We start from the raw sequence: 131,566 nt of genomic DNA on the forward strand, positions 1-131,566 counted from the left end.
GTGGGATAACGCTATTACAACTTTTATACACCTTATCCAAGTTATTACTCATATGCCAACTTAAGCATCAGAGTGGTTTCTCAGATACCACACTTGGGACCTCTTAACTTGTTTCATTGCAGGTATCCAAGAAATCTCCAAATCAAATTCATACAGTTACCGACCTATTCCAGACTGTATCAATTGGTACGGTGAATGTGGACACACTTTCAATAATTTAGTTTAGTACTCGTAATGAATCCATCCTCAAGTGAGCATAGCTCGCTATTTAATTGAAGTGTTTGAATATAGCTCATTTGCAATGTTATTAAAGTGCTCGCCATTTAATTAAAGTACTTGAGCATAGCTCACTATTTGATAATGTTATTGAAGTGTTGGGGCATAGCTCGCCATTTAATTGAAGTGCTTAAGCATAGCTCGCCAGTTAATTGAAGTGCATGAGCATAGCTCACCATTTGCAATATTACTGAAGTGCTCGAGCATAGCTTGCCATTTAATTGAAGTGCTTGAGCATAGCACACCATTTTGCAATATTATTGAAGTGCTTGAGTATAGATCATCATTTAATTGAAGTGTTTGAGCATAGCTTGCTATTTTTGCAATATTATTGAAGTGCTCGAGCATGGCTCATCATTTTACAATATAATTGAAGTGCATGAGCTTAGCTCACTAATTATAATTATCATCAAGTATTTGAGTATAACTCGTCGTCAATGATGACAAATAAGAGCTCAGTTATACTATCCATGTGCTTTCTAAAAAGAAGAGCTAGGTAGTGATCTCCATCTACTCTCTAAAAAGAAGAGCTCGGTAATAATTTCTATATGCTATCTAAAAAGAAGAGCTCAATTATATTATCCATATGCTCTCTAAAATGAAGAGCTCGATAATATTTCTTCATTAGTAGCAGACAAGTAAACAATTCTCTATTAGTAGCATATAAGTAATTATCACAGGCAAAGAAATATAATATAAGGAGATCTGTATTATTCTAGAAAGTGCATGAGCATAGCTCACCATTTACAATGTTACTGAAGTGTTCGAGCATAGCTCGCCATTTAATTGAAGTGCCGAGCATAGCTCGCCATTTGCAATGTTACTGAAGTGCTCGAGCATAGCTCGCCATTTAATTGAAGTGCACGAGCATAGCTCGCCATTTGTAATGTTACTGAAGTGCTCGAGCATAACTCGCCATTTAATTGAAGTGCACGAGCATAGCTCGTCATTTACAATGTTACTGAAGTGCTTGAGCATAGCTCGCCGTTTTGTATTATTAATGAAGTGCGCGAGCATAGCTCACCATTTTATAATATAATTAAAGTATTTGAGCTTAGCTCACCAATTATAATTATCATTAAGTGTTTGAGCATAACTCGTCGTTAATGATAACAAAGAAGAGCTCAGTTATACTATCCATATGCTCTCTAAAAAAAATAGTTAGATAGTGATCTCCATCTGCTCTCTAAAAAGAAGAGCTCGATAATAATTTTTATATGCTTTCTAAAATGAGAACTCAATTTTATTATCTATATGCTCTCTAAAATGAAGAGCTCAGTAATGATCTCCATGTGCTTTCTAAAAAGAAAAGCTCAGTTATATTATCCATATGCTCTCTAAAAAGAAAAGTTTAGTAGTGATCTCTATATATTTTCTAAAAAGAAGAGCTCGATTCTATTTTTGATATATTCTCTAAAAAGAAGAGCTCTTTAATAATCTCCATGGGCTCTCTAACAAAAGAGCTCGATTCTATTCTTAATATGCTCTTTAAAAAGAAGAGCTTGGTAACGATCTCTAAATGCTACATAAAGAAAAGAGCTCGATGGTGATCTCTTAAAGCTTTTTAAAAGAGAAGCTAATGTTGCTAAGTCTTTTGGAAAAAAAAAAGGCCGAAATGTCTAGAATTTTAAGCCCAATTTGACTAAAGTCCAGGCAAATTTATGCAAAAAAATAACTTAAGATCGTATCATTCTTATGATAAACTTTCATGTTTCCATCATGTAAACTTATGGGATTATCTCGACAGTTAGAATAAGCTCATACTCAAATTCCTATTACCGAGTTTTTAACTCGAAACTTAATGGGGGGGACGTTTGATACATTTATGCCTATATAGGGATCTCTAAAACAGGTTAAGTAACACGACTCTCCATTAGTAGCAAATAGGCAATTATCACATGCGAAAGAATAATAACATAAGGAGATCGATATATTCTAAAAATAGATAAGAAATTATATAATCAAAGTAGAGACATGGTCTAACCCACGACTTTCGAAAGAATAGAAGAACACTCCGCCTTTAAACAAGTCTTATTTATGGAGTACCGCAATTACAACTTTTTATACATTTTATCCAAGCTATTACTCATATACTAACTTAAACATCATCCGAGTGATTTTTTTATGTATTACTCTTAGGACCTCTTAACTTGTTTCATTATAAGTATTCAGAAAATTTTTAAGTCAAATTCGTACAGTTATCCATCTATTTTAGAAAATAAAAAAATATTTTTGTTATTAAGTGTATTTATCGAACTATAAATGAATAAATAATAAAAATAATAAGTGGTAGTTCGGAAAACAACCAGCCTTGTGCATTATGCAAATAGTATGAAATAAATAAGAAAACGTAGTGATTCTGAAAGAAGGCCCGGGAGTCCAATCCAATGAGTCACCTAACCTATGACTTATTGTGGCGGTAGCTTTCATGTAAAATTTATATTCCAAACTCCAAAGTAACAGAGTGATGTAAAATTCCTGAAGCAATCCATTTTCATTTCCATTACATAAAAGTAAAAGAAAAGCAGTACCTATTTATATTTCCACTGTCCTCTTTTTCTTTTCTTTTTCTTTTTTGTTTCAAGGCCATAAACACTGACCCACCTTCCTCTTCACCTGTTTCGAGTTGTTTTTGTCTTCACTCTTCCTCCCTTCACGTGACCCCTTTCTTTCCCTGTCTTCCTTTGCAACTCCAGGAACCTAGGTAGGTGCCCAGAAGAGACCTCCTAAATTACACTCTTTAGATCATGAATCAAGATGCTATCTTTTTCCCTCTCATGTCTGGCTGTATAGTTTCTCTCTAAAACTTTTGCATCAATGCCACCATCAAAGTCCCTTCTTTCTTTCATTTTCTTTTATTTGCTCGTTGCTGTTGGGCATTCTTGTACTTTAACACCAAATGCATTTTCCAGATCTTCATGTCCTCCATTCACATCCACACCGCCTTTTCCTTTCTCTGTATCACCTGGCTGTGGTCACCCTTCTTTTCAACTGAAATGCTCTTCTCCTTACTCTATCATCTCCATTAACAACGTTTCTTTTTCTCTTTTAAGCTTTGAACCCAACTCATCATCTCTCACCCTGTCTCCCCAACCTCACTCATTTACAACAACAGCGACAACAACTCACACTCGCACCAATTGCTCTGCCTTTTCTATTCCTACCCACTCCATCGATCTTTCTGGTTCACCATTTAAATTCTCTGAATCTGACTGCTCTCGTCTCTCTGTAGTTCGATCTTGCTCAGTTCCAAATCTCCCAAATTGTAGCCATTGTCCATGGGAATGCCGACTCATCAAGAACCCAGTTCAGCTCCTCCATGGTTGCGTGTCTTATCGTCTTCGCTCATCGCAACAGGGTTGCCAATCTGACATTTTGGAATATGTTAACCAGATTTTAACATTTGGTCTCCATGTCGAGTACGATGAATCTCAAGATTCTTACTTTACAAACTGCAGAGAATGCAAATCCAAGAATGGTATCTGTGGCTTCAATTCTTCAGACCCAGAAAAGCAATTTATTTGTTTCTTATCCAAAACTCGCTTCTCACCTAAATGGATTCACGAAGATGATGCTAACAGAATCGCGATTCTGTGTTCGGTTTTCGCAGTAGTTTGTTTATTATTTGTGCTTTTAGTAATTGCAGCTATTTACAGGTCTAGACGGATAAGATCATTAGCTAATGAAGAAGATCCAACAATTCTCTTCCTTCACCGCCATCGCTCAGCTAGTCTACTCCCACCCGTATTCACCTATGATGAACTGGAAATCTCCACTAATCACTTCGACCCAAAACGCAAAATCGGCGATGGTGGGTTTGGGTCGGTGTACTTGGGCCATCTCTACGACGGTCGAATAGTAGCTGTAAAATACCTTCACAAACACCACCATTCTGCTGCATTCTCGACCAAATCATTCTGCAATGAAATCTTGATATTATCATCTATTGATCATCCAAACCTTGTTAAGCTACATGGTTACTGCAGTGACCCAAGAGGATTACTTTTAGTATATGATTATGTACCTAATGGTACTCTCTTTGACCATCTCCATGGCCTAAAGAACCGTTCCTTAACATGGCAAGTGAGGCTTGATATTGCATTGCAAACAGCTTTAGCTTTAGAGTACTTGCATTTCGCTGTACAACCAGCAATTGTTCATAGGGATATTACATCTTCGAATATTTTTGTAGAGAAAGATATGAGAATTAAAGTTGGCGACTTTGGTCTCTCAAGACTGTTAGTTTTCTCTCCCTCTGATACGTCGTCCTCCACTTCTTCTTCTTCTTCTGGGTATGTTTGGACCGGTCCTCAAGGTACGCCCGGTTATTTAGACCCGGATTATCATCGGTCTTTCCGATTAACAGAGAAAAGCGATGTTTATAGCTTCGGCGTTGTGTTGTTAGAGCTGATTTCGGGGTTAAAAGCTGTGGATCAGAGCAGAGACAAGAGAGAAATGGCTCTGGCTGATTTGGTAGTATCGAAGATTCAAATGGGTCAGCTGCATCAAGTGGTGGACCCGCTTTTTATAAATGATGGGCGGGAGGGGGGGAATGAGGGTATAGAAGCGGTGGCGGAGCTGGCATTCCGGTGTGTGGCGGCGGATAAAGATGACAGGCCGGATGCAAAGGAAGTAGTGGAGGAATTAAAACGGATTCGGAGCCGCACGCGTGGGTTGCGCGGGTCGAACAATAGCAATAATAATATGAATAATGGAGCAGGAGGTGACGTGGCGAAGGGATGATTGATTGATTGAGGGTTACGTGTGCGTGTGGGGATGGAAGAGGAGAAGCAGAGGTTTAAATTAAACTGATGAGTTAGTGTGTTTTTGGTTGACTGAGAGAGGAAGAGAGACAGATGTCAGATGTTTTTGTTTGGTTCGGATACATACATACAGAAGCTTTGTTTTGACAATTAGAAGAATGTCAAATTTCATCTGTCTTCTTCTGCTTGCTACGCTTTAACCAACCCTACATTGTATTCTTCTACTTCTCTTTCACATTGGCTGGCTTCAATTTTGATTTTGCATTGTGAATTTACAACTCTTCAGTTCTTGTTTACTTTTTTCTTTTTCTTTTGCTAATGTCACTTCTTACCACTGTTTCATTCTGACTCACTGCTCTCAAATTATTAATGCTAACTTTACATCCTCTCTGTGCTAACTTATTACCTACTTGTGAATTCGAATATGGCCGGCGCTAAGAAAACCTTTTTCATATTAGCACGCGCAGCACATGTCTGTCTGTAGACGAAACATGCACAAAGTCTTCTGTTTGAATTGTTTCTCAAGGGCTGCGTGACTACTGCTACTAAATAATAACATTTCTTTTCAATTGAGAGGTAAGAAAAGCATAGTTTGTGGTTTTGTTTCCGTCAATTTTGGTAAAAGTTTACTTGCACAGTATTCTTACGATAGACCCAGTCCAGTCCCATCATCACACTGCATACTAAGCCATTGGCACTGAATAAAAATGAAAGTAGCACTCATGTTTATGGAATAAAGTGAGGATTATGATTGGGATTTGGGAACATAGTTTACCCTTTGGATCTACTTTCAGTTGCAAATGAGAACATGCTCATTGTTCGTTATCAATTATTATCACATATATGTTCAAAAAAAATACTCATCACCACCTATAATAATAAGTCCACTCATTAAATACTCTTCTTTAAATACCTCATGCTCAATTACTCTTCTTCTACTCTACTGTGGAAATGCCCTAACCCTTTTGCCCCTACTCCCCATAAGAAAAAGGGAAAAAGAAAACAACAGAAAAAGCAAATGCAAGAACATTGATTGCACCTTCTTTTTTTCTTTTGGGTTCCTGGCACAACTGTCTTTTATCCAAACTTTGACAAAACACACTCATTATTGTACTTCTCTCTATTCCGTTGATTGAGATTGGATTGTCAGGATAGGAAAATGGCATCAAGGCCATTAACTCAGAACCTTGATTACAAAACAGACTTGCTTAATCTGTCTTCTTCCGCACTGAGGATGCGCGACTGCCTGAACCAGTAAACTGATTTGTGCCATACAATACAAGAAAACGTCACTTTTGTTGAAATGGAATAAATATGAGGCCTACAAGAATTCAACTTCCACTGTGCTAACTCACAAAGGCAAAGGCCTTTTACAGAATGCTATGCTTACCATCATTATTATTTGCATTTACATTATATGTTAAGTGAAATTTAAAAGGTAATGCTGGTATTCGGAAATTACCAATGTCTTATCGAGCTGAATTTATTTATATACATTATAGGAAACACCATATTATTTAGGCCAGCGATGATTCCACCAGTTTTAAGTGCTAGCCTGAGTAACACAGTAAATTGATTGAGCTGCATACTTCCTCTGAATCCATCCCATTCAGAGGAAGTATGCAGATTCTAATGCCTTGGCCTTCTCACCAGCAACTTTAGCTTCATGCCTACCAGTCATTGCATAGCCTTTTTCCTGAAGCAAATATGTAAGAATTAACTTCATACTCATATATATTTCTGACATGCACATATTTTTCCAGCAAAAGCATCAATATAACAAGGCAGAGAGCTATACCAGCAAGCGCCACATGAAAGGGGCTCCTTCTCTCTTCTTGATCTGTTCCTCTATTGCTTCAATCGCTACAGTTTGAGCAAAAATAGTTCAGAGTAAGAAGCTACTGATAAATTCAATTGCAAAAGTAGAAGAAGTATCATACCCTTAGTAGCTTGTCCAGTATTCAACAACATACTGTACCAGACTTCATTAAACACATCAAGTTGCTCATCAGATGCTCCGATCATCTAGCAAGATGTATGATATCACATCTTCTAGTACAAAATACATTCAAATGTAGCCAGATTAGAACACCTGAATCAACTTGATAATAATACCTTACAATCATAGGCATTAAAATCAGGGCCTAGTACATCCAGTGCTTGTTTGTTGTTGCCCCTTCCATACTCGTACAAGGCTTCAGCAAGCTTGGAACAAGAACAGAAACATGATTAAAATTCAAATTAGAAATTGAACCTCTTAAAAATGACGTAAGAAAACAAAGGCAGCATATCCAGGCTAACGTTAAAGCAACTGATCAAACCAAACTAAAATGTATGATGACATCTGCATAAATGCAAGAAAGGTACAAGAAAACCCAGTCCATACTGGTTAACATTATACTATCATTTGTCCAATAAGTAGTCAATGCCATGCCTTTGCAAATCCCAGGACAACATTCAGCGATATGTGATGTGGATGAGTTGCATGTAAATGTAGTTCATCAAGTATTAACTTGAAAATGCAAAAATTGAGCAGTGATGACAATGGCTAAGGAATCAGCAATCAGAACAAACCTGGACTCCTCTCTGCATTAATTGTTGCTTCTTCTTGTTCATCTTAGAAATTCTACACACAGGATAAAATCACAGTAAACAAAGGCATACTGAACGACCTAATAAATATATAAACCAAGAAACAAGGGTTTTACCTGGATTTCAAGCCGTTGAGCAAGTCTTCTGCTTTTGATAATTCACCAGTTTTAGCTAAGGCCCATAATATTAACACATCAAGGAGCCATTCTAAATACCAGTTTGCCTGAGTATTACAATGTAGATATAAATATCACACAGCAATCAGAGTTGGGCATCAAGATTATTATTTCATCATTTGCTCATAAGACAAGGGAAATGCATCACTGAAAAAAGTTCACATTAATAATTAGTGCTTTGATTCATGTTTAATAACACTGATAAATGTTGATCTTAAAAGCAATGTTTACTCCATATGCTTGTTGCTAAGTTGTTTACTGAAGATTTTTGAATCCTATAGTCTGTCAAGGGAAATGACTAAACAACATAAAACTGTTGGCTAGGTGCAGCTACGTGAAACATAATCAAGGATATTTGCTATCTGCTAACACAGAAAAGGTAACAGATAAAATGTGTTTGCTAAATCCAAGCCTGCATATATTATAGGAAGTGTTGGAAGATAAAACATCTATTTATAGCTTGGTTCTTTAAGGCAGGCTACTGAGTATCACTAAACATGCTTGAGCTGTCCTCCTAACATTAAGGATGTTTTCTGCTACTGATTCCGAGCCAAAGCAAATGTTGCTAGAAACATAGTTCCACAGTAATCAATTTCCCAAAGAGTCAAAATAATTATACAGTCTACATTAATCCTGGTCCTCCGAGGCATTTATATGTCGGTTACAGTTTACAATTACATATTGTCATTAAACAACATTACGAAACAAAACTGATGATCACAAGTTAGAAAAAGTCAGTTTCCTTTTATGTCTATAATAAACGGAGTAAGACCCAAAATCTTAGGAATGTATGCAGGAAAGTCAGGATGTTATTTTGCTGAAATTCCATAATAGTACTGGTTCTGAGCTATTTATAACTGTCAAAATTAATTTTCAAAACCAGATATGAGTTAGATTCTTGTATATAGGCATGCTGTATAGGTTTTGAGTGTTGTGTTTTCAGACTACATGCTGAGTTTTGTTTTGTCCTGAGCAGATTTTACTTTTTTCTTAAGTAATTGTTCTTCTGAGAAATATATTCATTCTTTTGGCATTGACCCAAAAAAACCCAAGATCTGGCCAATTGTAGAATGTTCATAAGGGCACAATATGAGGAAGTCTCCACCGAAATTTCTTAATGCCTGTTTGACCACCCAAATAAAATATATTGAAACTTTACTAATATGTTCAGCAAAATTTAGTAAAACAACTTATAAATTCAATAACTCGAAATAATTCAATTCTATATAGGCAGAAAGTCATTCATTAATTGCTTAATTAAATTTTTAAGGTTATTTTCTTGAAGATAGTGTTCAGTAACTTACTTCATCTTTTACTCTGTCTGCTAAGATCTTCAGACGGTCCTTAAAGGCATCAAATTCACCCTGCACATACACACGCAATAACAACCCCAAGGCATTCAGGTATACCTGAATCAAAAAATTGTTAGGTCTCATACTGCAAAATTCTACTTCATCTTGAAGAAATATACATAACATACTATACCTCTGGAGAGGTTGCACCGTCTCTTTCCAACTCCTTCCAGATATGATGATCATAAATTCCTAATACTTTTTGCATAGAAGAATGACCTTCCAGGTAGCAGAGAGCTACATGCCACCAATTATGTGTCAGCCTGTAGATCAAAGTAATTAAACCACCCGAGGTATCAAGAAATTAATCAATAACTTTATAATAGCATCGTGTCTAAATCATGTTGTCACACATACATAAACGATGAACAAGGACTCCATGACGATGAGCAATCTTCCATGAAATCTACTGCTTCTTTAAAACGGCACTCATACTGAAGAACATGGCACACCTGCATAAGGATCAACACCCAGTGCATAGGACTCCATAATTAGAACTGTAGCCAGTTGTTACAGGAGCTCTGATGTAGAACCACTAAGGTACAGCACACACACACTAAGACCAAAGCACACAGCTAATGTAAAGCACAAAGCTAAAGAAAATCATAAAGCTTTTTAATTATTGGAATCATAACATAACCTAATAAAATAGCTAGCTTAGGTTTGTAGAGAATCTAAAACTGATCCTAGCACTATTAGGACTGCAAGTTATTGGGAAAAATCTAAACCAATACTTACTAGGAAAACTAACCCAATAGATATTAAGATAATAATAATAGTAAAATAACTTTTAAATATTTCTAACAAGTATAGAATTCCTAAAAGAAAATCCTAAAGGGGAGTAAATAAATAATTATAACAAAAACATGATTTCATAACTGATAATTAATCAAAATAATTCCTAAACTTGGAATTCTGTATCAAGCTCATTGGTATATTGAGTTGCATTTGCATAGTACTAAGTTTAGGCAACTTGAATTCATATTAGTATGGATGATCTGCCTTTTACAAGATTTTTTAGAATTTCATGAAATACAAAATAGTATAAAAGTTTACAAGTTGAAGAAATATAATTTATGGACACATAATAAAAGAGTAGAACTTACAGCATGCTGTGACCAGTAATCATGCTTGTTTATCTCACATCCCTTTCTTGCAGCTTTCTCAGCTTCAGATATTCGTCCCAGCTCTAATAAAGGAAAAGCAAGCAAGCCATATATATAATCTTCTCGTTCATTTTTGGATAGAACCTATTGGAATCAAAGCTCTCATTAAACTCAATTGATAATGAAATAAACCTTTAAATTCCTTGGATAGGAGGAAACCTGCTGAACAAGGCCCAGAGACAGGTCAGGTCTACCCATGTAGAAGCAAAGAACTTGAGCCCTTTTGAGGGAAACCAGATCTTTCGGGTAGTCATTCAAGAGCTGCAAAAACAATAGACATCAAATACAATTTGCAAATTTTGCACAAAAACACCAGATAGCAAGAAGAGAAAAAGAATTGCAAATGAAGAATCAGGCCACCTGAAAAATACACTTTAAACACCATGTCATTCACTTTTGCTCTAATCCATTAAAATCTAAGAGTTACTTTTCTTCAAAATAAGTGAATTTAAGAAGTAATTAACTTCAAAATTGCGGTAGAAGAAAAATAAAATCAACAAAAACACAAAAGAATCAACACATCCAAGAGGAGATAATCAAGCTATGAAGAAGCATTTGAAGCATACTGCAATTGTTTGAGAAGAACTAAGAAGAGTGAAAACATACGAGCAAAGAAATACAAGTAGAACAAACTCTTTTACCTTAGCATGGCATTCGACAGCAACATCATCGTCTCTATTATCAGAAATTAAAGAGCTAATAGTATCAAAAACCGCTTTCTCATACAAGGTAGCTTCTTCCTGTTTTGAAACAACACTTTCAATTATAAATCCCACCAAAATAGCTAGATACGGATATGTAGGATTCAGAAAAGAATATAGAGTCAAAGAAGGGAAAGAAGAAGAAAAAGAACTAACAAGTCGAGACTTTGCGGCCTGAATATAAGGAGCAGCTCGAGAAGAATCACCAGAGCAGAGAAAATGAGCGGCTAAAATGTTAGCTAAAACGCAATCATGATCGTGAAGAGGAGCTTCAAGAATCACACGCCTCTCTCTCCCATAGCTTAACACCTTTAAGAAAAACGCAAAAGAAAAGAAACCCAGATCACAATTTCATTTTCTTTAGTGAACTAAAATTGATAGAGACAAATAAACATTATTGAAAAAAAAAAACCTGATGGTAATAAGAGTTGATAACAGAAATGCAAGCATCAGAGTTAGTCTTGACTTGGTATCCCCATCTGTCTAATTTTAAATCTCCTTCCATTTCTCTCTCGACTTTCTTTTCTAATCTCCCTTATAATTGAAAGTGCAATTTTGAGCAAGTTTCAGCTTCGGTGTTTTGTTTTTTATTACATGAGAATTAGGACATACAAGTGTATCGGGGACACCAATGTCGGTTCGCGTTATGACTCACTGTCTTTGTTTCCCGTACGAATCTTTTTCATTATGGGCAGTCGATTTATCCAAATTGGATCTTCCGAAAGTTACTTATTGATGGATTTCGGCTCCCACTGTTTGTTTATGAGCCTGTGATGGCATCACTGGCTGTCTCTGCCTGTTCATTTTACTTCTCGCCTTTTTGGAGAAACAAATATCTATGTTGTGTGTAAATTGTGAAATTATTAACCAGTTAATTTCCTTGCCGCATTGGTTTGATCCTTGGGAGATTTTATTCAATTTATTAACCTAGCGTATATGGGATGATTTGCTCGAAAATACAGATAGGTTAATCATCCTATTGGTTGTATAAATGTTTATGAAACTATTCCGCTAGTGGTCGTAATCATAGTGTAAGAGATGGAAGTAACCCTCAATTGGAATATAACATTATACTCAACTCAAACTCCAAAAACAAATAAACGATTCAAGAAAATGAAGTTCTTAGCGACTCAAATTTATTACTGTAATATGCAAGGTCTCAAGGTATCATATGATTCAACTTGAGTCAATTTTTGTAGCTAGCAAGCAAGCCAAAACATCACAATGCATGATATGGATACTAATGAACTATTTATGAGGATCCGGATTTTGCGGCTCTAAGTCTAGCGAAAAGAGACTTTCCAAACTCAACAAGTTTGTCAGTCTCCGGCAGGACATCCTTCACAGCAGGATGAGAAGAGAAGGTCTCTGCCCATTTCACAAGACCAGGAGTCTTTGCTTCATCTAGCAGTTTCACTTCACTCAATTTCTCTGTCGCTCTCAACCAACCCAAGTAGCAACCAAATGCAATGTCAAGGTACCCAATTTCATCTCCTCCAAAGAAAGCCTTCCCTTTGCTACTTTTCACATATGCATCCTCTAGCAGCTTTAGCCCTTCTACTATTTGCCCTATTGCCTTCTCTTTTTCCTCTCCTTCCGCTGTTGAAATGAGTTTCAAATTTGGAAACCACTGCATATATATTGTTACAGAGATCAATCACATAAGCTTTTTATTAATACAAGACAAAACTCGGAAACAATCCAATTAATGAAAGCAATTTTAGAAAAATAAACTATTGCCACAAAGCTAATTAGGAACGAAAGAAACTCCAATCAACATCTTAATATATCTTTATAAAATTAACAACTAAGAAGAGGAGACAGTAGACAGGACAGAACATACCTTCTCATCAACATAGGCGCCCCAAAATCTTGCAATGGCGCGGTCGTAAGGATCAGAGGGAAGAATAGAAGGAGCAGGATTAGACCAAGCTTCATCAATATACTCAACAATGATAAGAGACTCACAAATAGGTTTACCGTCATGAATAAGTACTGGGATTTTCTTGTGAACAGGATTAGATTCGAGAAGGAGTTGGCTTTTTGATCCAAAAGTTTCCTCAAGAAACTCATAATCGACAGACTTTATGTTAAGGGCAATTCTTGGCCTCATAACAAATGGACTTGGCCATGCTCCAAGAAGCTTCACCTCACTCTTAGCCATTGTTACTAGTTTTTGCTTAGAATGGGACTGCAGAGAGAATTATATATAGGGATGGAGAGAAAGTTCTAGAGGGTAGTTGGTATGAATATGGGATGATGTGTGAAAACAGGTTAGGTGACTGCCTAGCTGGTGCGTGTGGAACATGAAGGAGAGCGTTGGGTTTCTCTTTTTATGGCATGACAACTTTAAGGCATTTATGGACCGTCCTGAAGGGAGTTTGACTAAAGATTTTGATTTCAGCAAGTAAAGTTGCAGGAGGTGAAAAAAATATCGACTCGGATGCAAATTCCACAGTAGCTTCTTCCTTTTGGAAATATTTTGTAATAATGATTTGGGTAGATTTTAGAAGAAAACTCAATGCAATTATGCAAGGGGCGGCGGAGATGGAGGGGACAAGGAGAGCATATGCCTTCCTTGAGAGAAAAGTGGGTACTATACTAACATCAAAAGAAAGAGCCATGTCTCCATTTAATGCCGATCTGCAGTCGTGTGGATAAAAATGAAACAGCAATGCAGCCAACCTCTGGTGGACCTGTTATTAATATTTACCTTCTTTTTCTTTTTTTCTTTCTGCAGTATTCATTGTTTTCTTTATCATGATATTTTAGTTTACGAGATATGAAGACGGTGAATCATCAGTATCTCTACTATCGTATCAGCAAATACCAAATTGCTTTATTTGTGCCCACACCAACACAAACTAAACAAGTCAAATATCCCTGAATAACCTGACCCCTAGACCGCTGATGCTTCCGTGATTTAGGTTTTAATGTTACCCACCTCAACAAAAACTGCTTCTACTTATCTAGTCATTAAGTAAAAAATATTCAACTAAATCTTCGTGGATATTTGGCAATAGATCCTCCAGTGACTGGTGCTGCATATGGGCAGTGCAGCAGAGTATGGGCTGCCGCGCCGTATCTAAAAGTGAGGTTCACCCAACAATGGTTTAACATTCATGAAAACTTCAGGCAAATCATAAGAATGAGGTCTTTTATCTTCAAACAAAAAAAATTAGTTAATATATTTAATATTAAATACTAAATTTATTAAAAATATAATGTGACTTGAGATTATAAGAGTTTTTGTGCCACTCTATTATTGATCTCTTGAAAAAAAAAAATACAAAAAACCTCATGAAATCTTTCTGAAAATTTTGTATGGAAGAACTTATAGGAGGAGTTTCTTTAGTGGGTTACCCAATTGGGCTACCTCACTCCTAAGTTCAGCCCATGTTTTTGTATAAATAACAAGTTTATTCCAAAATGATTTTAGATTGAACTAGTAATGTTTGTGTCTTGTGTTCGTATACAATAGATTTTAGAGCCGTCAAATTACTGAATGTCTAAATTTGCGCACACAGTTTGTATTTTCTTTGATTAAATAACGTGAAAATGAATCATGTGATATCTAAGAAGGACCATTGTAAAAAATAGAAATTTAGTTCTGTATCATCATTTATTTGTTGTTCGGACTTTTTAGAGTTGGCATGCTCTAGTAACTTTCATACTTTTATTGTAGAATATTATTGTTATAGGTTAATCTGATTTTCAGTTTCACTAAGCTTTTCTCGTCAACAAAATGTTGATGAGGAATAATGAATTAAATATCTTTGTATCACTTTATTCTACGAAGAAATTAATGATAGATAGTGTTCTCTACAAATCCGAGGCATAGAAGCACCAGTGGTCTAGTGGTAGAATAGTACCCTGCCACGGTACAGACCCGGGTTCGATTCCCGGCTGGTGCAATTTTTTTTTTTTTTTTTAATTCTTTCTTATTGTTTTAATGAGATCATATAACTTAGTTTTTTTTTCTTTTTCTGGTTCATGCTTCAAGTTCCAAGCAAAACGCTCCAATTCGTAAAAATAAAACATGCAAAATCATCTGAAGGTAAAGAAGCTTCGTGAACGAGAGGGTAGTGCTACAGCTGTCAGCCACGGCGACTGAAACGTCAACGACAGCAATTAAAAATGGTGAATTTGCACCGGCTGTTCTCTCTTTATGTAAATTCTCATTCAACTTCAGGTCAAAAAATGGTTGTACAGTAAAGAAAAGATAAAACAAATTAAGCCAAAATGAAAAAAAAGTCTTAGATAAATATCAATTTAGAACGTCAGATTGAATTAAACAGTGAACTGTGATATTATCTACTAATAATATTTGTATTGGCCGGTTAATGGTCATAGATAATTAATAATAATAAATAAATCAATAAATATTAATACAATACTTGATAAATAATGTCACATATCAATACTTAATTCAATTTATTTATAAATAATATGGCAGATTAAACCTACATAGAAATTTCTAGCTCAATATTAGTAAATTACTATTTGTCCTTGTAAGGTCAGGATACCTTTTTCTTTTCTTTTGTCATTTTTGAAGCTTCTGTTTTTAGTTGAGAGCGAGAGAGATATTTCAGAATTTATCGAGATTAATAGAACTTGAGCATTAGACTGTCCAATTGGACAGCAACTGTGCAACCTAGAAAAACATGCGACACAAGGAAACATTTGAAACCAAAATCAATATATAACGAATAAGTGATTTGACAAAGAATTAGAATACAAGGACGTCTCAATTCTTACACTAAGTAGTAACCTTCCATTTCAGTTACTGCATCCATCAGGTTTTTATAATGAGAAATACTTAGAGAACCCATATCACAATAATATGAGGCAACTTCCTAATAGAGAGGGAAATCAAGCTGATACAAACCATCTTACAAGAGCCACAACTTGGTAGAAGCTCATTTGATAGTTGACTCCGGACATCTTGGGCCACAGATTATGGTTGTGTAAGGCACTTCAATGTCATTATTGGACTCGGTCCACAATGCCTTTCATGATTCCACTTTCCAGATCTACCACAAATTTAAGAAGTTAGAACCCATAATGGTGCATCTACTCAAGTTAATTCGTTGGTTTTGAACAAGGCTGATGAACATGTTTAAGGACTTCCCTTCAAAATGTTAGACATAGAACTATCAAAGGAGATGATGATGGTGCTGATAATAATGATGATGATGATATTAGATACATAGAAACAGTGGATTAAATTCTATAAGCAATTAATTGCAGAAGCAGGAGGATCGGAGATCAAGATACCTTTATCATTTGATTGTGATGATGAAAGTTTGGAAAAATGAGCTGTTAAGAGACGATGAGTACTCATGGCAGTTGTTCTCCACGGTAATTCAGCCTCATCAGTTTCAAAGGTCCTTGTGGAATTGTATCAAAGGGAATCACATCTGTATTGACCACCTGAATCGCACAAAGGGTTACTAACTGTGAAGGAGAAGGTACTTCAAATCTAAAATAATCATACAACCTCATCAACCTATTCAATATCTCAGATTCCATCCCAATTTAGCACCAAGCAAATTTTATCATTTAACTTACTGAAGAACAACTGTAAATGACACTACCAGAACTGATATCATCACCACTCAAGACTAAAATAGTTGTTGGCAGGCACACCAAGCATGCTACAGAACTATGTGATCAATCTTTCTATTTAGCAGATTAAAGACAGAAGAAGAGACAAGGAAAGCAGTACCGTGATTCTGAAATTCCTCAGTCAGAATGACGACCATTCCTTGCCATCCAATCCCAAATTTGCTACTTCTTTCCACAATATTATCAAACCACAATCTTGTAGGAAAAGAAATAGAAATAAAATACTCTCAGTTTCCATTCCTAGCTTTGTCCAAGAGACACTTTTCTATTGCTTCATCACAAAGCTCAAGAGTGGTTTCCATGTTCCCTTCTTCGTAGTTCATATCAACGAAAAGATTGTATATTTCTGCACTTGCAACCAACCCTTCTCTTCTCATCTCTTCAAAAAGCTGGCGTGCCTCCAAGAGTTTCTTCCTCTTGAAAAAGCCCTTGATGAGAGCATTATAGGAACTAGCTGTCAGGTTGAATCTCTTCTCAACCATTTCTTTATGCAAAAACCATGCCTCTTTCATATTCCTTGCTTTACAGTGCCCTTTTATTAAGATATTGTAGGTATTACTATCAGGCACCACTCCTTGAGCACACATTCCCCTGTAAATCTCAGTTGAGATTCGCATATTGTTTCTTATGCAGTACTGCTTCATAATAGAATTGTAGGTGGCCGCATTTGGCATTATGCCCTTCTCCAGCATCCATTTTAGTAGCCTCTCACCATCTTCCAGCTTACCTGACATACATAAACCATTCATGAGCACATTGAATGTAACAACTGTAGGTTGAAGCCCCCTATCCAGCATCTCTCGCAGAAGCTCACGGGCCTTTACCATCTCTCCTGTCTTATAATAAGCATCCATTAATGTGGTGTAAGTGATGGTATCAGGATGCAACCCTGCCTCCTTCATTTCTTCCATCAGTTTTACGGCTTGTAATATATTTCCAGCTTTACAAAGGCCATTAACAATTGTGTTGTAAGTAGAGATATTTAACTGAAGGCCCTTTCTGCACATCTCATGGAGAAGCTCATTTGCTGTATCTAGCTCCCCAGATTTACAGAGGCCATCAGCCAATGCAGTGTATGTAACGACATTTGGAGTGAGCCCGATTTGAACCATCTGATTATGAAGGAAAAACGCTTTCTTCATCTCGCCCAACTTGCAATAACCATCAATAAGTGCTGTATATGTAACCTCATCTGGTTCAAAACCTTTCTTAATCATTTCATTGAAGAGTTTGTCTGCCTCCACCACTTTTCCACTTCCAGAAAGCCCACAAATAAGAGCACTAAATGCTATAGAATCAGGAACAATTTCTCGAGCCTCCATTTCACTAAACAATTTATATGCAGCTTGAGTATTCCCCAACTTGCAGAAACCATCAATTAGAGTTGTATATATCACATGGTCTGGAAAAACTCCTCTTTTCATCATCTCCCTTAAGACCTTCTCACCTTCAACAACTTTACCAGATTTACACAGAAGAAGAATAATGCTGCTGTAGGTATATAAGTTTGGCTTCAATCCCTTCAATTGCATTTCTTTAACAAGCTGCACCACCTTTTGCAGTTCACCAACATGACAATACCCATCGATTATGGTGGTATAACTTACCACATCAGGAATACAGCCTTTGAACTCCATTCTCATTAGTAAATGATGAGCTTCCCTTATTTTACCTAATCGAAAAAGAGAATTCATAAGTATGTTATATGATTCAGTGTTCCAACAAACACCCAGTTGTGGAAATTCACTAAAAACCTTCAACACCATGCCAAGCATATCACGTTTGCTTGATAGGCATGTGAGATATAAGTTACAAGAACCAGCAGAAAGAGCCACTCCATAATTCAACAATTTGTCGAAGAACTTTCTTGCTTCATTCAGCAAACCAGCTTCAACAAGGACTTGGAAGAAAACATCAAATACATGGGGATCTGAACCCCAGTCCTTATAAGTGTATATTAATCGCTCAACAAAATGCGTAAATGAATTACTGATATCCAAATTTGGCTTTGCCCAAAAATCACAAATAATTTCACGCGCCATTTTAAGATCCTTTGAAGCTGCAGCAATTTGAACAACAACGCAACGGACTTCAAGGTTGGGGTCTCTGCGTAGGCAGGCCCAGTTAAAGAAATCTAAGATCAATTCGTAATTGTCCTTGATGTTCATAAGAACCCAAATCAAGTGGTCAGACCTTAATTTGGTTTCATAGGGCTTAAGAATGCGGCAGAGGGGCTCAGTGCGCCTTAACTTTACAGCATTTGAGATTTGATGGACCAGTTCAGAGTCCTTAACATTGGGTTTCTTTGGGGAATAATCAGGAAATGGCCTAGTACTGGTTGAGCTTGAGAAAGAGGGTTCTATACTCAAAAATCTTCGAAGAAATAACTGCAAACTATGTGAAGGAAAACCCAAGTAGGGATGATAAGAAAATAATTGAAAAGAACATCGTAAGTAAAACATGGCACAACTCTTCATGTCCACCGGGAAAACCCACAATATTGTAATTTGAGAATTTCTCTAAAAATGCATTGCTCCTCCATCTGGAAGAATGAGCAAGGGCATTTCATTCGTCCATTACCTACAAAGCACTAAAGCCATTTTGAAATTTGCATCAATGATATAGGAAATTTCAATACAATTTCCAAAAGCTTAAGTAGCAACCTCTTGATATTCTAGCAGCCTCGAATGTTTAATTACATGATACATTCAGATAATAATAGAGTAGTTAGGAATCAAAGAAAATTTGCATAAACCATTGTTCATAATAATTAGCATGAATATTGTGGATAATTTGTTCATAAGCAGGTAAATTACAGAGATGGTAGACGCAACATCCTATGGTGTCATGCTTTAGGAAACTTTACCAGACACGGCTGATATAAATAGCAGACTCAAATGCAAAATCATGTAATAATTACATTGAAAGAACAGTGTAATCACAAATTGATAATTAGCATAATTTTGTTTTTCTATAATAGTAAATTAGGTGTGAAAGCACAAGCCAATGTTCCCATAATCGGTTTTAGCTTCATGAATATTCTTTTTTTTTAAAGCAAGCTTCATGAATATTCAATTCCACAATCCTATAACCATGAAAATGTGATTCCTTTAAGCATTTTATCAAACATCTCTTGAGCAAAACTTAAGAACCCCGTGAAGACTTTTTTTTTTTTTTTCAAAAAAGAAACCCACAGGAGAATGGTTACTTCCTCCATCATTACACATTAGATGACAGTTCAAACTGTATTTTGAATAGAAACTCAAGCTCATATAATATGCTACATTGAACACCTCAGTGCTCAGCTAAAGACGAAAACGGAGCAAGACCCAAAATAAAATTAAGCAAATAAGATAAACCCATAGCACAGGAGAGGTAAGAATTTGATACCTTGGAAATGGCTTCAAAATGCTTTCTTCTCCATGACCAGTGAAGGTCAAACATTATACAATAGAAGCTAAACGATGACTTGGCTTCAATGGTTGCTAGTTGCACCATCTTTCGTTGAGATTTTGCTTGAATCGAAAACGCACCGTATAAGAAGGAAAGTTTTCACATTCAGACCCTGAGTGAAACGCGTCGTGTAGATGCCCATTTTCTTTTCTTTCCTTTTGCTTTCTGCCCTCCTATCGGGTACATTAAACATGAATGTAAGATCACTCATTCATGCAACAAATAGTTCGAATATGATGATAAGTTTTTATCTAATTCCATAATTTGTTTTAAAAAAATCTATGAGTTTTCCAATGCCTTTCTAAAATTATTTCATAATTATAAAACTTGTTATCAATTTGCTAGGGTTGGATAATGGTACTAAACAGTATAAAACAATTAGATTGTGATGTTAAAACCCATTAACATTTTGATAAGAACATTAAATTTTATGAGAAACATACAGTGAAAACTAATGTTAATTTGCATGTAAGAAAGGGTGATATGGCAGAATTCTCCAAATCTAAAATCTCCTCCACTTCCTATCTGATAATAAAAGCTTTAATCTTTCTTGACTGGCAGACACAGCAGATAGATCCCTCTAGAAACACTTGTTAATACCTCCAAACTTGGATGGGCATGTCATTGTCATTGTCATTGTCATGTATTTAATTATTGGATATAATGTAGGTCCATATTGAGAATGTATAGCTTACAAAAATAAACCCACCTTCGTGCATTCTATTTTAATTGTAATCAACATGATTAGGGGTATACTTTCTTATATCTTATTATTGGATTTATATTATTTTTAATTTAGATAAAGTTTTTCTCTTTCTTTTGCTCGAATGCACTTTAAAGATAGGAAACAGAATTTTTTAAAGAATCAAATCATTAGTTTCTAAATATAAAATTATTTATATTAAATATATTCAATTATTGGAAACATAATGAATTATAAATTATATCTTATAAAATAGTAAGTTTTTATTTTTCCTGTTTTAATATTAAAGAATATAAATTGACTCAAATTTGAAATCTCTTCTTAACTCTTATAAATAAAAATATCAACTTAATTTTTTTTAATTAACATTTAGTAAAAATATTATATCGTTATAAAAAATTAAATAGTCATTTTTTCCTTTTTAAAATATAATTTTGTGCTTTATTTGTATTTTATTCTATTGATATTAAATTAAAATCCAATATCTAATATCACTATTATATATTCCAAAGCCTTGTTTTTTTTAAGAAAGAAATCTTATTCTTTGCATTATTTGGAGGGGTAGAGTGGAGTTGGTACTCATCAAGTGCTATGCTTTAAGATTATAAAGTGGAATTGAACGGAGACCCTTGTTTTCAGGGCCATGGCTCAGTTTGGAAGGGTGCGAAAGGTGTTATGCTTTGAACGAAAACTTATAACCTGTCAAACTTTTCTTCTTTCTTCTCTTTTTTGTTTCGAAAGAATTGAAGGCAGGAAAGCTACAAGTTAACACAGTTGTTAATCATTTAGAAAATAGTTAAATCAGGACAGCGGTAATCAAATATTTACTATTATGAACACTAATCATTTCACTTCTGATTGGATTAATATGTTTGTTGTTTTTTTAATAAATAATGAATGTCTTGAACATAGAATTCTAGAACTAAATTCACGCACCGACAGTTTGAACACATTAGATGTGAAAAGATCGAGTGGATACACAAATAATTCAAGCCTAAACATGAAGCTAACAGATTGCCACATAACCGAGACCAACTGAAACTGGTTGAATTTTCTTTGCAAATAAGATCAAAGATAAAAACCAGAGCTCAAATTTAGAATCTCTACTTACATTTCTGTTTTTCAGATTATACACGGAGAGATACTGCAGGGCATTCTGAGCACATGCAACTATTTCTTTTTTCTTTGTTAGTTAAATTAAGTTAGAAAATGTTTAATTGAGAAAAGAAAAAGGCCATAGAGAATGCACCTCGGGACGAATAATGTCTTTGCTTACATGTGGACAACCCATAAAACAAATGGAGTCAACATGTACATTGGATGGATCATATAATTAAGAACAACCTGCGTATCCTTAAATCACGTATGGTCGAGTGTGCCTAATTTAATACTTCAGTTTTGTCTCCATTGTGAATTCTTTTTACATTTTCTCAATATTTGAGATAATGTTAGATATCAGGAAAAGGGTATTGCTTATCGCGATCATTTTTGTGCTGAAACTTCTTCTTCTATGAAAAACTAGTTTTAGATTCCCCATTTACTTTTTGAGTTTGTGTACAATAGCAGCATTATAAGAGTATTCTTTTCCTTTCTTCTTTTTCCTAAAAGTCAGCATACTAATCACCCCTTAACCCCCTTGAGATGGTCTTGAAATCCAGAAATAAGAAGTGAATGGCATACAAAATTGCAAATTATATGGGAATCCAACTACTTTGGCTTTGAAATAGGTAGAATATGGCATATGCAAGTTCATCGTACAAACTAATTGGCAGCCAAACCAAGAGATAGAGGATATCACCGAATGAACATTTTTTAAGTGCATCAACAAACAAAGCCATAAAATTGGCAATGGTAAACGAGGAAGAGTGATGAAAACAAGGCATCTAAAAATGCATAAAGAAAAGCTAAAAGGATCATCAAAAAAGCTTGCCAACCTCACACACCGAAAGTCGCCAAAAACCAATCCCCAAACAACTAAAGCACACGTGTCCTTTACCGCAACACTCTCTCTAGTCCCTACTTAGCTGCTTCCACAGTATATAAGTTAACATATAGCAAGAACACCGATGCTTCACATCCCACCACCTTCTCTTCCTCTTCTGTCGCTATAACCTTTCTCTACAGCCTTAAAATGAACAATATCAAGCACTCTGTCACTGCTCTCCTTTTGCTCTTTTGTTCTTTCATAGCTCTTCTTTCCTTAACATCAGCCCAAGCTTGCAAGAATTCTTGTGGTAAAATCCCCGTCAAGTATCCATTTGGAACTGGCCTTGGCTGTGGCGATCCAAGATTACAGAAATATGTAACTTGCAATCAAGACAAGCTTACTTTGACCACACATACTGGCTGCTATCCTGTCACCAACATAGACTACACCAATCAAGTTATTTACATCTCAGATCCTTCTATGTCAACCTGTGCTTGCACCCAACCAAGCAAAGGCTTTGGCTTAGACTGGGATGCCCCTTTCTCTTTTTGTGATGATACCGTCTTTACATTACTCGACTGCTCAACCTCTTCATCACCTATTTACAGAACCAATACAAATAGTGATAGTAATGCCACTATAGTTCCTCAGTGTGATAGAACAGGAGCACCTATTTGCAGTTTCTTGTATTCCTGTCAAGCTATTAGCATGCTCAATCTCCCTATCTCTACTTGTTGTGTATATACCCCAGTTGATCTCGGACCGTCTTTTGAAATGGATTTAGAGAAATTGCAATGCCGTTCTTATTCTGGGTTCTATAGCTTTAGTGGTCAGAAAGCTAATCCTGAAAATTGGAAGTATGGAATAGCACTTAAGTACAAGTTTAATGTGTACAATGACTATCCAACCTCTTGTGCTAACTGTGAGAAGAGTGATGGTGTTTGTGGTTATGGTGGTGCTTTCAATTCCTTTGTTTGTAATTGTCCTAATGGCTTGAACACAACGTCAGATTGTTTGTTTGGAGCATCATATAATCATGGATCAAGCCTTTTCCCATGGCAGACAGGTATTGTCTTTATTTCTTTTCTTCTTTCTTCCTTTAATATTAGGTGATGCCCTTAAGATCAATATGACATTCGCAATATTTCAGGTACTTGGTTAATCTATTCCTTGGCATGCTTTCTGGTTTGGGCATTCTTGTAGGCCTTTATTTTTACATAAAGAGCATAAGCAAACTGTATTTTGTTTTAATGTATCTATCTTCGGATGTAAGAAAAGAAATGTTCAAAAGCAATTAGTTACCCTCTTCTTTCTACTTCTCACTTTCTCAGCAGTCTCTTTCTGGTAAAGAATACAGGACGCCAATAGTTGTAATTGAAACATATATATATAATATTATTTGCTAATTTAGCCAATAAAGCAGAGCAGGCTAAGCTTATCACACCATTAGCCTACAATTTTCAGAGTTTGTGTTTGTTTTGGCTTTATTTTGGGGTCCAGCTTTCAAAGTGGTCCTCTAATAGCACAGAGGGGTAGTGATGGTAATGGAAACAAGATCATGGAATAAGGTTCTTTCTTTTGAGCATTTGCATCCACCAAAGAGAGAATCACTTTCATTATAAAGGTAGTGTTTTTTGAAGGCCCTACTCGTCAACTTCCACAGAGAAAGATGTAAAGAAGCTTTGTAACTACAGTTTTATTCTCGAATCATCAGTATCATCGCTGTATATCAAACTCCGCCACCTAACATTTTACAATCAATTTGCAGCATTCCCATAAGAAGATGATACTTATGCCAATACTGATGATGATAATTTTTTTTCCCTTTCTTCATGTTCTTCAGTCCATTTCATGCATATACCCTTTGGTAGTCGCAGGAGGTCACATAAATCTTCCTCCACAAAATAACAGAAAAAAGGAGAACCCTGATAGTGTTCAAACAGAATGTTTTAATTCTTTCCACTCCTATGTTTTCCCACTTTAGATTACAAACCAGCACGTCTGTTATAAATTGTATAATCCCTCTATTATCATTGTTGCTAGAGTATGATACAGCAACAAGGGAAGTTGATTGACTATTTGAAACAAAGAACATCACATAATGGCATATGCGATGATGATCAGAAATCCAGTATATACTAAATCGCTCTGAATATGTACAGAGATTTTACTATGACTGCAAAACTTTTTCTTTCTCCCTTTCTTGGTCTTCTTGGAACTATTGTAATAAGGCTGGACACTACCAAAATGGGTTCGTACATCGGTCATCTCATATTGCAGCACTGGGGATTTCCCTGGCGTAATTTGTCCCAAAGGCATATCATCTGCCTTGGAGATTGGTAATGAGCAGTGTAATAATCTTCAACACATCCATACTGGCAAAACTTCAAACTATGCACATACTCCACAGGTTTTGAACTGTTGAACTTTTCCACCCACATTCCCATGCTCACATCTTCCATCTTAAACAACTGCACCAAGTAGACATAGATTCAGGTTAGTCCTATGACCAATGAAAAACTACATAGAAGTGCACATGGAGGTGAGAGAGAGATGGTAAATCATCAGAACATACTCTCAATTTATGACTTTGAAACTCGGTTACAACAAATCTTGCAATGTCAGAGGATACAATATAACCGGGACCATTTGCATAGGGTGGGTATTCTTCTTCCGGCCATTCCTGAATTATCAACCTCAAAACAAAATCAGCAATGATGATGTATAATGTATCATAATGCCACTAAACTAAGAGAAAAGCATCTACACAAGAGAAATACATAGCCAAAAAATTACCAACACTTGTAGATCATTTGCATCTAAACACATTATCATATCAATTAGCCTTAAAGATTAATGCAACTTTATCACAAAGCAGATAAGATAAGTAACCGCACACTACACTCGGATGAATGGAAAGAGAAGGAAGAGAGAAAAGAAAAGAGCAGGTAAAGATTACCGAAGAAAGGGCTTACATTGTCTTCTACAAGCAGATAATGTTATATTTAGAAAAGAGAGGGCGTTATAAATGTCAATATAATTGACTAATTGTTGAAATCTCAAAGAATTGGCAGAGAAATTACCTCAAACGTCACAGCCCATTTACCAGTACGCAAAGGCTTGTGGTAGTAGTTAATGTTTCCAATGTACAAGCTTCTATTACTTGGCACCTTCTTTGCTTCATTGATCATGGTATCCACCCTAACAAAAGTGTCATCATCACACTTCATAATATATTTTGCAGCCACAATGCGAACCTAGTAGAAGGGTAAAGAAGAAGAAGAAGAGAAACAAAAAGGAAGATATAAACAATTGTATTTACCAAGTGATATGATAGTGTAATAAAAGAATGATTACAATGAACAGAACATATAAGAATGTAGCCAACAAGAATATGGTTCCCTATCACTCACCCCATATTCACAGATTGCAACAGTCTTCAATACAACAAGGTCATAGTTATCCATGTATGGAACCATAATAATATCACCAAAATAATCTGCTTCTTTCTTTAGCTCCACATTTATTTCCTTTCTCCCATTCTGTTGAAAAAATATATACATATTACAGGAACTATTAGCATTTTTAGCTTAAAGCATTGCAAAGAGGTTAACCTAAATACATCTTCCTTTCCACCCTTACCAGTGCTACAAAAAATCGAGCCACCACTTTTAAAGATCTTATCAACTTGTGCTGCATCCATGTTTTCCTTACAGCCATTCGCTCAGCAAAATGGTTGCCAGCAGAAAGAATGCCAATGAAGAGCTCCACTTGCTCCTCAGTAATAGGTGGTGCTTGCCACTTTGTGAGCATCTCAAGATGTTTTTGTGGTGCAAAGCTTGGATGTGAGGAAGGCAACGAAGCAGCAAAAACAGAATGTACATGAATATCTCCATTCAAATACAATCCAGTGGCATCCTCGAGAACAAATCCCTACAAATATTACAAACAAATGTAAGATGCTATGCAATTCTATCTATGAATTTTTATTTCATAAAGTTACTCACAGTACGATAAGGGAAAGAAGTGATATGTCTTCCATCAACGGTAATATGGTAACCTTCCAGGCCAGCACTAAGGGTAAGAACAAATAACTTCCCCTCTGCAAAAGGGAATGGCCAGTTGTATGAAATCGTCTTCTTTCGCCCTATCAGTCTGTTCAACCACCATGTGGCTTTTGAATCTTCTGAATTACCATCATCATCACGGAGCCATTTCTCGCACTTCACCTGTCCATCAACTTCACCAAACCCAAAAACAATCACCAATATAGTCAAGTGCCATCAATATCATAGCATAAAAGAATTGAAGGCCTAATAAAATAAAACTAAAGGATGAAGTTAGAAAACTCCATAAAAACATGTCACTATCAAGGACACTGCAGTTAACTACAAAAACTCGACACAGACGACAAAAGTTACAACTTAGTACTTACGGCACTGGGAACATCAATTTTAAGACAATGAAACTCAATACCCTGTAACTATATTATCAACATACCAATATTATTAATTCAACTGCAAGCTATTGACCACAATAACATATAAAATTTCACTAACCAGTTTCCTCATCAGCCCTAGAACTCCAGCCTTCGCACCTCAAAGCATTACCCCACTGCATTCTATAGCAAGTATTCTGTTCAATGACAGGTTTGCCACTCCAATCACCCTTTAATCTGGGATTAAAATGAAGAATCCTAGGTGGGTCCTCTCCATCAACGGTCTTTAACCCCTGTAACTCCATCATAAACTGTGATACCATCAACTCCTCCTCCCCTTCCCTCAACAACGCTATTTTCGGGTCCTTCTCAGGGTGAGCCCACTTAGGATTAGCCACCACCGTTATGTGGGATCCTAAAGTCATTCCACAAGGAATCTCCATGATCCGATTCCTGGCGTAAAACTCCGACCCGGATAAAGCTATAGAAGCCGGGCACTTCTCGGTCCGGTTATTGTCGGTGGAGTTGAGTTGGTTAATTTTACCGGACTCTAAATCATCCCATAGCTTTTTACCGGCTAGCCACGCGTCTTTAGCAGCTTTGTGTAGAATAGAGAACTCATCCGCAGAATCATTACCTTCAAAAATTGTTTCATTGAAAAACAAACCGGACAGTGTTTTTTTTTCTCGCATTCGCCTTGCAGGCGACCGCTTCATAACCCGAGAAGGAGGTTCCGGGTTTGCTAAGGGAAGACCATCGTCGTTGCTTCCAGATGATAACAAAGGTCGGGGCAGAACGTCGTCGGCGTCGTTGGGGACCGAGCCATAGTACCCATTTCTAAAAACAAGAGGAACTTGAAGGGTGATGAAGAGTAAGTAGAAAAGAAGAACACCCATTAACGTTTGGATTAATGTGAGTCTACTTACAGATAGTAAAGACTCTAACTTTACCACTCTTTTCATTGTTTTCCCGTTTTGTCGGTGCCAAAACAGAAAAGAAACTGAAATGGGTAGGTGATTTTTGCTTTGTTTTAAACTTAAATAACCCTAAAATTAAAATTTGGGTTTGGTTTGTGGAAGCAAGCAAGCACGTAGTACAAATTCAGTAGTATTTATACAAGACAACAGAGAAGAAACGCACACGCTCTTTCAGCAGGAAGAAACTGCCATTAAAAAAAAAGAAAAGAAAAGGAAATATAGAAAAGGAAACTGAAATATTGCATTTTTGTATTTCTTTCTCTTACCTTCTTCAATATTTACCCTCATTTAATATTTAATCCCTGGCTGTCCCTGCAGCCAGTTGACCAACATTTATACTGTGCTGTGCTTGGCTTTAAATTCATTAGTAAATTCAAAACCCTCAGGCAATAGGATTACTGGATCATTACGGTCACTTGCTAACCCAATTAGCAGAGTAACATTCTCATAGGTAAGTTAATTTATTGCCTTGTATGTTTTTGTTCATAAGTGTGAGAAGGAAAATCATAACTCATTAAGAGATTAGATTCTTAACTTCTTCCATAATTGCATAAATTAATATGAAAATATTTTTAACGAAAAAAAAAAAACTAAAACGGTATGTTATTAATTTATTAATTAAAGTGATGTGGACATGGTCAAGGGATGCACGCCACATTCTATTGGCATTTTTCATGGCAGTGGTGGTAGTGGAGGAGGAGGATTACTTGTCATTCCATTTCAGAAATCACAAGCGGAATTTGGTGTTTGTTTATTATAATTTTAAGATTATTTATAAGAATTTATGTTAATAATAAAAAAAACAAATGAAATGGGTTACTGTTAGGGCTGGATTTTTGAAATGGTAATAAATTATAGACCGTTAGGAAGAACATTTGAAGATGGGTGGGGACTTGAGGTTGGTGGGTTTTTTAATCGTTGAAATTGTCTCTTTTGTTCTAATCGTTTTTTGAGTTTTCAATTATTGGACTTGACAATTAAAAAAGAAAAAAAAGGTCTAACTTAGTTGTGTGGCACCTGTCAATGTCACTCTTAACAAAAACCAAATTATAAGCGCTAGGTTTATTCTTTATTTTAATTTTTAATTATTGTTTTTTATTAAGTTATGTTTACTGGTGTTATTTTTATTTATAATTAAATTTAATAGCTAAAAATATTGAATCTAATATCATATTACATCGAATTAATTATTTATATTATATTAGTTCATTATATATGTATATAAATTATAATATTTATTCTAAGTAAATAAATTTTCTTTCATTATTTTATTTATTAAAATAAAATATGAACTTTATTTTGCGAATGTTGATTACTAGTAGGTCTAAATTATATATAGATATTTAGGGTATCTTAAAGTTTTAATAATATAATTTTTATATATAATATGGTGAAGATATATATTTTTACCTCATTTAAGTTTAATTGTCTATTTTCAGATAATATTAGCAAAGAGAGAAAAATCTGGAGCTAAATACTATTTAAAGAAAAAAAAAACTTAATTTGATATATTCGTATCAAGGCTTAAGATTAAAACTCATAGGCTGCTATTTGCAAGGCCTGACAAAAAATTATAAGAGCCAATGGATATTTTAATCATTTTGTATAATTACGATTTTTATTAAGAGTTATTAGTACTTTGTGAGATAATGATATCTAATTCTTACCTATCAGATAGATTTATATTAATATATTTATCTTTAGGGATACTTACTTAGAGGAGGATTCTTCTCTATATATATCTCTACAAATTATCTTCTAAGGAAAGCTCTCTTATATCGACTCTCTACATCTGTCCATCATTATTTTATCTATAGTTCTTCCATAAACACTTTAATTTAGTTTTCATTACTCTTTTTAAAATTTAAAGAGCTTTTCAAAAAGTAAAGAATGAGGACCAACCATCTTTCTATTTGAAGAAATTCTAGATCTAGAGGAAGCTTTTACTTTATTATTTTATGTCTTTCTATTTAATACTATAATCATTAGATTTAATATATTAGGCTGATTTTTATTAGTGTGAGTTTAGTTTTTTTATTTATGTATGAATCTTGTTATTTATTTATTTAATAAGCGATTTCTTTACTTTTATATCTTTATTAGTTTCGAATATTATTTTTAGTTAACCATCATATTAATTTAATGATACAGCTGTTATGAAAATATTTAGGTTGAATGTATTAGAGACGACATATTTGCTTCAATCTATGTTGGTAAAAGAAACTTTAGTTGCATTATCAGCTTGAGTAATTAAAGAAAAAAGTATATCATCATCTCATTCATTAAATCTAAGTTTAAAATAAAACTAGAAAATTACTAACTAAATGGCTAGGCTAAATACTGCATTTAGCATATAATTTCATACATCATATCATTATATATTTACTTTATAATTTATTTAATTTACTTTATAAATATTATTCTTTTAAAAATACTGGTTTAAAGTATTTAAATTTATTTTTATTGTTTTATATTAATAATTAGTTTTTATAATAAATTGCATCATAACTTTTTAAGAGATTGACTTCGTTGTAAACTTACATATACTATAGAAACGATTTGTACATTTACGAGTATTAACTTATATATATCAATTACACGTCCATACCAGTCAAAGGAGCATGCATAAATTTGTGAAAAGGATTCTGCAATTTTAAGTAGAAAATTCTTATGGCTAAAACCAATTCCTATGGGTCAATGCTCTTTAAGCATCTTTCATTAAAAGTCTTTTATCAATTCTTGAGTAGCATTATTTAATTTATTTTATTATGCTTCATTTCATTCTTGTTCTCGAGTCTCAATCACCTACTGTCTCATTGAGATTCACATCCAAATTCTGTTTCTCAATCTTAAACAATACTATTAAAAAGAAACTTCTAAAAAGTTTACAGCTAATAACCAATAACTTAATTGAATGATAAAATAAAACCATTGTTTTAGAAATATGTATTCAGAGTTTGAATTATATTGACGTTAAAAAAGAAGAAAAGAAAACAATTTATAACCTTATTAAATGTTCCACCTATTCTCTTTCATAATAATGCCAATAGCAGAAAATCAATTTATGATGATTTGATGTGTAGTTTCCCATTTTAACCATAAAGTTCCTTTTTTTTTTTTTTTGACCTTTTCCGGTTTCCTTCCATATTTGTTAGTATGGTTTGCTAATATATATTCTGAAATTTCGGTTTTATTGGGTGTTAAGAGTATATCCTCTAGTTGGATAGCAATTTAATATTTTTAATTTAGTAACTGGTAATTATAACTTATATATTTATTTCAATTTATTATTGTTCTGCTGTAATTACTTTAATCTTCATAATTTGATCCTATTTTGTCAATAACAGATTGCAGGGAAAGGACAAGAGTATAAATTATAAATACAGGTTTTAAAACACAGTTTATTTTTGTTGTTATTATACAGGATTTATCACTGCTTTATCATTAATTTAGTTTATTCTCAAAAAGAAAAAGATAATTATGATTTCACCGATTGAGAAATCATAGTATAATTTTATTTTATTTTATGATATGTTAAACACTAACCATTATTCTGATTCTTAATTTTTATATGATTTTTCACAAATTAAATTACCCTTAAATATATAAATTTAACTTAACTAGTCGCTTATATTAATTTTATTTTAGATAAAGTTAGTTATATGCTAAATCACTTAATAAATAATTTTGTTATTAAAAATAAGAATTATACTAGTATTAAATTATATAAATCTAAAGATATTATAATTTATAAAGTAGTAAAAATATAAATAAAAAATCCTAAATCACAAAAAAAAAAAAAAAAAAAAAACATAATTTCTCAAATACAAAAATGTGAAACCACATTGCACATTTCTTTTTTGTACTTTTTCGTATTTGTTTTCCTTTATGCTTCACTTAAGACAAATACCAAGTTTAGTACATATGATTATAGGTTGCCTTGCCAAAATTAAATATTGAGCTTCATAACTGGCTTGAGCATCTTCTTGTCCATTTTTTTCATAAAATAGTAACAGTTATTTTCTGATGGATTAAACATGAGTTAAATGGTATCCGATGGCTTGAGCATCTCTCGACCATTTTTCTCATGAAAATATAACAGCTATTTTCTAATAAATTAAACATAAGTTTATAATTGCTATCCGATGTAGTTGTATTTATTTCTTTTTCTGTCTGAATTAAATTAATTCATAATATCATTTCTATTTGAAAAAAAAAAAAAAGAAAACTGCTTGTTTCTATATAAAGATATGCATTAAATTTAAATGATCGAAATATTAATTGTGAGAATTTTTTATATTAATATTATCGCAATATGATTTATATAAAAATTAAAGTGTGATTTTATCTACTTGTAAATTAAAATAACTATTTCAACATAATTAAAAAAAAAAAAAAGGAACATAAATTTTGACTATCTGAATGCGATTTGTTCTTTATACTTTCTGATTATATTTATTTTTATTTTTAGTATGTATCAATTTGTACTCTTCTTTTTCAATTAATGAAAAAAGAAAAAGAAAGGTTAACTTAATTTGGGTGTTATTATGTTATACTTAATTTGATTGCACTGTTGTCCTTGATTTATTTATTTTAAAAAGAATTTCAATTAGATAAAAGAAAAACTCACATTTATCTGAAAGTTAGTGTCCAAACTCACCACTCTTAGGACCATATCCCACCTTCTTCTTCGTCTTTCTTATTATTACTATTACTATTCTTATTAGAAATAGTTAAAAAAGTCCATAGTCTACCTAATACGTAATGTTTCCTTCTTGGGAAATTTTCCTTCCTTTCCGCTTCAAGTGCATGGCAATGGACCTGATGGCGTATTCCTTCCTTCTTTCTCTCATCAGGCATTCTCTTTTTCATGCATCCACAAATAAGATGACTAGCAAAGTATTCTTCCATCTCCTTGTTTCACTGATTTTCACATAAGAAATTTTGGGTTTCTTTTCTGGATCCGTTTTTGTTTTTTTCCCTCTCCATTTCTCGGCCAGAAACCCGCTAAAGATAAATGATTCACGCTGATATTTAGATATTCACAAAAAAAAAAAAAAAGATCGTTGCTTTCACGCCCGAGAAATTGATGCTAGGAAGATTCGAACATGCGTCTAATGAAACCGAAACTTGGATATCCACGGAAAGATTATTACTTTTAACTCTCGAGGAATCGATGCTGGGACGATTCGGACCTGCGCCTAATCACACATCACATGCTCCTGGAAAATATTTGGACCGGACAGTGGCAATGCCTGTGGCCGAAAGGCATCTCTTGAAAATGCGTATTCTAAGCTAGACTATAATATGGCACTAGAGTAGAGAGTTGGTGCCAAACCTAGGGGAACTCGATCGAGTCCCGTTCTGCCAAGTGGCAAAGTGTAGTCCAGTTAGTTGGAGCAGCAACAGGTACAAGTATTGGTTGGAGACTAGGTTTCACTAATTATGGATGGCAAACATGATATCCCTCTCCTGGTCACAGCTTACTGGGTTATAAAATCAGTTAGCAGCCAAGCCAAAAGAGAAACAATTAAGCAAATGAGGGAAACTATTTCTTCTAGGACCTCAATCACATCTTACTCGAGAGCGACATGTATTGCAAAGCTAAATGACACATAAACGACAACGGTGCCGCTGATTTTTACAATGCCATTTCCAATAATATAACCATTCACAATGTTTATTTATTCTCCAAAGAAACTGCCCAACCTCGATTGTACCACTTGTTCACATGTTCAGAACCAACTTCTTTTGGAAATCCCGGCGCCACTCAACGTCAAATTCTCATGGTTTTTATCATATAACATCCTCATTCCTGTCGTTTTCTCCTCTTATATATGGGCAACATCTTTAGTGAAGATTGCTCATTCAGGAAAATTTAAATAGCTAGCCACTGTAATTATTTCTTTAATATACAACTAAAGATTTAACCATGGTTATGGTGGACAGCTTCCCAGAAGTTAGCAAATGTGCGTCCAAAGGCCGAGAAAAGCACACGGTGGTCGCTGATATGGATGGCACCCTGTTTATTGGTCGTAGCTCCTTCCCTTATTTCGCTCTAATTGCCTTCGAGGCTGGTGGGATTTTTAGGCTTCTTTTCTTGCTCTTGGCATCACCACTTGCGGCACTTCTTTATTACTTTGTTTCAGAGTCTGCTGGTATTCAAGTTCTTACCTTTGCATCCTTTGCTGGTATGAAAGTATCGGATATTGAATCTGTAGCACGCGCAGTGCTGCCAAAGTTCTACTCCAGCGATCTCCATCCTGAGTCATGGCGTGTGTTCTCTTCTTGTGGGAAACGCTGCGTTCTTACAGCGAACCCAAGAATTATGGTGGAAGCATTTCTGAAGGATTTCTTGGGAGCTGATTTAGTTTTTGGTACCGAAATATCAACTTATAAAGGTAGAGCTACAGGTTTTGTTCGTACCCCTGGTGTACTTGTAGGCAAGAACAAGGCAAATGCTCTTAAAAAGGCTTTTGGAGACGCAAGGCCAGAAGTTGGGCTTGGAGATAGGCGCACTGATGCTCCCTTTATGGCTTTGTGCAAGGTTAGCTTAATGTCCTTCCATTTTGTGTAATATTCATTGGTCCTGACGACCACTCTAGAAACAATTGATCATTTCAAGTATATACAAATTGAGTCAAATTCCAATAATAATTCTAATCGGATATCAACCAATTTTAACAACGTGTACAGCTTGTTGGACTAAATATACTGATAATCATGAGATGATACAGGAGGGATACCTGGTGCCACCCAAGCCGGAAGTCAGGGCAGTAACAGGTGACAAGCTCCCAAAACCCATCGTCTTCCATGATGGCAGGCTAGTCCAGAAACCAACACCATTAATGGCACTTCTCATCATTCTCTGGATACCAATAGGCTTCATTCTAGCTTGCTTGAGAATTGCAGCAGGATCACTCCTGCCTATGCCAATGGTCTACTATGCCTTCTTAGCACTCGGTGTCCGTGTCACAGTAAAAGGCAACCCACCTCCTCCAGCCAAGAAATCAACTGGTCAATCAGGTGTCCTCTTTGTTTGCTCCCACAGAACTCTCCTTGACCCCATATTCCTCTCCACTGCCCTTGGCCGCCCTATTGCCGCAGTCACATACTCAGTATCTCGCCTCTCGGAAATTATATCACCCATCAAAACAGTTAGGCTCAGCCGCGATAGAGCAACAGATGCAGCAATGATCAAGAAGTTGTTAGTAGAAGGTGACTTGGCGATATGTCCTGAAGGGACCACTTGCAGGGAACCCTTTCTTTTAAGGTTTTCAGCTTTGTTCGCAGAATTAACCGATCAAATTGTGCCGGTAGCTATGGTGAACAGAATGAGCATGTTCCATGGAACTACCGCTAGAGGGTGGAAAGGGATGGATCCATTTTACTTCTTCATGAACCCTAGTCCAGCTTATGAAGTAACTTTCTTGAGTAAGTTGCCCCAAGAATTAACGTGCAGTTCAGGCAAGTCTAGCCACGAAGTGGCTAATTACATACAAAGGGTGATTGCTGCTACTCTTTCCTATGAATGCACTGGATTTACTAGAAAAGATAAGTACAGAGCACTTGCTGGCAACGATGGCAGTGTTGTTGAGAAACCTAAGCTCGAAGCCAACAAAGTAATGGGTTGCTAATTTACTTGATGCAAAGTTTGAGTTTTGAACTCCGTATTTCAACTTGTAAGCACCTGGTGTAATCATTTTAGAATCCGAATTTGGAGAAGTGATCAATTCTTCTTCTAAACTTCAGAATTACAGTGATTCAAGTTTTGGAAATAAAGAACAAGAATAGTGTTTATTAGAAGTACATATTTATCGGAAGTACAAGATAACTATATATTATGGTTCTGATTAATGTGATGCAATACCTAGTGGAGAAATGATAAATAATGGTGGGTTTAAATTCTTCTGGATGCAAATGGGTGCAACAGGCAGCAAGCGCCAAAATCATTTTCAAGCATAAGAGAAGATTCATTGTCTAGAAGATAATAATATGAACCTGCGGTAGCATCGTTGTGCATAAAAATGGGAATGCTTCATCCTTTACTGCATGACGGGAGAATTTTATTATCATTACTTTTTTTAATTCTTTTATTTAATAATGATTTAACTCACATATAAAATTAAACTTAAGAGAAAAATAGCATGAAACGCAATCCAATCCACAGCATAAACTACAATAAATCCGGAATAGCTAAAAAGAAATATAAAAAAAAAAGGAATATCTAAGCTTCTCTCTTCTCCCCATAATGAAAAAATAAAATAGCCCATCGGTGAATAAAAGAATTATCCTGATGGTAAATAAGACCCTTTACAAAACCAAAACCAAAACCCATGCTAGAATTGAAAGCTCACGAGCATAATATAATAAATCAAGAAACGAACAGAGCGGGTGATACGTGGTCACGAAAAAACCTGCACTCCTATTCCCTTGCTGTCACCACACACAATCCATACGTAAAAGTTTCTTGAATTTTTCTGCATTTAACGTTTCACAATTCCTAATCAAAATCGAAATCTGTTCATTTCTGGTAGAAGAAATTCGCAAGCGGAAGAAGAAAAATGAGTACAGGAGACTCGGCAGAACTCGAAGGAAACCTAACGCTGAGTGATCGGTTAAAGGTTTTCAAAGGCTCTAGCTTTGATCCTGAGGCTTACGTTATCTCCAAATGCCAGACTATGAACGAGAAGGTCCTTAATTCTTATTATTTTTCTTTAAATCAGTTTAGTAAGTTAAAACACGAAATGGATTGAGTTTTCACGACTTTAATTATCAGTGAAATAAATAAATGTTATGTTGCTGCTGCTGATGGTGTGGCAGGAAATAAGGCACTTGTGTTCTCACCTTATCGAGTTGAAAAAAGCGTCTGCTGAGGAAATGCGCAGAAGTGTTTACGCTAATTACACTGCTTTCATTCGGTAACCATCGAAATTTTAATAGTATTATCAATTATTTCTTTTATTTTTAACAATTAACTTTCTGAATGAAAATTGCGTGTTTGTGAAAATGCAGGCCATATCGACAATTATATGAATTGTTTATTGTCACCTGCGGTTCTATTTTATTTTTTTTAATATATACAAATGCGTGATTTTGTGGTTATCATATGTATTCTTAACAGAGAAAATAATAATCCACCATGGCTTTCATTTGCAGCACATCAAGGGAGATTTTAGCTCTCGAGGGACATCTTCTTTCCATGAGGAATCTCCTATCTACTCAGGCAGCTCTAGTTCATGGTTTAGAAGAACGTGTTCGGATTGATTCATTGTGGGCTAATTCTGAAGACTCACTTGCAGAGGACCTATCTAACTTTGAGAATAGAGAACTTCCCAAAACAGAAGATTGGTTACCAGAATTCTTGGAGACCCTTGATGTTTTATTGGCTGAAAGGAGAGTCGACGAAGCTATGGCGGCCCTTGACAAGGGAGAAATTTTAGCCAGAGATGCTGCTAGGAAGCGCACATTGAGTCCAGCTGCACTCTTTAAATTACGGACTGCAATTACAGAACAAAGACAACGATTAGCGGACCAGATTGCAGATACCATTATCCAACCTTCAACACGTGGAGTAGAGCTCCATTCTTCTGTTTTAGCTCTGAAAAAACTTGGAGATGGTTCCCGTGCTCATACATTGCTACTCAATTCTCATCACCAGAAGCTGCAGTCTAGCATGAAGAGTCTTCGCTCATCCAATGCAACAGTATATACTGCTGCAATTTCACAGCTTGTCTTCTCAACCATTGCACAAGCTGCGAGTGATTCCTTGTCAGTTTTTGGTGAGGAGCCTGCATATTCGTCTGAGCTTGTGACTTGGGCTGTCAAACAGACTCAGGTTTTCGCTCTTCTTCTTAAGAGGCATGTTCTAGCTTCATCAGCAGTTGCATGGGGGCTAAGGGTTGCTGCTGAGTGCATTCAGATATGCTTGGGTCACTGTTCTTTGTTAGAAGCTCGTGGACTGGCCCTTTCTCCTGTTTTACTGAGACTTTTTAGGTCTAGTGTTGAGCAGGCACTAAGTGCCAATTTAAAAAGAATTGAACAGATTAGTGCTGCATTAGCTGCTGCAGATGACTGGTTGCTTGCTTATACACCAGTTGGTGGGCGTCTTTTATCTTCTACTTCATCCTTTGCTAATGCAGCAGGGTCACAGCCAAAGCTTTCAAACAGTGCAAACCGATTCAACTCAATGGTTCAGGTGACTAACAACACTTCCTGTTTGAAATCTTTCCGCTCCACAACATTAAAGAACAGGACACTTGATATGATTTCTTTTGCTTTATTGGGATGTTATTTGCTGCTTTGTCCATAATCATATGCCAGTTGGTGGTACCTGCTTTTAATTCAAAAGTAATCAAGTTATAGAACCTCTTTTTGAAGTTAACCTGAGTCTGATGGTGAGGAATGCTGATTAACATTGACTTAATAATTATGGGAAATATAATGGTCCATCCTGCAGTTTACTATTCTAGAAGCTTTTGACTTTATCAATTCTTCAATCTTCAGGAAATTCTAGAAGATGTAGCGCCACTTGAGATCCTTCAGTTGGATGGTCCTGCACTCGAAGGTATTCTACAAGTGTTCAGTGCCTATGTAAACTTGCTGATCCGTGCATTACCGGGTTCAATGGAGAATGAAGACAACATGGAAGCTTCTGGTAGTAAAATTGTGAGGATGGCAGAAACTGAAAGCCAGCAGATAGCTTTACTAGCAAATGCATCATTATTAGCAGATGAGCTGCTCCCGCGTTCTGCCATGAGGCTTTTGCCATTGCCTACTAGATTAGATGAACAACCAAGAAGAGCTTCAGGTAGGCAATCTCGTCTTCCGGATCAAAGGGAATGGAAGAAGAAACTTCAACGCTCAGTTGACCGCTTGCGAGATAGCTTCTGCAGACAACATGCTCTTGAGCTCATCTTCACTGAAGATGGTGAAATCCGTCTAAATGCAGTTATATACACAAGTATGGATGACCAAGCAGAGGAGCCTGAATGGTTCCCATCTTCAATTGTTCAGGTAGTTTCTCGAGGTTGGAGGAATTCATTCAGTTCGCACATATTGTAGGTTTGCTTTATGCAACAAGAGAGTGCATTTTCTTGATCGAGTTCTGGCATGTTGGCTCAGCCTCTCTCTTGAGACGCTTTGCCCTTTTAGCTCCTTTTGCTCACATAATTGCTTTCTTATAGAACTTTATTCATCAGGATGCTGTGAATTTTCATCAACTTAATTTTTATTCAGGAACTATTCATAAAGTTGTCTCGGGTGGCCAACATAGCAACTGAAATGTTTGTAGGTAGGGAAAGGTTTGCAACAATTCTATTGATGAGACTCACGGAGACAGTGATTCTTTGGCTTTCTGATGATCAAACTTTCTGGGAAGAAGTGGAGGGACAAAAGCCTTTGGGTCCTCTTGGCCTCCAACAGGTATATTTAAAAACAAGGCACCTTCATTCTGATTTCTAATTATTTGCTGTGGATCTGTGTCTTTTACACAGCTAGAGACGACATTAATTGATCAATTACTGGTGCAGTTTTACTTGGATATGCAATTTGTGTTGCTCTTTGCGTCTCAAGGCCGCTACTTGTCTAGGAATCTACATCAAGTTATCAAAAACATCATAGCAAGAGCGATTGATGTGGTTTCTGCTACTGGAGTGGATCCTTACAGGTACTTCCAGTTAACATTAGATTAAACAAAATAGAACTAGAATAATACAATGATGCAGCGTCCTAAGGGGGCTTCAGCCTGCTTATTATATGGACAATATGCATGGTTGCCATTTCAAATTACTTAATGAATATGGTTAACAAATCAACTGCTAAGCTGCCGTCCTATGACAAAACATTTTCTTGGCAGTGCATTGCCGGAGGATGACTGGTTTGCAGAAGTTGCTCAAATAGCCATCAAAATGTTGAGTGGGAAAGCAAACTTTGGGAACATAGATAGAGATGTTAGCAGCCCCACTGCATCGTCAGTCCTATCACATGGAAGTAACTAGTGTTCAGTCATTCATGGATGCGAGCCTATTGGGTAGGTGAAGATGCACCACTTTGCTATGTTCCACGTTCTTGATTCTTTCAGACAGATTAGATCATCAGTATGTGCAATTTCTTCCTAGCTAGCTAGCCCCTATCACATACATATATGCATTACTGATAAATCTATTTCCATAATTTCTTACTGTTCTGACTTGAGCCAAGAGGTTTACCTAACAATTCATTGTATTGTCTTAATTTGTGGAAAAAATGACAGAGCTTTGCGCATCATTTTGAAATTACTCAATTTGTGACATTTAATGGATATATCATTGTTCGTGAGGTTTGTTCCTAACATCAAGCTCTTATTTAAGAAAGAGCCATCATTGGTATTTCAGTAATTAAGCCCGATTACTTCATCCACCCCAAACTTCAGCGTCACTACGTGGCCAGATGAGACCTAACAATGGATTTTTTAAATCTCCAGTCCTCCATGCAAGCATCAAGCTTCCATCTCTCTTTTCATGGTAATCTAACAGCCCCGGAGGAGGCAACAGAACTGAGAAGTTAGGGAGCACTGCTACTAGCAGATATAGAACAGTTGGGCTCAACCCATTAGAAAGATTACCAGGCTAGGAAATGAAATAAGGACTGCAAAACAAAAGAGAGCAAATGGATGTTCCTCAGAAAGGACATGTCTGTGGTCTAAACCACAATCCTTATCACGTCATGTTGAGAATTTGTTAAACCATCCTGTTCTTTAAGACTTTATTGCCTCAGCTTCACAATTTCAGGCCTGATTTTGTGAGACTAAAGGGGCTTGTTAGTTTGGACAAGAGCCATAAAACGAGGGCAATGTGAATTGCTGATTATAGTCTTTAGCTTTAATGGGGTAACCAATTTGTTCAGACGTCCCAAAAAGTTGTAGGCACAAACCATTCCTCCGAAATAACCCTTATATCATGGCGAAATTCAAGTGAAATAAAAGTAAAAAAGAGGCCAGGAGGGGAGGGTCAAGTGGTAGCTTGTCCAAAAGCAGGCTCAATAATTAAAATAATATATAATTGTATTGATTAAAATAATCGATTTATAGGTTCTAAAGAAACTGACAATTGTAAGATCCTTCTTGAAGTTCCACAATGTTCACAGAAGCCAGCCTTTGGGGACCATAAACAAAAACAGGGAGTCTCCGGTGTCTGAAACCCGAAATTTTTTAAAGTACATTTGACCAACAGTAATCTAAGAACATGGGTGTTATGAAACCTGCCCCCAAGAAAGGAACATCAAAGCTAATATGCCATTGAGTAGTGGATCACCATGTGATTTTCAATAAGCTAATGCCATTATAGCCGTCCGATGAGAGTGAATATTCATCACATGGCTTAAGCTTATTGGCAAAGTGCACAAACATGTGCTTATTAAATTAGTATCCTAAATTGATTCGTTATGTGCCTATAATCGGAAATCTCAGTTTGCCCATTGATGCATCCCAACAGCAGCTTCTTAGGAAAGATTTATTTTTGGATTTTTTGAAGATTACAGAAGGAATTAGGATTGGGATTAGTTTACTATCTTTGAAACTATTGGGAGAAGTGACGTCTATCATTTTATGATCAGCCCCCCTTTTTTAAGCATTTCCAAGGACATCATAATTCAGACACATTTATGCTTTTCAGCATTACAATCTGTAAAGTTAGGAAAAGACAGAAAAAAGAAAAAGAAAAAGCAAAAGAGAGATTTTTTACTCACTATTAGTTGCTATAGAGATCTTGCACTTAGATATTCTCAGTTTTATTTCCTGCAAAAACTAGATTTAGCAGCCCCTTAGTGGCCATAATTTCGGTCAGGGTAAAATGGTTTGTAAGCTGTTATGGCTTGTTCTTTTATTTACCATTGCAACAGTTGGAGAAGCAAAACAAAGTGCTGGTAAAGCATGCAATCGCAATGACCTCAAGGGTCTAATTAGTTTCAAGGCTGGAATCCATGTTGATACTTCAGGCAGATTGGCAAAGTGGGTTGGTCGTAGTTGTTGCAATTGGGAAGGCGTAACTTGCGATAATACGACCGGCAGAGTGACAGCAATCCTTCTTGCAGGATTCATTTCCACAGATGATTTTATATTACAGTCCGAAATGAAAGGCTGGTTGTCTCCCTCTATTACACTTCTCAGCTTTCTTGAGGTCATTGATCTTGGCGGCCTAATAAACCTGGCCGGAACTATTCCACCAGCAATTGGATTTCGCCTGCCAAGGCTCCGAAAGCTATATTTATATGGCAACAAGCTCAGTGGATCAGTACCACATAGTATCGGTAAGCTGTCAAAACTTGAAGAACTTCATCTGCATGAGAATAGATTCTCTGGTTTTCTCCCTTCAAGCTTAGGCAATCTTAAGAATTTGAATCAACTGCTACTGCATTCAAATCGTTTTACTGGTGTTATACCTGATTCTCTTACAAACTTGACAAATCTGATGCAATTGGATCTTCACAGCAATGCTATAACAGGTCAAATACCAGACAGGATTGGTGAAATGCAGGCATTGGAAAAACTTGATCTTTCCAACAATCTATTGAGAGGGAAAATTCCAATTTCATTAACAGGTTTGAATGCCATTTCAGAATTGTACTTGGATACAAATTGTCTTGAGGGAGCGATCCCATTTCCATCAAGTTCCGGCCAAATGTCTTCTCTTGGCTTCCTTAAACTGAATGATAACAATCTAACTGGAACCATACCTGCGAACTTTGGCTATCTGGTTTCTCTTCAAAGAGTTTCCCTAGCAAATAACAAGCTTGCCGGAGTTATTCCTTCCAGCTTGGGTAATCTATCAGCTTTAACAGAGTTGTATCTAAACGGCAATCTGCTATCTGGCCAGATACCGAAATCTATCAGTCTACTCTCTCGTCTAATACTCTTAAGCATATCTCATAATTTTATTCAAGGGCCATTTCCTTGTGAGTTCTCTTCCCTCCAAAATCTCCAAACTCTAGATTTGTCCTTCAACCACTTGGACCTTGTCTCGTTCCCAAAGTGTTTAGCAGAAATGCCATCACTTTCCAGGATATACTTGGCTGGATGTGGAATTCACGGAGAAATTCCAGCTTTTCTGCAAACAACTCCAAGTCCAATACAGGAATTGGACTTGTCAACTAACCATCTCACTGGAAGCTTGCCACCATGGCTGGGAAGCCTGACTCAGCTCTACTCTTTGAATCTCTCAAGAAACTTTCTTGTTTCAAGTATCCCCGATTCAGTTACGAACTTGCAGCATTTGGGTGTGCTAGATCTGCACTCAAACAAGATAACTGGGCCCATAAGTAAAATTTTTGAGATATGTTCCGCATTTTCTGATGGCTCATTGACATATATTGACCTTTCTGATAACATATTCTCGGGTGGAATTCAACAAATTGGAGTAGGAGGCCAAGTTGGGATACAGTATCTTAACTTGTCACGCAATATCCTGGAAGGGGAGGTGCGAACTTCAATAGGGAGAATGAAATCGTTGCAGACTTTGGATTTAAGTTGCAATAAGTTCGGTTTCACTTTGCCAGAGGCTTTAGCGAACGTGAGCTCATTAGAAAGGCTGAAACTGCAAAAAAATCATTTCACAGGCAAGATACCAGTTGGATTTCTGAAGCTAAGAAAGCTGAAGGAACTAAATTTATCGGACAATCTTCTGGTAGGGGAAATTCCCATTGGTAAACCTTTAAGTGAGTTTCCATGGAGCTCTTTTTCTGGAAACAAAGGTTTATGTGGGAAGCCCCTCACTCCTTGTAAAGTTCGAGGCTATAAATCCTTGATAAACTTATAGAGTACTAATCTGCACATTTGCTCTGTGAAATGAAACAAGTTCCAATTATTGTATTTACAGAAATTTATGATTTGCTCTCTATCCTTCCTTCCCTTGTAATTGCCACATTCTAAAATCCACTGAATGGATTAGTAAAATGCAAATATAAGCCATGGGATACATGAATCTATCAATCTTGTAAGACTAGAATAACAAATAAATCAAAGGCACAATCTTGTCAAACTTATCAGTAAATAATCTCAATTATATACATCGAAGAATAAAGCTCAATGTCTAGCATAGGTGTGACAAGTTCGGAATTAGGGCACAACCGCTTTATGTTATTTTTGTTGTCGGAAGGTGGACGGCAAACAGGTCCAAGCAGTGAACTCTAATGGAAGTAATTGAAAAAGGAACAATTTCATTTAGTGTTAAAATCATGTGAAACATACCCTCTTCATTTCTTCTTATCTTTGTGATGATATATTCTCATAAAACTTAAATGTTCTTTATCATTTTTGTTTTCTCCTTTAAGTTTCTGCTTTTTAAATTTAGAATATTTATTTTAAAAATATAAGCTGAGAAATCTTTTTCAGGAAAATAAATTATTTTTATAGCTTTGTAGAATAGTGAAGAAATCTATTTTTTTTATTTTAGGAAATTAAAAAAAAAAGAAAAAAAAAAAGTCTCTCATTAGTATATTTTGTTTAAGAACTGCAGAGCAAAAGAAAAATCAAGTAGAAAAGTTGATATTATCTGAATTTGAAGTTAGATAATCGTTTTCATTTGAAATAAATTAAAAACAAGAATAAGAGCCTTGCTTCTTTTATCTATCCATTCCACCAGTCAGCTAGAATCAGGGGGTAAATGCCAATACAAACAGATATATTATGTTGACCTGATTCTGTTAGATTTGTATGATAGTATCATGCATATATGCTATTGGCAATTTTTGTTTGCGATATCAAGATGAGTTACAAATGATGCACAGCAATTTCTGAGGGAAGAAAAGAATAATAATTTCTCCGCAAAATTAGCCTTTACTAGATATTTTGCTATTACATCGTTAAGCACTTAGTGCATCAAAAGGGTCTTGATTTAACCCTAGTTGATGGTAATTCATGTAATCAATTCCATTTAACCTTACACAACACAATATCTGCTCTGGCAACTCTTCAGCTTTGTTCCCCTGTTTAAGTATGCAAAAAACAATGAATGAATATCAGATTCCAAGAGCTGCCATATAACAGATAATCAAAACGTCTTAAACCCAACATCAAATACACTTGCTATGTTCCTTGAAAAATAAAATTTCTTTTAACAGAAAGGAATATCCTTGCCTGTATAGTGAGGCCAACATCCAGGATACAAATTTTGAGTCTGTCTAGAAATGCTTCAAAACCTTTCCTAGAGATGTAACTGAACCTATGCATGTCTATGTCAATCTCGAAGTAGTTTTCCCCCTGTAAGATAACATTATGCAACATAAGAACAAATGTATTGTAAGAGTTTTGCTGCAATACTATTATCTTCTTCAGTTCCATGCTACTTTGCCTAAAAAATAATGTGCTCACTATTCACATCGTCCATTTCTTTGGTAAAGACCTAAATCGTATTATGTAGTCTCAGTACATGAAAACGTCGTTATTTTGAAATACTGCAACTTAAGACATGCCATAGTGCATCAGAATAGATTCACCATCACGAATCATTTTGTTGCCAAAGACAAAGTATCTGCATATGAAGTGTTCAACTAAGAGCATGATAATTATGCAGAAATATCAATGAATCAGCAGTTGTACTCAACTATTTAAGAGAACTTGTGCTAAAGACTATTTTACTTCTACTCTAAATCGATGAGAAATCATTGTCTGAGAAGGATATTGGCAAATCGAACTTCTACTTTAAATCAATATAAGTAAACTGCAAATGAACTTACTAAATAAAACTCATGCTGAGGACGCGAAAGAACAGGTTTTTCATTGTAAGCTTGCATAAGCTTTCTCTCTGCAGAACTTAAATGAAGATCATCTACGTTTACAACTCGACCCAATATCTTGAGTCTTTCTCGATAGGGTACAATTGTATCTACAGGGAATCCCTTGACTTTTTCAACTTCATCGTCAATTATCCGCTGCTCAGAAAGCAAATGATCAATTAAAATATAAAAGGCACAGCAATGAAATAATGAGTAAATTATAACTTAATATATATGAATTCTGTGCATATCCTCATTGTTGCAGAGCATCAACATGAAAAGTAGTTTCTTTCTTTTCTGTTCTTTTTTCTCGCCACAAGTGCCAAACTAAGTTGTAGCAGCAGCAGCAGCAGCATTGTCAAGAAAATAGGTTCTAAACAGGCTTAAAATCATTTTCAAACGTGTGATATAAAATCACAAGTAAAAAGGACTCCATCTTACCCTAATACTTTCTTGAAAGTGGGCTGGGAGCTCTTTTGAGTAACTCTCAGAAAGCTTAAAATACAAAACAAAATTCATTCCTTCTCCATCAACTTCACTCTGGAAAAGTGCAGCAGTATATAATGGAATCTGCAGAACCAACAAAAGAGTCAGCCTGATAGCGGCAAACATGGAAACATGAGAAAGAGAAATTCTCTATCTACTTCAAGTATCTTGTTTGGAGAACCTAATATTCACACATACCACCACTAAACCTTAAGAAAGTAGGAATACCTGAACATTTACAACAAGAATAGTGGGGAGCTTCCCAGAAGAATTTATTACGGGGAGCTCAACAAATCGAGCAATATGATCAATTTTTCGAGGAGATAAGAATACATCAACCCCAAATGGATAATATGCAGCATGAGCAGGAGCAAACTCCTTCTTCTTGTCCCTGCCATACAGAAAAAATGTGAAATTGATCCTCTCTTATAAAGAAATAGCTATGCTAGATCTACATTTTGCACATGCTATATTACATTTTGCACATGCACTAAATTATGTCAAACCATAGAGGAGAGTGGTTTGCATGGATAAGAAAACCAAATAAATTCCATCTTCTTACTTACCTCAAATAATTCTGTCCCCGAACTTTGAAACTACCTGGCTCTATATGTGACCAACAATCGAGCATTTTCTTATCCATCGGGCAAAATGGTACTTGGGAACCAGCTATTGGTCTCTGCAGAATTGGCTTTGATGAAACTGAAATTATAAATCATAAATGAGGAAGATTAAAACAAGAGCTCATTTGACATATTTATATTGATTTAATTAATCATTTGTAAAGGACCCAAGCACTTTTGGTTTATTACTACAAAGTAACACCCTCTATCAAATACAAGTTGGAGAAATGAAGATGCAAAAAGATATATTAAAGGTCCAGAGAAAACCATGTATTATTTACATTAGCACTTTTAAAATGACTGAGCACAGTTATTAGGCACAACTAGAATATTCAGGCAGCAAGCTCAGCCAACTGTCTATAACCAATAAGAAAAAGAACAAGTGAGACCAGAGAAGCTTTGTTTCCAAATGGCTCAAAGATCTACAGTACTGCAACCTTGACTATCTAAAATGTAAAAGAATTGATCCTTGCAATTAGAAAACTTTATTTTCTCCAAGTATTAGGCCTTCAAAAACTTCAGTTCTCATACTCGAACTATTTCAACAGGAAAAAGATGGAGCAACCATTGCTATTTGACCTGATTAAAAGCTATGTAGGGAATGGATTTAAGAGGTAACAGCAATTTCATAACGCATGTAAACCAAACTGTGGAATAAAGCAGATGCTGAACATTAGATCCACAAAAAATTTGATACTGCAGCTTCACAAAATTGTGAGTGCGGACTAAGAACAATAATAGGGATGAAGCATTGGTTACAGAAAAAAATAAAACCTTTGTGACGTTAGATTGAGTCATGTAATATCAGAACTTCGAAGTTGACAGTAAAGTACTTACAAAGAGAATTATTTGCATGCCCTTCTTTCCATTTGAATGAGAGTTTCAGGGCAGCCTTTTTCCTTGCACTTGGTGGACTAGAGCTTAATGATCTTCTCTTTTCAACTTGTGAAACAGTTGAAGCAAGGCAAGGCAAACAGTTTCCTGGAAGAATTCCACAATTCTCTAATAGTCCTTCCTCCTTACCAGCATTTTCATCTGCAGAGGATGCAATTTCATCAAGAAACACAGGTTGCTTGGCTTCATTTGAAGGTCCGTCAAATTTTGAAACGGAAGCCTCGCTGACAGAGTTCCGAGCAGAGTTTCCTGCTGAAAGATCTCCTGCCTTCTTCATCTGATCACTTGAAGATGTATGTTGGATATTGCTAGTGCGGTTTCCATGATTTGTGTCTCTGCTAAATGCAGACTGTGGTAGGCCATCAGAGCCATTTAAAGATAACAAATCTGCATAAATGAAACACATATATAACTCGACGACAGCAATAGAAGAATCAAAAGGAAATTCATACGTCCAAGAGAAATTAGAATGTCTGAATACCATACCATCGGGAACACTTTCATAATCTTCTTCACAATCAGATTCAAATATTGCAACTGAGTCGAACCAGGCGTCCTCTATACTTCCTGCAGCCGTTGCAGCGTAAAATAGTCAGGTATAGATTGACATAAAAATAAAGGAAGAAATGTGTTCTATGATTATATTTGAGTCTATGAAAGAGCTGACAACTAATACTTGTAAATGCTGGAGAAGTTATCAGGAAAAAACGCTGTTCAACTTGGCGGAATGGTACAGATTTCAGCAGAAAGACTGGTTCGATAAAATATGAGAAATCTTCAAAGCCAAATAGTTCATAAACCATGCTAGATCATTGAACTTAACCAAATGTGTAGATTTATTAATTATTAACTGCTGCTCAGGGTACCAACTAAAAGCATGACATGCAATCCTCAGAAATACAGGATACAATTTAAGAACAGAACAAACTTTCTTTCCTTTTTGGTGAGCACCAAATCTTCCATCTTCTAGAAAACAAAGATCTAATGAGGGTAAAAACAGCAGGAACTGATAACAAAACCAAATTATGGAAATTCACTCTAATTTCCAGAACCATCACTACTGGATAGGATTCATCAAGGTACAGTTGTCAAAAGCTACTCATAGAAAACCAAAGATAGCATATGTTTCTAATATGTGAAAAGAACATTGACTGGACTTGGAAGCATACAATATATTGTGTAGTCAATTCTTCACTAATGGATAACAATTATGCTAGCCAACTCTATCTTACTCGAGAAATGAAACAAAAAATTCCGCATCTCCTCTACTAGGAATCAGAATTCAGACACCAAATCTTCCTAATCCCCGGCATCAATCTCTTCTATTACTTCAGCAACAACAAGAGAGCACAAAATAAGTAGACATTTAGCATGGCACTTAAACTGGGTGAAGGACAAATGCGCTTCGTAAAACATCTCTTTGTAGTCAGTAATGAAATTCAAAGTCATAAAATGAAAATGAAAATGTATATGGGAAAAAGAGTTTAAAAAAAAAAAAAATAGCTTACTTTGCATAAAGATCAGGACAGAAAGTACCAATCAGATACTGACATGCAAGCTAGTCCCTTTATCATCAATTTTAACGATAACAAAAAAAGGAAAAGCCAGCTTGCCACATTTCATGCAAACAAATTAATCAAACACCATGACCCAATCTATCCAATCTAAACACCATAACACTCCAAATTCAGAACTACCCATCATTAAAGAAAATCATTTAATCCCTAACCACCCATCATTAAAGAAATGAAAAGAAGAACACAAACCCAGTAAAGTGGTAAATGCATTCTAAGAAAAGAAGAAAAAAAGAAAGAACTCCGACAAAGAAAAGAAGAAAAAAAAACTGTAAGGAAAGAAGAGAGAGAGAGGCGAGGGGACCTTGAAAAGTGGGGTTAGAGAAGGAGGAGAGATGATCAGGTGGAGCAGCAGCAGGAGGAACAGCAGAAGAAGGTCTATCAAGGGATCCATGATCAGATAATCTTGATGAAACTCTTCTTCTGATCCCTTTCTTCTTTTTTCTTGTTTTCTTCTTGGAAGACCTTAATCTACCACCTACACATCCTTCTGGCGTTGAAACACAACCCCCCATTAATCTCTCTCTGTTTCTTTTATCTCTCTGTCAAACCATCACAAACTGACCATCCTCTTCTTCAACAGTAATTAAAAAGCAAAATCCTTGTTGTCCTAAAGGAAAGATAGAAAAAGAAAGAGAGAGGGAGAGAAAGGCAAGTCCCCAGATAAATTATAATAACAAGAGAAAACTACAACTTGAGAAGCTTATAAACAACAACTACCATTTGTAGACTTTATTGCTCTCAGGGATATAAATATGTAAAGAAATAATAATAAATTTAAAGATTCATTTTATAAATCAAAGACAAGAATAATTATGGTTTCTTTTGGCTCCTAAAATCAATCAAAAAGTCAATATTTTTTATTTACAAGTAATAATTAAAAGGAAGTTAAAAAAAGAAAAAGATTAAAAAAAAAAAAGTGTTACTATTATTAATTAATTAATATTATAGAATTGCAGAGAGAGAAGCAGCGAAGGCAGTTTTGTGTTTGTTGTTTGTTGCTCACTGCGTAAGGCATCCAATATGGCGGGTAGGACCCAACCCATCATACGATTCTTTTGCCACGTGGTCGAATACCATTAGCTGAGGTTCGAGTTTCATTTCTGTTCGTGGACCAGCTTCTACGGTACGTGTGGTTGTCTTTGTTTTTTTCCCTTTCTTTTATCTTATTTCTTCCTTTTATATATCTTTGTAGAGTTAACTTTTGAATTCTTTTTTTTTTCTAAAAGAAAATTGATTTTTTTATTTTTGCATGCATTTCTAATAATTTTAATTAATCAATAGAGCCCAATAAATCATGAATTACATAATAGTATTTGTAAAGACCAAACATAATGAATATGAAGTAATAAATAGGTAAGTCCGAAATTGGCCAAATAGATAGGGAATGAAGTACAAGATTGTGGTTGATGTCAAATTTAGACGATTACAATGAGGTCGGCATGAAAATATGATGCAAGTTTTTGACATTATTATTATTAATGCCGACAAACAAAAAACCAAACACAATTGGGTTTGATGAGGAAAAGAAAAACCTCCCCTGCCTCTTCACCTAAAATTGCTGCCATTTTCACTATATTCTTCTATTATTTTTATTTAGAAAACAAAAATAAGCAAAATATTTAATCAAGAAAACATTATATATTATTTATATTATCAGCACTGTGTTGAGGACCTAAACTTCTTATGTCTTGTTTGATAGTTGGTGGGCATTGAGCAACAACACTATATATGCACTTTTAGTTATTTATTGTTTAATATGTTTTATAATAATTGCTCTAACACAATATCAAATATCATCTATAATAATGATGTTGTTGTTATTATTAAAATATGACTACTAAGTTAGATGTATTTGCGTTTTATTTTATATTTTTAAATAAAATTACTTTTTCAGATTTTACTCGAGTATAAATTAAATTAAATTAAATTTGAAAGTGACTTTGATTGTGGAGAAATGAGTGGACACAATAAAAGCTTTTTGGAATGATTGGCAAACTGAGATAATCGATTTTCAGACCAAACATATTTACGGAAATTGCTTACTGTTGAGTTGAAATGTCCATATTATGTCAGAAAGAGCAATTATAAAAAATATTCGTGTGCATAAAATTGAAGAATGGATATCAGCTCTTAAATTGGTAGAAATATATATGGATGGAACGTATCTTTCAGAACAAACTGTTTATAGTAATTCAATCTGCACAAACACTCACCTGACGAAAGTGTTTTGATTATGTGCCAATTACTTCTGTGTTCTTTCTTTTTTGTTGAACGGGACTTGACGTTTAGATCAGTTCCATGCAGAACACATCAATTAATTCACCTCATATTCAACAGGGAAACTTTTGGAGTAATTTCTCAGTACTCTAATTTATTATATTAAAAATAACACTTATATTTCTAATTTAGAAAAAAATATATTTTAGGTTCGTACGTACTGTTCATAAGTACAAGAAAAATAAATATCAGAAATATTTGTTTTTAGTAAGAAGAGAAAGTAGGCAGCATATGCGAAAGAAATGGCATTTTGCAAAGGATGAATTTGCAGAAGAGGAGGCTTTAAATAATGGATGGAGTAAATTGTTGTGTGAATAGAAATAAAAGATGCAGAGAAGAGTGGACAATAACGAGGCGAAAATGAATTGCAGGTCCCAGCGGACCCATGCTGCAGCAACATGGAGTACTAGAGCCTGAGTCACAGCAAATACTGTAGAAATCAATTTAAAATATGGCTTGCAGAGGTGAAGTGAGAGCAGAACAGAAATCCATGGCAATGCAGCAGCAGGGCATGTAGAGATTGTAACAGCTACCCAATTATTCAACAAACTCTATAATAAGGCCAGTGGTGGAGGACCACTCTCATGGGCCCTTTATTTCTGCTGCCCAAAATTCAATTACCCTCCTCCTCTTTCTTTGATGCAAGTGCCCTTCTTTTCACTATTATATATTCCCATTTTCTTTTCTCTATCCAACTTCTTGGTATCTTCTCAGTGGCATGAGATCCTAATACCAATTTGCATTCAAAGAACTGTCTTCTTATATTTGTTTCAAAGACATGGAAGAATTGGGTTGAATCATCTGTACATTAGATGAATTTTTGTCTTTCTAGCTAATATAAAAAAATAAATATTTATGTCGGGCAGGTGATAATCCATCGATTTTCTATAAATTTTGAAAGAAACTTGTATTTTTGAGGAATAAAAAAAAAAAAATCATCCATTGGCACATTTATAGACAAAAAGATATATATGATGTTAATATGAGAATTAGCTTCTTTGAAAGGGATATTCTCCCTTTAGTTTTTGTACTGCTGTTCTGAATTGTGTTCATCGTACCTGGTATAGTTGTAATTCTGTCGAGTGGGCGCACTTCTTGTAATGATTCTTGGTTGGAATAATAGAGGATTCTTTTCATTTTAATATGAAAAAAATAAGTTAAAAGAAGATACAAAAATACATTATTCTATAATAATATTATTAATAATAATAAATAGGTTTCTCACTTCCACTTCCGCTTTTCCATTTTTCTTATTGATTGTTGACCCAGTATTCATGAATTAGCTAAAATAGTTAATATCGCTAATGATCACAAAAAGTTGGAAATTCAGAGAATTTTGTATTCTCACATGATTCGTTGGTTCGCCATTTTTTCCTCTTGCATTTTGCAGATTATTATATGGTGTTGACAATGTTGTCATAATTCAATCTATTTTGGAAAATCCATTTTGAAGAATATAGGATTGAAAATCCAACGTTTCTATTTTTTTAAAACTCAAAAGGTATACTCCACTTTTTAACCTTTTTTCTTCCAACTGATATTTTAACTTCTTTTGTCAATTATTGGTTGGATAGTCAAAAATATTAAGAATTGCGGTCAAAATGCTTTGCAAAAAGAGAAACAAAAATTTGTGGTTCGTAAAATTTGGGTTATTGTACCCCAATTTTACTTGTGGAAAAAAATGGAAAATAGAAAAGTTTATGTACTGATAGTAATGTTAGACCCATAATATTTCAATTATGGGTCCATAATCATAAACCCATTAATTTCTTGTCTGGAAAAAGTTTATAATATTGCAATTGGGTGCGAGGAGATCATCTCACTTGTGATTTACTCAAATCTCCACTTGAAATTCGATTAAGAATTAAGCTGTGGTTGACCAAGGCTTAAATTAAAAGTTAAAGGGTATCAATTCCCAACACATAGTTGAGTCCTAAAAACTATTCAATTTAAAAGCTTAACATGTATGAGGCAATTAATTTTATTGATATGTTATGCTTTTAATAACGTCTTATAAAATTAGCATCTATGTGTATAGAAAATAATTTGTTAATATAATTAAAATTAAAAAATGCATTAGTTAAAAATGTTTTTTCCATTAATCTGTTTCAATTTGTTATTATTTCCAAATATTTTAAAAAATTCAAATCCTAAGAATTTTATAAAGTCAAAATGATAGCATGTCAAGAGTCTTTAATCTTAGTATTCTAAATTATATGATGTATCAAATTACTGGTATATATTTTCAATCTATTATTGGTCAAATATCAATTTTGAGGAGGTGGTGCCTCCATCCATCCCTTTCTTGGTCATTTTAGACTGGACTTGGTGGCCAAACCCAAACTAAAACCAGCTCAAAACTATTTAGTGTCGGTCCTTTTCGGCTATGAATGGTGACAAACCAAATTATAGCCGGGCTAGTTCATGGTTAGAGTTGAAATAATAAATCATTTTATGTCTGATATTGGCTCAATTGGATTAAAAATCCAAAAAAGAAAAATTAAAATTTAAAAATAATATTTTTTGAGAAATAAACTTGTAATTTATTAAATGAATGCAGACAAGTCACTGTTAATCTTATAATTGCATACACACAATTACAGGGCATACGTGAGAAGATATTTTAGGCTGCGATTCCAATGCCGTTTGGCTTGATGCTCTTGTCGTCTGTTCTAAGACAGATTAAAGTTGAAACTCATTCATGAATTGTAATTTAGTGAAAACATTAATGAACGAGTCAAAGCAATAAATGAGGTCATCGCTCATCATCATTTTTATCAAACATTTTTCTTACCTTTGAAATTTTTGCACCATTGAACGTTTTCCTGGCATCTCTATGCTAAACACTACGGATACTACCGTCAGCTGCCAGGCTCTGCTACTTCTATCATTTTTGCTTTTCCACTTGATTTTGTTCATATTCATGGCTACTGCCTTTGACTCCACTAATTTATTGATTGTTAAAATGGTTGATCCGTACACTTGGACTGTTTCCAACCTGGTTTTGATTTCCCCTTGTCCTTTTTTCTGGCATTATATTTTTTCAATAAATAATTGTACCAGATACATTAAATTTTATAATTGAAACCTTCAATTTCATTATAAAATTTAAATTTATTCATCTGGGTCACTTAAAATTTAGTCATTTCTATCATTACAAGATCCACCCATTTGGAAATATATCAATCTCTTAATAATATAATTAAAGTAAAACATTATTAAAATTTAATAATTGAAATAAAATGAATTAACTTAAAATGTTGTGATAGGACTAGAAATTAAGTGTAGATTTTAGCAATCCTGAGTATAATTGCAAATATTCATGACAAATGATTTGCTAAAAGAAAAGAAATATCTGACAAGGTCTTGAATATTTGTCCACTTCCATCCTTATATTGAGAATAATCTATTTTGATCCTTCCTGTTTTGGAGCCTAACTTGAATAGTGAATAGGCAAAGCTAGTGAGCCTCGAGTCATTGATGAGCTTGTGGCGTTTCCTTCAAGTACGTTAGGTCTTCACGTATATTATATATCACTATGCCCAAAAAGATGAGAGATTTTTATTCAGTATATGCATGAGGCAACATTATACATTACATGTTGTTGGGCAGCGGTGTCGTTGGAAAGTGGTTCCTTGCATGTGCCATCCAGGTTAAGCTCTTGTGTTTAATGTGCATCCCAATATCACGTCTCAGAAATTGTCACTGCACACAGAAGAAATTCAAATCATAGTAATTATCTTCTTTAAAATCATAAACAGCTCCATGAAACAACCTAATAAGTTCTCAGAATTATAGCTTTCAATGGACGGTGAGATTCCCAGCAATCTTATTCTGCAAAGGTTATTAATTATAGCTCTCCGAAAGCATAATCTTTGAAAGGTGAAAAAGGCTGTCTTTGTTCAAGGCAGAGGGAATATGTGGAAGCTTTTTGGAACCTCACATGTGCCTACTCATTGATTCAGATACACTTGGTAGATTGCAAGAACATGACAAAATCTGCCGACTGTTGCCCTTGTTTCAGAAGAATTCATTTCAGAATAAATTTTGCAGTGTCTTTGTCCAATGTAAGTCTGTGCCCTTCTAAATGGAATGAAAATTCAATTCTAAGAATGATTCCACTTGTAGAGAACATTCCACCTGCCTCAGAAACGGATATCTGGGCAGTTTTTAGAGTGCCTTTTTTTTTTCTCCCTCTTTGGCTCTCTAGTTAGAAGTTTGTTTATAGGGTAGATTAGGATGACAGTTACACCTTTGATCTGGCGAGCCATTTTTAAGCTCTGTAGCATAGATCCAAATCAATCAGTCGTTACCGTACATTAATTTTTTCCTTTTTTTTTAGTAAGATTTTAAGCTCTAGTGGTCAATTATTAAGGCAGTATCACCTTCTTACTCGGCTAAATCACTAGATTTTTTCAATTCAATGAAGAAAAAGGAAAGGCATGTAATTATAATACCAGTGTTAGATTATGGCGTTGGTCCAAATGTTTATATTATAGACCCTACAATTGAGGGAAAAGAAGTATATTATTTCGTGCCAATGTTTCATATTTATCATGTGATATGAAATAAATTATTCAAAGTTCTGAATAGAAAAATAAATCTAATTTTCATTAGTCAAAAAAATTTATGAATGTTACTACTAACAAATTCAAAAATACTATTAGGAAATATATTAAAAATATTGCATGCTCAATTGGCATTTTAGTTTAGTAATTCTCAAACTAGAAATGATAAATTGGTGTTGAATATGGTCCTTAAGGTTTTCTTACATGTCATGAACATCTAAGTCAATTGTTTTAGGTCAAAAAATTAATTTTAAATACTAAATACAAAGTTAGTTAGAAAGAAAACACATTTTCGTACATTTATACGTTTTAGTCTAAACTTTTTCTAAGACCATTAATTTTCATTTAGTCTATAATAGTAATATTTATTTAACATCGATATATTAAATAACTTGCTGCGTCAGTGTGTAGTTAAAGAATAAAATAAAAAGAAGCGAACCAAGTGACTTAGCTCTTTAGATTGCAAGTAAAAATCCTACTGCCAATATTTCTTGTCAGAAAATCAACAGTCTGAGGTTGGATCTCTACGGCACCGCTGTTGTAGACTCCAATTACTGACAATATTGATTCTATGGAGTCCGGACTTTGGACAACTTACCTAATTAGCTTTGTCATCATCTGGTTGACTTTTGCAAAGTCTTCACTTGCAGTCATGTCCAGCCTAACTCATACATGGGGACCAGTTACCAAACCGAACCTTGGAACTTACAAGAGAGAAGGAATTAGTAGGATTTTTCTATGCGTGACTGATATTGCCTGCTTTGGAGGGCTTGGTAATCAAGATTAAAAACTGAACAAGTTGTAAACCGGCCCAGTAAATAAGCCGAAGTGGGCTTGGCCCATCCAAATTTTCATCTTCAACTTAAATCAGTTCAGAAAAACATAATTCAGGAACTTAAAGTTAGAGAATCGATAGGAATTGGACCAGTCATGATTTCAAAATAATCTGAATAAAAATTGACCATGCAGAAGGATAATACGTACGCTAGTGATCTTGGAAAAACACAATCAAGCACTAGCTTGCATAAATGATGGTGTCAATTGGTAATATATGTATTAAGCTACTTCTCTTCCTGAAACCAAGAGATAATATCCGGTCATCAAAATCTCAACTAGACGACCCAGTATCCTAAAATGAAAATTTGATACTAATTAATAATTTGACCTGGCATTTCTGAGGTTTCCGCTTGGGTTGTTGAGCACTCCGAATCCAGGTGGTGTACCGTTTCATTGCCGTTAACCTGTATGTAAAGAGACAAATATCAACCCTTCAAAAAGTTCAAGAATTCCATCCATTTTTTTTCTAGGCAATGTAAGTGAAATAAATGTGGGCCCGACTGACAATTTCTAAAAGAAAACCAGATATGATTTCAGTCCTGAAGCATCCAAGTGGCTAGTTGTGTTGTAACAGAGAATATATATCTCTTACCTTCCCACTGTTTACAGAAATGCTTGGACCATTAACTGCAGATTGGAGTTCAGAGCATGGTGACTGTGGTAGCGGATCAAAAGAAAAAGGGTTAGATTAACAATCAATGAATTCATTGATATAAAACATGCAATCCACTTGCCTCTGGCACGCATGAGCCTAAATGATTGATTTCTAGCAGGGGTTTGCCAACTGAGTTCTGCTCCTGACACGCAGGTGGAGCTGCATTAAAATTAAGTCGAGCTCGTTAGATATCTCATGGTTGTGTTTGGATAGCCACAACTATTTGCACATCTACTTTACTACCAATTCCTAGGAGCAATACTAAACAAAACCTCCAAAACCAACTTAGATTGATAGCAAATTTTTCCCTTTCATAATGCCAACTTATTTGAGTGATCTTAACATATTAAATCTTTTTTCAGTACGTGTACAAGGTATATACCTTGCACGCCAATGAAAAAAGAAAGAAAATGAATAATAATTGACATATTAGGTCTTAAATCTACCACGAACAATATTTAACAAGTAAGAGCATACCCTGATTTTCTGCAGCACCTTCTCTGAAAGATTTATTTGGGGATGCTTCTCCACTGTTTTGGACAACTTCAGTCCTGGTCAGCACTTCCAATATAAATAGTATCACAAGTAAGAACCAGCTTCCGAAAAAGAAGATTCTTCTGCACTATCCCATTTTTCTGGGCAACCAGCACAAGTTTCATATTACTTTAGTTATTTTGCTATCAATCTTCAAGAATGCAGGAGAAAACTCTGGAACTATTAAGTATTTAATTTGTTCCAAAGATTGCCAGTAATGCTAATTTTGACCATCTGATAAGTACCTTTTGTAAGACTACTCGGCTGAAATAAAAATGGTTTTAATGAGTTTTCCACTTGGTGATTTTAGCTTCACAAGACATGTATACTAATTGCTAAAAGAATTTTAATGTTTTCCATCACTTGGGCACTTATCCTACTAAGAAGTCTATTCAGTTACCTATCTTCTTCACTTTTCCCAAGCATATCACAGTTTTCCTGACATTTCAGTGCATGGTTGAATACCCTTTTATCCTGCCAACAAAGTCGAGGATATTTAAGCAAAGACACAAACATAATAAAGTTGAACTGCTAATCAGTTGCCTATGAAATTTCATAGAGGTATCACAAGATCTAGAATATTAAGATTTAACGGTTACATAAAACCAGTATGCTTAACATAGATTGGTAGAATAACTAGGCATGCTTATGAACTTTAAGCCAACAGATAATGAATTTTTTCCAGACAATAAACATGAAACAACTAAAGTTTGAATTGGAAATCTCCTCATGTGTAATGTATTTATTATGTCAAAAAGGAGTAGATGTCCTTATATCTAGATGTCACATGTCAACAATGAACAATCTACTGGGAAACACTCAATATAGTGTTCAAATGGGTTTTAAGAATGACAGACAAAACAGAGATAATAAAATTTGAGAGAGAAAATACTAAAAAGTGAGATGAAAACCTTTTCTTACCTCTTTGTCCATATTCGAAACTGTCTCCTTAACCTTTTGTAATATTTTTGTCAAATTCTTCACTTGACAATGTAAATCCTGAATAAAATCATTTGACAGAGTTTAGAAGCCAATAAGCAAGAACCTGGAGAAGTCAAATAAATTGTCAACAGTCTCACTTTCTAACCTCCCTCTCAAAAATCAGATTCTGTATAGTTGCATCCTTTGCTGATAGAGTTTTCTGAAGGTAAGACTAGTTAAGACAATCCATAAAAAATATCTTCAGCGAAGAGTACAACATTTATTGCTGAAATCTAGAAAATGCTCATTGGGATATCTCTTCTATTTGAATTTGACAGTTGTTCCTAATCTCTGCTGATTGCAGCTGTCCTTCTAGCCCTAATATAATTTCATCCTTTCTCCGGAGTTCATCTTCATCTTTCTTCTGTTTATTTTCCAGTTCATGGACTTTCTCTGCCAAAACAGAGTGAATTTAGATTTAGCCGGATCTTGAAAAGCTTAGTATTTTTAGAATTAAGTAGTACCTGGGCAATTAACAGGCTATACTACAAATGGTTTTGGCAGTGATAAATTGTTTCAGCATACGTGAGTCAAACATTCGGATGTTGACCAAGGAAAGAGAGAAAGAAATACTATCAAATACTCTTTGAAGATGGTTGACTAGCAGATTAGCGCCATTGCGGGAGTATAAGCTCCTTTTGGATGGAAACAAGGTAAAGTGCATTTACAAATCTAAAAACAAATTCTAACTGTGGCAGGTGAATGAGGAGATGGGATTACCAGCAAATACTTTCTGGAAAGCAGAAACTGTATCCATCTTGCTTCTTAAGCTGGCGACTGACAGAGCAAACAATATTAACATTAATTAAAAAATACAATTTCAGTAGATCATCAAAAGCTATGCAGGAAAACTAAAACTGCTGATAAACATATGAAATTGTGTTAAAGTTGAGAAAGTTACGTGCCTACTTCCTCTTTTTCACTCATATGGAGTTGTACATTGTCCATAACTTGCTTAATTGAGAAAGCCTCCTTTTCTATAGAATCAAACATTGATAGATGAGAATTCAATTTTTCATTTAGGACACTGAGCTTTCTATCCCTGGCCTCAATGGAACGTTTCATTTCACAAGTCGATTCCTGCTTTGCAAATATTTAGTGAATTAACAATATCAAATAAATTAATTAATATGCTTTCAAATCAGTTTAAGAATAAAAAAGCACAATTTGCTCTTGGAAACTCAAACCTCATAAGCATTTATGAAACTTTCCCTAGATTGAAGTAGGTTTTGTATTGTTCCTTGCAACTCCTTCTGCCTGTTCTCAAGCAAAGAGTTGTCGTTTTGAAGGTAACTCACCTATGGTGAGTAAAAATAGACCCTCAAAAATCATCAATCAATCAATCAACAGTAACAAATTAACATGCAATCAGAGGACGGTTTGGAAAGTCTAGAAAAGTTGCAAGAGTTCTATTCAATTGATTTCTATTTAGTCAAAACTCATAGTTGCTAGAGTTCAATTCTTTCAGCTTAAACAAAACAAGTCATTTTAAAAAAGAAATAAAATCACGCGAAAAATAACATGATGATTTTGCATGAATTCAACTGAACCTGTTTTCTTCCAAACAAGGCCTTAGAGTCTCTAAGAAGCATTTCAACCAACAAATATAGACTTACCTTCCTTTCAAGCTTCTGACACAATTCATTAGACGAACCTAACTCTGATCGCAATTCCTGCAACTTCCTTCCGAATTCCTCCTCGGTTTCCTTCTGTTTCTGTACCCAACAAACACCATAAATCAATTTCTAAACAATAAATAAGAAACCTCCTCGTTGACGACCGGATAGTGAAACGAATGTAGATATAACCTGAATTAGAATATGACATTGTTCCTTCGCGGAGTTTTCTCTCTCCTACATTCCAAACAAAAACGATCAGAGAGCCAGCAAGTTTGTCTGTGTTTGGGAGTGAACAATTAAATCATAAAAGAAAAATCGCACTCTTAGATCTCGAAGTTCGGTGGCTAGAGCTTGAAGCTGGAGCTTGAATTTTGACAGCTTAAGTAACTCCATTTCTTTCCCTTTTATTTTTCCCTCCAAAACAGCAGTAATACAGATAACAGATCTCAACTCCATCCTTCAAAAATCGAAAAGTTGCTGGGCTGTTTAAGGCCAACTTACCAATCTCGGCCTATTTTGATAGTCTTGGGCCTAAGTTCAATCCAAATCTGCAATGCTTCAATTGAAAGCATAAGGCTTTTTTTTTTCTTAATAAAAAAAATAAGAAAAATGAATTATTAAAAACCGGTTAAAGGCTGTACTCTTTTCTTGATTCCATTTTAACATTGGAGATTTTGATTTTCATGCTTAACTTACTGAAAAAACAGGTTATATAATATTTTGTAATATAAAAATTTGGAAATTAAAACAACACTAAAAGGTTAATATTAATTTGGATTTGTAGTGTATGAAGTAAAACACAATGGAGACGTTGTAGGTTTATAATTAAAGGATATAGAAATTAACAAATGCTCATGGGAATATGAACCATGATGGATAGAGAATGAAATCTCTCTCTTTACCGACTAGATTTAAGGTTATATGACTTCAACAGTAAAATCTCCATTGAAGTTCTATTTTTATTCCAAGAAATCAAACTACCGCAATGTGCCAGCTCTAATTTCTGCTAGTGGCTCCAGTATCTCCTAGCGACATAATGAGAACAATACACAGTGAACATACTCCAAAAGAAAAATTGAAAAGATAACATAGGGCAAAGCTTTAGAACGTGTTGTTGAGAGGAAAATCTTGACAAGACCCTTGGTGCATTTTAGGGACTTAATAACTGTACATGAAGTCATAAAGTTGTCAATGATTTAGAAGTTGTATTCCAATATCTTATCAAAGGTTGGGGTTCCCAATCTATCCACTTGTCCTTTGAGACACAGTCAAGCAGAAGTATATCTGCATTGTCTTTCCATTTGATGGGTAAGAGCAAAAAAAAAAAAAAAAAGAAGAAGAAGAAAGCCTCGGTTCAAAATAATCATAATGGAGGAATCTTGAGGTTTGATTGATAAAATTAAAAAGAAGACATTTTGATGGATGTCAATATTCAGATTGTTGGCATTGGGGGTCAGGTCAGGAGGGTCAGTTACTGCTAGGACAGAGCTTTCCAATTGGGACATTTCAGGCCTGTTCATGTGGCCCAAAATGTCCCCTAGATTAGGTCTCTATCCCCATTTGATTTCCCTATCATTATTGCAGTTGGCAGCCTGTCACAATTCCCAGTTTTCCCCTTTATTAATATGCATGTCGAGATAAGCAATCATTCTTCCAAGCTGAGAATGGCCCAAGTAATTAACCTCTTAATCTCAATGAAATTCTAAGTTATAACATAAATTTTTTCAAAAATCGTATTAACAAATCCGTATTATATTTTATTTATATTTTGTGCCCGAAACTGTTCTTCTTAGCATATTATGGCGTATGCAGCTTTGTCAAGTTACCCAGTTAGACGAACTTGAATAAGTCTTTCATTGATAGAACAGTATCTAACCATAATCATTCGTATACTTCACTTATTTATTGGGTTAGTGGCCTAAACCTAGTAATGGTGAACAGGCACTATTTTATCGGAGAAAGAACCCATAAGAATACAAACAATGGTGTATTAATTTTAGCTATCCAGGCTACACCATAGATATATTTTTATAAGGTCAATTTCTAAATTACCTTCGGATTATAATTATATTTTTAAGCATTGATTTTTTTTTAAATCACTTTGAAATTAGAGTATGTCTTATACTATTCTGTGCTACAGCCCAGCCCCTACGTGGTTTCCATCTCTGGTTACCAAGTTTAAAATCCTAGCTTGTAAGTGCTGTCTAGTCTCCCATCTATTCTTAATTTTCTGGTTTTCTTGTTTCAGCTAACTTCATTTACAAGTCGTGGAGATAATCTCTTCTGCAGAACGAAAACATAAAAGAATACCTCGTGCGCCAATCCTGACAAAACAAAAAATCTTATACCCTTTGAAGCACCTTTCTCTATCATCAATGGAAATGGAATTCTTTTTAATAGAAGCTCTTTACAGGAACAAGGATTTTGTTGGTATTAGAACCAAACTTTGCATCACGCCGCAAAAGGACAGAGTATTCAGCTTACCATTTTGGGTAATTTAGCACCTGATACATTTATTCTTTGATGCTGCATAACAATGAAAAAAGAAATAGCCACTAGTTCTAAATTTTGCACATGCGATTTCCAAGTGAAATTAAATCTCCATATGACGAATTGCTGCTGCAATTTCACCACATGTTAGCAATGCACAGACGCTAGCTACGATTCTTTTTGTCTTTTGCCTTTGCAGCTGGTTGCCATCGCCAATTGCACACATGCATTTAAAACGAGGAGAAAAACGAATGAGTATAAAATTATGTTATGAACATCTTTAGAAAGGAGCAAACTAGGCTTTCCAGTGATTATATATGCCTAACCAAATTAGACACGGAAATGGGAAAGTATAGGCAAATGGCAAGGCCTATGCTTGGCTTCAAGCATATGTACATAGCTTACATCCACAACCACCCAAAAAAGAATAGAGTACTTGCTTTCCAGCCTTTAAGTTTGTGACTAAAATAGATAATAGCCAATAGAGCAAGTAAAAGAGGTTTGATGAGGAGAAAGAGACACCCAAGTTGGTTTAGTTCCCATTTGTTAGCGCTTAAATTTTGGTCATCAAGTGGGCAATTGGATATTGAATTGTATAATTTGCTGCTGAAACGAAAACCCCCTTAAGTGGTGGCATTTAGCATTGTCTAAAGTGTTTGATACGTGCATTCAAGGAGGACTATTTCTTGTAGTTGGAGTGGTGGCATTGAGGAAGGTATTAAACTAATAATTGCTATGGGTTCTATTATAGTATTCATAATGTAATTATCGAATTAATTAGAAAATAATTTTTTTTTTCTTATTTGCTTAATCCCAGACTAAGATTCGTATTTTATATTAATTTTTTTGAAGAATAATGGAGTTGTTAGATGCATGTCAATTGCCAAGTTCGATCAATAAACTAATGAGAGAATTAAAAGGAATCATGTGATGGGCATATGAGTGCAATACTTTAAAAAAAAAAAAAAAAAAAGAAATCAGTCAACAATCATCAATTATAACAATATAGACAGCATTGTTAGGATGCCTCTATTGACGGTATTCTTAAGAATGCGTTGATCTTTTATTGAAATGAAAGAGTAATATTTTAATAAGATAAAGATAATATTGCATTACAAGGGTAAATGTCCGTTGACAATATATACTAACATTATTGCATTCATTATTAATAGGTGAAGAACAAGTAAAGACTAAACTACCATTGTCCTATTCAATTTGGATTAAGAATTTTTCAGATTGTATTAATATAGTTTTGATCATTATTTTAAATTTAGTAATTTAAATTTATTATTTAATAAAAAATCATTAAAGTGTTTGCTGGACAAAATAATAATGCCCTTTATTTTTATTTTGTGAAAATGCTAATTAAACTTCAACATCGGATCCCTCAATAAATTTGAAATTGAGTTGTATGGTAACAAAATTATAATCCCCTTTTCTCAATTTGAATTCGGTGGAAATATCTGGGCAAAACTTCCTCCAATTTTGCATGTATGGAAAAAGGTGGCAGAATAGAATAGGAGGAGGCTATTCCTGTCCTAGAGTCCTATATCTCCACGAGGAGAATTAAAGCACGTGGGGAAAAAGAAATTTTTACAAAGCAAATCTATTGATATACAGACTACAGTACTGTCACTTGCATGCATTTACATGGTTGGGATGATGATGACCCAACGAGGAATTTCGGAATTTGAAATCACGTGGATTTACCAAAGAGTGGGCTTGGCCTGAGCATCCCTTCTGATTAATTTCTACTTCTTTTCCCAAAAGCTCGTCAACGTCCCATTACCTCAAGCTGACGGATGTAACTTTGGATGGGAGCTTATTGCATTTCAATTAAAATAAAAATAGTACTTACAAAATTAGCAGTGACTCACTCCACTTTCTAAATGATTTCCACTTCTCAAATTTGGATGAGTATTCGCATGTGCTCAATTTCTCTTCGGGCATGCATTTTGTTTGCCAAGACTATAGAAAGTCGATAAAAACTTTTCTTTTCTTTTTCTTTTCTTTTTTTTTTAAAAAAAAAAAAAGAGGAAAAACAGGGAGGAATTATATGACTTGGAAATAAAATGAATTATTTTGATATTTTCCCTTCACTTGTTTAGATAAAATTCTAGAGAGAAAAGGAAATAAAATTGTCTATATTAAATAATTTTATTACTTTATCCCTCACTTTTTGTCTGAAATTTATATTTATTATGGTAAAATAATTATTTCTTTTATTAAATTTTGCTTACGCTTTTTTTTTTTGTATATATGGAGGAAAACACAATTCTCTCCGGTGGGCTATTTTTCTCATCATTTCGTTTTATTCTTATTTTTTCATGTTTTCAGACACAAAAAAAAAAAAATATAATTTTTTACTTTCTATAATCTCTTTTTATTTTTTATTATAATATTTTACTTTTTTATAATCTCTTTTTATTCTTCATTCATATTTTACTTCCAAAATAGTTTTATTTTGTTCAGGGACAGTGAATGTACGGTGATAAAAGTAAATGAGAGAAAGAATTTGAAAAATAAATTTAAACTGTCCTAGATAAAATAAAAAAAATTAAATAAAATTAATAAAAAAATATTATTATTTGGAATAAAATAATAAATAAATAAATAAAATATAATGAATTAATTTTTTTATTTATCTATGATAATGGAGATCAATAAAGAAAGTATAAGTAAATCTGAATTTAGATTTTTGAATAAAAAATAAATAAATTTCAATTTCAATTTTGTAGGGTAATACTGTCATTTGCACAATTATACACCAATTTTCTATTCATTCTAGTTTTGAGAATTTTTTTATGAATTCAAAATTAGGTTGTAACCAGTATTTTCTTTCCACCTATTTTTTTCATTTGCTTTCAAATAAAAAGAAAAAATCTAGATTTGTTGTATATTCATTTATACATCAAACTGATATATGATTGACACATATTTATTGGTATAAAATAATAAAATTTGTGTCAATAATTAAATACCAAAGTGTAACTCATACATGTTGCTATTCTATTAGTTATGGTGTATACACCAATTTCAGATAAGAATCTGATTTCAAATAATTTTTTTAAAATTTTTTTTTACCATATTTAAATAAATAATTAATCTCATAGGTGCATCTATGGATTGAATTAGACAATAAGTATATAACTCTAGAATCAATAGAATTTCAAATAATTAATTATATGTAGATGTAGAAAAAGAAAACATTCAACCTCGCTATTCAAATGAATCATTATGTGCATTGAATATTTTTCATTGCCATTATAGCCACTCAATTGCAACGAAATTTGAAAGAAATATAATAATAATTGCCACAAATTATAAACGAAATTATCACAATTAATGAATCTAAGCAAGCAAGGAAAAAAAATCCAGCCACTGAAAATGGTCAAAAGCATCTTAATCGTATGTCTCATCAAATATAAAGATAGCATCAGATACTTGCCTTATTTTTATTTTATTACTCTGCCCTAACAAAAGTAACTTTAGAAATGGCACACTTAATTAAATTGTGAGATATAATACACACAGTTAATAAATTTATCAAAAGCCATCTGAGTGAGAGACAAAAAATAATATCTTTATGTATTTTTAAATATCACTCATATATTAACCATGTTCATTAATTCTTCTTGTACGTCCATCATGCCTACTCTATATTATATTTAACACTTTTCTGCTTCAATGTATGAAGGCTCAAACACCAACAATGGAACCAAATTGAAATTAACATTCTGTTTTGTTTAAATTTATAAAATTTATTAGTAAATATAAATTTATATGTTATGAATGAAGTGAAAGTTGTTTTAAAATTCTACATATTTAATTTTGTATGAAACTGATTAGAACTAAACTAAATTTTATATTTGTTTGTAAATATATTTCATACCATTAAAATATATTTTTCAATTTTATTATTTTTATTTAATTTTTTTTCTCAATAAATTACAATCAAACAATAGCATAGAGTGGGTCAGCTTTACATTCATGGGAAACATTATAAGCATATATTCTTTGAATACATTTATTTATATAATTTTATTTTTATTTTTATTTTTTATTATAAACGAGGATATAAGATTTCAAAATTGAGAAATTCGTTGTTAAATATATAAATCCATGGCCGTGAGAAAAGGATTAGCTAAAAATTGCATCAGCAATAGTGGGCTCTAAAGAAAGGAGTTGATATAATAATGATGAGGAAGTAAGCACAGCCAAGTTGGGTAAGTGGACCATCGAATGGTGGGCCTTAATACTTAAACTTACGATTATAAGCTTACATCAAGAACTCAAACCATCATTATCCCTAACTTTACGATAAGCAGATAGATAGATCTCATAACATTACATCATAATCATAATCATTAACATTAAACAATCATTAGCAATTATTAAACCCTTTTTATTGTTAAATGAAATTAATGTGTCAATAAAATTAATCCTAAACTATCATAAAACCATCACAATTCTTTCTCTCTCATTTATTTTCATTCGTAAGAGAAATTATTATTTTTTTTAAGAAAAGAAAAAATATTTCAATTTGTTTTGTACATTGGATGTGTACTTTTTTGCAAGCTAAGCTAAAGGGACCCATAAATCATAATCAATCAAGACCCGAAAAAATACCCATGCACTACTAATTGAGTTAAGCATCACCATTGATTAATAGATAGTAATAAGATCAGACGGTGGAGGAGTACACGAGAGAAAGGAAGGAAGAATAAAAAGAGAGGAGCTGGATCCTCCAAGAAAACCTCACTGGAAGTGACTTAGTTTGCAACTCCCGAGGTCTCTGTCCCTCTCTTTCCCTCTCTCTCTTTTTGTAATAGTAAGTGAGAAGTGGCACAGTGCGCACTAACCTCCACTGTCCAAGGAGATCACACAAACACGCACTAAACACAGTCTTCTCTCTCTTTTGATTTGCTTATTTTTATTTCTTTCTTTTGTTTTCTCTTTCTCGATAGATTGCTTTCACTTTCTGTTGAACTGGGTTCTGCTTCTTTTTTTTTTTTTTTGTAAATTGTGAAAGCTACCTGAAAAAGTACTAGTCTTTTAACGAACCCATTAAGTGTATACGACGATGTTTTGTTAAGAAACGTGAAAACGACTGGGATTTTTTCTTCTTGAATTTAAGTTGGGTTATTGAATCTAGTATAGGTTATGGATCCGCCTGTCTTAATGAATGATGGGTCTTACAACTTGGCGGAGATCTGGCCATTTCCGGTTAATGGGAATGGGAGAGGTCAGTTTGGGCAGAATTTAGGTGCTCAGTTTTTGGATTCTAATCGGGATGTTTCCGGTAATGATCTAATGATTTTGGACCGGAGAGGAGCTCGTGGCGGCGGCGGTGCAAAAAGACGCCATGATGTGGTGGAGGATGATTCGACAAAGGTTGTCTCTTCTAGCAATGGCAATGGCAATGGCAATGGCAATGCAGTGGTATTAGTTATAATTTTTATTGACATTAGTAACTTGTTCTTTTGTGTTAGTGATTTATTCAGTTGAATTTTTTTTTTTGTTATCTAACCATGAAGAGATAAGATAAAGAAAGAGTTGTCTTATTGCTACTGTCTTTATAATTTTGAACTTTAGATGCTTTTGAGGTTGTCTTTTCAGCTGTCTATCTGTCTCTATTAAACCCAATTATTGATCTACATTTGCAATAATTTTTTATTAATTTGACTTATAATTCAATTCATTTTCCTATCAAAAGTGGTTTTTCTTCCTATTTATGTAGAAAATGACCATGTAGAATGGTTAGCGTGTATTATCTGGGATAGGTCAAATTTAAACTTAACTCACTTCAGATTTTAGCGACTTCTTGAGGATTATTGTTATGATATATAACATATTTATATTTTCTTTGTATTCTGAATTGGGCAGAATGATTCTGATGCAAAACGGCTAAAAACATCAGGAAATCTTGATGAGAATCATGATTCTAAAAGTGAAGCAGAACCCAGTTCAGGCAAGCATGTGGAACAAAATACTCAACCCCCAGAACTACCTAAACAAGATTACATACATGTACGAGCAAGAAGGGGTCAAGCTACTGATAGCCATAGTCTAGCAGAAAGAGTAATTATCTTTAGCCTCTTACACTTGACAGTTATTTGACATCGAGGAAGAGATTATATATATACCTACTGAGTAATAGTGACAGAGTTATTAAGGCAACCAATCATCAGACAGATGTGTTGTTATCTTAAATCCTAATCTATCATATGAATTTGAAGAATTTTTGTTTGTACAGGCCAGGAGAGAGAAAATAAGTGAAAGAATGAAGATTCTTCAGGATCTAGTCCCTGGTTGCAATAAGGTATGGTGTCCAAATTTTCTTAAAATGCACACCGAGTGTAGTTCTGAAGCACGTCCTGATGTTTACACTGTAATCTGATAAGAAATTTTGTGGAAGTGTAAATCTCCATTCAGAAATAAATTTATAGCTAAGGGCAGAGTATTTAGTCAATGATAAGGCACAAGCTTACTGCTTTACAAGATCATTCTTGAGATTTATCATCAGTTTCATTTTTAGCATGGTCTAAATTACTGTTTCTTGAGTTGGGTTTTCTGGTGCAGGTTATCGGCAAAGCACTGGTCCTTGATGAGATTATTAATTACATTCAATCATTACAGCGTCAGGTTGAGGTACGTGTCCTTATTTTCCATAATATATGAGTTTTCTAAATTGTTCTAGTGATTGCACGGATATGAATTCAATTTAAGTTCTATAAATTGCTGGAAATTGCAGTTTCTGTCCATGAAGCTTGAAGCTGTGAATACAAGAATGACCCCTGGGATTGAAGCATTTCCTTCTAAAGATGTAAGTCATAATTTTTTTGCTGCCATGGAACTTACCTTCATTCCTCTATCTAATTATATTCTTGGATTGTCCATAGGTTTTAGTTGTATTGTTATATTTCTTGGTGGGTTTTTACTATAGCTGAACTGTCTCGTGCGGTATATACATAATAATCCTCAAATTGTTAATCAACCTATCTTTAACATGGCCAGCCATTGTTTACTAGGAATTGTATCCTAAGGTAAAATGAAATTGGAAGCCAACAGTTTCCAAGGTTTTACTTTATTATTGGTGAGATTGGGTTATGAGGCATAGCAGATATGCTTTTTCTGGGATGAGGTGAATTCATGGACAGTGAGCCTTTAGTTGGTTGTTCATACAATTGTTTTATATTATGGCTAATAGTTGTAAATGCTGATTCAATGGCATCATTTTGGTCAAAGATTGGGACAAGTTACATTGTTTGATTTTTTTCTACTTTATCGCTATGATGCGCACTTAAGAATTGCTGTGAGCCCTCAATATGGTAGATGTGCTTAAGATTGACAGATTTGCTCTGTGAGTGCGCATTTTCCTGATGTAACTTCTAGTGGTTATTGTCCACAATAAAAAACGGGAAAAAAATATTGCGGACTTGTCTGGTTTCGTTCTTGATATGGAATAAACAGAAAGAAACAAAAAAAAGATGGCTGAATTCTGGGGTTGAACCCAAGTTAATAAATCACAAAAGAACCAAGAGATTTGATGGTACTTTATTTTTTCTGCCACATCATGATTCTTACTATAGTTCAACTTTTCATTTCAGTTCGGGCAACAAACATTTGATGCTGCTGGCATGGCATTTGGTTCGCAAGCCACAAGGGACTACAACCGGGGTACATCACCAGAATGGTTGCATATGCAGGTTGGAGGTGGTTTCGAAAGAACATCATGATGTGAAAAGGCGTCATCAATTAGTAATAAGAGCATCAAGTAGCAATGGTTCTTTATTTCTCCAGTGGCTATTAGAATATATACTCCACTATGTTCAATCACAGATAGAATATATTTGCATTTCAACATCGGACTTGGAGCTGTGTTAAAGACTGATTAAGTTACTATCTTAATATCTCCATTCATTTGTGTGTTGGGAAATGATATTTTTTACAGCATGTATCCCTTCGCTCGCAGGCTTCACACTCTTCTCTGTACTAGTACCTGAAAAGGTGAATAGGGCCTTTTAGAATGAAATATCATTCTTGTAAAAGAAAGTTGCTTAAAAACCTTCTAATGCTTACATCTTGTATAAACCTTCTTGTCAACATTGAGCCTGTTGGGAAGCTGAAGCTTGTTGAATAAAGTAAGCCTTGTAAGAGCTCTGTAACTTTTGAAAATTCCAAGTTGATAAATAATTGCTTATATCCTTTATTATATATTTCCTTCTTATTATTGCCAGTGGTGTAAAATCAACTTTTATGCGTTGAAATGTAGGCCCTGTAATCTCTTTTCCTATGCTTTCAAGTTTTATTCTTTACATAAAAATTAAAAGCATGATTGTAGAGCTCCTTCGGGTGTCTTGAACTTCTTTTTACCTTCGTAGAGTGCAAGGTTGAAGCAAAGCGATATGCCATGAAATTGCCTAACCAGATTAGAATCTCATTACTAATATCACTATGGCGTATCAGTTGACTTATCATGGTCTTCCCATTTTCAAGGAACAATATATTTCTATAGTACTTTACACCTGATCCACCAATCAAGCAACACCACTAGTCTAAATCCATTCCTGATTGGGTATTACAAATTACAATAGCCAAAAGAAGGTGTATAAATTAACATGAAAATTACGAACTCACTCAGATTTGCACTTTCTACTCACAATTACAGGATCTATATCAATTTTTAACCAAGTGGCATTTAGTGAGGAAAACAAAATAAGAGACTCCAGCATCCACTGGAGATACTATGTCTATCCCACTGGCTGTGCGCCACCAAAAGAACTTCCTCCCTGGTAAAAAGTGTTCCCGCTTGATTGGAAGTAGGAAATTGCTGCCCATACAACACGTAGAAGCAGGATCACTGTGAAGACAGTACTTCCAAGGGTGCAGACCACCTGTGGTTATTATTTATTGTCAAATAAGTTTGTCAGCTCTTTTTCTTTTTATATTTATTTTGCCGTGGCATGTCTGTAACCATGAAAACGATTTCTAACCATTTATAATACATCTGACTGCAAACCAAATACTTCTAATATTATAAACTTTCCACAGGCTCTTCGAGAAACTCAGTTTCTCCCCGAAAAAGGATAAAATTCACGTCCCGATATTGCACCTTTTGATTTGGATTTCAAAAAATTTTCTTTTACCACCAAGCAGAATTGCATTATTTGACAGAAACAGGTCCATTTTTCTACTTTCTTATATTTCATTTATTATTGTTTTCTTCATTACAAAAAATGATTGCAAGATAGTTGTAAAAATCTCAAGATGATGTTCATATTCCCACATCTACAAGCACTTCATGTGCCAATTACTTCTAGAATGATAAAAAGAATCTGAGATACTCAGAATCAGCAAAGCTGAAGTAATACCTCGAGAAGTGCTTTAACGATAGAAAGTGCAGCCAATAACAGAATACCATCAACAGCAAAAGACACCTGAATTCCCAAATAGAAGAAAACAAAAGAAAGGAGAGAATAAGAGTAAGAAAATAGCAATATCTTTAATGACAAGCTGGAATGAGTTCATTTATTCAGAAAGCATGTGAAAGATATGAGAATCTGCTGTTCATTTTACCCTCACTTTCTGCTCGCAAAAGAATTTGGCACCTTAACATGTAGGCATATGGCAGACCCATATTCAACATATCAAGTTCTACAGTTGAAAGGCACGAATACAAAAGGCCCAAAGTAGAACCTTTTCTGGCATTATACCTTAAACAGTCTCTCCATCATAAATATAAATTGTTTCAACCAATCAAATGATAATCACAATATCCATATTGAAGCCCTTAATTAGATAGGAAGTATCACCAACACCACCAATATATACTGTCAAGATTTTCAGGTTAACAGCTATCTTCACGATAAACAATTATCAGTCAGCTGCAATTTAAGAAGTATTAGCACACTTTAATCACATATATCATGAGATAGCATTTATCTTCCTAAAACAGCCATTTTGAATTCCCTTCATAAATGGCCTTTTGATATACTCCTGTTTCGTTATAAACTACTGAACCTTCTTTCTCTTCTCCTAAATCCGAAACTGTTTCTGGGAGATCTTTTGAGATATACCTGATACATCCTACTTAAAAAAGAAATGCTGTTGCTAGGTTGCTAAAATTTCATAAGGGAAACTAAGGCAAAAGGAGCAAAGACAAAGACCACTTGGATATGCATATCAGCAGTAGAAAAAGCATGAGAAGCTAGCACCTCTTGTCCTCCTCTTTATTCTAAGGGAGTTACAAAATAGCCATACAGCCTGCAAAATACTGTTCTCACCATTTAACTTTCATGGATGAATGGGATGCTCAGCTTCAGCCTAGTGATACATGAACATGCATTTCTTTACATGGTAAGTTTTCTCGTTCTTCCTCCATAACCTACTGTTTTTTTCTAATCTATTTTATCTGCTAAGAATCACCATTTGCTCCATCCCACTCTTCAGATTGTGATAAAGAATATCTTGAAGCATTACAATAAGAATATGAATATCAGTTAACCAATCCCTAAAAAGATTCTCCAATTTGATCAACCAATCCTTATAAAAATCTCCGGTTGTTCAGTAACTGCTCCTTCCCAAAATCTAGAAATCTTAAAACCTGAGATTCTTGATTATCAGGTCACATGTTCTCCTGTATAAGCATGCTGTTAATTAGTTACTAGTTATTACCACTTCTTGAACTAGATGACTAAATGAAGTGTTAATTTCAGAATCTGCTCCAAATATCATAAGCCTATATCAACTAATTGAGAATATGCATTTTCCGAGATGCATACACACAGAGCAGAGCACATAGCAGGACTACGATGTAAGGAATTGAATGAGTCTTAAATTGATGATTAAATTACCCAATATTATGTACCGTACTACACAGGCTTTAGGAACACTAGCAATATGATTAAGCATAAAAATTCCCATTTAGCATTGAGAGGAAATCATAATGGGATTTCTATCAATTACTACAAAATCATAGCACAACTTAACAGAAAATAATAACCACTGTACACTGAAGAGTAAAAGTTAAAAGGATAAGTATATTCATATAAGGAGAAAAGAAAAAGGAAAGTAAATTTACCAACTGGGGTGATATTACAGAAGGCAAGATGGAGCGAGAAGCCTTCTTCGCACGCTTAGAAATCTTCTTGAACATACTTTGCAAGAATTTGAAAAGCAAATCAATACTGCTCTCAGTGTCATCATCATCCTCATCACTCTCATAGTCCTCCACCAAGTCATTATTATCATCAAAGAACATTTCACCAACATCCTCATGAAAATCACCAGCTGAGGCATCCAACTGCAAGAAAAGAAAAAAAAAATCTGGAAGGCGACAATGATGAAATCAACAATTAAAATAGATTTTGAGAAGGGGAGACTTACCTTGGCATGGCAAATGATGATGTTGGGGATTTTGTAAGATTGAGTGAGGTGATGGAAGTGGGAAGATTGGTGATGGAATGGGAGGTTTTGAGGCGGTGAGAGTGAGTGGTGATGGAGGAGGAGCTTGGTTGGTGTGGAAGTGAGAGTGGTGGTGCATGATGACGAGGTTGCTGCTGCAGTTGCCATTTGGTGAGTTTTAGGATAAAATAAAGGCTGAGTTTGATTCATTAGCTTTGGCAAGTGGCTTGGAGCAGGCTCAGGAGGAACCCAGCTCAGAACTGCTGGCAGGCGGCAGCATTGTCCAGCCCAACTAAAACTTATTGGGCTCTTCATAGAAAATTTTAGAAAAAGTTGCGCTCCAACTAAAAGGTATGATTTTATAGGGTTTTATAAAACATATTAAACATAAAACATTAAACATGACATCATATATTATTTCATTTTTATAAAAAAAAGAAAAAATTATTATATTTTAATGATTTAAAATAAATTAAATTCGTAGTTTCTAAGAAATATAAAAAATAACTTAATTTATTATTTCTTTGTAAGAAAATCTAAATTAAATTACTATAAATTAAAATTAAAATAATTAAAATCTAAATAATCAATTTAGTCTATTCATTTTAAAAATAAAAGCTCTAAACTGTGACTTTTGTCAACTAAATTTATTGATAGTTAACTGAAAAAAATTTAATAAGATACTTTGACAAAAATGTTAGGAACTGAAAAGCTATTTGATTGCTTTCTAATAATTATACCAAACACCTTTATAAATCAAAAATAAGAAAATTGTAAAAAGTTTGTATACAAGTACAAAGTCTCCAGCGATGTGAAGCATATTTCAAAGTCATAGTAATTTGAATTTACTTGTAAGGTGGATGATCCAACTAGTAGTTAATATTGTTTCGTTAAAAAAAAGTCCCACATTATTCGTAAAATATATGAATATATGAATTACTGACTTCATTTCACATACATTATATATCATTGAGTCGGTTTTCTCCCTTATTTTAACACATAAAAATCATTTAAATTTGATATATTCTTTTAATTATATACTAAATTAATAAATAGTTGATATATATTTATTAATTTTAAGTTATAAAATATAAATTAATAAGTAAATATTAATATAAAAATATTATTTTTCTATTAATTATAATATATATTTATATTAATTATAATATATACATAAAATTAAAATAAAAAAATTTTAAATGAAAAAAAAAAACTCAAAATCCAGCTTAAAATATTTCCCCACAAAGGAAACGCGGCCCACCTTCCTAGAGCACACACGTTTCCCGTAACTTGAAATAATTTGACGACAAACTATTGAATTGATACGACGCCGTCCGGAAATCTCCACGCCTGCTCAACTCCCATCCTCGTGCGCTTTCTGAAACTTCCGCACTCAAATTTTAATTACACCTTCACGGTCTAAACACGCGCTATAGCACCCAAATGCTAATGCTCCCTCGGGACCCACGACAACGCGCCAAAAGATCGCGCGTGTAAATAAACCAACTTACAAATTGCAGCCATTCTATATCACGCGGTTTGATTTGATTTGGTGAACTACCAAAATGGCATAACTGCTAAATATAATACTAATTAGAAAAAAAATTACGCCAAAAAACAGAAGAAGAAAGGAAAGAAATTGTAGCAGGAGGGATCTTTAATTTCTACTTTTTTGGCCCTTCTCTCTGTTTCATCGTCCGTAGAAACGAAGCTTCGTTAGAAATCGAAATAAGCGAAGACAAAAGCAGAACGGACAGTAAGTGGAATCGAATCGGAATATTCTATTTATTTTGAATCGTTGTTTTTTGGTTGGTTTGGTTTGGATCAGTTTGGTTAAGGGAAGAGAAAGGAAACGATGAGTGGTGGTGGTGGTGGATGGGAGAGGGTAAGGTCATCGAGATCGAGATTAGGTAGAGATGCGAGCTCCACATCATCTCGGACGGTTCGACTCGGCCGAGTCCAGCCTCAGGCGCCTGGTCACCGTACTATTTACTGTAATGACCGCGACGCTAATTTCCCCGTCAGATTCAAGGTTTCCTTCTTATATCTCTATATTTTTTATTTTTTAATTGTTACCTTGCTTAGGAAAATGTGGAGAGATATGGTGGTTTATTTATTTATGGTTATTTGTGGTCCAATTAAATGGGAACTCTACTTGACATAAAGAGTGTAAGTTAAGTTTAATTTTATTTTTAATCCAAGATTCTTGGGGAGAAAATTTAGTTTAAGGAATATTTTGAGTGTTATATGCATTTTCTCTGAAGGTTGGTTTTTGATATGCTTCTGCGTTTTCAAGTGATTCCGATTTCAAACTATTTCAATCTGCCATACTAGAGTTTATTTATCATCTATAGTATGTAGACGGTGAGAATATGGGTAATGAAGCAATACGTGGTTCTGTTAACATGATTTTACAAGAGTACTTTATAGTTACTCTATAAAACGGGAAACAGAGAATAAAACCAATGCCCCTCCGTCTTGGCCTTGGTAGAAAAGTAATTTTTTCTTACAAAAGAAAATAAAAGAAAATAAGAAAGATGGACCAGCGGCTTGCCAGTTTCCACCAAATCATATCCTTTTATCTGCAATCAGCCTCTTCTTCTGCTCAGTGATCAGGCTGGCATTTTATTTGATGTGCTCTAAATTTTTAGGGTTTTAAATTTCCATTCAAAAAAGGGAAAGAATAGTATCTAGGAAGAAATTTAAAGATAAGGATAAGCGTTTTGCCGTCTTGCTATAGGTTTATATCTCAGATAGGAGCACTAGCACAACTAGCTTTCCTTATCAGATGATGCTCTCCGTGGAAGTCTCTGTGTCCTTGCAAACATTTCCTTGCTCCCACTCTCTATATCTTATGATTTCACAGATGGCTATTGTTTGAGAAGCCTGTTCCAGTTTATCAGTGCTTTAGTTATTGATGTGCTCAGTACTTATGGCTTAGTATACACTATCCGTCCTAAATTGTAGAGAAGTATTTTGAACTACAAACCCATCATGTGCTGTTCGTGTTTATAGCTGCACAAAGCGCACGTGTACATTTATCTTCTTGTACATTTGAATTTTCTTTAACTAAATTGGTTTTAGAGAGAATGGTAGTTTTCTGAGACTATTGCATGATGCTTCAGGAGCTAGTCTTAGTTTCATGGCATATATGTTAGGCTTAGGAATTATATATAGATCTTTAGTCAAAAGGTTATTTTGCTGTCAAATATGCGAGAACTGGGTAAAACCAAGAACTCTGAGAAAGGAGCTGCATTCTAGATGCCGAAATGTAAGAGCAAATGTGAAATTATAGATTTGGTTATTGCAACTAAAACATTGTCACGGACTAACACCTCTTGAGCTTCATTTTCTTTCTCCTAATTTTCTTGCACTTGGAGATAACTATTTGAATATGGAAAATTTATAATATCAATTGATTTAACAATGCTTCCTTTTCTTGTTTTCTTTGTATAAGTTCTTTTGCATTTGGTTAGGCTTTGATATGTATAGGATCAATTGTTGCAGGGGAATTCTATATCAACCACGAAGTACAATTTCTTAACATTTCTCCCAAAGGGATTGTTTGAACAGGTAGATCAGTTTTGGCAATAAATATTTTACTTTTAAATGCATTTGACACTAAAAAGTTGTATGATGAGGGCTTGAGCCAATTGTTAGCTGATCATTACTCTTCCTGAGAAATTTCTGTGTTTTTACTGAACAGTTCAGGCGGGTGGCCAATTGCTACTTTCTCTTGATATCTATTTTATCAATGACACCGATCAGGTATACAACTTCAAGCATGCATAGACTCAGATCGCTTTTTTACTTCGCAGTTGCTACAGAGATATGATTATTTTCTCGCATGTTGAAACTAGTTTTGGCTAATTTTTTTTTAAACACTGTGTCACTTTTTACACCAAATTTAACCTTTTACATCAAACATATAGTAGAAATTTATGTACTTGTCTATTTATGTATATCTGCATGGATAAATGGGTTGTACTACCTTTCTTTTTTGCTTTACAAAGAAAAAAATAATTGTCATTATTGTGGTGTAACTCTAAAATCTCAAAGAACTTTTTATAGACATCATAGATTTGAAAATTTCAGGTGTACATGGAGGAAGCTTTTTGATTACTTTTTTCCTATCCTATTTTCTATTGTTATGTAGACATTCTGTGTCTATATGCTTTGACTCTCCATAAGTTTTGTTGGCTTTATATAATTTGCTCGAGTATCATGTATGATATTATGTTGCATTTACTCTTTGCTAGGATTTTTTATATGATGTATCTTTCATGTCGAGATTGTTTAATATTTTGAAATGTATGCTCTTGGGTTTTCTGAATGCTTTCAGTGATAATGGTGGGTATTTGTTTGTCCTGTGTTTGCATGAAATTGTTGATTTCTCTTCACTTGTATCTTTATTCTGCACGTTGTATCTTACATTTACCTATGCTTTTGTATTAATACAATTGCTGGTATGTTGACTCAAATAACAGTAAATGGGTTTCATATCAGGTTAAACCAACTTCTTCATTTGTAACTGTGCAAATTTTATAGTGAGAGTGTTTTTGAATATGCAGTCCTGTCAATCCTGTGACAAATGTGGTCCCTTTGAGCTTGGTACTTTTAGTTTCTCTTATTAAGGAGGCATTTGAGGACTGGGTGAGTACTACTGTTCATGTTAATTTTTAAATTTTGTTGTCTTCTTTCTTCTTGTGAATAATGTACTTTAAGAATATTCTGCATTACTATACATTGTTTCCCTATTCTGCAAGCTGGAGGGTGGGATGGGTTTTCTTGAGGCTATGGTTTTTCATCTGTATGAATGTGGGGAATGGCTTATCCCTTACAATTTTTTTGTCCTATTTTTTTTCTTAATTATGCACTACAGAAGCGCTTTCAGAATGATATGGTGATTAACAATAGTCCTGTAGAAGTGTTGCAAGATCAAAAGTGGGAGACTATCCCCTGGAAGAAGTTGCAAGTTGGAGACATTATTAAGGTCAGTGTCCTGCTTTACTATATTCCTTCTAAATATCAATAGAAGAAAATGCACGAATTGCAATGGCCTTCTACATGTGTTAGACTCCATTTTCCCCACTTGTATAAGGGAGAGGTCCCCTTCAGCCTGAAGGCTCTATTCTTTATTAACACAATGATCTGCTTCAGGAAATACTGAACTTTGGTGGTCCTGGAACATTATTGTTTATGGCCCTGTTTTTAGGGATATTGATCGTCTTCCCTCCTGCTGGTCACCAATTTACATTTTGTGTTTTTGCTGTCTTATATTGCCCACAGATATCACCTATTATTATTATCATTTTCTTTGCTGATGCCATCTGCTATTTTGACATGTAAAGTTAAAGGAACAGTGACAAAGAGTTTTTGGAAAAAGTACTTGTTGTCTGCTATCTGCTATCATGCCTGTAGGCATTTTTATTTCATTATGTTGTGGGCTTTGTAGTCAACTGAGTAGTGGTAGTTTTGGTCCCTCATGTCCCTGTTAAGAAAGGGAAAATAAGTCTGATGGGAGCATTATAGGCAATCTTAAAAGAGCTGGACATTTTATGTAATTATTGTTGTTGCCTTTGTTTTCTTGTCTCCCTTCAACTTCCTTCCATTCTGTTGTTCATTTTGGCAGTGGTGGTGGAGGGTTTGAATGAGGTTATAATAGCTGTGAGTCTTGATTGTGGTTTTGCTCCTTCTTACGACATTGTGTATCATATTCTGAAACCACAAATATGGCCAACTCCTATACTGTTATTGTGTGCAGACTGTATTTTAGAGTATAATATATTATTAATGGCCATTACATGGACAGGGTATTTTTGTTGAGCTGACTGGCAAATAAAATATATATTTCCCTTTCTGGCATCTTGACAAGTCCAATATAATATTTCTTCTCTTAAAATTTCGATATGGTTTTGGTTTAACTTGCTTTCCCTTACAACACCACTGATCTGGTGCTTGAAGGCCAAAACGGCAAAGTCACTGAAGATATGGAATCCATGGATGATATTATAGGAGCCCAGGTCTGCAGTTGAGTTATTATTGGATGTGAAGAAGTGCAGTTAAGGTCTGGCCCAGGAATAGGAATGTGTGGTAATTAGTGAATGAGTGTTTTAGTGAAGATAGGAGACCAGAATGAAGGTTTATAATCTGTGAATGGCTTTGTTGTTGCTGCTACTTTTGGATGTCTTGGAGAGGGATTTAAGATGTTGGGCTTAGGAGTTAGGAGTGAGTTTCTGGGTTACAAATGTTAATTAATTGAACTTGGTAGAATTTGACAGTGGTTTTGGGTGCTAATGGTGGATGGAACTTGGTGGGTACTTGACAATGACTTGTTTCTTTGGGTTGGGGTTGCTATGTGTGTTTTGTGGTGGCAGAGATTGGTTGTGTTGTAGAGTCCAAGAGGCAGCATGCAATGATGGTGAAACCCTTTTGACCACTGATTTTGGGCAACCAGTTGACTGAACTGTTTCTCTCCCCTCCTCTCGTCTCTCTCCCTCGCTCTTGTACAACATGGTCAACAATATGGATATTATAGTAAGCCCATCTTACCTTGTTAGCCTGCCATTTTCAGGACATGCGTTAGGTCCACCTGGATTTCAAAATTCCTTATTATGATATTGGTGTACAATATATGTTTACCATATGCATTATCTGAGATTCAGGATTCCCTTACCGTGTTTGATGTGCCTTGCATTTTGTTGCGGACTAGCAGTGACTGTAGCTACAATTATAGTAAGGACAGGTTTCTAATATCACAAGGGGAGGTATGTCAGACCTGCTTTTGGCCAAGTGTTGGCTATTCTGAGATGCCATATATTGTGGGAATAAAGGCAATTTGTCTCACTTCTTATTAAGTTCCTTAGGGCACTTGCAAGAGGACCTAGAATTTTCATTTCAACCCGATCATCATCATTATTATTGGTGTTGTTATTATTAGGAAGTTATTATGCTACAACTTCTACTGTTGCGATTATTATCATCTTTTGAGATTTCTGCAAAAGCTTTTCCATCTCTTTTGTTGTCCTGAAACTGATTTTTATGCGGCTGCAGGTTAAGCAGGATGGATTCTTTCCTGCAGATCTGCTTTTTCTTGCTGCTACAAACCCAGATGGTGTCTGTTATATTGAGGTTTCTTTCTGCTTACTCTGTACAAAATCATTACTATAGTTTTTTTCTTTTTGTTATTTGTCTTTGAAAGTATGAGAAAATATACTGATGTCTTTTATGGTATACATTTCTACCTTTTCTCTTTTCATTTTTTTTTTTTTTTGTTTGGGTTTGGCAGACGGCAAATTTGGATGGGGAAACAAATTTGAAGATCAGAAAGGCATTGGAAAGGACTTGGGATTACTTGACCCCTGAAAAAGCTGCTGAATTCAAAGGTGATAATGCTAACTACGTCTTTGTTGTGATTTTTTGTCCTTTGAGAATAGCATTTGGAATTTGTATCAGGTCTTGTCTCAATTGTAAAACAAAATAATATATTTCATTTCAGTATTTTGAACTGGTTTTTCTTAAAGCTTTTTTAAAAAAAAATAATTTTTACCAACTGAGATTTTTGTTCTCCTTTTTCCTTTTTTTTTTCCCCTTAATTCTAACTCCATTTCCTTATTGAAAATTAATAGAATTTTACTTGTGGTTCAAGTGCTGATTATGCAAGAACAACTACTTGAATATAGCTAGGTTGATATTAATGTACTCTTTAATGAACTTCTTATGTTTTATTAAATAAAATAATTGTACTGTGAGTAACTTAGAGTTGCAGGATGCCTGCGGTTGTCCAATTGATTATAAATGTATTTTGGTTAGCACGAAACAGAAGTACAAATGTGTTGATATCTATCTTTCTCTTCATGCAAATTTAATTGCCTCGTATTCTTCACTGAAAGCCTTGCAATAATTTCTTTTTGTTAGTGCAGGTGAAGTGCAGTGTGAGCAGCCAAACAATTCGCTTTACACTTTCACTGGCAATCTTATAATCCAAAAGCAGACGTTACCTCTCAGTCCAAACCAACTTCTTTTAAGAGTATGCTCTGATTTTCTTTCCAATATATTCAGCAATTAATGCTATTTATCTTTCTCTTATCTTCCACTAGGATTTTTTGTTTGGATCATAACTAGGATGTTAATTAGAGTGTAGGAAATGAATGCTTTTCATAATAACTTTAATCCTTCAATCCAAAAGGAGAAACAAAAAGGAAAGGTGGTTTATTTGTAATAACTATTCTATGATATTTTCTTTGTTACTTTTTGACTTACTTCTTGGTTTTGGTCATTGATTTTGGCATTATGTATTTACAGGGATGCAGCCTCAGGAACACAGAGTTCATTGTTGGGGCTGTTATATTTACAGGTCATGAGACAAAGGTCTGTTGTTTTAGATCCTAGTGTATTTATTGATTGCCTATATCCTTGGTTGCTTATCCATAAAGTGTCCCTTTGTGTTAAATGTGTTATTGATTCTTATGTGCTACATATAATTGCTTGGTATATGAAACAGACCCCAAGAATTTTTCATGGTCTTAAATTCTGACTTTTTACCCATTGCCTCTCATTGCTGACGGAGCTTAGTAAGACAGCTAAGAATGCTAGTGATAGAATCTTTGACATTTTGGCATAGACTTTTTTTGCTCCAATTTGTGTGCAAATTCACTAGGCAGGTAGATGTTGCTTTATGGAAAATCTGGGTTTCATTGCAGGTTATGATGAATTCTATGAATGTTCCTTCAAAGAGGAGTACACTGGAGAGAAAACTTGACAAACTTATTCTTACCCTTTTTGGATCTCTTTTCATTATGTGCCTGATTGGAGCGATAGCCAGGTGCAATATTGATTAGCTTGCATATTCATCATATTCTGCTCTTATATTTTCGTCTTTGCTTTTTTTTTTTTTGGTCTTCTTCCTTTATGACTTATCCTATATAACAATGTTTTCTGCTGCATGGAACTCTTCAGCGGTATATTCATAAACCATAAGTACTACTACCTAGGTCTTGATGAAGGTGCGCCAACAGAATTTAACCCTAGCAACCGATTTGGGGTAATACATTCTACTACTGTTAAAAGCTTCATTGTAATCTTTTCCTTCTTATTTGTTGGTTGTTATTCTCTTTATTGATTTTGTAGGTTGCTGCGCTGACTTTGTTTACACTTATCACCTTATACTCAACAATAATCCCCATCTCCTTATATGTTTCCATTGAGGTAGGTTTCTTGGCTGTTATTATATTTGTTAGCTAACATTAGAGATATTTTGGGTTTTAATGATTTTTAAAATTCCTTTCAGATGATCAAATTTATACAATGCACCCAATTTATCAACAAGGACCTACATATGTACCATGCTGAAACCAACACCGCCGCATTGGCTAGGACTTCCAATTTGAATGAGGAACTTGGACAGGTAAGGTGGTGCTATGATCACATATTGAAATAGTGCTATATCCATTATATTGTAGCACTTAAATGCCTCTCCTTAATTCTCTTTCGACATGTATCTTTTTATTATGTGTGATTTTAATACTATTTCATGCTGCTGCTTTTGCCAGGTGGAATATATATTTTCTGATAAAACTGGCACTTTAACAAGAAATTTAATGGAGTTCTTTAAGTGTTCAATTGGAGGTGAGGTCTATGGGACTGGTATCACTGAAATAGAGCGGGGTGGAGCACAGTGGAATGGAATGAAAGTTCAAGAAGTATGAGTTGCTTTAATTCTATGAAATATTGCATTAATGCAAATATTTTATTACTTACTGGTTTTCTTTTTCCTCTTCTCTTTTTTTTTTTTTTTTTCTTTCTTTCCTTTAATAGAATTTGAGTAATGCTGAACTTCTGACAGGTGCACAAACCAGTTGGCGCAATACATGAGAAGGGGTTCAATTTTGATGATTCTAGACTTATGCGTGGAGCTTGGAGGAATGAGCCTAATGCTGATACATGCAAGGTGGGGTGATTTTATCAGCAGGACAAGAATGCAGAATGCTTTTTACATTATAGGGGATGTTTCTAGTATGTGCCATGTTAGGAATCATTTGTCATGGTGGTTTGTTTGTACCTCTGTTAAAAATAATAGACTACTCCTCCTTGTTGCCTCTCACATAATGTTGGTCAACTTTTAGTTTTCATTGCTGCCTCTCATATATAATCTTTCATCATTTGTTGAGGTTGGCCGTTGCAAAAAGTCCTAGAGTTTGAAAATTGTTTCCCTCGTTAGGAAACCAGAAAAAAAAAATTATTTTCAAATTGTCAGTCAGTTTTTTGACATTTGTGTATAAGCCTGATTTGTTAAGTGCAGAATTTCAAGTTATATATATTTTTTTTGAGCAGGAATTTTTTAGATGCCTTGCAATATGTCATACAGTGCTTCCTGAAGGTGACGAATCCCCTGAGAAGATTACATATCAGGCTGCATCACCAGATGAGGCTGCTTTGGTTACTGCTGCAAAGAACTTTGGTTTTTTCTTCTACAGGTTTATAACTAAAATACTGCCTTACACATTATTTCTTCTACTTGCTGCAAATATTTTTGTTGATTGGTTGTTCTGATACAAATGCTCGTCTGAGAACCTTTGAACACCTATTGGGCTTACCGAGTTTTCTTTCTCAGGCGCACACCTACAATGATATATGTTCGTGAATCTCATGCGGAGAAGATGGGTAAAATTCAGGACGTGTCTTATGAGATTTTAAATGTTCTCGAGTTCAACAGGTGCTTATCCTTGCTCAAAATATTTCATTTCTGGGTTCATGGTTGATAGGACTGACATCAATTGTTATATACTCTGGCCCTATAGCACACGAAAACGCCAATCGGTTGTTTGTCGATATCCTGATGGCAGACTTGTCTTATACTGCAAGGTATTTTTTTTCGTGAGGCTTCTTGCATTAGATGATAATTGCTGTTCACGATGTTGGCGTGGGAAGTGATCCCTAGCTGGATATTTGTTTTACAGGGTGCTGATACTGTAATATTTGAGAGATTGGCTGATGGAAATGATGGTCTAAAAAAAATAACCAGGGAACACTTGGAACAATTTGGCTGTGCTGGATTACGTACTCTCTGCCTAGCTTATAGAGATTTAAGTCCAGAATTATATGAAAGCTGGAATGAGAAGTTTATTCAAGCTAAATCTTCTCTTAGAGACCGTGAAAAGAAGTTAGATGAGGTATCTTGTTGGATTAAGACTTTATGGTTTACACTGTTTCTTAAGATTCATTTTAACTGTTTTGTCTCTTTGAAGATGGACAAATTGAAAATGTAAAAGAGTGCTTATCAAGAATTCGTGTTAAACATGTTTTGTTGAGCACCTGAGTTCATGCTTACGTAGAAGCATGTTCGCGTGAAAGGTTTCAAGTTTTGTTGCAGAATTTTGTGTATTCGTTCTTCTGTAGACCGTGTATTTTTTCTGCGTTCATGTGAATTTTTATGTAATCTTTAGCAATTACTGGATCTAGTCGGTAATGTGGTACTATAGGATGCCAGGCATTATTGCGGTTGGGGATTTCTATGATGATATGTTTGTAACATATCTGGAAGTAGTTAATCTTATATGTTATAACTGTCTTATAAATGGAACGTGCAATCTGTTATTGGAAAAGGATTGCTAAATAATAGAATCCTCAAGTCATCCTTCCCTTTCCAAAATGTTATTGTCTGCAGATATTGAATCCTTCATCTTTATTTTGCTTTTGTTGGGTTGTCATTAAAGTGATCATCTCTTCCAATTCTGATATCTCTGCAGGTGGCAGAACTTATAGAGAAGGAACTTATTTTGATTGGTAGTACTGCTATAGAAGACAAGCTTCAAGAAGGAGTTCCAGGTTGTATCGAGACTCTTTCCAGAGCTGGAATCAAAATTTGGGTGCTTACAGGGGACAAGATGGAAACAGCAATTAATATAGCTTATGGTGAGTCTTTCAACTTAACCTGGTACTTTATTTTTTCTTGAGAATTGAGCCATGCATTATTTATTCGTTTACATCTTTAGTGTCTAAAATATCTTTTTGGCCATCGTTTCTGCAGCTTGCAACTTGATAAATAATGAGATGAAACAATTTATCATCAGTTCAGAAACTGATGCAATCAGAGAAGTTGAGAACAAGGTAAACAGCATTTTGGGCTGCTTATTATCAGATGCATTGTACTCATGAACTATCAGCCAATAATGTAAATCAAAATTCTTTTGTTAGGGTGACCAAGTGGAAATTGCACGCTTTATCAAGGAAGAAGTGAAAAAAGAGCTGAAGAAGTGCCTTGAGGAAGCACAGCACTCTTTGAACACTGTTTCTGGACCAAAGTTAGCGCTTGTTATTGACGGAAAGTGCTTGATGTATGCGTTGGACCCCACTTTACGAGCAATGCTGTTGAATTTGAGCTTGAATTGTAGTTCAGTTGTTTGCTGCCGTGTTTCTCCTTTGCAGAAAGCACAGGTGATTTTCTTCATGGAAGATTTATTTATTTGACAATCTGCATAGCGTAGACATGGTTTTCTTCTCTATTTCCCCTTATTTTCTATGATGTGGTATCAATCCAAGTGCTATCATTTTGATTTGTACTACAACAAATGATGATACTTTGAAATCTCTATATGCTCTGACGGAATTTTTTAAATTCTAAAATGCTAAATGGCCTATGGATTCTTCAGTTATAGACTAAATGACATTCCTTAGAAAAGCATCAAATGAAATGAAATAAAAATTATTGCTGACTTCAGAAATTTGAATTATTTTCCAGGTGACTAGTTTGGTCAAGAAAGGTGCTCGTAAAATAACGCTTAGCATTGGAGATGGTGCCAATGATGTTAGCATGATTCAAGCTGCTCATATTGGTGTTGGAATAAGCGGATTGGAAGGAATGCAAGCAGTTATGGCTAGTGATTTTGCAATTGCCCAGTTTTGCTATCTTGCTGATTTACTTCTTGTGCATGGACGGTGGTCATATCTTAGGATATGCAAGGTTTGACTTTCATGCAACTTGGAATAGTTTTTGGATGTCTATTTGCGTGAGCATTCATGGTAGCTCTTTATTGCAGGTCATCACATATTTCTTTTACAAGAATCTTACATTTACGCTGACTCAATTTTGGTTCACCTTTCATACTGGCTTTTCGGGTCAAAGATTTTATGATGATTGGTTCCAGTCACTGTACAATGTCATATTCACGGCACTGCCAGTAATCATTGTTGGGCTTTTTGACAAGGTGCTCCATCCCTTCCAATGTTATTTTACCTTCTTATAACTTCTATTGAAGCATGCTTTTTAGGATAGAACTGAAGATATAATTTGCTGTTGCATTTTCTAAAAACTCATTAAGCTGAAACTTATACTATTTCTTTGACAGGATGTCAGTGCATCACTTTCAAAAAAGTACCCTGAACTGTACAAAGAGGGTATAAGAAATGCCTTTTTCAAGTGGAGAGTTGTGGTGACATGGGCTTGCTTTTCTGTATACCAGTCCCTAATCTTTTATCACTTTGTTACCACTTCAAGTGCTAGTGGTAAAAATTCATCAGGCCGGATGTTTGGGCTCTGGGATGTCAGCACAATGGCCTTCACTTGTGTTGTTGTCACGGTTAACTTGCGTCTTCTTATGATCTGTAACTCAATTACGAGGTGGCATTATATTAGTGTTGGAGGAAGCATTTTAGCGTGGTTTACTTTCATTTTTGTATATTCAATATTTAGGGTAAGCCATTTTCCTTTCCCTTTCCCTTTTTCCTTTTTATTTATTGGGCAGCAAGCAAGACCGGTTCACAATCACTTTGTTATGATTCCTAATTTCAAGTCTAGTAGCAATAGGAGTTCTGCTATGCCAAGTGGCAATTATTTCCACTTGTATTTTTTTTGAACTATCTGCTTGCTAACTTTCCCATTCTTTACATTCACTGCAGGAGAACGTATTTTTCGTCATATATGTATTAATGAGCACATTCTATTTCTATCTCACACTTCTTCTGGTTCCCATTGTTGCATTGCTTGGAGACTTCATTTACCAAGGGTAAGGTTCAGAAATCCATCTTATAGCATTTCTTATATGCCTGTTTATTTTTCCTCTTTTTTCTGGAGTCAGGCTTGCCCCTGGCATTTAATTTCTGATGTTGCCAATTGCCTAAGCCTGGGTTATGTTACTAAACAAACCACTTTGTTAGTTACCCATGTATCAACCACCCCACCCCCACCACAAAAAAAGAAGAAGGAAAAAACTACTGTGGTGAGCAAAGTCGAATAGTGTCTGGGTCTGATTTCTTAGGCATGCAAATGAGTCTTAGATTAATCTCATCCAATATTGGGGGTTTTCCATAGCTCATAGCCTCGTACAATGTCACTAGATTTTACCCGAAAAAACTACTTGCTAGTAGATGAATTTAATTCTTTGCAAACCTCTATGAACACAATTTTTTTCTTGAGATATCACATGCTTTTGGATTTCCTTTCCTTGATTTTGCTGATGCTTGGATTTGATTTGTTGGACCTCTATTAATTATATGTGCGGCTACAGGGCTCAAAGATGGTTCTTCCCGTATGATTATCAGATTGTTCAGGAGATCCACAGGCATGAACCCGATGATAGCAGTAGGGCAGGATTTCTGGAGATTGAGAATCGGCTTACACCACAGGAGGAAAGGAGCTATGCTATAGCTCAACTCCCACGAGAGATATCTAAACACACCGGCTTTGCTTTTGATTCACCTGGGTATGAGTCATTTTTTGCTGCACAGCTAGGTATATATGCTCCACAAAAGGCTTGGGATGTTGCACGGAGAGCCAGCATGAGGTCACAGCCTAAAACTCCCAAAAAGAAGTAACTTAGATAAGTATCATTGTACAAAGTAATTTTTGGTCTCAATATTGTTGGTCAATCTTAGAAAAATTTGTAAATTTAGATGTTAGTATTGTTTAGTTTGTCTTATATTTTCCATTCAATTTTGGTGTACCTTCAATGTTGTTTTCCAGGCGGAATTTATAGCAGTCCGTAGGTTGTGAAGTATGTACAGCTAATTGACATAATTTAACTTAAATGAGAACTCTGGTGTGCAAGCTGATTCTGCATTCCACTTTATTAATATGACTCTTGCATTCTTTTGTTGAACTACTTTGATTCTTTAGCAGTAAACTGAGACGCCCAAAAGGTAAACTGAAAAGTGCTCTCCTGCTAGTTTCCTTGCTGGTAATATTCATTTATAACCATTTCTCTAACGATAGGATTTAAGAAATCAATCTGAAATATTATGTCCTGTCCCACGTTTTGGAATCGACGGCACTATAAAGAGTTCATTAGAGAGAATTCTTCGAGCTCTAATTCTTAAGGAACTCGGTACTATTTTTTTCTTAGTATCTGCAACTTTATTTTCATTTGTAACCTTTTCTTTTACTTATTTGTGACATAAAGTCAATAATAGTAAATGGGTTAAACTATGGGGTAAGGTTGTCAGTTCTCTCTCTAAAAAGGGACCCCCCCTTCTCAGTTCACCTAAAATTAAATCAAACAAAAGTAAGAAACTGGAAAGTTAATGGCATGTAAGAAATCACCAGCTGTCGAAAACCAAACCAGAAATCTCGCCAACTTTCTCCATTCATCCACTTCGTCTCCTCCAAACCTCTCAATGTGAATCCTGAAATCATTTCCAAAAGGACCCTTTTCCTAACATGAGATGAGTCAACTTGATAGAACAAAGGCAGTATCAGTCTCCTCAACTCGCATACTTTAGACGACTCCTCAAGGCACCAATGAGAGTTGGCATACCTTTAAGAAACTATGATAATTGAAGCTGCAGAGTCTTCAATAGCTTCAAGCAGACTTGGCGCTATCTCATCACCCTGACCCATTCCGACGTCATCCCGGAATCCGCAGCCGCTATAACAATAGTGAGAACGCCAACCGCTGCACTTCAAGTTCGTAGCTTTTAAATATTCTTATTTTGAATGTTAAAATATTTCCAACGGTTCTCTTAATTTATAAAATAAAAAATATTGTAATATAAAAAGTAAAATTTTCTATTTAGATCCAATTAACTTTTTATGTTTTAATTTTTATTTTCATAAATACTAATAATTTCTTAATTTTGTTATATTTTTAATTTTTATTAATAAAATATAAATAATAAATATCAATTAAATTAAATTAAAATAAATATATAAGAATTTAATATATTTATTAAATATAAAGTAAATAGTAAAATTTAATTTTTAATATTTATTTAAAAAATAAAAAATTCACCGTTACATGTTATTTTTTGATATAATTTCTTAAATAAAGAATATATAAGGAGGAGATGTTTTTGGTGTGTGCCCACTATTAACCGGGAGACTCGTAAACCTGAGACGCGCCAGAAGCACCAATCAAAAGCTTAATGATATTTATGCAATGTTGGTTCATCATCATTCAATTGTTTTGCAACTTCAATAGAAGAGACTATAAATCTTCTTCCATTGAATTGAAGAATTTTGCTAGTTTTTCCGATGCAGATTGTTGGGTTTCATCCAATGATTCTTCATCTCCGACCCAGTCATCGTCATTCTCATAACCAGGACTAATGCCACACTTCTTCAGCTCAACCCCTCTAATAATTGGTGGATTGTGCTCCCTTACCTCCAACTTATAACCAGTTTTCCACCCAGAAACCAATTGATGGGATCGTGGAAACCGACATAAGTGGATCTGCTCTTCGTTGGTCTTTGGCACTCCTAATAAGGGCAATGTGAAGTTCACTATAGGTTTATTTAGTTTAAGTATTCTTGTTTGAATTGCTGGTACTACTGGGAGTTCATCTAGTATCTCATGGTTGAGAGAGATAACAGCGCATACAATCACAGCTGTGATGTCTCGGTTCTCACCCTCTGAAAAGCTAATTACCTGTTGAGAATACCAATCTGGAATCTTGCTTCCAGGTATGCTTGTGTTATATATGTTACTCAGGCAATCCTGCAATGCAATAAAGTAAAGAAAGAATTAGCGGTGTAAAGCAGGCCCGACACCATCCGAGAGTTTTTAAATTAAAAAGAGGTTTTATAAAGAAAGGGAGCTTAGATAATCTTCTTTTTACTGCAGAAGAGCAAGCTTTACAGCCACTCATATATAAACTTTTCAGGGACTTTAAGCATTCAAGGCCTGGAATGTCCATCACTTTCTCACAATTCATAAGGTTCAGCAAGCCTAAGTTCTCCAGATTTGAGATATCACAAATGCTTTCCAGTGAGATGCAGTTGGAACTGTCCAATTCTTCTAAACTTGAGGGAAATGGAGGGAGAGACACAAGTTGTTCAGAATGAGGTAAAGAAAGCTTTTTGAGAAGAGAAAGGCCCTTCAAGCTTGACGGAAGACTGCAAAAGTTGTTGTATCCTAGTTTCAAGGTCTCTAACAACGACAGTTTCTCAAAATCATCAGATATCTTACCAGATATTCTACAGGCGCGAGCATCAAGTTCTTCTAATGAGGATAGATTTATGAAGGAAGAAGGGAGTACAGCCAACTTCTCTTGTGCACTAAAATATTTGAGTGGCTTCTTTCTCATTTTCAGTATCATTAAGCTGGAAAGCATCCCAAAACTTTCAGGTAGTTCTGTTACAGCAGTGTTCTCCATCAGCAGACTACACAATGAATTCAAGTTCCCGATTGAAGCTGGAAGTTTCCTGAGCTCTTTGCACTCATTCATTCTCAACGTTACAAGATTTTCCAGTGCCAGTGGATTCAGGCAATTCAATAATATTAGCACCAAACAAATTTAGAGCAGTAAGAATCCACATGCTCCCAATTGCTTCTGGTAATGACCTGAGAGACATGCATTTCATCATGGAAAGCTTCTCAATCATCTTCATAGCACTAATCTGATGTGGCAGACTAATGATAGATGTCCTATCTAACTGAAGTTCACTAACGGATACTAGTCCTTCAATTGAGTCGGGCAATTTGCTCAGTGAACAATACCCTCCTGCTGATAGGATTTTTAAATAAGACAATGAACCAATTGAAGCAGGTAACTCTTTGATTGCACTGTTACCAACTAGGAGTTTTGTTAATATTGGAGATTTGCAACAGATTCAGGAATTCTTATGAGTAATTTACACCATATCAAACTTAGTTTCTCAAGATTCAACCAGGATCCAACAGAATCAGGTAGTTCGTCTAATGCAGTTATTGAGAGAGAGCTCTTTCAGAGAAATCAGGTTGCCTATGCTTTTTGGCAGCTGTTTTATGGATTGGCAGTCTTTCAAACTAAGCTTCTCAGGTTTTGTAAGGTGATAAATAGATTCAGGCAGCTTTGGTATAGCAGTTCCATCAGCAAGAAGTTCTCTTAAGGAGTTCATGTTGCCAATGTCCTCTGGCAATTCTTTCAACTTTGTGCAGTCAGAGAGAACGAGGATCTGCAGATGTTTCAGACCAGAGACATCCCTTGGAAATTCAACAATGTTTGAGCACTCTCTCAAGTTCCCCAAAGATTTGTCAATCTTAGTTAGTCGAATGCAGGGCTCAAGATTCAGTTTTTCCAAGGATTTATACCCGGATAGATCAGGAGTAGTCACTAGAATGTAACAACCATGAAGATTTATCACCCTCAAGCTCTCAGCCACCTGGAAAACAATTTTTTTTGTCGTTAATACAGAAGCAGTCATATTTTAGAAAGAAAAATAAATTAACGAGCCATCAAGAGTTGAGAAAATTGCAGGAAGGAGAAATTCAAAGCATTTCAGTGATATCAAATGACTTGCTGTAATATCTAAAGGGAAAAAAATAAATGAGTAATATCATGACAGAAACAGGTTGTTAGCAAATTTTCTCATCCTTCAACATGTGATGAACTAGATAGGTAACCCGTACCTTGTTGCCTGTGCAGCCCCATAGTCGTTCAATTCCACTCTCTGAGAGATCAGGAACAGCAAGTTGCCAAGGGGAGTAATCAGAAGGTAGAAATTTCAAAGCGCATCCTTTCCACTGTAGCCACTTCAGCCCTGCAGGAAAATATTTAAACTTTCCTTCCAATTTTGCATAGTTGATCTGTAGCAGTCTCATATTGACCATTGATTCAAAGACTTCAGTGCCAAGTTTCGGCTCTTCCACTTCGGCTGCTCTTTGAAGACCACACAGAAAGAGAAGGTACATCTTGAATTTTTCTTTGACATATGCAAGTGCAGAGGTGAGATTCGGTGTTGTTAGGAAGTTGTTAAGCAAAATTGTATCAGCACTTAGATCCTCCACATGTCTCTTCTTCCTGAAGTCAAGGATGATTCCTTGTACTTCTTTTGTTCCCTGTTTTCGCTCATGTATCGAGACAATTTTAAAATCAGGCGAGGAAGCCATGTATATATATACACAAAGTGTTCTTATTCTTCAGTACTGTCACGATTTCGTTGTGATCCCATAGTCTACTACGCCTACCAGGATCTACAAGGTCTTCAAGTTGAACAATTTGTCTTCCCATGTCTCTAAGTTGATCATGCATCCACAAAGTACAGTCTTCTCTGATCTTGATGAGAGATTTTGCTGTCAGGACATTCATTACTGTATGAGCCCTAAAGCCACAACCCATCAATATGTCAATTGCTTCTTCTTTCTTAATTTCACTATTCACAAATAAACAAGCAACGTCAAGGAATGCACACTTTACTTCTTCATCTAGCCCATCAAAACTAATCCTGAGTACATCCTGAAGATTATGAGGTCGAATCTGTTGCAACTTTTTCAGTGCATCTTCCCGTTGCTTCACTGTCCTCTTATGAAGCAGAAAAGAACCAAACACTTCCAATGCTAAAGGCAGTGCACCTGTAAGGGACACAATTTGCTTGGACAGATTTAAGTAATCATCTGTCGGTTTCTCTCTTCTCAGTGCAAGATAGCTAAAAAGTTGCAAAGCTTCAGAGGCAAACAACTCTTGGACCTCATATAATTCATTCACAACCTGTCCAATCAAAACATCTTTATTTCTTGTAGTAATAATGATTTGGCTTCCTTCACCAAACCAATCTCTGCTTCCTGCTAAAGCATTGAGTTGGCTGACATCATCCACATCATCTAAAACAGCTAGCACTCGTTTCTCATGCAGCTTTCTTTTGAGTGCAATGCTACCAGCATCAACATCATACACAGGCTGCTCACTGGGAAAGAGGTCACCAAGAAGTATATTTTGAAGTGATATCAAACCACCATCTTTATCAGCAATTTCTCTAACATTTGAAATGAAGCAGCGGAGTACAAAGTGATTGATAAGTTTATTGTAGAAGGCCTTGGCAAGTGTTGTCTTACCAATCCCACCCATTCCATAAAGTCCCAGAACTTGGACGCGATTAGATCTAACATTCAACAACTTCATCAGTTTATCTGCACGAGAATGAAGTCCAACTGTATATGTAGGTACAGCCACTGTGCTTCTCAATTTCTGTCAAAACCCTTCTGACTATTTGCTTTTGTTGTTCTTTGCTGCCAACAAATAGAATAAATGAACACCTTAGAGATGTGAAATTGGAATGACTTCAAGAAACCTTAATATCCAAATAATCAACATTGGATACTTATTACTGTTTATAGAAGAGAAAGGACTTAGAGATACAAGAATGAAGCTGCATATGAGTGCATTGCATTTATGCGTTTATTAAAGAATGGACTCTTTAATTAAGGTCATAACCAAAGGAGCATGCCCCAACAAAAGGAGAAATTAGGCAGGCCTCTATTGGTTTCCGGTTTTAACCAGTAACCACCAATTTCATGGACCATGAAAGATTATACAAGAAAAATATAATTATTATTTAACTCAAATGCTTAAATTATAGAATCAGTAAAAAAAACAGACAAATTCCATATTCTATTTCAAAAACCACATAAAACTTCGACTTCAATTAAAAATTCTGTCAGTAGTGCAATTTAATAGTCAGAAATATTATTGATTGCTTAATTATTTAATTAATGATTGCTAAGCAATATTTAACATCACCTGTTATCAAAAACCAAACCAGAAAGGTCACCAACTCTCTGCATAGCTCTTCTCCATTTCTTCATCTTTTCTTCTCCAAGCCTCTTTGAATGAAATCCTGAAATATTCTCCGAAAGAGCCTTCTTGTTTTCTGACCTTAGATGGATCAACTTGAAAGAACACAGGCAGTATCAGCCTCCGTAACTCACAGATTCTAGCGAGAGTTTTTCCAGTCAGCAAACAGAATCGGCATACCTCGGAGATATGAAAACGATCGCACCTGCTGAGTTTTTGATAGTCTCGGCGATATGTAGAAATTGCGTTTATAGTTTTATTGATATGTGATGAATTTTTACAATAAAAATTCTGAGATTTACAGTATGAGATTGATCTATTATATACATCACTAAGCTTGCAATGGTCTTCAAACTAGCTAGTTACCTCATATGATCTATGTCAACGGTAACTTTTGGATTTGAAAGGGTTGAAGCGATCTTTCTTCCTTAGGGAAGAAAGGTTGCTCCTTTTTCCTTTTTGCAGGCCTGTGATGCCATGTCCTTTGGTCCCTGAATCCTTTTGTCCTTTGGTCCCTGATTTCTAGACCAGGTAAAGCTTCACCCTTTTGTTCTTCAACACTCCCCCCTCAAGATGGGTTTGAATAGGTTAATAAAACCCATCTTGCTAAGAAGGTTTTGATGTTTTACTTTGTCAAGTGCTTTTGTGAATATGTCCGCCAACTATCCGTGGCTTCTGACGAACGGGGTTTCAATCTCTCCAGATTGGACTTTTTCTCTTATGAAATGACAATCGACTTCAATGTGTTTAGTTCGTTCGTGAAAAACGGGGTTTGATACGATGTGCCTGGCTGCTTGATTATCGCAGTACATTTTCATCGGAACTTTGCATTCTATTTTCATGTCAGCAAGCACTTGTTTGATCCAATGGAGCTCACTGGTTGTTAATGCCATGACTCGATATTCTGCTTCTACGTTGGATCTTGCGGTTACAGTTTATTTTTTGCTTTTCCATGTTACTAAGTTTCCTCCGACGAAGGTGCAGAATCCCGAAGTTAACTTTCTGTTACAACTTCCTGCTCAATCTGCATCGGAGAAACCAACTATAGTGTTAGCATTGTTATTATTTTTCATCCAAATACCTTGACCTGGGGTGTCTTTGAGATATCTAAGAATTCTATCAATTGCATCCAAGTGACTGGTACGGGGAGCATGCATAAACTGACTTACCATACTTACTGCATAAGCAATGTCAGGTCTAGTGACGGTTAAATATATTAATTTTCCTACTAGACGCTGATAATGACCTATGTTATCTAAATGGTCACCATCTTCTAAATTAAGTTTGGTTTTAGTTTCTATTGGGGTATTCATAGGTTTGGCTCCTATTTTTCCTGTTTTTTTTAATAAATCAAGAACTTACTTTCTTTAAGACAAAAAAAGGCCTTTATGAGATTTGACTATTTTTATCCTAAGAAAATAAAACAGTTAACCAAGATCCTTAATATAAAATTCCTTTTTTAGTTTTTATTTAACCTCTTCAATCTCCTTATTATTGTTACCGGTTATGATAATATCATCCACGTATACAAGAATAATGATAGTGTATGTGTGAGTGTGTTTTACAAACATAGAAGAATCAGAGGCACATTTATTGAAATTGATTTTCAAGGGGAAATGGCTTAGCTTGGCATACCATGCTCTTGGAGATTGCTTCAATCCATATATTGCCTTTTTTAGCTTACATACCAGAGAATGATCAGATGTAGATTTGTGACCTGGAGGAAGGGTCATATAGACTTCTTCTTCTAGGGACCCTTAGAGGAATGGGTTTTTAACATCCATTTGAAATAGACTCCATCCTGAGTTAGTAACAACAGACAATAAAATGCGAACAATGCTCATTTTAGCTACTGGAGCAAAAGTTTTCTGGAAGTCCACCCCATAGGTTTGGGTGACTCTTTTGCTACCAACCTAGCCTTATATCTTTTAATTGTTCTATCATGCTTATATTTTATTTTGTATACCCATTTACATCCAACGGATTTTTTATTTGGTGGCAGGGAGATAAGATCCCAAGTGCTATTTCTTTCTAGAGCCTAAAGCTTTTCCTCCATAGCTTTGCACCAATTGTGGTTGGTGTTAGCCTCATAAAAGGAGGTGGGTTCGGTGTGATTTGTGAGACTTCCTAGATAGGCTTTATACCGACTTGATATTGACTCATAATCAATGAAGTGTTGGATAGGATATGATACCTCGTGGGACACATAGTCTTTTAACCTGACAAGAGGCCTAGTGGATCGAGTGGATCTTCATAAGGTAATTTCTTCCTGTGGCTCATTGTCTCCAGTATCTCCCCCTGAAGGAATTGTCTGGGAGTCTGGATTGGACTCCCCCTCGGGATGAGTGTCCTGTGCTTGACTGTCAAAAAAAGAAAGATTATGCGGAAATAATAAAGGGTGGGGCCTATTGGTACTGATTGGATCATGAGGGTAGTAGGGTTCATTTAAGAGACATATCGAGAAATGTAAGTCTTGTGAGTAGAAGAGTCGTAACATTTATATCCTTTTTTTTTCAGAGGAGTATCCTAAAAACAGAGTTTTAACCGAGCTTTTGTCAAGTTTGTGATTTCGTTTGATATGGACAAAGCTGGTACAACCAAAGACTCAGATATGTCCAAGTTCGATTTTTCGTCCTTTGAGGATTTCTAGAGGTTGTGCTTGACTGTCAAAAAAAGAAAGATTATGGAGAAATAATAAAGGGTGGGGCCCATTGGTACTGATTGGATCATGAGGGTAGTAGGGTTCATTTTCTGCAAAGGTGACATCTCGAGAAATGTAAGTCTTGTGAGTAGAAGGGTCGTAACATTTGTATCCTTTTTTTTAGAGGAGTATCCTAAAAATAGAGTTTTAACCAAGCTTTTGTCAAGTTTGTGATTTCGTTTGATATGGACAAAGCTGGTACAACCAAAGACTCTGATATGTCCAATTTCGATTTTTCGTCCTTTGAGGATTTCTAGAGGACTGAGATTTTTCAATTTTATACTAGGCAAGCGATTGATGAGATACGTGGCGGTTAAGAGAGCATCCGACCAAAAAATGTTGGGAACATTATTTTGAAAAAGTAGAGTCTGAGTGATTTCAAGAAGATGTCTGTTTTTTCATTCTGAAACCCCTTTTTGTTTAGGGGTATTAATACATGTAGTTTAGTGTAAGATTCCTTCTTTTATAAAAAATTCTGAAAATTTTTTATTTATATATTCAGTGCTATTGTTAGAATGAAATTTTTTGATATTGGCAACATGATTGCAGATGAAGTTAAAGAAATTTTAAAAGCAAGTAAAGACTTCATTTTTCCATTTTAACAAGTAGAACCAAGTAATTCGAGAGTAATTATCAATGTAAGTGAAAAAATACCGAAAATGATTGTAAGAAGTGATGGGGGCAGGTCCTCAAACATCATAATGAATTAATTCAAACATATTTTTAGAGATGCTAGTAGATAAAGAAAAACGTAATCGCGTATGTTTGAAAAATTTGCAAATATCGCAACAACTAGAATTTAATTTGTAAGGAAAAAGCTTGTTTAAAATTTGATCGGATAGATGTCCAAACCGTCGATGCATCTACATCCCTTGATCGACCGGGCTCGTCGACGCCAGGCATTAGGTGGTGGAGTCTCTAAGATAGTAAAGTCCATTTTTAAAATACCCTTCATCAATCATCTTCCCTGTGATGCGATCCTCAAACATTACTGAAGTGGGTGAGAATATTGCATTACAATTTAAATGACGAGTAATTTTTCCAATAGACAATAAGTTTGATTTAAAATCAGGCAATAATAATATATCATGTATACTGTTGTTAAATAGGGGGGAGGTGCCACAACCAGAAATTTTGGCTTGACCTCCATTTGCAATGATCACATGTTGAGACTCAATTGGAATAAAATTATATAATTTTATTGCGTCCCATGTCATGTGATCGGTTGCACTCGAATCGATAACCTAGTCTTGAGATTTAAAAAGTTAGAGTAATCGTTGGAGTTAGAAACTGAACCTGACCCATGAGATTGTTGTTGATTCACAAGCGATTGGAGCTGAGAAATGAGCTAGGAAAGGTGCAAATTCTTTGCTAGGTCGAGTCGTGTTTGCTGTGAAAAATGGGTCGGACCCGAATTAGGCCAACTAACTGGGTCGGGTCGGGTTACTAGGCTCAGGTCAGGTTGGGTCTGTGGGCTCAGATTTGTTAAAATGACCCGATCCGAGCGTTTGGCTGCATATGCCGCCTCTCGACCCGCACTCGTCATTTTTTGTAATTTTTAGGGTTTAAGAGGCAACTGCCGCCAAACCTCTTTTCTCCCTTCTCCCTTCTTCCTCCGCCTCCAACTCTGTTGGTCGTGCTATTCTCTCGGTCAACCCGACCATGAGGCGGCCGCATTTGAGGATGGAGGTGCCAGCACCTGTCGTGGTTGTGACCCTACTTTCGGCAGTGGTCGCACCTTTCGACAGGGACAGGCGCTCCCCTCGCGTGCAACACTTTGTTAGGGTCTGTCTGTCGAGTGAAAAAGCCCGATTTTCTGTGTTGTCGAGGCTGGAGATGGTGCTCATCATGGCGCGTCTAGTCTCTTCCTGTTAGATGATGGCTATGACCGCGTCGATCTTTGGGAGTGTGTAGGACAGAAGTATTTGCGAACGCAAAGCTTCGTAACTGGAATCCAAACCCCCCAGGTAAGTATAAACTAAATCCTGCTTAGCTCTCCTTCTGGCTTTTTTTGGGTTTGTGGTGGGTGGGAGGTAGTTTTGCAACTCCTCCTATCTAGTCAGGACTTCAGTTGCATAGTTTATGCTGGTTTTTGTCCCTTGTTTGATTTGAGAAAGTTCTTGTTTTAAGTTAAAAATAGGAGCAAAATTTTGCTCGTGGCCGTATAGGCTTTTCATCTTTTTCCAGATTGCCTGTGATGATTCGAGTAATATGTACATTCTGAGAATCTGTGGTTCCATGGTGTTTGTGAGTAGGGACATGACCATATAGTCCGTTGTTTGCCATTCCTCAATTTCTTCTATTTCTTCTTTGGTTGGTTGCTCTGGATTGATCGGTGTTGGTCTGTTTTTGGTTCCTGTGATAAACTCTAATTTTTTTCTACCGCTCAAACTGATGTACACAGACCTTGACCACTCAAAATAATTCTGGTTGCCTTTTAGCCCAATATTGATTATTTCTGTGACATCATTGTAAGACATTTTGAAATTTTGTGTTTAAGGTTGGGAGTTAGATGATGACAGATTAAACCTGCTCTGATACCATGTAGAAATTGTGTTTATAGTTTTATTGATCTATGATAAATTTTTATAATAAGAATTCTGAAATTTACAGTATGAGATTGATCTGTTATATACATGACTAAACTTGCAATGATTTTCAAGCTATCTAGTGACCTCCTGTAATCAATGTCAACATTAATTTTTGGATTTGGAAGGGTCGAATCGACCTTTTTTTCTTTAAAAAAGAAATGTTGCTCTTCTTTTTTTTTGCAAGCATGTGATGATATGTCTGTACAACTGAGCCCAAATGCCCTTTGGTCCCTAAATTCCTTTCTCCTTTTGTCCCTGATTTCTGGACCAGGTAAAGCTTCACTCTTTTGTTCTTCAACAGCGATCTCGATCTTAATCTCGTCTTCCCTACTACTGAAACCGACGTCGTCTCTGAAAACTCGGACGTCTAGCTCCGCTAATGAATCGCAAAGATTTTGTATGATGCTGTAGCGCCTGACGTCCTCGCCGTGGAAACTCAAGAACACGTCCCAGTTAAGCCGTGTTCCACCTAGAGATGGCAAAACCACGTCGTCTGCCATTTCTTGGTCGCTGCAAGTTTATTTTTAGAGAGCTTAAGATTTATTTTTTTATAGTAAATTTCAATACTTGTGTTTTGCCTCTTTCAATTATGTGCACATCTGGATTTACATATCGTCACTTTTTATTTCTTTGTTCAAGCTTTGTCATGGAATGCGTAAGGTTATCTTTTTGGAGTAAAATAGCTAATAAACAATTTTTAATTTTTTTTAAAGTTTTTATTGGGACGGTAATGATACCCTGATGCATTCAAAGAGAGCTTATTATCTGTGTCTGCTGATGCAAAGATCGAATCAGATAGTTAACAAGAAGCGCAAGCTCCTTAACTGCTTGGATTAATTAGCAAATAAACATTTAACAGCAGTATCAAGTGCTGTTAAAGAATATAAAAGGTGTGAATGTCTACTTATGAGCCAATGTAGCAGTGTAATTCATTCCAGGGACCCAATAAATTTGGCCAACTTCCATGATACTGACCACTGAGATTCATCTAGTGATTCTTCATCGGCATCGTCAATGTCATCGTCATTTTCGAAAATCAAATGAATCCCATATTTTTTCAATCTAAGCCCATTAAAATACGGTCTCTCTCGGACTGTTATCTGTATTTTATCACCTTCTTTCAGCATAAACACCAGCGAATGAAACTCAAAATAACGACACAAGTAGAGCTGATCCTCATCTGTGTTTGGTACTCCTCTTAACTTTAGTGTGGTGGTGTATATTGGATCTTCGAGTCTGCAAATCTTTGCCTGAACGTCAACTATGGCGGGTAGCTCGTCTCTAAATCTGTCGCTTGTTTGTTGGTCAAGGGACACGACAATACCTACAATTATACCTTTGATATCAAGGTTTTTAGGGGTTGAGAATCTTGGAATTTCCTGAACAAACCAATTCGGGAGTACTCTTCCTGGCATGCTCAAATTGAGCAAGCGCTTCAAAGCAACCTGCATCAACAGAGACGAATACTTTTAGATATATTGATCATAACTTCAGTTGTAGACATGGATGTGTTGGTGTGCCTCTATAGGGAAAGAGTGAACCTTAGCAAGTCTTTTCTTGACTGCTGGAAAACACGCGAAGCAGCCAGTCATGTACAACCTCCTGAGAGACTTCAAGCATTCCAGCCCCGGGATATCCATTATTTTATTGCAATTTGTTAGGTCAAGATCTTGTAAACTCTGCAAGTTTGCCAGATCGCAAACACTTTCCAGCGCATTACAATTTGCAACAATCAAATTAACCAAACTTGAGGGAAGTAGAGGAAGAGACTTGAGCTGTTTGCAATCGGCCAAGATTAGATTTTTGAGAATTGAAAGGCCCCTCAGTCTAGATGGAAGGCAGCAGATACTGTTGTGGCTGAAGTTCAATGTTTGCAGCGATGATAGCTTGTCAAATTCATCTGGAACTGCACCAAAGAATGCCCATCCGCAAGCATCCAAATGTTCAAGTAAGGAGAGATTTGACAATGACTTTGGAAGAACTGAGGCGGTGTCCTGCAGCTGTCGAGTGTGTGGTTTTCTCATTTTCCATATCATTAGGTTTGAGAGCATCCCCATTTCATCAGGCAATTCTGAGACAGAAGTTTCTTCCATATAAAGATGCTGTAGTCTTTTTAAATTTCCAATTGAGGCTGGTAGTCTTTGGAGCTGCTTGCACTTATTTAACATTAACGTGCTAAGGCTTTCCAACATTTCTATGGATTCCGGCAGCTCTGAAATCATGGAATAATCCAATATTAAAGTAGTTAAATTCAGCATCTTCCCGATTGATTCTGGTAAAAATCTAAGGTCCATGCAGTTTCCAATGTGAAGCTTCCGAAGCATGCTCAAGGTGCCAACCTGATCTGGTATTTCTGTGACTGATGTTCCTTCTAACCAAAGCTCAACTAATGATGCCAAACCTCCTATCGAATCAGGGAGTTTGCTTAAAGATTGACAATGGCTAACCGACAAACTCTTCAAATGACATAATGAACCAATGGAAGCTGGCAATTCTTCGATTGAACTACTCCCAAGACGGAGATCAATTAATGATTCAAGATTGCTAATAGAATCAGGAATTGCAATAAGTGATTTACACCTCGCGAGATTTAGTATCTCAAGGTTTGACAATGATCCTATAGAATCTGGTATTTCTTCCAATCCTGAACTGTCAAGAGAAAGCTCCTGTAGTGAAGTTAACTTCCCTATGTGCACGGAAACATGTCTCAGTAACCAACAGCCTTTTAGGCTTAATTTTCGAAGTTCCTTCAGGTGAAATATGGAATCAGGTAGTTTAACTATAGCTGTCTCATCAAGGAGAAGCTCTCGCAAGTTTTTCATACTTCTCATATCGTCAGGTAATTGTTTTATCTTTGGGCAACCAGTGAGATCCAGGATCTCAAGAAGCTTTAATCCAGAGACATCACTTGGAAATTCGGTAAGGTTTGAACAGCCTTTCAGGTTCAAATGAATAAGTTTCTTCAAGTCGCCCACTGATTTGTGAATCTGAACCAGTGCCTTGCAATTCTCAAGAATAAGTTTCTCCAGAGCAGAATGAACAGATAGATCAGGAAGAGCAGTCAGATGATAGCAATTTTGCAGATTCAAAAGCAACAACCTTTCAGCTCTCTGTCCAACAAAAGTTCTTACTTTGGTTATAAAATCAGAAAAGATGTAATTGAAAAATTCCTCATTGTCGAGAGAAAGCAAATCATTAAAAGTTTCCCATCATTTAGCCCCACGTCCTAAAGTGTTTAGATGACTTCCACCAGGCCTCTCAACAATTGAAGGATAATCTATCTGTTTAATGCATATTTCTACGGTGAGCTAGAGGGAGTTCTCGGACTATTTACTCCTATTTTATATCTAAATGAGAAATTTCTAAATAAATTCACATCATCCATAAACTAAATCAATTGAATTTTATTTATTAATTATTACATTCTTACCGATTAATGTATATATAAATACTATAAAGTTAGCTCTCAAGGAGATGCACTAATATCTTGCCAGTGCAGTTTTCCTTTTCTTCATGTGGCCATGTAGAATGATAGCATTATATACACTTGGCTTTTTAATTTTTTTATTAGTTGCATAGCATTAAAATTTAAATTTAAATTTTTATTTAAAAAAAATTACATAATAACATCTAACTAATACTAAATTAAATATATATAATAACAATTTAATCAAAAATATATTTGATAATAAATAAAACAAGATGAAAAAAATATGCTAATTATATACTTATATATTTATAATAACTAATAGTAAGGATAGAATAAATGCTTTTTTCGGATTAAGAATTATTATTTAATCAAAAAACAAATTACTAGTTAATAAGCTATTTTTAGGATTACAATCATTATTTAAGTAGAAAAGTAATATATTATTTAATGTATTAATATAATAATTTAAATAAAAAAACTATAATTTGAAAAATATAAAATCAATATATCAGCATAATATTTAAGTGTTAAAAATAAGTGTTATACATCAAAAAATATATGTATTAATGTGTGTGTATATATATATACTATTTGACCATTCTTCCGATTTGTTGATACATTATATTAGTTCTTATGCTATTGAGAACTCTGTAAGCTTCTGTATATTTAATTTAAATTGTATTGGTTGTGTCTCATGATTTCTCTCTTTGTAATTTGAAAAGTTATAATTTATCATCATTGCTCTATATATATATTATCATCTTTTGACTTATTTATTTTACATTCAATAAAATTAAAAAGAAAGTGATTGAGGAAATTACAATATATGTTTTGAAATATGATTGTACTAATGTTTAACCTTATTCCTCAGCACTCACAAAATTTATGCTTAACAGAATTGTTTTACTTTGTTAAAAGTTTCATTATTATTTATTTATTTTTAGGTCAATCAATTTTTATACTGTTCTGCTTAATTCTAATAATTTTATTTTTAAAATTATAATTAATCAAAACAAATTACAAAGTTGTATCCAAAAAGAATGATAAACTAATTTAAATATTATCATAAATTAATCTAAAATTATCTGTATTAATCCCGCAAAACTTGCGGGCTAATGTTCGGTTTTCACGTAATACACTCATGACTCTATGAGTAGTAACATAAAAGAGCGTTTGCAACTAGTAATTTAGTGTTCATTAACCAATTGACTCCACGAATCACTGATTTTATAAGAACAAAGCAGATTATTACGAAGATTATTATTGTACTAGCCCTTTCATGGAACCCACTTTGCCGATTATGTTTAAAAAGTCTAATCACCGAGTGATGTATTAATTAGTATAATATTTAGTTGGACTTCCGAACTAATAAAAAAATCATCAAAATCCTGAAAGGTTTTATTAATTCAAATAGAAATAATATCATGGAAAATTTTTGGTAACAATAAAGCAATATATCTGGCGGGTTGGCAACACGCTAATTCAAATTTGGAAATATAAGGATGGTAGCGTACCTTGTTATCGGCAAGCAAACTACACCAGCTTTGTTTCCACAATTTTCTAATTTTGCTGTGTGAAAGATCAAGAACAGCAAGATGCTGCATGCAAAACTCAGAAGGAAGATTTTCCAAAGAGCACCCTCTCCATTGCAGAAATTTTACTTCAGCAGGCATTTGTTTGAAATTCCCATTCAATACCACGTCATTGATCTGAAGATACCTCAGGTTAACCATCTGCTTAAATGACTCTGTTTTCAGGATAATGTTCGCAGCTCCATTATGAAATCGATTTTTATAAATCTCCTTCAAGTACATAATTGCAGAATTAAAAGTAGGCCTCCTTCTAAAGTTCATCCAATATATATCTCCAGTGCTAGCCTCATACCGATTTGTTTCAATGTCAAGCGCGATACCTTGAATATTCCTTGTTCCCTAAGGCCAGTTAAATAAACAAAAAAAAAGGAAATTAGAGTCTATGAAAGGTTGACAGTTTTATAATTTAACTGTCACAAATGCTATGGAAATTCATGGGCGACAACAGGCATGCTGCATTCGGTCAACATTCACAAACATGCAGAACTAGGCATCTTAATTTACTGGAAGGTTGAACTTGCAGATCAGTTTTGAGGATGGTATTAATTGGCTGTCTCAAATTTCTTATACAAGCTTCTCCATAGATGACAGTTTGGACCCCTAACTCCTAATAGCTACTTGCAAAAACTTCCACAAAGAATTTGCAATCTTAAATGCAGTATCAATATGATCTAATTGAGGCAACCTCAATCAAGTCCAGTTAAGGGTACCGCTTGAATGAAAATATACAATATAAGAACAGTATTTAAAAAAAAATAGTCATAGAATCCTAATATGATTGTGAGAAAATATGCCTGAAATTAGTCAATGTCCAGGTGGGTGGGGGGCATAAAAACGGAGTAGATTTCAATTGAATAATATATTCATGCCAGAAATCCAATGTATACCTTCTCATTCTTCAGTACACTGAGAATATCATTAAAATCCCAGAGCCTGCTGCGATTACCAGGATCAGGACTTTCACGCTGAACAATTCGTCTTCCCATGTCCCTGAGTTGATCATGGATCCACAAGAAATCATTCTCGATAATTTTTATCAGAGATTTGGCTGCAAGGTCTCTGATTAATGTCTCCGCAGCAAATCCATAACCTTTCAATACGTAAACAATTTCTTCTTTCTCCATCGTCTGTTTAATAAAGAAACATGCAATATCAAGGAATGCACACTTCTGTTGGTCGTCTAACCCATTGAAACTTATTTCTAACACCTCTTGAAGTCGACCAGGTCCAGGAGGATTCTGTTCCAGCTTTTCAAAAGCCTCTACCCACAGGTTTTTTGTCCTCTTGTCAAAGAGAGAGGAACCAAAAACTTCCAAAGCCAAAGGCAGATTTCCTGTGCGAGACACAATTTTCTGAGAGATATCTGCAAATTCAGGTAAGGGTTTCTCTCTTCCAAATGCATGATAACTAAATAACTGAACAGCCTCGGGAAAATCTAGCCCTCTCATCTCATAAACAACATCCACAATGCCCGCACGTATGGTTTGTATATCTCTTGTGGTAATGATGATTCGACTTCCTTCATAAATCCAGCGTCTTTTACCAGCTAAGAGATGAAGTTGAATTGTATCATCAATATCATCCAGAACTATAAGGACAGGTTTTTGTGTCTGGAGTACCTCTCTTAACGATACATTTGCTGCTGAATCTGGAGAAAGATCACGAATAAGTCTTTTTTGAAGGGCATCCAAACCATCCTTTTGGTTTGAAGTCTCTCTGATATTAGAGATAAAGCTTCGGCGTTCGAAATGCATAACAAGTTTGTTGAAGAGCGCCTTTGCAAGGGTAGATTTACCAGCACCACCCATGCCATAAATTCCCATAACTTTGACACCATTGCCCTTAATATCCAGCATATTCATCAATTCTTGAAGACGGGAATCAAGTCCAACAGGATGTTTAGGTATCCCAAGAGGAGTATTACTTAATTTAGTCAAAATATTCTTGACTAAAGACTCAATTAACTTTTCATCTTCCCTGTAAAAAAGGACATGATGAAATATTCAAATCACGTTCATTTTTGGCATTATATCATTTTTTTCAGGGAAGATTTCATTAAAATGCCTTGTTGTTCTTATTGAGAAAGAATTGGATTCCAGTAACTATGACTTCCCTATCCAATCAGGAGAATTGAATAAAACAGAGCTTGCTTTAATTGAATTCTCCCGTTTTTAGGTTTCCCACTGTGATATATAGTCACAACTAAGCAGTTAATTTGGAAACATTTGATTCTCACAATTAAATAATGTAATAGAAAAAATAAATTAATGATAATATAATGTGTGTCCCGAATCACGAACACTTATTCTTTTTAAAAAATAAAATTATAATGTAATTGAATCCTAAATCTCTTTCAATGAAATATAACAATAAAGAATGAGCATTGTACCATAATTTAGAATCCCAACCGGAGATTCCACCAGCCTTATTCATAGCATTTCTCCATCTCCCAACTTTCTCAACCCCAAACCTTTCCTCTAATCTCTTAAAATCCCTCTCAAACGGCCCCGTTTGTTTCCTCACATCAGAAGGATCAACTTGATGGAACACAGGAAGCAACAACAACCGTCTACACTCAATTATTCTCGCGAGCTCCTCAAGACACCACCTAGAATCTGCATATCTTTTTGAAATAACAGCAATAGCTGCTGCTGAATCTTCTATAGCGTCCAGTAAGCTAGGAGCGATCTCGTCACCTCTTTGCAGCTCCTCATCGTCGCGAAAAGTGCGGACTCCGTGCTTTATGAGTTCTCGGTAGAGATTCTCAGTGAAAGTATGACGTGTGTCTTCGCCTCTAAAGCTTAAGAATACATCCCACCTGTATCGGAACGATGGAGTTGAAGTTGCATCGCCGTCGCTATAGGTGTCCATTACTTTTTTGTTTGCGAAAAGAAAAAGTGAGTTGGTGGACGATAAAGAGAAGGGAAATGGTGCTTTTCGTACTGTAACTATTATTCTTTTCCCAAAAAGTAGATAACGTTTCTTTTTAAAATAACAAAGAAGTAAACGGGGAGTTTTTTTATTTATTCAACGGCAGAAGCAGATACACCAAGAGCCAATAACTTAATTGCGGGTGGGGATAGCCCCACCAATCAGGGCACTTCCAAAAACAAACAAATCTTGATATCCAATCTGCATCTGAGTTAGCAGATACTGCTATAGAACTCGCTAACTAAAACTGTCTACTTTCCTTAAACAAATGTATTTCCTCCATTATCGGGTGGACCTCCCAGGTGATATTCTCATCGTGGCTTTCACATCTTACAGCTACCACCGAGGAATCGTTCTCCGAACTAACCTTATCTATGCCTGCACTATGGGCATAGTCAACAGCTTCCCTTAGAGACATGGCTTCAGCCATCAATGCAGAGGTGCATTTCACCCTTTTCATAGCAGCATGAACAATAATACCCCGATCATTCCTTACCACAAAAGCAATTGTGGCCCTTTCCTCGTTACCTTCAAATGCAGCATCTACATTAATTCTTCAGGTACCATTGAGCAGGAAGAGACCACACAGCATTTCTACGGCTTGTGATACTCCCAACCTCCACTGCACATGTTAAAAATTGATTCAAATTTTGTGTAGTTTGATTTATTCACATTCGAGCTGTTTTTAGTAACTTGATTTTTTCTTTTATTTTTCTAGATCATGTTCTTGTAAGTGCCAATAATATCTCTATTTATTGCTTTGATTTATTATTATGTAAAGCCTTTTAGATATATGATAATCACTTCAATATGAGAAGTTTACATTGCTTTCATTTCTTTCCATTATCGCGTCTTTTTTTTATCTAATGAAAATAAATCCAACATGTGGTATTAGAGCATCAATGATCCTTTTGACCTGTGAGAGAGTAGCCTTGATAGGAAAAAGAAAATATTCCACCAATGGCTTCCACTCCCAAAAGAAAAAATATCAAGTTTGGGTATCCAAGAAGACTGCAGATTAAAAAATCAAGAATCAAAAAATTAAGATCAAGTAAATATGACAAAAGAAGAAGTGCATCAAAATTAGAGAGAAGTGTTTCAATACAATCAATAATATTTTTGAAGGTGATGAGAAGTGCTTCAGTAATGGTGAGAAGTGCATCGTTATAATTTGGAGAGAAATGCTCCAATACAAAATTAAACAAAATTTGAATCAAGGGGAGTGTTAAAACTTGTATCAAATTTTGTGTAGTTTGATTTAGTCATATGCAAGATGTTTTTAGTTCCTTGATTTTCTCCTTTTATTTTTCTAGATTATGTTCTTCTTGGTGCGAGTAATATCTCCATTTATTGCTTTGATTTGTTATTACGTAAAGCGTATGTTAATTGCTTCAATATGAGAAGCTCACATTACTTTGATTTCTTTCCATTATCACACCCTTCTTTTTTTTTATCTTTTTGAAGAAAAAATAAATCCAACAGCTTCCTTATACTCCACCCAAAGCTCCCTTGCCTGTGCAGCAACACGCTCTAGAGGCACCCGCTTTTCCTGAAACAGCAAGCTGTTGCGAGCAGTCCATATTTTCCAGCACATCAGCCGGTCCTCATGGTTCCCTTGCTTAATCAACATCGACATATCAGTCCACCAGTCTTTAAAACTGGACCTGAATTCCAGTAGGTCGGAAGCCCACCTGGCTTGCAGACCACATAGCCCTCACATTCTCACACAAGAGCAGGCAGTGCACTACTGACTTCACCTCCCTTCATGGGCGTGAGTTAGTTTACTGGAGGATAGAAGCCTTCTAGATAAAGGGATGCGCATGTTAGCTCGAGGAGGAGTGTGAACATATGCGAGTAGCAACTTTACTAGGTTGGGGAGCTTGAAGAAGGTAGCCTCTCCCCTCTCAGAGAAAGCCATTGCGCGCTAGCCTAGCTGGAACGACCCATGGGTGCCGGGCCTAAATGGATTTCGGGTAAACTCTCGGGATCAGATGCCAAACGCCAAGCTAGGCCAGCAACGCTATATTGAACCAGCCTATACCATTCCCCGTCATCGTTGAATCTCACCAAATCCCGAGTTAATATATTACTATATTATAAGAGAAAATTATATATATAATATAATATAAAGATAAATCATTACATTTTAAAAATTTAAAAATCCAAACGTAAAATTGCAACTGCCAAGATTAAATATCTGGCCACTAAATTAAAAATTGACAAGAAGTAATAAAAGTGAGAAATTATGAATTGAAACTAGAATTCTAGCTCAGCAGCCGCATCAGAATAACACTCCACTAACAGAGATTTCGGATGGCTTTTGATTTCATATATATATGTTTTCTCTTTTTATATATGATCGTGTATATAATTATAATTAGTAATATTTGGCAGTTCTTTTAGTACAGGTAATATATTGATATTTAATTAGTTTATTATTTTAGTTAGTTGTCTTATATAAAATTTCAAATGTAAATAAATTTAATTTATTATGCCATCTCAAAATGAAACTAATTATATTATGATATATTTGTTAATTATAACATTTTTATTGATTAATTTTCTATTATAGATACTTAATATTAATTGATGTAAATATAATATTAATAAATAATTTATAATTTATAATTTATAATTTAATTTATTCAGGGTGTTAACAGTTGATTAAATCCATTTAGATTGATGTAGTCTCTTTTCAACATTCAATCTAAATGTGGAGTATAATTTTTGAAGATTCGGAAGTTGCATGGACACTGAAGTGTCCGTGTGAGGCAAAGTGGCATGCAGTTTCTTTTCTTTTTTCAGAAAGGGTTAATTTTAGACGGTAAGATTAACCTTGGACCTGTTAAAAATTTGCAGGCTGGGCTGGATTTGGATCGAACCTGTCGAGTTTACTTTTTAAGATTCTCCACTTATATCTGGCCCAGCCCGCTTACCTAATTTTTCTTCTTTTCAGCCATTATTTGGGTGGTCGATTCCGAGACACAAATTCCCTTAGGCCACCAGGCAGGAATACCAGTAGCCGCTATATTACAACCACTCAAGTTACCTAATTAATATATTTGTATTATTTAAAAATAGACAAGTCTCAGGCTTAGGCTATAAACTCCTCTTTTTAAGTGTGGTTTTTTTTAGACAGATTCAAGCAAGACCGAGTAACCATCTTAAGATGTGTTTTTATTTTTTACGCTGACTCATAGTAAATTATTTAATACAGTTGCGCTGTTTTTTATAGGAGAAAAATCTGAATTCGTAATTCAAAAACATCTCGATTCATTTAATCAGAAGCATTCTTCAAAACTTTTTTTTTATAAAAAATATAATTAGTAATATATATTAATTATTAGTGTTAGAATATTTTTAGATGGATCACTATAAATATTATATTTTTAATTTTATTTTTTCTTTGTGAAAAATTAACTCACAAGATATAAAAAGAGGTTTCAAATCCAAGACCTCTATTTTCAAGGATAAAAACTCTTACCAACCCGGCTAGACTATTTGATGCGATTGCAATTGATTAGTATGATTGTTGCAATAAAATATTAAGTGTGATTGGGTAGCACGACTAGAGTAGTATTTGAGATAGTTATAGGTATGAAATAAAGAGTTTTTTAATGTATCATAGGTGTATGATATTATATAAATTTATAAAATTAATATTATTTTAATTTTATTAATTTATTAATATAATTTAATACTAAATTGTCAATTATATAAATATGAGATATTTAACATTTAAGAAAAGATCTAAGTTTTCCATTGTCGGAAGTTGAACCCGAATAAAATTCTCAATTTATTAAAGCAAGTTGTGCTAGTTCTATTGGCACAAATAGGAGATTTTTTATTAAACTTGGTATATACACCACAATTAATAAAAATGCGGTATATATGTATGAGTGTTCTACATTTTAATATTGGATAATTGATACATATTTTATCATTTAAAAATAATAAATAGGTGTCAATCATCTATCGATTTGATATATTGGTGGGCATATACCAAGCCTAGGTCATAATTTTTCTACATAATAAATATATAAATAAAGTAAGAATTCTAACCTAGGCTTAGTTTATACACCATCAAAACTAATATAATAGTGACATGTATGGTTACTTAATTTTACACTAAATTTCAATTTGGTTATTTTTCTTTTTGTTTCATTACAGTTATTTAACTTTAGATGGATAACATATTAGTTACTTATCGAAAATTTAGTGATTTAATTCGCCACAATAATGATATGTCTAAAGTATTCAGTGTTAAATTAACACATCTTTTAAAAAATTGACAAGTTACTATCCTAGTCATTAAACTATTTAACTAAACACAACTTTAGGTTTTAGAAATCCTCTAGATTTTGATAATAAATCTTGGCTATAGATTTTTTCTTTATCTTTTCATCTTTTATTCTTTTTTTATTTATTATTATAACTTTGTTTTTTTTTTTCAGCTTAATTAATCAATGTTAATTACTTTTTTATTTATTTTTAATAAGATATCATTTCCAAAGTAAGAAAAAAATATAATAATAATAATAATAATAATAATAATAATAATAAATAAACAAAAAAGAAAGAAGTGAAAAATAAAAAATGGAATAGTGTCCAACCATTAAATTAGTAATATTTTTGCACTTATTTATATTTAAGCTATCATTTCCTTTATATGTTTCTTACATGTCCACATATCTATTGAGGATATACGATTAGTTACCATTTGGTGCAAAAATTTTAATATTAAATGAGTGTCTAACCACCAAATTAATTAATTTTGAATGTTAATTGTAAAATAACGAGTATATAGAACTTACAGTAGATGAGAGCATTTTCTTATAGTTGTCTAGGACGCTAGTCCATTGAAATTGATTTTTGACAATTGGGATTCAATGCTTCGTTTCAAAGCTTGGATTTCATATTATAGCATTAGATATCTATATTGTAGATTTAGGAGATTTAGAGATTTCATATTTTTTTTTATGAATAGACCATCAGATTTTAAACAAGTGACTAATTTGTTATCCAATTTAAAATTAAATGACTTTAATGAAATTAAAAAAAAGGTATGTGACCAAAATGAAACTTAGTGTAAGTTAAATGACTAATGGTATAATTATTTTCGTATATATGAGTGTCTTACACTTTAGCCTTAGATGATTGACACATATTTATAGCAGCAATTTTTTAAATAAAATTTAATACTAAAATTGATGATTATTATTTATAGTGTAAGAACGCAAAATAATTTAATGTTTAGCCAAGTTGGTAAATCCGAGAATTACATATCATGAACTGAGAAATCAAAATATTATCTTGTCGTTGAAATAATATTATGGATTTGCACTTCTTCAGTTGTCAATGTCATAGATTACAGTTTATGTTAATTCACATGTTAATCATATGAGCAGGACAGGTTATTAATTAATCGTTGGATTAGGTCTATGATATGCGCAATTGTATATGCATCTTCACTTCAGTTGAAACCAGAGGGAAAATTGGGGCGGATTTCCAAAGGCTAAAGCTTCTTCTCTTATGGTAATCTAGAAGCCACTTGCTGCCTTATGAATATAAACTAAGCTAAACCATGCGTAATTAACATCTATGAAATTAAAGTTTGCACTTGGATTTCACAAGGTACATGGATTCCATTCTGAAGCATATTCTTGCATTTCAAGCCCATGATAGAAGGTAGTTTGCAAGGTTCTACAAAGGCTGAATTGTTGACTAAAATGATTGATAATTGCAATGCTATCAAATGCAATCATATCAAGCAAGAAGATGTTCTATCCTAGCTTCACTTGAAAGAAATAACCTAAGAATTAGGTTTTTATTATTGTATTCTGATATCAAAAAGAGATACATCAGCCTTATACTTATACTTATATGTAAGACTTTGATAGAAACTAAATAACAACCTCTTAATAGCTATACTCTAAATTTAAAAGATAAATACTTATCATATCCTAACAACCCTAACAACTCAAAATCTCAACACTCCTCCTCAAGTTGGTGCATAAATATCATACATGCTCAACTTGCCTAGACACTTAAAAAATATGTGACTCGAGACTGCTTTGGTAAGGATATCAGCCAACTGATCTTCAGAACATACTTTAGGCAATTCTATGATATTCTCATCCAACTTCTCTTTGATAAGAAATCTGTCAACCTCTACATGCTTTATCCGATCATGCTGTACTCGATTATAAGCTATATCACGTTCTGCTTTATTGTCACAATATAATCTAACTGACTGCCTTAGTGCGTAACCCAAATCTTCCAAAATTTATTTTAACCATAAGGCTTCACACACACCAACAACCATTCCTCTGAACTCAGCCTCTGCACTAGACCGAGCAATAACATTTTGCTTCCTCCTTCTCTATGTCACAAGATTTCCACCCACAAACGAAAAATATCCTGCAGTTGATCGTCTATCATCGATTGATCCAGCCCAATCAGCATCACTGTAAACCTCTATGTTTTGCCAATCCATATGTTGAGTGAACAAAATTCCTTTTCCAGGTGCAGACTTCAAATACCGTAAGATTCTTATGACAGCATTCATATGTCTTTCTCCAGGATTATGCATGAATTGGCTAACAATACTCAAAGCATATGCAAGATCAGGTCTTGTGTGAGCTAAATACATTAATCTTCCTACAAGTCTCTGATATTTTCCTTTATCAAAGGGTACTTGGTCTACCTCAATGCACAACTTCAGGCCTTCCTCAACTGGCGTGTCAACTGGTTGACATGCTGACATTTCAATTTCATGCAATAAATCCAATGCATACTTCCTTTAGGACAGAAAAATTCCTTTCTTTGATCTTGAAACTTCAATCCCAAGAAAATATTGCAAGTAACCCAGGTCTTTCATTTTAAACTCTTTGGACAAGTATTCTTGTAATGCCTTCCTCTCTTCTGGATCATTTCCTGTAACTACCATGTCATCCACATAGATAATGAGAGCTGCGATCTTCCCATTTACCTTCTTTATGAATAAGGTATGGTCTCTATTACTCTGATGATATCCAAAAGCTTTCATAAACTTTGAAAATCTCCCAAACCATGCCCGTGGAGATTGCTTCAGTCCATACAACGATTTCTTCAACTTGCAAACTTTCCTATTCTGCATTGTTGACATACATCCAGGTGGAAGCTCCATATAGATTTCTTCGGATAATTCACCATGTAAAAAAGCATTCTTAACATCAAACTACTGTAATGGCCAACCCAAATTTACAGCCAAGGATAATAACACTCTCACAGTACTGATTTTAGCTACGGGAGAGAAGGTTTCAGTGTAATCAATCCCATAGATTTGAATGTATCCTTTTGCTACCAATCTTACTTTGAATCGCTCGATTGTGCCATCTGCTTTATACTTTATGGTGTAGACCCAACGACACCCCACTAGTTTCTTTCCTGCTGGACAATCAACAAGCTCCCATGTTTCATTCTTTTGCAAGGCTTTCATTTCATCATTCATTGCAGCTTTCCATTTTGGATCAGATAAAGCTTCCTGCACACTGTTAGGAATAGGTACAGTAGATAATTGATTTGACAGTAACTTATTTGATTCGGACAGGTTATGATTAGACACATAATGACTCACTGGGTATTTAACTTTACCAGAAATTTCAGGCTCATAACTAAGTTTAGGAATACTTCTGGTGGATCATTCTGGTAATTATTTTCTTGGTGGATCGGGTTCAGGAATAGGAATATCTTCAGCAGGTGATTGGCGTGGTATTTTAGCTTGGGATTCAGGGTCTTCTTCACTTGAGGACTCTTCTTCAATCGATGGAGTTAGATCTTCTTGCTCAATATGTATCCTAGAATTTTCTGAGTGATCACCAACACCATTATCAACCACTTCATACTCCTTCTGAAATTGATAATCTAATGTCTGAATTTCTTCCTGTCTCTCCTCCAGAAATTCAGACTCAAAATACATCACATCTTCATGAAAGACTACATCTATGGATATGAACATACGTCGAGTTAGAGGATGATAACACCTGTACCTCTTTTTATTTGTTGTATATCCAAGAAACACACATCTTATTGCTCGAGGAGCAAGCTTATAGCGACGATGTTTATGAATATGTACAAATACTACACAGCCGAAGACACGAGGAGGTAAGTTTGATGTTGATGGAGCAGCTGTAGTATCATTAAGAACATGAAAAGGTGTCTGAAAATCAAGAGTCCGTGAAGGACTTTGGTTAATTAAATATGCAGCAGAAGAAAGAGTAATGGCATTTTTGCATGAAGCAATGAGGCACGAACAACTTCTAGTAAATGCCTATTCTTCCTTTCAGCTACCCCATTTTGTTGGGGTGTATAAACACATGTACTTTGATTGACAATTTCATTTTCTTCCAAATAATGCTTCAATTTAGAGTTATGGTATTCACCATCATTATCGCTGCGAAGCACTTGAATATGTGCATTATATTGAGTCTTAACATGTGTGTGAAATTTCTGAAACAATGCACTCACATCACTCTTAGATTTCATTAAGCACACCCAAGTCATCCTTGTGCAATCATCGATAAAAGTAACAAACCAACGAGATCCCCCCAAAGTTGAAATTTTAGATGGACCCCAAACATCAGAATGAACAATCATAAAAGGTAAATGACCTCTATTAAAACTTGATAAAAAAGAGCTTCGATGACTCTTGGCAAGTTCACAAACATCACAACGAAAAATAGAAACATCAATGTTGTTAAACAAACCAGGAAATAACTTTTTTTCCTTCTTTGGACCATCCATTGCAAACGCATGATGCAACTTGGAAGAAGTATTCGATTGCATGTCCAAGTAGTATTAATTCCCTCGCCTAATACCACAGTCAATCGTCTGCTTTGTTTGGATATCCTTAAAACAACAGAAATTGGGCCAAAAAATAACAATACAAAACAAAGCTAATGTTATTTGGGAAACATATAAAAGGCTGTAATTTAATGATGGAACAATTAAAACTGAGTCTAAATTTAAAGAATTGGTAGCAATAATAGATCCCTCTCCAATAATTGGAACCGCATTACCATTTGCTATCGAAACAGATTTTTGTAAGGATGGTCTAAGTTTCTTGACTTATCCAGAATCAAAGGTCATATGATTTGAAGCACCAGAATCAATTATCCATGTACTATCATAAACAGATGTAGAAATATTAAACACCTTGCCTTCCTTGCTTGTGGTTGCTATTAATGTTGAAGTTGATTCAACATTGTCCACACTTGTTTTGGTTTCAGCAACAGCGGAAATCAGGGAATTCTTAGCTTTCCTTCTTTGTGATCCTCGATTCTGATCCCACCAATCTGGATAGCCTACAAGCTCAAAGCAACGATCTTTGATGTGGCCTGACTTATCACAATGAGCACATTTTTGTGTGGACTTTCTAATACCAATAGATGTCTTTGACTTGTTGCGAATCACCATAGCAGCAACATCGGAATCTCCATAATCTCCTTTTAATGTTACACAGCGGTTCTCCTCTCGTCGAATCAGGGCATAGCTTTCTTCTAGGCCTGAAGTAGACTCCTGACGTAGGATTTCTCCGCGAACCTACTCAAAGTGATCATCTAGTCCAGCTAAAAATATATGCACCCGTAGTCGTTCAATAGATTTTTGGTACGCAACCACATCATCAGGATCCTTCATGACCACTTTGTTTCTGTGATCCAATTCCTGAAAAATTGCAGTTAGTTCTCCATAATATTCAGAGAGAGATCTTCTATTTTGTTTGGCTGCAAATGCTTTCTGGTTTAAGGCGAAGAGCTGCAACTCATCACTGCCATCATAGAAAGCTTTTGATAAAGCAGTCCAGATTTCATGGGCAGTGGATAAGCGTAAATATCGCTTCATGATCTCTGGACTCATAGACATTAGCAGCCATCTCTTCACCTTTTGGTTTTCAGCATACCACTTTTCATACCCATCCTCTGATTCAGCAGGTGATTTTTTTTTCCCCGAATATAGGAAAGTTTTTCTCTTTCAGCAATATGCATTTCCATTAGTTAAGACCATACGTCATAATTCGATTCTGTAAGCGTAATTCCTGTATTGAATGCTCCTTCAGATTGAATGATAATAGGTTTCGATCCAGATGGTTCACCATCTCTACCACTCATATTGTTTTAAGTGTTTCAAAGCCTCTTTTTTTTTTTTTTGTAGGCTCTGATACCAACTTGAAAGAAATAGCCTAAGAATTAGGTTTTCATTATTGTATTCTGATATCAAAAAGAGATACATCAACCTTATATTTATACTTATATGTAAGACTTTGATAGAAACTAAATAACAACCTCTTAATAGCTAGACTCTAAATTTAAAAGATAAATACTTATCATATCCTAACAACCCTAACAACTCAAAATCTCAACAGCTTCTATACAGGATTAATTTGGATTGCTTTCAAACTTGAATCTAACCTATGATTACTAAGTGCTTTCTAGCAAAACCATGAAATGCCTACCTCCACATAATCTTACATCGGGTCAATTAACTTAGATTTTTATCTGAGTTCTAATACTAAAATAGAACCAGGCAGCTCAAAAGAGATCCTGCGATTGCCATCAGCTTAAGCAACTAAAACCTGTTGCAGGATTGTAAAAACACCTATCATGAGATGCTTCATTTTTATAAGAAACTAAGTTCCTAGTAAAGATGTTAACCAATATTTAAGGATAAACGCTGGAAAGAGACAGCTTTAGTTTCATTTACTTGCAACCCTATCAAAGCAGCTGGCGCTTATTGGTGTGAAACCAGCAGGATCATAGGGAGTAACTGGTATGGCTCCTTCATCCATGATCCGAAGAGAATATGACAGTGCAAATATATCCAAAAAATAAATGAAAACATTTAGACAAAGCATGCATATTGAAACTATAGTTTTCATGAATTTCATGGTGCAGTATGCAATATTGCTTCTGGTAATGCGGACGAATAAACAACTTCACAAAGAAGCATAGCTCATATACGCACACAGCTCTTACTCACTTTAAGCCACGGAGATTCCAATACAATACAATCCCCTGAATTGCATCATTAAGATATTAAAATTAAAGGGTACAAATATCAAATGAAGCAATCGAAATAAAGTACTTTCATTTGAGAAAAATATATAATAAATAGGTCCATATGATTTGTTTAAAAACAGTATCAACATATTATCAGAATAAATGTTCATGGTGCTCAAGATAGTGAAAGAAAGCAAGAGGGTTGGAGCAGATGATGTATAATGAGCTGGCGAGTGATTAGCATTGTTTATTAGGCTACGAATTAAGCAAGAGATTGGAATAAAGAATTTTCTATGTGTTTCACAGTTGGTTTGATTTAAATTTGTAATTTATTTTTACGCTATATGATAAAAATACTTTTGATTCAAATAATATTTTTTTCTTTCCTTTTTCTTTTACCATTTTTCTTTGTCTCTTTCTTTTTCTCCCTCTTATTTAATTTATTATTTTCTCAATCTCTTAAGAAAATATGAATAGGAAAATGTTTTTAAAAGATTAAAACATTTAATTAAATATCTCACTTAAACTAAACACAAAACTTATTTTATTTAAAATAAGTCTCACATTTATTCTGTAGGATACCAGATACTAAACACTAAAGTTCATTTATAAATAAACCATGTCAAGCTCATAACAACGACATATTCATTTATGAAACTTTAATGAGGGAAGAATGATGAAATAATAGAATTTTTTCAACTTAAATGATTTTTATTGGACCTTTTGTTGACAATCAGTATGCCGCATTGATCTACTTCACAGTAGTTGTGAGAACTTAAAAATCTGAGTCTCGCCATGATCCATTAATTCTGGTAGAAATCATCACTTTTTATAGTGAAAAATATATAAGTGGATCCATAGTGTGATCTGTTGGGCAACCCACAGCTTATATATAAAATTAATGATTATTTTTAACAAAGATGGATACTATATAGTCTCTTAACTGTATTAAGGTCTGCTGAATATATATGTTATCTGAATTATATTAAATGCCAAGAAACTTGTAAAAGAAAGTTGTCTGTGCCTCAAAATGGGCCACTGCAAAATCTTCTAATGCTTTACTTTATAAGGTCTAATTAAGAAGCATGATTAAGCATAAACACTCGTGGGCTTGCTTCTTTATTGGTTTTAATGGCATATAGAATCATCATCATCGCTCCCAGCGCTCCTTTTGTCTCTAATCATATCGAATTTGTGGGAACATTTCACTAACCTGTCTTGTACGAATCCATAATAAAGAAGTGAATTTTTTTGCATGATTGTGCTTTGGGTATGCAAGGGATACAGTTGCTTATAAACCAACTAGGTTTTTTCTTTTAATAAGATTAATGCATGATGGAAGTGATTAAGGTGCCCTACATAGTCAGAAATTTTGAACCTTTAATTGTTAAGTTGGTGGAAATCAGAATCTCTACTTTGATGATAGATTTTTCTTTTTGATAATAATAATATTTTTATTAATATAAAAATAACAAAAGCTGCCTGAATATAAACCCAGATAGAGTTCTTATTTTCCAGTTGTAAGTGAAAAAACTCCAAATACTTTAAAGTTACAAAGAATAATAAAAATAACAGCAGAATTAACAATTGAAAATTAAGAAGGTGATTAGTTCAGAAATTTTGTACAGCTATTTTTTATTGAACAACTATATTAAGATATTTGGTAAAAACTTAAAAAATAGTCGTTGATGGTTGATTTAGTCTCAATCAGCTGTTGATTATATCAGTTATATTTTAGAACTTTTTTTATTAGCCGATAGCTGATTTAATTTTTTATTTATTTATTTTAACAATATTATACTTATTAGAACTTATTAATGATAACTTACTTTAAATTGATATTATATAATTAATTATTTATAAATCACATAAATAGTTACTATTTTAAAATTATATTTAATAGTTAAATAACTATGATATTTATAATTATTGCATTTGAAATTTAGAATTTTTTATTAGTGAAATGTAAATTTAAGTTTCTATTTTTAAAATAATTTTTGTATATAATTTTAATAATAAATACAGTTAAGCTAAATAAAATTAATTATAATAGTTTTAATTATTATAATTTTTTTATTAATTTATATCATTGAAAGTAATAAAACAAAATAAAATATATTATATTATTAATTATTATTTAACATATTAATAGTAACTGTTAATAAAAATTTTAATATACAGCTATCAGTCATTAACTATCAATTGCATTGATCAACTGAACATTCTTTAAGTCTAAATGTAAAATAAATTATGAAACAATATCAGCCGAACTAGTCATGCTCTAAATTTAAGTGCAAAATAAACTATGAAACAATATTTTAATAATAGATAGATTGAATTATAGGTAAAATTAATAGTATAGTCTTTAATAATTAGAAATTGGTGAGGAAGATCCAATTCATTTTAGCATCTTTTTATGATAAATTTTTGTCCACATTCAGTTTACCAACAGCAGCCGGATTAGGTTAGAAAATTGAGTCTGTTAAAACATAACGTGGAACTTTTCTTCTACGCGCACATATTCTTGTAATTGTTAAACGAAATTTATCCGCTTAGGCTCGATTTATTTGGTGGATTATTTTCTATCTTTTCCTAAAAATTATCTTTCCAAATTTGTAAAATTTTATGAATAATAAAGATAATTGTCAAAATATGTAAGTTTGGTGCATGTTCTCATTTATATATTAATCTGATAAATGATTGATATATATTTATTAGTTTTAAATGATAAAATATATGTCAATTATCCAATATTAAAGTGTAAAATACACATACATATGTGTCATTTTTCTATTAGTTGTGATGTATACGCCAAGTTTAGGTAAGAATAAAAAAGTATTTTTATATAATTATTTTTTTATATTTAATTATATATGTAAAATATATAATTTACATAACTGTAAATACTTAAATAATATACTCTAAAAAGGAGGAGTGATATTTTTAATTGCTCTTCAAAAACTAAAACACAATTTTCAAATAATTTTTGTATTGTAAAGAAAAAGAGTTATTTCTCAAAATAAAATAAAAAAAAATTCCTTAGACGACATGTCAATAAGAAACACCAATTAGCAGAACAATACTGGATAACACAAGGCAATGACTTCAGTACACAATCTGTTTAATATAAGGAAAAAGAACAGAAGCAAAAAGAAATGGTAAAATGCAGAGGAAGCAACTCATCTATATTAAACTTGCAAAGTGGCACAAAACCCCAGTTAAAGGATGAAGAGTAAAGATTTGAAGAGATGTTCTTTTACAAAAGATATATAGAGATAGGCAGTATAGACACTATTTTTGTTGCAGTTAATGATCACCTCTAAGCATGTATTAATATAGTAAACAGTGCATGGTTCTTGCTACATTATAAGATTGAAGCTTTTCAGAAACAAATCCTTAAAGTTATTATGCTAAATCTAATGGATAACAGACCATCCCAATTCCATTGCCTGTGATGGTCGTTGCCAACTGGATTTTCCTTTTTTCCCCCAAGTATACAAGTCATATTTATATATTATATACTGATTGAATCATTAGTGGATTTTATTCCAAATAGACTTTCCATGGAAGCTTCAGAGCAAAAGAGCTATCATTTTCATGCCCCCTGGCACTGTTAACAACATTACAGGTAAAAACTTGGAGGATGAAGATAAACCCGTTTTTGTAATAAAATTAGATATTTCTTTTATACCCACATGTAGTTTTAGTTCACTGTAGCTTGGAATGTGTGGTAAAGATGTACATTTTGCCTGTATTTTCAGACCATTTTATTTAACTAATTATTCTATAAATTCACAGAGATTCGCAGTTCCTTTTTCTACTCTTTTTTTCCCGTTTGATGAAAGGATATTACAAAATTAAACTAGAAGGATTGGGGACAAAGAAATCATGAAACCAGATTGTTACTATTAGCTCGGAATTTCATCAGGATATCAATCTGAATTTAAAGCATTTGTTCTTTTAGATAATAAAGTCAAAATTACATTTTCAGATATGACATAATACATTTCGGATAAATTCAAGGATATTTGAATGAACAGGTTTGGCTCCGAAATTGGACGTCCAGCAAAAGTTGCAGCCACTGAATAATCTTTTCTTTTATTTTAAATGTTAAACGACAGAAAAAAAAAAAAGGCGGCCCATTATTCAGCCTCAACTGCATGTATATATGGCTTGAAAACAAGAAGTCAAAATCATCATTAGTGTAACAATGGAACCACAAGTGATTGAACTGAAGCCACGAGCATCCGTATCTAACTTTTTAAAAATCCAGGAAAGAGTAAAAAATTTCTAAAATAGATAGACGGCGTACCTTCAACAAGAAGCTATATATATACAAGAAGCAGCATTGGATTCTCTCCAACATAAAAACTTTTTATGTTTGTACAGTAAGATTCATTTCATGGTATGGATAAGACAAAAAATGTGCCATATGCTTTCACCATATGGAGTAACATTGCAATATATTCCCTCATAATCAAAGCGGCTCCAGTGGAACCATTCTACTAGTTATTCATATATATATATCTAATTTAAGTTACCAGATTTAAATATATTCCGATCCTCAGCTCATGTATCTCCATTGTACAAAACTGAGAGGTATTATATTAGCTACCAAATGCCAACTAAGAGTGGTTCAAGTGAGTAGGGCATATATACGATGGACTATGCCGGCCGGAATTGTAAAGTAATTAAGGATGTGGACATGCATTCATATATACTTTACTTATATTTTTAACATTAAAGTCTTTTACATGATACATGAGTATACAGTCGCACTGCAAATAGCACACGTCTCGTAATAAAAACAAGTATTGTAGAATAAGACTTTGCTCATCAGACAGTGACATAATCAGTATTTTCTTCAGTAGAAATCAAGAAGATTTTGAATTCCAGATTTTGGACTCTTTCTGAATATCGATCACATATAAATATAGTAAGCATGAGAGTATAATTGTTGCTATTATATACCTCACCACTCGTTAGAACTTCAATAATTCTACTTCTATTTTCTTTCTTAAAAGGAATAATTTTTACAGTAGAAGAACATGGAAGTGCAAGGATGGTCGATTTTGCTCCAGTGTAGCACCTAATTGATAAACAGAACTGAAAAGGCAGTACTTTTATATAGATTGGCTAATTTATATCATTTATTTATCATAATACTCAAGGAAAATAATTCCACAGACGTATAGTCGTCAAATATATGATTCTAAAAGGGAGACTTCTGCCCTCAATCATTGGAGACTTTTCTTATAAAATTCCAACAAAGAATCCCAAATTTTTATTATGGTTTTGGTTATCCCCGTGACAGACAAGAGCATGAGCAAAAAGGTCAACCCTACTCATGATCAGCATCAATGGTTCTTTTTTTTTCCCCTTCCTTCAGACATCCTGTCTAATTGCTATATTAAATGGTTGAATATGCTCCTGTTAGGAATTGACAAGCAAGAGGACTGCTGCATTTTCTAGCATACAATGGAATATAGATTTCCTTCGGCTTGAAGTTCGATTTCCACTAAATATTAATTATGTTGACCAAATTTTGGTGGCTTTCATTACGAGCACTAGAATATAGGTGCATGTTTTCTCAAAGTCATTTCTCTAAATAGAATAGGATTGTACACATCATGTCAATTCGTTTATAATCTTCTACTGAGCTTACATGGCTCAACTGGAATGCCATCTTCATTAAAGACAAAGGAGATATATAGGCATTTCCACTATAACTTAAGTTTCAGCCTTAGCTTTTGTACCAGAAATGAACAATATGTAAAAGAAAGAAAGAAAGGGAATACTTCATTTGATTGAAAAGCCATATACCCATATGCAAGTTAAGAAAAATAAACAAATCAACGGAAATGGTACTCTCTTGGTATACAAACTTGGAATATATATAGGTCCCTTACGTATTGGAAGATGGTTGCTACCACTAATTAAATAGCATATGCCACTTGTCCATACCCAAAGGTATCTAAATCATATGTTATTATGGGTTTCCTTCTCTTTCACCCATTTGTACGTAAGGGATGTTATGGTAGTGAGCAAGAGGGTTCTTTAGTTATCGTATTCCTGCATGAAAATACACACTTCAAAGCCAAAAAAATAAATAAATAAAAAAGAAAGGAAGTCTGTATTGGGACCTTATTATCAGTATAAAGCAAAGAAGGGTTCTCTCTCTCAGTTCGAGAAAGTGCAACAGAGTCGCTACAACCTATAAAGAACACCAATCACCCCTAACCCTTGAAGTTTAAAAGGAAAAGATAAGGTAAAAACTGCTCACCAAAAAATAAATACTTGCCTTAGACCACTACTCTTTCTTCTCTTTCTGCTCTTCTTCTTCTTCTTCTTCTTCTCCTTCTTCTTCCCTTCTCTTATCATATCCATCGATCACCACTTGATCTAGCAAAGAAAATCTTGGTGTGATTACCAATACGTAGCTTAATTATAAACCATAATTAAGTGCAAGGCTGCTTCCTCTTCTACTCCGTGGGTACCTTAAAAGTCATTAAAGGTGGGAAAATATGGTTATTAGTAGTGGTCATTCTATGCTGTTTAAGGTGTTATATGGGGTAATTGCAATGTTGGGATTTGTCTGGCTTCTATCAGTTGCAACTCTAGAAAGTGCTGCAGCAACTAAGACGACAACGCCACTAACTGTTCAATTGTCTACTACTGGAAATCCCAAACATGAAGTGGATATAGGAAGAGAAAAACTCGTTTATGATCCAGAATTGGATTTAAACTACATGATGAGCAAGAGAAAAGTTCCTAATGGTCCAGATCCCATTCATAACAGGTACATAATCAAACTTTAATTGCTACTGACATGTACGGTTTATGTATGCTCATGCACATATTAATTCAGACCAAGTTCTTATGAAGTTGTTATCTTTTATTTTTTCCTTATGTGGGTGTTGTAAAGGGGGGTTCTTTTTCTTTATTCAAGCAAGAACTTCGATGTAATATTAAATATTGTACAATCAAACACAAATTGAAGGTTTGCCACTGAAATAGTTATAAGAAATTAAAAAAATAAAATTAGAGAGTGTTTTAATGCTTTTTAACTGTTACATTGAATCCATATCCAAAGCTTCTCTACCTGTTGGCGTGGGTTGAGAACAGTAACATAAAGATGTCTTAATCCCCACTTAGTGTTACAAAGGAAAAGGAAAGAAAATCTGTCCCTTTCACTTTATTCCATCCGTCACTCTTAAACATGTTTATTCAAAGCTAAGTAACATTTTAATTTTGTTCTCTACATTTACGAGGCCTTTAATTTTCTTTTGTTGGCTTCTTTTTATTCTTTTGTAGGATGTGACCATAACCTCCACAGCCTTATTTGTGCAACTTTATTAATCATGCAACTTTTAGACCGTATACCAATTTTTATTTAGTGCATATATATTCTTATATTACTTAATTCAAAACTACTATTTATCAATCGTGATTTGAAACTAAAGAATGTAAATGCAACATTTAATGAATAAGTATACATTTTACCATAAATTAGCTCTATTTATAAATGATTTAGTAAATAGAGTCTGTCTATTGTAGTATTAGTAAAAATAGATTAACAATATTATATATATATTATGAGTTCCAATTTCAAACCTTTTATACAAACCTCCAATTGAGTCTGACTAACATCGCCATCTTATATTTATTTATTTATTTCTGTTTCATGTTCCATGTTACGTTCGCTTCAAGGTTTAATTTCTGATTCAACTCTTTCAATTAATATAGTAAATTACTCCTTTAAAGAGTAGTTAATCCTCCCCTACGTGCTGGGGAGAGGAGAAGGTTTAGGTGTTGAATTCATTAGATACCATTTGTACGTATTTGTATCTTTACGAAGGCCTAATAACATAAACGAAAAATCATGTCTAAAAAAATTACTGTGAAAGAGTTCATTAAGTTATTAAGAAATACCATTTGGCATTTAGTATTCTGTTTTCTTATTCATTTTCTTTTGATATTCAATATCAGGAGAGCTGGGAACTCCAAACGACCACCTGGCCGAGCTTAGGAAAAGTTACATCAGAGGCTAAAGCTGAGGGTTGATGATGATGAGCAGAAGTGCAAAAGTAGAGACAAGATGCCTGCCATATCTTGTATGTATTCTTTAGAATTGGGGACTTATAAAAAGAAATTATTTGAGATGGATGGATGGAATCCACAGCATGCAAACTCTTTTTACTGGCAGAACTTGTTAAGAGAGATATGTTTGGAAGATTAAAGGAAAAGGGAAGCTTATCACACACAAACAGAAATTATACCCTGCAAAAGAATCTAAGTAAAGATTAGAACTATAGACAGCCTTTGCAAAAACTACATACTTTAGTGTTTGACATGTGTTTAATTATTTCTTTTTCTTTCTTGGGTTCTTGTTTTAATAATTTTTCAAGTGTGAGAAAGAATATTTAGTGGGATATATTTATAAATATCATACAAGATGTTAGTTATGCTTTTCTTTTCTTTTCTTTCTTTTTTTCTTTTTGGCTTCTGTTGATATATGAATTGACGACCGGAATAAGAAATATACCCCATGAGAAGGGGCACTGAACGTACAGCCCAAAATCAATAATGTTACATTCCAGCAGCAGCCATGCATAAGTGGAGGGAAAGGACATGTACCCAATCTTTATCTTCTTTAATTCCTTGCATCTTTCTTTCTTACTTTCTTCTTTTCTTCTTTTAATTTTGAGTTTAATTTTCTTCTTCTTTTCTTTTTTTTGTTTAAGAAAAGGCAACATGAGTTCCAAAAACTAAAGCGAATCCACCAATTAAAGGTGGTAGCATCTTGTGTTAGTCTTTTTCACGGGATTCTCTTGGTGAACTGTTTTGGTCTTTGGTCCATTCAAATGCATGAGATTCTTCTAGTCTCGTGGCAATCAAAATTAACAAAAGGAAAGAGAGAGAGAGAATAGGGCAACAACATATGCATCATAGAGCATGGCCTGTTTATTCTTTTCAAAGTGAAAAAATAAAAGAAGCTCTCTCTTCTTTTCTTTTCTTTTCTTTTCTTTTCTTTTCTATTTGCCTACCCCTTTATCTTTTTCTCTCTGGGTTTTTGTTTTTGATTGGATTGTGGAGCAGAGACTGGACCTAAAGTTTGAGAATTTGGCCAATTACCAAAATGGACAAGAAAATAGATCCACAGTTTAAACTAACAAGTAAAAGACATCCATATTAATGTAAGCCGAATATCAATCGAAGCTAATTAATTAAAATTACACACTTATCTTTTTTCTCTTTTTTCATTGCATTATTGCATTAGGATATATTATATATTTGTAAGCTATGTATGAAATTTAAAAATTTTGAACTGAGACAATTATTCGTTAATCATTTGACTGTCTCGATACTAAATTACATTGAAAATTATTTTGATAAGATTTTATATCTTATTATATCGTACTATATTCATTTCTAAATTTAATCAATTAATCCTAAGCTTACAATCGAAATGTCAAAAGACCTAATAAATCAAATAATTTTAGACTAATAAAATTATGAATTCACTCGCCTAAATATAATAAATCTAAAATTTCAAACAAAGTGTATATCATAGTTTCACAATATTCATTTCTATTGAAGATAAGCACGTACATATAATTCTATCATGTAATTATTAAAGAGAAGTATATAATAGATAATTCTATTAATTTTTATTTTTGTTATATTTAATTTAAATTTTACCCATAAGTTTTAAAGTTAATTAAAACTGATAGTTAAAGAATATTAAACAAAAACAAAAAGATTTCTTTAAAATTTCCATTGGTCCATTTCATAATGCAACGTTTTATTATACTCAATTTTCCGAAGCAAAGCATCATGGAGAATCATAATAGTTCAAGACATATATTTTTATATTACGATATAATTTTATCCGTCCAGCTTTGTAAAGCTCTAAGATTCAATTCAATTTTATCTTAAAAAATTCTAAAATTTTATTTTTTTTCGAACTATTTGGACCTCACATAAAGGCTCATTAAACCACATAATCTAAGCCCATATTGCTTTATATTGATCAAATTATTTTTGTCTTACCTTAGTATTAACTAAAAGAATTTAGATTTTATAAGCTCCAGCATCAATAAATTTTTCACAATTGTTTTAATAAAGAAAACTATATTCACAATTTCCATATTTCAATTGATTGAATATTATCTGATCATTCAAATGTAAAAAAGATTTAAAACTCAAGTCCACGACATTATTTTCCCTTCGACAGCAAAAGTAAAGCAATTTTGACCAGTTTAATGTCGAGAATAAAAGCCCAACATTCATCAACCGGTCCGCCACCAACCAGAAAAGAAAGCCCACAAAAGAGCCCAAAAATGAACTTAGATATAATATAAATCAAAAAGAAAACTTTTCAAAAATATATAAAATTTTAAAAAATACTATATAATTTTTGAAAATAATTTACGGTGTAATTATTTTACATTTATTTTCGATTGGTTTATTAAAAAGCAACAAAATAAAAAAAGATTATTACAATAGACCTCTTTGATTTCAGTTTTTCCTGCTAATTTGGTGGCCACCACCAGAAGTTATCACGTATCTCACACATAATGCACCTTTATAAAGACTTACATAATCAAATCATTTTCATTATGCCTGACGGTCTAATTCAATTTGATAGTATGGATCAAAAGAACTGAACTTCACTTTCTAAAGATTTGTCTCTAATTCGTATTGCTATTAAGTACCCTAGGCTGAGGTTTGTTCCACTGGAAGAGAACCCCAATCTCCTAGGCTTTAATTTCAATCCCTTAAGGGTTAGAATCGAATTAGACATTAGTCCAATGTGTTTTTATTAGGTTGGGCTTGTTTTAGGCCTAGAGACTCTTTAATGCCAGCTCTTTTTTAATTATTTAAAAAGACTAAGAGCGTCAAACCCATAATTAAACTTTTGAAATCTTCACTTTTATGCTATTGAGTCCTTAAATTAGTATTTTGTTCTATGAAAATTTTTACTTTTATATTTTCTAGATTAAAAATCTTTATCTGTTTTTATTAACTTCTTAAATTTTTATTCTTACTTTAATTAAGAATTAAAAGTAAAAAAATAAATATAAATTTTAAGATAATAAAACTAAAGCTAAAAAAATTAAATAAATAAAATTTAAAAGCTTAAAAACTATTTTCACTAAATACATACTCTACCTTCTTTAATTGTAATTAAATATCTTAGTTTATATATATAATTAAAGTACTTTAGTAATTTATTGATATGTTTTATATACATAATATGTAATAACATGTGTTTTTTACTTCACTTTAGCTTTCTTATCTAATTTTAAATGATAATAGCAGAAAATGTATGAATGTGTTTTAATTAGACTACAGCTGTAAAAGGTTTAGAATAAAGCTACGTGGACTACCAAAATTATAGGCCCAATCAAATTTCTCAAGACCCATGAAGGAAAAATTAATTAGTTATGATG

At 34.4% G+C, this 131,566-nt stretch overlaps 15 protein-coding genes, 1 non-coding gene and 1 pseudogene across 26 annotated transcripts; 9 read left to right on the plus strand and 8 right to left on the minus strand.

Annotated features, from left to right (window-relative positions):
• The first annotated feature begins 2,747 nt into the window (after positions 1–2,747).
• LOC8287043 (LEAF RUST 10 DISEASE-RESISTANCE LOCUS RECEPTOR-LIKE PROTEIN KINASE-like 1.5) lies at positions 2,748–5,381 on the plus strand. The gene has a single exon (XM_002520118.4). It carries the CDS (start codon positions 3,094–3,096, stop codon positions 5,017–5,019), a length of 1,926 nt encoding a protein of 641 aa, XP_002520164.2. The 5' UTR covers positions 2,748–3,093; the 3' UTR covers positions 5,020–5,381.
• Positions 5,382–6,316: 935 nt separating this feature from the next.
• LOC8287044 (tetratricopeptide repeat protein 38) lies at positions 6,317–11,859 on the minus strand. Of its 2 annotated transcripts, none has more exons than XM_048375910.1 (14): positions 11,439–11,859; positions 11,183–11,335; positions 10,967–11,065; positions 10,485–10,586; positions 10,266–10,409; positions 9,517–9,611; positions 9,293–9,422; positions 9,112–9,171; positions 7,748–7,854; positions 7,614–7,665; positions 7,155–7,244; positions 6,980–7,064; positions 6,838–6,902; positions 6,317–6,735 (listed from the first exon to the last, which is right to left on the minus strand). In XM_048375910.1, exons 1-14 carry the CDS (start codon positions 11,529–11,531, stop codon positions 6,649–6,651), a joined length of 1,362 nt encoding a protein of 453 aa, XP_048231867.1. In that variant the 5' UTR covers positions 11,532–11,859; the 3' UTR covers positions 6,317–6,648. The 2 variants fall into 2 exon arrangements, with proteins under 2 accessions (XP_048231867.1, XP_048231863.1); XM_048375906.1 differs by having other exon boundaries at positions 9,112–9,216; positions 11,439–11,849.
• A 271-nt stretch (positions 11,860–12,130) lies between these two features.
• On the minus strand, positions 12,131–19,244 carry LOC8287045 (pentatricopeptide repeat-containing protein At1g05670, mitochondrial). Its single transcript, XM_025157521.2, has 3 exons — positions 16,885–19,244; positions 12,870–13,229; positions 12,131–12,656 (listed from the first exon to the last, which is right to left on the minus strand). Exons 1-3 carry the CDS (start codon positions 19,129–19,131, stop codon positions 12,279–12,281), a joined length of 2,985 nt encoding a protein of 994 aa, XP_025013289.2. The 5' UTR covers positions 19,132–19,244; the 3' UTR covers positions 12,131–12,278.
• On the plus strand, positions 14,870–14,940 carry TRNAG-GCC. The gene has a single exon. It is a non-coding gene; the product is annotated as a tRNA-Gly (tRNA).
• Positions 19,245–22,848: 3,604 nt separating the features above from the next.
• On the plus strand, positions 22,849–24,494 carry LOC8287048. Its single transcript, XM_002520123.4, has 2 exons — positions 22,849–23,803; positions 23,888–24,494. Exons 1-2 carry the CDS (start codon positions 22,942–22,944, stop codon positions 23,938–23,940), a joined length of 915 nt encoding a protein of 304 aa, XP_002520169.1. The 5' UTR covers positions 22,849–22,941; the 3' UTR covers positions 23,941–24,494.
• A 175-nt stretch (positions 24,495–24,669) lies between these two features.
• LOC8287049 (hydroxyproline O-galactosyltransferase GALT4) lies at positions 24,670–28,388 on the minus strand. The gene is made up of 7 exons (XM_002520124.4): positions 27,297–28,388; positions 26,745–26,977; positions 26,380–26,670; positions 26,151–26,279; positions 25,821–25,994; positions 25,313–25,420; positions 24,670–25,208 (listed from the first exon to the last, which is right to left on the minus strand). The coding sequence occupies exons 1-7, from the start codon at positions 28,135–28,137 to the stop codon at positions 25,002–25,004; spliced, it is 1,983 nt and encodes a 660-aa protein (XP_002520170.2). The 5' UTR covers positions 28,138–28,388; the 3' UTR covers positions 24,670–25,001.
• A 5,320-nt stretch (positions 28,389–33,708) lies between these two features.
• Positions 33,709–35,940, plus strand: LOC8287050 (glycerol-3-phosphate acyltransferase RAM2). Its single transcript, XM_002520125.2, has 2 exons — positions 33,709–34,699; positions 34,890–35,940. Exons 1-2 carry the CDS (start codon positions 34,085–34,087, stop codon positions 35,787–35,789), a joined length of 1,515 nt encoding a protein of 504 aa, XP_002520171.2. The 5' UTR covers positions 33,709–34,084; the 3' UTR covers positions 35,790–35,940.
• A 233-nt stretch (positions 35,941–36,173) lies between these two features.
• LOC8287051 (exocyst complex component EXO84A) lies at positions 36,174–40,333 on the plus strand. Its single transcript, XM_015719774.2, has 7 exons — positions 36,174–36,845; positions 36,976–37,073; positions 37,312–38,350; positions 38,659–39,168; positions 39,391–39,576; positions 39,684–39,820; positions 40,010–40,333. The coding sequence occupies exons 1-7, from the start codon at positions 36,717–36,719 to the stop codon at positions 40,149–40,151; spliced, it is 2,241 nt and encodes a 746-aa protein (XP_015575260.2). The 5' UTR covers positions 36,174–36,716; the 3' UTR covers positions 40,152–40,333.
• Positions 40,334–41,837: 1,504 nt separating this feature from the next.
• On the plus strand, positions 41,838–44,024 carry LOC8287052 (LRR receptor-like serine/threonine-protein kinase FLS2). 2 transcript variants are annotated; one of them, XM_048379234.1, is made up of 2 exons: positions 41,838–42,438; positions 42,634–44,024. In XM_048379234.1, the coding sequence occupies exons 1-2, from the start codon at positions 41,982–41,984 to the stop codon at positions 43,941–43,943; spliced, it is 1,767 nt and encodes a 588-aa protein (XP_048235191.1). In that variant the 5' UTR covers positions 41,838–41,981; the 3' UTR covers positions 43,944–44,024. The 2 variants fall into 2 exon arrangements, with proteins under 2 accessions (XP_048235191.1, XP_002520173.2); XM_002520127.4 differs by having other exon boundaries at positions 41,838–44,024.
• Positions 44,025–44,942: 918 nt separating this feature from the next.
• Positions 44,943–50,237, minus strand: LOC8287053. The gene is made up of 9 exons (XM_015719836.3): positions 49,782–50,237; positions 48,390–48,470; positions 47,847–48,290; positions 46,953–47,088; positions 46,615–46,777; positions 46,342–46,470; positions 45,862–46,056; positions 45,263–45,385; positions 44,943–45,111 (listed from the first exon to the last, which is right to left on the minus strand). The coding sequence occupies exons 1-9, from the start codon at positions 49,990–49,992 to the stop codon at positions 44,989–44,991; spliced, it is 1,605 nt and encodes a 534-aa protein (XP_015575322.2). The 5' UTR covers positions 49,993–50,237; the 3' UTR covers positions 44,943–44,988.
• Positions 50,238–55,004: 4,767 nt separating this feature from the next.
• On the minus strand, positions 55,005–62,503 carry LOC8287054 (kinesin-like protein KIF15). Of its 7 annotated transcripts, XR_007214746.1 has the most exons (17): positions 61,273–62,500; positions 61,141–61,185; positions 60,949–61,047; positions 60,520–60,630; positions 60,238–60,412; positions 60,053–60,109; positions 59,589–59,725; positions 59,439–59,498; positions 59,273–59,350; positions 58,752–58,825; positions 58,295–58,368; positions 57,897–57,976; positions 57,755–57,817; positions 57,491–57,566; positions 57,310–57,398; positions 55,356–55,462; positions 55,005–55,272 (listed from the first exon to the last, which is right to left on the minus strand). XR_007214746.1 is itself a non-coding variant. In XM_002520129.4 (15 exons), exons 1-15 carry the CDS (start codon positions 61,405–61,407, stop codon positions 57,382–57,384), a joined length of 1,281 nt encoding a protein of 426 aa, XP_002520175.3. In that variant the 5' UTR covers positions 61,408–62,500; the 3' UTR covers positions 55,005–57,381. The 7 variants fall into 7 exon arrangements, 2 of the variants coding, with proteins under 2 accessions (XP_002520175.3, XP_048226796.1); XR_001535291.3 differs by having other exon boundaries at positions 55,005–55,462; XR_007214735.1 differs by having other exon boundaries at positions 55,005–57,186.
• A 5,633-nt stretch (positions 62,504–68,136) lies between these two features.
• On the plus strand, positions 68,137–71,658 carry LOC8287056 (transcription factor BHLH089). Of its 3 annotated transcripts, none has more exons than XM_015719830.3 (6): positions 68,137–68,880; positions 69,328–69,522; positions 69,698–69,763; positions 70,024–70,092; positions 70,196–70,267; positions 71,052–71,658. In XM_015719830.3, the coding sequence occupies exons 1-6, from the start codon at positions 68,605–68,607 to the stop codon at positions 71,178–71,180; spliced, it is 807 nt and encodes a 268-aa protein (XP_015575316.2). In that variant the 5' UTR covers positions 68,137–68,604; the 3' UTR covers positions 71,181–71,658. The 3 variants fall into 3 exon arrangements, with proteins under 3 accessions (XP_015575316.2, XP_002520177.2, XP_015575317.1); XM_002520131.4 differs by having other exon boundaries at positions 68,140–68,883; XM_015719831.3 differs by having other exon boundaries at positions 68,140–68,835.
• A 323-nt stretch (positions 71,659–71,981) lies between these two features.
• Positions 71,982–75,124, minus strand: LOC8287057 (protein SHORT HYPOCOTYL IN WHITE LIGHT 1). The gene is made up of 4 exons (XM_002520132.4): positions 74,830–75,124; positions 74,525–74,746; positions 72,816–72,881; positions 71,982–72,338 (listed from the first exon to the last, which is right to left on the minus strand). The coding sequence occupies exons 1-4, from the start codon at positions 75,055–75,057 to the stop codon at positions 72,195–72,197; spliced, it is 660 nt and encodes a 219-aa protein (XP_002520178.4). The 5' UTR covers positions 75,058–75,124; the 3' UTR covers positions 71,982–72,194.
• A 1,267-nt stretch (positions 75,125–76,391) lies between these two features.
• Positions 76,392–89,916, plus strand: LOC8284879 (phospholipid-transporting ATPase 3). Its single transcript, XM_002520133.4, has 27 exons — positions 76,392–76,879; positions 78,355–78,420; positions 78,554–78,615; positions 79,419–79,500; positions 79,730–79,840; positions 81,901–81,978; positions 82,136–82,232; positions 82,770–82,876; positions 83,152–83,217; positions 83,550–83,671; positions 83,806–83,890; positions 83,977–84,054; positions 84,137–84,253; positions 84,399–84,548; positions 84,692–84,796; positions 85,180–85,322; positions 85,460–85,561; positions 85,647–85,710; positions 85,806–86,018; positions 86,595–86,760; positions 86,876–86,955; positions 87,043–87,282; positions 87,587–87,808; positions 87,885–88,052; positions 88,194–88,538; positions 88,744–88,850; positions 89,352–89,916. The coding sequence occupies exons 1-27, from the start codon at positions 76,703–76,705 to the stop codon at positions 89,656–89,658; spliced, it is 3,660 nt and encodes a 1,219-aa protein (XP_002520179.1). The 5' UTR covers positions 76,392–76,702; the 3' UTR covers positions 89,659–89,916.
• Positions 89,917–91,242: 1,326 nt separating this feature from the next.
• LOC8284881 lies at positions 91,243–101,776 on the minus strand (annotated as a pseudogene).
• A 139-nt stretch (positions 101,777–101,915) lies between these two features.
• Positions 101,916–109,135, minus strand: LOC8270348 (disease resistance protein RPV1). Its single transcript, XM_015719801.3, has 5 exons — positions 108,533–109,135; positions 107,031–108,120; positions 106,066–106,482; positions 102,663–104,231; positions 101,916–102,566 (listed from the first exon to the last, which is right to left on the minus strand). The coding sequence occupies exons 1-5, from the start codon at positions 109,012–109,014 to the stop codon at positions 102,051–102,053; spliced, it is 4,074 nt and encodes a 1,357-aa protein (XP_015575287.1). The 5' UTR covers positions 109,015–109,135; the 3' UTR covers positions 101,916–102,050.
• Positions 109,136–125,868: 16,733 nt separating this feature from the next.
• LOC8270351 (CLAVATA3/ESR (CLE)-related protein 25) lies at positions 125,869–128,559 on the plus strand. Its single transcript, XM_002520139.4, has 2 exons — positions 125,869–126,909; positions 128,100–128,559. The coding sequence occupies exons 1-2, from the start codon at positions 126,635–126,637 to the stop codon at positions 128,137–128,139; spliced, it is 315 nt and encodes a 104-aa protein (XP_002520185.1). The 5' UTR covers positions 125,869–126,634; the 3' UTR covers positions 128,140–128,559.
• The last annotated feature ends 3,007 nt before the right edge of the window (positions 128,560–131,566 follow it).

Source organism: Ricinus communis, chromosome 1 (assembly GCF_019578655.1).
Source record: "Ricinus communis isolate WT05 ecotype wild-type chromosome 1, ASM1957865v1, whole genome shotgun sequence".
Lineage (NCBI taxonomy): Eukaryota > Viridiplantae > Streptophyta > Magnoliopsida > Malpighiales > Euphorbiaceae > Ricinus > Ricinus communis.

What these genes read in the sequence shown, in the direction of transcription:
- LOC8287049 (XM_002520124.4), bottom strand. Translation starts at nt 28,137, where the DNA reads ATGAAAAGAGTGGTAAAGTTAGAGTCTTTACTATCTGTAAGTAGACTC. An exon ending in CTTCTTTCCCTTATCGTACT is followed by an intron (nt 26,671 to 26,744) that starts GTGAGTAACTTT and finishes TAATATTTGTAG; the next exon opens with GGATTTGTTCTCGAGGATGC. An exon ending in TTGCAATCTGTGAATATGGG is followed by an intron (nt 25,995 to 26,150) that starts GTGAGTGATAGG and finishes CCCTTCTACTAG; the next exon opens with GTTCGCATTGTGGCTGCAAA.
- LOC8287052 (XM_002520127.4), top strand. Translation starts at nt 41,982, where the DNA reads ATGGTTTGTAAGCTGTTATGGCTTGTTCTTTTATTTACCATTGCAACA.
- LOC8287044 (XM_048375906.1), bottom strand. Translation starts at nt 11,531, where the DNA reads ATGGAAGGAGATTTAAAATTAGACAGATGGGGATACCAAGTCAAGACT. An exon ending in TAATGCAGAGAGGAGTCCAG is followed by an intron (nt 7,245 to 7,613) that starts GTTTGTTCTGAT and finishes TCTTGTTCCAAG; the next exon opens with CTTGCTGAAGCCTTGTACGA. An exon ending in TTAATGCCTATGATTGTAAG is followed by an intron (nt 7,065 to 7,154) that starts GTATTATTATCA and finishes ACATCTTGCTAG; the next exon opens with ATGATCGGAGCATCTGATGA.
- LOC8270351 (XM_002520139.4), top strand. Translation starts at nt 126,635, where the DNA reads ATGGTTATTAGTAGTGGTCATTCTATGCTGTTTAAGGTGTTATATGGG. An exon ending in CCAGATCCCATTCATAACAG is followed by an intron (nt 126,910 to 128,099) that starts GTACATAATCAA and finishes ATTCAATATCAG; the next exon opens with GAGAGCTGGGAACTCCAAAC.
- LOC8287054 (XM_002520129.4), bottom strand. Translation starts at nt 61,407, where the DNA reads ATGGAGTTGAGATCTGTTATCTGTATTACTGCTGTTTTGGAGGGAAAA. An exon ending in TTTCCAGAAAGTATTTGCTG is followed by an intron (nt 59,726 to 60,052) that starts GTAATCCCATCT and finishes CTGTTTTGGCAG; the next exon opens with AGAAAGTCCATGAACTGGAA. An exon ending in GGGAAAAGTGAAGAAGATAG is followed by an intron (nt 58,369 to 58,751) that starts GTAACTGAATAG and finishes AGTGCTGACCAG; the next exon opens with GACTGAAGTTGTCCAAAACA.
- LOC8287048 (XM_002520123.4), top strand. Translation starts at nt 22,942, where the DNA reads ATGAACAATATCAAGCACTCTGTCACTGCTCTCCTTTTGCTCTTTTGT. An exon ending in CCTTTTCCCATGGCAGACAG is followed by an intron (nt 23,804 to 23,887) that starts GTATTGTCTTTA and finishes GCAATATTTCAG; the next exon opens with GTACTTGGTTAATCTATTCC.
- LOC8287050 (XM_002520125.2), top strand. Translation starts at nt 34,085, where the DNA reads ATGGTTATGGTGGACAGCTTCCCAGAAGTTAGCAAATGTGCGTCCAAA. An exon ending in CCTTTATGGCTTTGTGCAAG is followed by an intron (nt 34,700 to 34,889) that starts GTTAGCTTAATG and finishes GAGATGATACAG; the next exon opens with GAGGGATACCTGGTGCCACC.
- LOC8287057 (XM_002520132.4), bottom strand. Translation starts at nt 75,057, where the DNA reads ATGAATCAAACTCAGCCTTTATTTTATCCTAAAACTCACCAAATGGCA. An exon ending in TCATCATTTGCCATGCCAAG is followed by an intron (nt 74,747 to 74,829) that starts GTAAGTCTCCCC and finishes CTTTTCTTGCAG; the next exon opens with TTGGATGCCTCAGCTGGTGA. An exon ending in CTGTAATATCACCCCAGTTG is followed by an intron (nt 72,882 to 74,524) that starts GTAAATTTACTT and finishes TTGGGAATTCAG; the next exon opens with GTGTCTTTTGCTGTTGATGG.
- LOC8287051 (XM_015719774.2), top strand. Translation starts at nt 36,717, where the DNA reads ATGAGTACAGGAGACTCGGCAGAACTCGAAGGAAACCTAACGCTGAGT. An exon ending in AATTACACTGCTTTCATTCG is followed by an intron (nt 37,074 to 37,311) that starts GTAACCATCGAA and finishes TTTCATTTGCAG; the next exon opens with CACATCAAGGGAGATTTTAG. An exon ending in TCCCATCTTCAATTGTTCAG is followed by an intron (nt 39,169 to 39,390) that starts GTAGTTTCTCGA and finishes ATTTTTATTCAG; the next exon opens with GAACTATTCATAAAGTTGTC.
- LOC8287053 (XM_015719836.3), bottom strand. Translation starts at nt 49,992, where the DNA reads ATGGGGGGTTGTGTTTCAACGCCAGAAGGATGTGTAGGTGGTAGATTA. An exon ending in CGGGGACAGAATTATTTGAG is followed by an intron (nt 46,778 to 46,952) that starts GTAAGTAAGAAG and finishes TCTGTATGGCAG; the next exon opens with GGACAAGAAGAAGGAGTTTG. An exon ending in ATGTTGGCCTCACTATACAG is followed by an intron (nt 45,112 to 45,262) that starts GCAAGGATATTC and finishes ATACTTAAACAG; the next exon opens with GGGAACAAAGCTGAAGAGTT.
- LOC8270348 (XM_015719801.3), bottom strand. Translation starts at nt 109,014, where the DNA reads ATGGACACCTATAGCGACGGCGATGCAACTTCAACTCCATCGTTCCGA. An exon ending in GGTTGGGATTCTAAATTATG is followed by an intron (nt 108,121 to 108,532) that starts GTACAATGCTCA and finishes CCTTTTTTACAG; the next exon opens with GGAAGATGAAAAGTTAATTG. An exon ending in TCAAGAAAAGACTTGCTAAG is followed by an intron (nt 102,567 to 102,662) that starts GTTCACTCTTTC and finishes CTGTTGATGCAG; the next exon opens with GTTGCTTTGAAGCGCTTGCT.
- LOC8287056 (XM_002520131.4), top strand. Translation starts at nt 68,605, where the DNA reads ATGGATCCGCCTGTCTTAATGAATGATGGGTCTTACAACTTGGCGGAG. An exon ending in GCCATAGTCTAGCAGAAAGA is followed by an intron (nt 69,523 to 69,697) that starts GTAATTATCTTT and finishes TTGTTTGTACAG; the next exon opens with GCCAGGAGAGAGAAAATAAG. An exon ending in AAGCATTTCCTTCTAAAGAT is followed by an intron (nt 70,268 to 71,051) that starts GTAAGTCATAAT and finishes TTTTCATTTCAG; the next exon opens with TTCGGGCAACAAACATTTGA.
- LOC8287043 (XM_002520118.4), top strand. Translation starts at nt 3,094, where the DNA reads ATGCCACCATCAAAGTCCCTTCTTTCTTTCATTTTCTTTTATTTGCTC.
- LOC8287045 (XM_025157521.2), bottom strand. Translation starts at nt 19,131, where the DNA reads ATGAAGAGTTGTGCCATGTTTTACTTACGATGTTCTTTTCAATTATTT. An exon ending in ACAAAGCTAGGAATGGAAAC is followed by an intron (nt 13,230 to 16,884) that starts TGAGAGTATTTT and finishes CCCTATATATAA; the next exon opens with TTCTCTCTGCAGTCCCATTC. An exon ending in GCGCCTATGTTGATGAGAAG is followed by an intron (nt 12,657 to 12,869) that starts GTATGTTCTGTC and finishes ATATATATGCAG; the next exon opens with TGGTTTCCAAATTTGAAACT.
- LOC8284879 (XM_002520133.4), top strand. Translation starts at nt 76,703, where the DNA reads ATGAGTGGTGGTGGTGGTGGATGGGAGAGGGTAAGGTCATCGAGATCG. An exon ending in ATTTCCCCGTCAGATTCAAG is followed by an intron (nt 76,880 to 78,354) that starts GTTTCCTTCTTA and finishes CAATTGTTGCAG; the next exon opens with GGGAATTCTATATCAACCAC. An exon ending in TGAATGAGGAACTTGGACAG is followed by an intron (nt 84,254 to 84,398) that starts GTAAGGTGGTGC and finishes TGCTTTTGCCAG; the next exon opens with GTGGAATATATATTTTCTGA.